The 144,179-nt window shown below is 40.6% G+C and overlaps 1 protein-coding gene and 1 long non-coding RNA gene across 2 annotated transcripts in view; both read left to right on the top strand.

Annotated features, from left to right (window-relative positions):
- Positions 1 to 46,314: 46,314 nt before the first annotated feature.
- On the top strand, positions 46,315 to 104,749 carry LOC149228581 (uncharacterized). Its single transcript, XR_016247217.1, has 2 exons — positions 46,315 to 46,655; positions 104,676 to 104,749. It is a non-coding gene; the product is annotated as an uncharacterized LOC149228581 (long non-coding RNA).
- A 35,412-nt stretch (positions 104,750 to 140,161) lies between these two features.
- Positions 140,162 to 144,179, top strand: part of BSH (transcription regulatory protein SNF5, putative (BSH)) — a 424,444-nt gene continuing 420,426 nt past the window's right edge. The window contains exons 1-4 of the mRNA XM_089380810.1: positions 140,162 to 140,277; positions 140,365 to 140,621; positions 140,809 to 140,924; positions 141,065 to 141,331. Of these exons, the coding sequence (XP_089236936.1) occupies positions 140,162 to 140,277; positions 140,365 to 140,621; positions 140,809 to 140,924; positions 141,065 to 141,331 (756 nt within the window). The remainder of the gene's footprint in view (positions 140,278 to 140,364; positions 140,622 to 140,808; positions 140,925 to 141,064; positions 141,332 to 144,179) is intronic.

Below are 144,179 nucleotides of genomic sequence, written 5' to 3' on the forward strand. Positions count from 1 at the left end.
TAAAATTATGAACTAATTTGTTGGCCAGGATGGAATCTCAAGGTAGCTGCAGGCTTCTTGTAGAAAATCATCACAACAACAGGCTTACTTAAGAAGCCATAAAATGATCACCACGGTGGGTGTGATTTCATCTGTCCGAAGAGTCAAGGAGCAAAAGAGTATCAGAGAGTTTGGAGTCATATTATAGGTAGCATATGGGCTCAAATACTACATTGGACCCTCTCCATTGGAAAGTGATCTAGAAGATATTTCCAACGATATATGGAAGTCCAGAAATGGATTCCTGGTTCAAAAGTTATGGCCTACTGAAGTTCAAGGATTTGAAGCCTTAGGCAGGAAGGAATATTGCATATCAAAAATCGGCGATCCAACATAGCGGAGGTCCAAGCATATCGGTGATCGCACATCAAAGAATCAAGATATTGGCGATAGCATATCAGAGATTAACATATCAGGCATATCGATGATCACAACCCCGTAGATCAGCCATATCAGAAATCGCATATCGAAGGTCAAGCATACTAGCGCATCGCAACATCGCAATTTGGTTTATCGACAGTCTGAGATCAGCATATTGCAATATCGAAACTTTTATAGTGAGGAAACTTTTAAAAGTTGCGACATGGTTAAAACGTCAATACCATTAAAATTCATCGGAATGCCAAAACAGAATTAACAAAGTATTTCATCAAATGTAGGCCCTTTTCTCTCTCCTCTATCACGACATGTGGAGGCATATGATTTTTTCCTATAAGGACACATGTCAGCATGTGATTGAATCTAATAAGGACACATGGCAGCATCTGGTTGGCTTTGATAAGGGACAAGTGGCAGCTGATGTTAGCATGACGTGGCGGTACGGAAGGACACGTGGCAGGCACTTTTGGCGTTTTGAGGGGGCCTAATGGACCATATCTAGTGACACGTGTCACCACTCAGGATTCATCATGTGGTAGTGATGACATCATATCGAAAGTCGGAGATCGGAGAATTGAGGATATCGGAACTTTATAACTGTTGGTTATTAAAAAGGTTCTGATGAGAGGGGCTCTGATATGTGGCTAGCACATGGTCAAGAGGAAACTAAGAAAACTAAGGGCATAGAGAAATAACACTAGGAGAAATGCCCCCGACAGGATGCTAAAGGACTTAGCACCAGAGCATTATACCAATGGTCACAGACAGTGGTCCTATGGTGAAGATGCGAAAAAGGGCTAAAAAAAAGGCCAAGGACATCAGAACTCGTTGTTTTTGTAATGTCTTTTAAAAATAAAGTTTTGATAAGGAAAAGCTCTGATATATCACTATTGTAATATTGCAGGACATATTGGGCTCTAGTAGTGTAATACAAAGAGTTAAAAGCATATGGGTCAGCAACTACAATATTGAATAAAGGCACAGAGGTGTTGGTCGTTGGATTAATGGTGATTGTCATGGATCAGCAGAAAAACTTTGAGACAAGGCAAGAAGGACAATGGTCCATAGAGAAGCCATGCTGAAGTATTGTGAAACCATGAATAAGCATGGAGAGACTCAGCGATAGGAGATATGTTCACAGAGAGGACTGTGCCTGGTGGAGTGTGCAGGTGGAATAAGAATTCATTCTTAGTATGGAGAAACAGTGAAGTGACCATTCTCTTGTTTAATGCAGTGGAAAATGCAGCAGTAGAAACGAAGGGCCATGCCAAGGTACACTCACGCAATGTTAAATGTAGGAGAAAGTGGAAGCATCGATAGGGGGCAGTAGAGGAACAAAACCTAGGAGCTTAAATGAGAAAATTGGGGGAAGCAACATAGTTTCCAGTGAGAGCTAAGTGGAAAAGGCTCTCTTTGTGAGTGCATTGTTGTGTAAGGCTGAGATAGTGCCTATTCTGCAGAAAAAGGATGAGAGCGTCTATGCAGAGGTAAGAGACCCCATGATTTGTGCTGTGTGAGAAAGGCCAATGTTTCATATGCTCTCTGTGTAAGGCTGAAGTGCCTATGCATTGTGTGAGTAAAGTCGATGTTGCCTATGCTCTCTGTGTAAGGCTGAAGTGCCTATGCGCTATGAGAAAGGCCAAAGGTACCTGCACTGTGTAAGTAAGGCTAAAGGTGCATGTGCATAGAAAAAAGGTTGAGAGTTGAGTATGTGTTGTGGAAGAGAAAAAGGTCGAGAACTGAGGGACAGTTGATGAAGAGCAGAGAACAGAGCTTCATGGAATGTGATGAATGACTATTGTTGAGCATATTAGTGGGCTACTGCAGAGTGTGTAGAATGAGCAAAGAACATAGATTATATCAGGCAGAGTGGTTGCCCAATTACAGAGAACATTGAGTTCCTATTTGAGTGTGGGTTGGAGCATACACACAAGAAGTTGGTGCTTCCATCTTTAGTGGGTACTTGAGAAGCTTGGGGGATGGTGCCTCCTACAAGTTGGTGCTTGCAAAAATCCAAGGAGCTGCAAGTTGGTTCTTGCAACAAACCTGTGAAGTTGGTGGTTCACATGGTGCTTCTGTTAAGATGGAGAGGGGTCTACAAACAGAGGGAGTTTTTTCTTTCTGCTAATCGGTGCTAGGAAACGATCAAGGGGAGTTGGTGCTTCCCGTGAGTGGGTGCTCACAAGACAGATTGATGTAATACAGTAGGTGCTCTTATTTTACACGAATAACAACAACCAATTTGGTGGTTTTTCTTGAAAGGGTTTCCACATGAAAAACCTTGTGTCTCATGTGTATGATACTCATGGTGTGTATGCTTGTATGTTGATTTCATGTTGCTTCCATATTACATATTCCTGTTGATTATGTGGATGGGTTCCAAGCTTAAATAAGAAAAGTAAATAGGCATAAAAGTTTAAAATTAGCCTTAATACTAATTCACCCACCCCCGTCTCAGTATTATCATTTGTTTCCAACAATTGGTAGCAGAACCAAGTTCCTTCGAGAATAGCTTAATCGCTAGAACGCAGATCAAAGGGAAACAATGGCTAATCAAGTTTGTGTAACAATAGAAGGAGTTCCATTTTTAAATGGATTAGACTATGAAGTCTGGAAGGTTATAATATTGGTCTATTTAACGGTCTCGGATGCTAATATTTGGCTCTTCATAGTGTATGAAGAAAAGAGTGAGATGAATGAAGAAGTCCAGAAGATTATCATGAAGGTGCTATCTAAGCCGGATGTTGATAAAGTGAGACATTGTGAGTCAGAAAATGAAATGTTGGACAAAATACAATATCTATATGGTGGAAATATACATGTGGCTCAAGAGAAGGACAAAGAACCATGTTTCCCTAGCAATGAACCAAAACATCGAAAAGTTGTTACTCATCACACTCATGTTGATGATGAATATGTCTGAGAGGAGAGACCATGTTGCTCATAAGGTATGATATTAATTTGTGATAAATGTAAAGAAATAGGTCATTCATTATCTAGATGTTCATGTGATTCACTTGAATATAGAGAGAGAGCCATGCATCTAGTAGCTTTAATGAAGATTAACCCATTTTAGTAGCAATAGAAAATGAGGGATCCTTTGAAGGAGAAGGGAGTACATCCCATGGAGAGAATAAGGATATCACTGAAAGTGATGAGGAATGGACAACCCTTAGACCTGTGGAAGACTCCATGGACATAAAGATGGGCTTATATCTTTGCGGTAACTTAACTAGCACTTCTGATAGTGAGGAAAAATATCTAGATGAAAGGATCTGTTTTAAAAAGAAGTTGATCTTTACCCTAAAGGAGATCAAGAACCTATCAGAGGGAAATCTCAAGCAAGAGGAGCAACTAAAAATATATGAGCTTGAGAATGAGAAGTTGAGCAAAAAATTGGTTGAACTAGATGCTTAACAAGAAGAGGTTAGCAGACTGACTGGGATGTTAACCAATCAACTGAGCGAGAAGGAAGTTTACTCTGGGAGACTACCAAATGAGGTAGTCTCATTGAGACATGACTTAGAAAAGTTAAAAATAGAGTTGTCTCAATATCAGAAGCTTGAGGGGAGCATAAAGGCCTTGGTTGAGAGTCTTGTTAAGAGAAGATCCCCACTTATTAAGGTTAGTTTTGGTTTCAAGGAAAAACCAAGCTCCAAGATTGTGAAGGTTGAAGGGTCGACTTCCCATGTAAATGGAGTCCAAGGTTCCAATAACAACAAAGAAAGAAAGGTTGTTGGATAGTAGCAGCAACATGGAAAGAAACAACAATAAGAGAAGGAAAGGCAACAACAGAAGGCTAAGAAGCAACAGTCAGTAATGCAGTAGAACAGGTTGAGGCAGTTGCAAGAAAGAGTGCATGATAGCAATGCAAGTTGTCATAGAAGGCACATGAAGAGCCATCGGAGGTCATTTCCTACTCAAGGACAAAGCCTACAAAGAAAAGGTAACCTCTATCATCAAAATATTTTTCGTGGATATTGTTTTTATTGCAATAAGTTTGGACATAAAGCCATAACAAAATGTGTTGGGTAGAAGCAACCCAAGAATGTACAAAAAGTTTAGAAGAAGGCATGATGGCTATGATAAGAGTTTTGACAAGAGCATTGTCAAAATGAGTAACTCCTGTACCCCATTCTTAGGTCAAATAAAATGCTACAATTGTGGCAAATTTGGGCATAAGAGAGTTAGTTGAAGAATTGAGAAGAAATGGCATGCTCCTCAACATATGCATGCAAATGTTGCAGCTTAGAATTTGAAGACAAAAAGGAAGAAAAGAGCAAATGAATACAAGTTTGTCTTCAATATTAAGTATCAAAAGAGAAAGTTGAAGAAAGAGGAGGTGAAAGAGAAGTTTCCTCTAGTCTTGCGTAGTCAAGAGAAGACCCAAACATGGGTAAAGAAGAAGCAAGAGGGTAATTATTCTGTTAGAACGCGACCTTTGAAGGTATGGAGGAAGAAGGGGGATGATCTGCTCAGGGGGAGTAGATCCTTTGTTTATCTTTAGTGAAGAAAGAGAAGGACCTCAAGGGAGGCCAAATAAGTCAGATGCAGGAAGCCAAGGAGAATGTATAGAAAGGTGCATCTAATTGATAAAGGTATGGTTGTGTTTTCTTGTTGATTACTAGAATAAATTGGTTTATTTTTAATGTATCAGCATTGAAAAGGAGAAGTGTAGTCAGCATGAAGAGTACACAACAATATCTTATGTTGTGGGAAGCAAATGGGCTGCAATGGAAGTGTGGAATGACAGGAAGCTCACAGTCAAGTTAGGTCCACATTATCATTCCCCACGCAGAGGTAGGAAAGATGTTGCAGGAGATCAAAGAGCATTGGCTCAAGGGGAGCTGCTTTGATAAGCAGTAACACGCAACAATGAGCAGCATCAGAAAGGAGATCTTTGAGCAAATTGAAAGGTTTGCATCTTTGGTGAAATACCCTTATTTCATTTAAGTTGTAAGTTTTATTATACATTGCAATTTGTTGTTCATGAAACAAAATTGGTGCAAGCTTTCCATGTCCCTTAACCCTCAATTGTTATCACTATGTCAATTGGTTGTGTTGGGCTCATGTTGAGTAACCTTGTGTGCAAATGGACATTTCTTTTTGAGAAAAGAAATATTAGATTTTTCCTAGTACATTGTTCCATTTGTATCATTTCTTTTGGTGCAATTGGTATTAGTCGTGAAGCAGTCCCTATTGTATGAGAATGATCTCAAGGGGAGAAGTGGAGATGCTCAAAAAAATTGAGCACAGTCTCGGAAGTAGCAACAACAATGAAGAAGTGTGAGCAAAAATGCATCATCATTAATTGATATTTGATCTAGGTGGATGTTGGTGGCCACCCACCTATCCCATTTGGACCCCCACAATTGTCTCTTTCAGCTTTTTCAGTTTCCTAAATTGTAGCACAATTTACTATTTTTAGCAGTTTTTTCGGGTCCTGAACTTCCAGAGCCGTTTTGAGGCCCTAAACGACGTTTTTTTGGGAATCTGGGGCAACATGGGTCCATGGACCGATGTTGCATCCCAAAGTGGTAGTACTCGGATAGATCTTTCTAATGAGCTATCGTGCGCGTCAAACGGAGATCGTATGCCAAAGTTACGACCCCGGGAAATTGATGTACCAATTTACCCAAACGGGGCCCACAATTTGGTGTTTCATCTTCTAGGGTTAGGTTTTGGAATGTGAAAGGTTTTCCATTGTTTCTCAACAATAAATAGGCCTTCGAGCCTCATTGTAACTCAGTTCAGAGGCATGTAGCCACCACATCTCTTCTCAGAGATAAGCTACCATCGCCCTAGCTGGTTTATTTCCATTTCTGGTTGTAAGCATATTTCAGTATTTTCCATTAATGAAATGAAGTATTATTTCCGCTGCATCTTTGTGTTTATGGTTATCTCTGTAATTTGTTGCGTTCCTGTTTAAATCCGGATCAGTGGTATCAGAGCGGTCTGCTTTGTCTCTGTTTTTCTTTGCATGTCCCCAACAAGGTCGGGATATAAGGAGTTAGGGCTTGAACTGGTCGAACCTTTGCAAGACCAGCCTCGGAAATCCCGACGGCCTCCCATGGCGGATGAGAAGAAAGACGAGGGGGCAGGAGATCCCATCAAAATCTTGCTCGAAGAAGCCCTCGAGTGACAACGGAACGCGATGATGGACAGCTTTGCCCAGATCCTTCAGCGGCTACCCAGAAGCGACGCATCGGCTTCCAGCAGCTACTCTGGAAATGCCACGCCCTTTAAGGTACAAGTTAATTTTGAAATCCCCATATTCGAGGGTCAGATAGACGCAGATGCCGTAGATAAATGGTTAAATCTGCTAGAGGGTTATTTTTCTGTTCATGAATTTTCAAATCGGGAAAAGATTGTTTTCGCTCTTCTCAAAGCAGTCCCCCATGTCAAGGACTCGTGGGAAACCTACTGCGAGCAGAAGGATGAAAGTACAGGCTCACAATTTTTAGCCGCACACACTTGGAATGACTTCAGGGATGCCATCAAGGAGCAGTACTACCCTGTCGGAAGCTATGAGGACAAATACATCAAATGGACCACACTACAGCAGGGACGAGACCAAGATGTGCCGGAGTTCACAAACATTTTTCATACCCTTCGCACATAGTTGGGTATCAAAGATTCTGAGCTGCATCTGGTACACAAATGTCGCGGCTGCCTGCACAGATACATCCAGGAAGAGATGGTGTTCTTGAACATCTCCTCGCTCGGCACGGCGTACCGATACGCTGTCAAAATCGAGCAAAAGTTCAAACAGAAGAAGCGAGACTTTGGATCTGCAAATCCGAAGCCCAAAGGACAAAGCCAAGGCGGGGTGACCCAAGACAACCCGTCGAAGCCACAAGAAAAGAACAACACCATGAAGCCGAAGAAGGACACGGGGAAGTGGTGTGAGTTCCACAAGAGTCCCACTCATAACACAAGTGAGTGTCGGACCAAGCAGTCACTGGTGGCTGAGTTGAAGGCTTCCGAATCAGATGCATGTTCTGACCCTGAGCCAGAACCCGACAAGGGGAATGGAAAAGGGAAGAAAATCATTGATGTGGATCCCAGCGCCACTGTTGCCACCGCCAAGATCCAGAAAGATGAGCCCGAAAATCCAGAGGAAGGGGAGCGTCTTTTCCACTCACAGATGTGGGTGAAGGGTTCGCCGCTACAATTCATCGTCGACAGTGGCAGCCAAAAGAACCTCATTTCAGCAGAGGTCGTGAAGCGGTTGGGCCTACCGACTACACCGCACCCGCAACCGTACAGTATCGGGTGGCTTCACGAAGGACGAGATCTAAAATTTCGCCTGCAGTGCCGCCTTCCATACAGCATCAAGCCCTTCACAGACGAGGTATTATGTGATGTTACACCTCTGGATGTTTGTGATGTATTATTAGGCCAGCCATACTTGTGGAGGCGACATGCTGTGTATGAGTCAAGGCCTCGTGTTGTCATTATTTCTTTGAGTAATTCATTATACAGGATACCAGAGGTAGCCCCACCTACTGCCACATCTTTGATCACTACCAAGAAAGGCAACAAGCTCATATCACAGACCAGGAAATTCATCTGCCTGGTTCACTCCCAAAGTAAGGGGAAGATCGTTGCTACCTCCATGACCCCTGCAAAGGGTTCCTCCATGCAACAGCAGCAGCAAAGGGATACGGTCATGATAGAACACAGGAACAACTTCTCCTCACCCACAGGGGTACCACACAAGTTTCAGGTGGGCGACAAGTCTGGTTGCATCGACAGAAAGAACGCCTTACCAAAACCCATCAGAAGCTCAGACCACTCCGACATGGTCCTTACACCAGTACCAAGGCTACGGGAAACAATGCTTTGAAGCACAACATTCCTCCATTCCTTCACTTGCACCGAGTGTTCAATGTGGACCATCGCCGACCATGCTTCCCACCATTTCTGGTCACAGCAGAGATTGCAGAACAGCTCACCAGAGACCCAGCTCAGCAGAAGCTTCCTCATCTCAGGGAGGAACTCAACGCAATGGGGACCATTGCTTCCTAAGGGGGGAGGAATGATCTAGGTGGATGTTGGTGGCCACCCACCTATCCCATTTGGACCCCCACAACTGTCTCTTTCAGCTTTTTCAGTTTCCTAAATTGTAGCACAGTTTACTATTTTTAGCAGTTTTTTCGGGTCCTGAACTTCCAGAGCCGTTTTGAAGCCCTAAACGACGTTTTTTTGGGAATCTGGGATAACATGGGTCCATGGACCGATGTTGCCGCCCAAAGTGGTAGTACTCGGATAGATCTTTCTAATGAGCTATCGTGCGCGTCAAACGGAGATCGTATGCCAAAGTTACGACCCGGGAAATTGATGTACCAATTTACCCAAACGGGGCCCACAATTTGGTGTTTCATCTTCTAGGGTTAGGTTTTGGAATGTGAAAGGTTTTCCATTGTTTCTCAACAATAAATAGGCCTTCGAGCCTCATTGTAACTCAATTCAGAACAGTTCAGAGGCATGTAGCCACCACATCTCTTCTCAGAGATAAGCTACCATCGCCCTAGCTGGTTTATTTCCATTTCTGGTTGTAAGCATATTTCAGTATTTTCCATTAATGAAATGAAGTATTATTTCCGCTGCATCTTTGTGTTTATGGTTATCTCTGTAATTTGTTGCGTTCCTGTTTAAATCCGGATCAGTGGTATCAGAGCGGTCTGCTTTGTCTCTGTTTTTCTTTGCATGTCCCCAACAAGGTCGGGATATAAGGAGTTAGGGCTTGAACTGGTCGAACCTTTGCAAGACCAGCCTCGGAAATCCCGACGGCCTCCCATGGCGGATGAGAAGAAAGACGAGGGGGCAGGAGATCCCATCAAAATCTTGCTCGAAGAAGCCCTCGAGCAACAACGGAACGCGATGATGGACAGCTTTTCCCAGATCCTTCAACGGCTACCCAGAAGCGACGCATCGGCTTCCAGCAGCTACTCTGGAAATGCCACGCCCTTTAAGGTACAAGTTAATTTTGAAATCACCATATTCGAGGGTCAGATAGACGCAGATGCCGTAGATAAATGGTTAAATCTGCTAGAGGGTTATTTTTCTGTTCATGAATTTTCAAATCGGGAAAAGATTGTTTTCGCTCTTCTCAAAGCAGCCCCCCATGTCAAGGACTCGTGGGAAACCTACTGCGAGCATAAGGACGAAAGTACAGGCTCACTATTTTCAGCCGCACCCACTTGGAATGACTTCAGGGATGCCATCAAGGAGCAGTACTACCCTGTCGGAAGCTATGAGGACAAATACATCAAATGGACCACACTACGGCAGGGACGAGACCAAGATGTGCCGGAGTTCACAAACATTTTTCATACCCTTCGCACACAGTTGGGTATCAAAGATTCTGAGCTGCATCTGGTACTCAAATACCGCGGCTGCCTGCACAGATACATCCAGGAAGAGATGGTGTTCTTGAACATCTCCTCGCTCGGCACGGCGTACCGATACGCTGTCAAAATCGAGCAAAAGTTCAAACAGAAGAAGCGAGACTTTGGATCTGCAAATCCGAAGCCCAAAGGACAAAGCCAAGGCGGGGTGACCCAAGACAACCCATCGAAGCCGCAAGAAAAGAACAACACCATGAAGCCGAAGAAGGACACGGGGAAGTGGTGTGAGTTCCACAAGAGTCCCACTCATAACACAAGTGAGTGTCGGACCAAGCAGTCACTGGTGGCTGAGTTGAAGGCTTCCGAATCAGATGCATGTTCTGACCCTGAGCCAGAACCCGACAAGGGGAATGGAAAAGGGAAGAAAATCATTGATGCGGATCCCAGCGCCACTGTTGCCACAGCCAAGATCCAGAAATATGAGCCCGAAAATCCAGAGGAAGGGGAGCGTCTTTTCCACTCACAGATGTGGGTGAAGGGTTCGCCGCTACAATTCATCGTCGACAGTGGCAGCCAAAAGAACCTCATTTCAGCAGAGGTCGTGAAGCGGTTGGGCCTACCGACTACACCCCACCCGCAACCGTACAGTATCGGGTGGCTTCAAGAAGGACGAGATCTAAAAGTTCGCCTGCAGTGCCGCCATCCATACAACATCAAGCCCTTCACAGACGAGGTATTATGTGATGTTACACCTCTGGATGTTTGTGATGTATTATTAGGCCAGCCATACTTGTGGAGGCGACATGCTGTGTATGAGTCAAGGCCTCGTGCTGTCATTATTTCTTTGAGTAATTCATTATACAGGATACCAGAGGTAGCCCCACCTACTGCCACATCTTTGATCACTACCAAGAAAGGCAGCAAGCTCATATCACAGACCAGGAAATTCATCTGTCTGGTTCACTCCCAAAGTAAGGGGAAGATCGTTGCTACCTCCATGACCCCTGCAAAGGGTTCCTCCATGCAGCAGCAGCAGCAAAGGGATACGGTCATGATAGAACACATGAACAACTTCTCCTCACCCACAGGGGTACCACACAAGTTTCAGGTGGGCGACAAAGTCTGGTTGCATCGACAGAAAGAACGCCTTACCAGAACCCATCAGAAGCTCAGACCACTCCGACATGGTCCTTACACCAGTACCAAGGCTACGGGAAACAATGCTTTGAAGCACAACATTCCTCCATTCCTTCACTTGCACCGAGTGTTCAATGTGGACCATCGCCGACCATGCTTCCCACCATTTCTGGTCACAGCAGAGATTGCAGAACAGCTCACCAGAGACCCAGCTCAGCAGAAGCTTCCTCATCTCAGGGAGGAACTCAACGCAATGGGGACCATTGCTTCCTAAGGGGGGAGGAATGATCTAGGTGGATGTTGGTGGCCACCCACCTATCCCATTTGGACCCCCACAACTGTCTCTTTCAGCTTTTTCAGTTTCCTAAATTGTAGCACAGTTTACTATTTTTAGCAGTTTTTTCGGGTCCTGAACTTCCAGAGCCGTTTTGAGGCCCTAAACGACGTTTTTTTGGGAATCTGGGGCAACATGAGTCCTTGGACTGATGTTGCCGCCCAAAGTGGTAATACTCGGATAGATCTTTCTAATGAGCTATCGTGCGCGTCAAACGGAGATCGTATGCCAAATTTACGACCCCGGGAAATTGATGTACCAATTTACCCAAACGGGTCCCACAATTTGGTGTTTCATCTTCTAGGGTTAGGTTTTGGAATGTGAAAGGTTTTCCATTGTTTCTCAACAATAAATAGGCCTTCGAGCCTCATTGTAACTCAGTTCAGAGGCATGTAGCCACCACATCTCTTCTCAGAGATAAGCTACCATCGCCCTAGCTGGTTTATTTCCATTTCTGGTTGTAAGCATATTTCAGTATTTTCCATTAATGAAATGAAGTATTATTTCCGCTGCATCTTTGTGTTTATGGTTATCTCTGTAATTTGTTGCGTTCCTGTTTAAATCCGGATCAGTGGTATCAGAGCGGTCTGCTTTGTCTCTGTTTTTCTTTGCATGTCCCCAACAAGGTCGGGATATAAGGAGTTAGGGCTTGAACTGGTCGAACCTTTGCAAGACCAGCCTCGGAAATCCCGACGGCCTCCCATGGCGGATGAGAAGAAAGACGAGGGGGCAGGAGATCCCATCAAAATCTTGCTCGAAGAAGCCCTCGAGCGACAACGGAACGCGATGATGGACAGCTTTGCCCAGATCCTTCAGCGGCTACCCAGAAGCGACGCATCGGCTTCCAGCAGCTACTTTGGAAACGCCACGCCCTTTAAGGTACAAGTTAATTTTTAAATCCCCATATTCGAGGGTCAGATAGACGCAGATGCCGTAGATAAATGGTTAAATCTGCTAGAGGGTTATTTTTCTGTTCATGAATTTTCAAATCGGGAAAAGATTGTTTTCGCTCTTCTCAAAGCAGCCCCCCATGTCAAGGACTCGTGGGAAACCTACTGCGAGCATAAGGATGAAAGTACAGGCTCACTATTTTCAGCCGCACCCACTTGGAATGACTTCAGGGATGCCATCAAGGAGCAGTACTACCCTGTCGGAAGCTATGAGGACAAATACATCAAATGGACCACACTACGGCAGGGACGAGACCAAGATGTGCCGGAGTTCACAAACATTTTTCATACCCTTCGCACACAGTTGGGTATCAAAGATTCTGAGCTGCATCTGGTACTCAAATACCGCGGCTGCCTGCACAGATACATCCAGGAAGAGATGGTGTTCTTGAACATCTCCTCGCTCGGCACGGCGTACCGATACGCTGTCAAAATCGAGCAAAAGTTCAAACAGAAGAAGCGAGACTTTGGATCTGCAAATCCGAAGCCCAAAGGACAAAGCCAAGGCGGGGTGACCCAAGACAACCCGTCGAAGCAGCAAGAAAAGAACAACACCCTGAAGCCGAAGAAGGACACGGGGAAGTGGTGTTAGTTCCACAAGAGTCCCACTCATAACACAAGTGAGTGTCGGACCAAGCAGTCACTGGTGGCTGAGTTGAAGGCTTCCGAATCAGATGCATGTTCTGACCCTGAGCCAGAACCCGACAAGGGGAATGGCAAAGGGAAGAAAATCATTGATGCGGATCCCAACGCCACTGTTGCCACCGCCAAGATCCAGAAAGATGAGCCCGAAAATCCAGAGGAAGGGGAGCGTCTTTCCACTCACAGATGTGGGTGAAGGGTTCGCAGCTACAATTCATCGTCGACAGTGGCAGCCAAAAGAACCTCATTTCAGCAGAGGTCGTGAAGCGGTTGGGCCTACCGACTACACCGCAACCGCAACCGTACAGTATCGGGTGGCTTCACGAAGGACGAGATCTAAAAGTTCGCCTGCAGTGCCGCCTTCCATACAACATCAAGCCCTTCACAGACGAGGTATTATGTGATGTTACACCTCTGGATGTTTGTGATGTATTATTAGGCCAGCCATACTTGTGGAGGCGACATGCTGTGTATGAGTCAAGGCCTCTTGTTGTCATTATTTCTTTGAGTAATTCATTATACAGGATACCAGAGGTAGCCCCACCTACTGCCACATCTTTGATCACTACCAAGAAAGGCAGCAAGCTCATATCACAGACCAGGAAATTCATCTGTCTGGTTCACTCCCAAAGTAAGGGGAAGATCGTTGCTACCTCCATGACCCCTGCAAAGGGTTCCTCCATGCAGCAGCAGCAGCAAAGGGATACGGTCATGATAGAACACAGGAACAACTTCTCCTCACCCACAGGGGTACCACACAAGTTTCAGGTGGGCGACAAAGTCTGGTTGCATCGACAGAAAGAACGCCTTACCAGAACCCATCAGAAGCTCAAACCACTCCGACATGGTCCTTACACCAGTACCAAGGCTACGGGAAACAATGCTTTGAAGCACAACATTCCTCCATTCCTTCACTTGCACCGAGTGTTCAATGTGGACCATCGCCGACCATGCTTCCCACCATTTCTGGTCACAGCAGAGATTGCAGAACAGCTCACCAGAGACCCAGCTCAGCAAAAGCTTCCTCATCTCAGGGAGGAACTCAACGCAATGGGGACCATTGCTTCCTAAGGGGGGAGGAATGATCTAGGTGGATGTTGGTGGCCACCCACCTATCCCATTTGGACCCCCACAACTGTCTCTTTCAGCTTTTTCAGTTTCCTAAATTGTAGCACAGTTTACTATTTTTAGCAGTTTTTTCGGGTCCTGAACTTCCAGAGCCGTTTTGAGGCCCTAAACGACGATTTTTTGGGAATCTGGGGCAACATGGGTCCATGGACCCATGTTGCCTCCCAAAGTGGTAGTACTCGGATAGATCTTTCTAATGAGCTATCGTGCGCGTCAAACGGAGATCGTATGCCAAAGTTACGACCCCGGGAAATTGATGTACCAATTTACCCAAACGGGGCCCACAATTTGGTGTTTCATCTTCTAGGGTTAGGTTTTGGAATGTGAAAGGTTTTCCATTGTTTCTCAACAATAAATAGGCCTTCGAGCCTCATTGTAACTCAGTTCAGAGGCATGTAGCCACCACATCTCTTCTCAGAGATAAGCTACCATCGCCCTAGCTGGTTTATTTCCATTTCTGGTTGTAATCATATTTCAGTATTTTCCATTAATGAAATGAAGTATTATTTCCGCTGCATCTTTGTGTTTATGGTTATCTCTGTAATTTGTTGCGTTCCTGTTTAAATCCGGATCAGTGGTATCAGAGCGGTCTGCTTTGTCTCTGTTTTTCTTTGCATGTCCCCAACAAGGTCGGGATATAAGGAGTTAGGGCTTGAACTGGTCGAACCTTTGCAAGACCAGCCTCGGAAATCCCGACGGCCTCCCATGGCGGATGAGAAGAAAGACGAGCAGGAGATCCCATCAAAATCTTGCTCGAAGAAGCCCTCGAGCGACAACGGAACGCGATGATGGACAGCTTTGCCCAGATCCTTCAGCGGCTACCCAGAAGCGACGCATCGGCTTCCAGCAGCTACTCTGGAAACGCCACGCCCTTTAAGGTACAAGTTAATTTTGAAATCCCCATATTCGAGGGTCAGATAGACGCAGATGCCGTAGATAAATGGTTAAATCTGCTAGAGGGTTATTTTTCTGTTCATGAATTTTCAAATCGGGAAAAGATTGTTTTCGCTCTTCTCAAAGCAGCCCCCCATGTCAAGGACTCGTGGGAAACCTACTGCGAGCATAAGGATGAAAGTATAGGCTCACTATTTTCAGCCGCACCCACTTGGAATGACTTCAGGGATGCCATCAAGGAGCAGTACTACCCTGTCGGAAGCTATGAGGACAAATACATCAAATGGACCACACTACAGCAGGGACGAGACCAAGATGTGCCGGAGTTCACAAACATTTTTCATACCCTTCGCACACAGTTGGGTATCAAAGATTCTGAGCTGCATCTGGTACTCAACTACCGCGGTTGCCTGCACAGATACATCCAGGAAGAGATGGTGTTCTTGAACATCTCCTCGCTCGGCACGGCGTACCGATACGCTATCAAAATCGAGCAAAAGTTCAAATAGAAGAAGCGAGACTTTGGATCTGCAAATCCGAAGCCCAAAGGACAAAGCCAAGGTGGGGTGACCCAAGACAACCCTTGAAGCCGCAAGAAAAGAACAATACCATGAAGCCGAAGAAGGACACGGGGAAGTGGTGTGAGTTCCACAAGAGTCCCACTCATAACACAAGTGAGTGTCGGACCAAGCAGTCACTGGTGGCTGAGTTGAAGGCTTCCGAATCAGATGCATGTTCTGACCCTGAGCCAGAACCCGACAAGGGGAATGGCAAAGGGAAGAAAATCATTGATGCGGATCCCAGCGCCACTGTTGCCACCGCCAAGATCCAGAAAGATGAGCCCGAAAATCCAGAGGAAGGGGAGCGTCTTTTCCACTCACAGATGTGGGTGAAGGGTTCGCCGCTACAATTCATCGTCGACAGTGGCAGCCAAAAGAACCTCATTTCAGCAGAGGTCGTGAAGCGGTTGGGCCTACCGACTACACCGCACCCGCAACCGTACAGTATCGGGTGGCTTCACGAAGGACGAGATCTAAAAGTTCGCCTGCAGTGCCGCCTTCCATACAACATCAAGCCCTTCACAGACGAGGTATTATGTGATGTTACACCTCTGGATGTTTGTGATGTATTATTAGGCCAGCCATACTTGTGGAGGCGACATGCTGTGTATGAGTCAAGGCCTCGTGCTGTCATTATTTCTTTGAGTAATTCATTATACAGGATACCAGAGGTAGCCCCACCTACTGCCACATCTTTGATCACTACCAAGAAAGGCAGCAAGCTCATATCACAGACCAGGAAATTCATCTGTCTGGTTCACTCCCAAAGTAAGGGGAAGATCGTTGCTACCTCCATGACCCCTGCAAAGGGTTCCTCCATGCAGCAGCAGCAGCAAAGGGATACGGTCATGATAGAACACAGGAACAACTTCTCCTCACCCACAGGGGTACCACACAAGTTTCAGGTGGGCGACAAAGTCTGGTTGCATCGACAGAAAGAACGCCTTACCAGAACCCATCAGAAGCTCAGACCACTCCGACATGGTCCTTACACCAGTACCAAGGCTACGGGAAACAATGCTTTGAAGCACAACATTCCTCCATTCCTTCACTTGCACCGAGTGTTCAATGTGGACCATCGCCGACCATGCTTCCCACCATTTCTGGTCACAGCAGAGATTGCAGAATAGCTCACCAGAGACCCAGCTCAGCAGAAGCTTCCTCATCTCAGGGAGGAACTCAACGCAATGGGGACCATTGCTTCCTAAGGGGGGAGGAATGATCTAGGTGGATGTTGGTGGCCACCCACCTATCCCATTTGGACCCCCACAACTGTCTCTTTCAGCTTTTTCAGTTTCCTAAATTGTAGCACAGTTTACTATTTTTAGCAGTTTTTTCGGGTCCTGAACTTCCGGAGCCGTTTTGAGGCCCTAAACGACGTTTTTTTGGGAATCTGGGACAACATGGGTCCATGGACCCATGTTGCCTCCCAAAGTGGTAGTACTCGGATAGATCTTTCTAATGAGCTATCGTGCACGTCAAACGGAGATCGTATGCCAAAGTTACGACCCCGGGAAATTGATGTACCAATTTACCCAAACGGGGCCCACAATTTGGTGTTTCATCTTCTAGGGTTAGGTTTTGGAATGTGAAAGGTTTTCCATTGTTTCTCAACAATAAATAGGCCTTCGAGCCTCATTGTAACTCAATTCAGAACAGTTCAGAGGCATGTAGCCACATCTTCTCAGAGATAAGCTACCATCGCCCTAGCTGGTTTATTTCCATTTCTGGTTGTAAGCATATTTCAGTATTTTCCATTAATGAAATGAAGTATTATTTCCGCTGCATCTTTGTGTTTATGGTTATCTCTGTAATTTGTTGCGTTCCTGTTTAAATCCGGATCAGTGGTATCAGAGCGGTCTGCTTTGTCTCTGTTTTTCTTTGCATGTCCCCAACAAGGTCGGGATATAAGGAGTTAGGCTTGAACTGGTCGAACCTTTGCAAGACCAACCTCGGAAATCCCGACGGCCTCCCATGGTGGATGAGAAGAAAGACGAGGGGGCAGGAGATCCCATCAAAATCTTGCTCGAAGAAGCCCTCGAGCGACAACGGAACACGATGATGGACAGCTTTGCCCAGATCCTTCAGCGGCTACCCAGAGGCGACGCATCGGCTTCCAGCAGCTACTCTGGAAACGCCACGCCCTTTAAGGTACAAGTTAATTTTGAAATCCCCATATTCGAGGGTCAGATAGACGCAGATGCCGTAGATAAATGGTTAAATCTGCTAGAGGGTTATTTTTCTGTTCATGAATTTTCAAATCGGGAAAAGATTGTTTTCGCTCTTCTCAAAGCAGCCCCCCATGTCAAGGACTCGTGGGAAACCTACTGCGAGCATAAGGATGAAAGTACAGGCTCACTATTTTCAGCCGCACCCACTTGGAATGACTTCAGGGATGCCATCAAGGAGCAGTACTACCCTGTCGGAAGCTATGAGGACAAATACATCAAATGGACCACACTACGGCAGGGACGAGACCAAGATGTGCCAGAGTTCACAAACATTTTTCATACCCTTCGCACACAGTTGGGTATCAAAGATTTTGAGCTGCATCTGGTACTCAAATACCGCGGCTGCCTGCACAGATACATCCAGGAAGAGATGGTGTTCTTGAACATCTCCTCGCTCGGCACGGCGTAACGATACGCTGTCAAAATCGAGCAAAAGTTCAAACAGAAGAAGCGAGACTTTGGATCTGCAAATTCGAAGCCCAAAGGACAAAGCCAAGGCGGGGTGACCCAAGACAACCCGTCGAAGCCGCAAGAAAAGAACAACACCATGAAGCCGAAGAAGGACACGGGGAAGTGGTGTGAGTTCCACAAGAGTCCCACTCATAACACAAGTGAGTGTCGGACCAAGCAGTCACTGGTGGCTGAGTTGAAGGCTTCCGAATCAGATGCATGTTCTGACCCTGAGCCAGAACCCGACAAGGGGAATGGCAAAGGGAAGAAAATCATTGATGCGGATCCCAGCGCCACTGTTGCCACCGCCAAGATCCAGAAAGATGAGCCCGAAAATCCAGAGGAAGGGGAGCGTCTTTTCCACTCACAGATGTGGGTGAAGGGTTCGCCGCTACAATTCATCGTCGACAGTGGCAGCCAAAAGAACCTCATTTTAGCAGAGGTCGTGAAGCGGTTGGGCCTACCAACTACACCGCACCCGCAACCATACAGTATCGGGTGGCTTCATGAAGGACGAGATCTAAAAGTTCGCCTGCAGTGTCGCCTTCCATACAGCATCAAGCCCTTCACAGACGAGGTATTATGTGATGTTACACCTCTGGATGTTTGTGATGTATTATTAGGCCAGCCATACTTGTGGAGGCGACATGTTGTGTATGAGTCAAGGCCTCGTGCTGTCATTATTTCTTTGAGTAATTCATTATACAGGATACCAGAGGTAGCCCCACCTACTGCCACATCTTTGATCACTACCAAGAAAGGCAGCAAGCTCATATCACAGACCAGGAAATTCATCTGTCTGGTTCACTCCCAAAGTAAGGGGAAGATCGTTGCTACCTCCATGACCCTTGCAAAGGGTTCCTCCATGCAGCAGCAGCAGCAAAGGGATACGGTCATGATAGAACACAGGAACAACTTCTCCTCACCCACAGGGGTACCACACAAGTTTCAGGTGGGCGACAAAGTCTGGTTGCATCGACAGAAAGAACGCCTTACCAGAACCCATCAGAAGCTCAGACCACTCCGACATGGTCCTTACACCAGTACCAAGGCTACGGGAAACAATGCTTTGAAGCACAACATTCCTCCATTCCTTCACTTGCACCGAGTGTTCAATGTGGACCATCGCCGACCATGCTTCCCACCATTTCTGGTCACAGCAGAGATTGCAGAACAGCTCACCAGAGACCCAGCTCAGCAGAAGCTTCCTCATCTCAGGGAGGAACTCAACGCAATGGGGACCATTGCTTCCTAAGGGGGGAGGAATGATCTAGGTGGATGTTGGTGGCCACCCACCTATCCCATTTGGACCCCCACAACTGTCTCTTTCAGCTTTTTCAGTTTCCTAAATTGTAGCACAGTTTACTATTTTTAGCAGTTTTTTCGGGTCCTGAACTTCCAGAGCCGTTTTGAGGCCCTAAACGACGTTTTTTTTGGGAATCTAGGGCAACATGGGTCCATGGACCGATGTTGCCGCCCAAAGTGGTAGTACTCGGATAGATCTTTCTAATGAGCTATCGTGCGCGTCAAACGGAGATCGTATGCCAAAGTTACGACCCCGGGAAATTGATGTACCAATTTACCCAAACGGGGCCCACAATTTGGTGTTTCATCTTCTAGGGTTAGGTTTTGGAATGTGAAAGGTTTTCCATTGTTTCTCAACAATAAATAGGCCTTCAAGCCTCATTGTAACTCAGTTCAGACCAGTTCAGAGGCATGTAGCCACCACATCTCTTCTCAGAGATAAGCTACCATCGCCCTAGCTGGTTTATTTCCATTTCTGGTTGTAAGCATATTTCAGTATTTTCCATTAATGAAATGAAGTATTATTTCCGCTGCATCTTTGTGTTTATGGTTATCTCTGTAATTTGTTGCGTTCCTGTTTAAATCCGGATCAGTATTTGCAGCAACAACAATACCATGAGCAGTTTAATGGGTATCAATATTTTTTTATACAAAATATGCATTAGTGGAGAGAGCGCTCAGCCAACAGCCATAAGGTGTCCAAAATTGGAGGCATTCAAATTATAGGTGGTATATGTTCAGGGGGAGCATATCACATATGCCCAGTTTATGGAGCAACAGAGGTGACAGTCCTGGAAGAGATATCTGCATGGCAAAATACACATCTAAACAGCTAGACTCTGCTCTTCACAACCAAGTGATTGCATGTGGAGAGAAAGGTATTTTGTTTCCCCTTGTCATTGATGTCAAATGGGGAGAAAGTTGTGGAGAAGTTGTGATGGCCTGTGTAGAAGAAAGCAGGCCATTGGTGTCTCATGCAATGATATGTGTGGCAGCATCATGAGGTTTTTCCATCACATGAAGAGAAGGATGGAGTGTTGCCACCAATGCCAAAGGGGGAGATTGTTGGACATTTAGCATTGTCTCGATGGCCAGTGGCCTAGTGAATGCATCTGCAAGTGTGTTGGAATTGATGTCAACAATCATTCTAGGGAGATGTATTGGGTAGTTGGCATTGCCTAACTTTTAGTAGGAGCATTGGCATTGATGTCAGCCAGACTAGCTTGGATGCTTGTCACAAAAGATGCTTGAAGTGATCGCCCAGGAGGAATCCCATGGTTGTTCATGGCTCAGAAGGATTCCTATGATAGCTGCAAGCTTTAAGTAGAGAATCATCATAGCAGCAGGTTTAGTGGAAAAGCCATAAAATGATGAAATACTGTGCTGGTCAGGATGGAATCTCAAGGTAGCTACAGGCTTCTTGTAGAAAATCATCACAGTAGTAGGCTTACTCAAGAAGCCATAAAATGATCACTATGGTGGGTGTGATTTCAGCTGTCCGAAGACTTAAGGAGCAGAAGAGTGGCAGAGATTTTGGAGCCATATTAGAGGTAGCATATGGGCTCAAAGACTACATCGGACCCTCTCCATTGGAGAGTGCTCTAGAGGAGATTTTCAACGATATGTGGAAGTCCAAAAATGGATTGTTGGTTGAAAATGTAAGGCCTACTGAAGTTCAGGGATTTGAAGCCTTATTCAGGAAGGAATATCGCATATCATAGATCGACGATCCAACATATCGGAGATCAAAATATCAGAGGTTCAGGAATATCAGCGATCGCACATCGAAGCATTAGGATATTGGTGATCTCATACCAGAGGTCACCATATCAGGCATATCAGTGATCACAACCCCGACGATCAGGCATATCAACGATTTCATATCAGATGTCGGACATACCAACACATTGCAACATAACAGTTTGGTGTATCAGCAATTGAAGATCGACGTATCACAATATCGACAATTTTCAAGTGAAGAACCTTTTAAAATTTACGACATGGTTAAAACATTGATAACGTTAAAAGCTGTCGAGAATGCCAAAAGAGAATTAACAAAAGATTTCATCGAAAAACCAAAGGTGTGCGGGCCCATTTCTCTCTCCTCTAGTATGACACATGAATTCATATGATTGGTTTCGATAAGGACACATTGCGGCATGTGATTGGCTCCGATAAAGACACATGGCAGTCTCTGGTTGGCTCCAATAAGGGACAATTGGCAGTTGACATCAGCATGACGTGGTGGTACGGAAGGACACGTGGCAGGCAGTTTTGGCATTTTGTGGGGGCCTAAAGGGCCATATTTTACTGACATGTGTCCCTAATCAGGATTCGCCACATGGCAGTGATGACGTTATATTAGAAGTCGATGATTGGAGGATTGAGAATATCATAACTTTATAACAATTGGTTATTAAAAAAGTTCGGTGAGAGGGGCTCTGATATGTGGCTAGCGCATGGTCAAGAGGAAACTAAGAAAACTAAGTGCGCAAAGCAATAACACTAGGAGAAAGGCCCCCAGCAGGATGCTAAAAGACTTAGCACCTAAGTGTTATACCAACAGTCATAGGTAGTGGTCCTATGGTGAAGATGTGAAAAGGGGCTAAACAAAAAGGGCCAAGGACATCGAAACTTGATGTTTTCGTAATGCCTTTTAAGAATAAAGTTTCGATAAGGCAAAGCTCTGATATATCACTATTGTAATATTATAGGACATATTGGGATATGATGGTGTAATACAAAGAGTTAAAGGCATATGGGTCGACAACTGTAATATTGAATGAAGGGACAAAGGAGTTGGTCGTTGGAGTAAATGGCGACTGTCATGGATTAGCATAAAAACTTTGAGTCAAGTAAAAAAGGACAATGGTCCATAGATAAGCCATGTTGAAGTATTGTGAAACCATGAATAAGCATGAAGAGCCTCAATGATAGGAGATATGTTCACAGAGAGGACTGTGCCTCGTGGAGTGTGCAGGCGGACTGAGAATTCATTATGAGTATGAAAGAACAGTCAAGTGACCATTCCCTTGTTTAATGCAGTGGTAGTCACAACAGTAGAATCGAAGGGTCATGGCAAGGTACACTCGCGTAGTTTTGAATGCAAGACAGAGTGGTAGCATCGATAGGGGGGAAGTAGAGGAACAAAACCCAGGAGCTCAGATGAGAAAATTATTGGAAGCAAAATAGTTGCCAGTGAGAGCTAAGTGGAAAAATATCTTTGTGAGTGTGTTTCTGTGTAAGGGTGAGATAGGTCATGTTCTACAGAAAAATGTCGAGAGTGTCTATGCAGAGGTAACAGACCCAGAGAGTTGCGATGTGTGAGAAAGGTTGATGTTGCCTGTGCTTTGTGCATAAGGTTGAAGTGCCTGTGCGATGTGTGAGAAAGGCAGATCTTGCCTATGCTCTATGTGTAAGGCTGAAGTGCCTATGTGATGTGAGAAAGGCCAAAGGTTCTACGCTATGTGAGTAAGGCCGAAGGCGCCTGTGCAGAGAAATAAGGCCGAGAGCTGAGTCTATGTTGTGGTAGAGCAAAAGGTTGAGAGTTGAGGGATTGTTGATGAAGAGCATAGAACAGAGCTGCATGGACTGTGATGAATGACTATTGTTGAGCAAATCAGTGGGTTGTTGCAGAGTGTGCAGGATGTGCAGAGTGGGTAGAGTGAACAAAGAATATAGCTGATACCAGGCAGAGTGGCTGCCAAATTACATAGAACATTGAGTTTCTATTTGAGTGTGGGTTGGAGCCTACATACAGGAAGTTGGTGCTTCCATATTTAGTGGGTGCTTGAGAAGGCTTGGGGGTTGGTGCCTCCTACAAGTTGGTGCTTGCAAAAATTCAAGGAGTTGCAATTTGGTGCTTGCAACAAATCCGTGAAGTTGGTACTTCACATGGTGCTTTTGTTAAGTTGGACAGGTGTCTACAAACAGAGGGAGTTGGTGCTTCATGCTAGTAGGTGCTAGCAAACAATCAAAGGGAGTTGTTGCTTCCTACTAGTCGGTGCTAGAAAAAAATCAAAGGGAGTTGGTGCTTCCTGTGAGTGGGTGCTCACAAAACAAATTGATGTAATAGAGTAGGTTCTCTTATTTTACATCAATAACAACAACAAGCTTGGTTTTTTTTCCCAAAAGGGTTTCCATGAGAAAAACCTTGTGTCTCATGTGTATGATACTCATGGTGTGTATGTTTATATGTCGATTTCATGTTGTTTCCATATTACATACTGTTGTTGATTATATGGATGGTGCCAAGCTTGAATAGAAAATTAAATAGGCATAAAAGTTTAAATTAGCCTTAATAATGATTCACCTCACCTCTCAGTATTATCATTTGTTTCCAACACTTTCCATACACACACTGAATCGGTTGCTAAACCTAGAAAGCACCCAGTGCGTTGTATTTTCTTCAAGGCGGTAAGGGAATCCAAAGACTATACCGCTTCCTCCCCCAAGAAGGGCATCTAGAGACTAAACCACCTCAAGCCTTAATATCAACAACAAGGGCATCCAGAAACTAAATCGCCTCAAGCCTCAATATCAACAACAAGGGAATCCAAAGACTAAAACACCTCAACCCTCAATATCAACAAGAAGGGCCCAGATAGTCCCATACATGTCTGCCCCATCACGTTGTACAACACATACACATACACATACACAGTGTACAACACAATACATACACCTACACTTGGTGTACAACATGACACATACACCTACACCTGGTGTACAACACAATACATATACGTATATAGAGTACAACATAATGAATACACATGTCACAATACAACGACTACACAATACCACATGCACACAACACAACATGTATGGCATGTACATAATACCACATGTACACAGTACCACATGTACAACATGTACACAACACCACCTGTACACAGCGCCACCTGCACAACATGTACACAACACCACCTACACAACGTGTACACATCACCCAACAACACCACTTGCACAACATGTATATATCACCATGTGCACACAACACCACTTGTACAACATGTGCACAACACCATATTTCCACAACACTGCATATACAACATGCACACAACACCATATGTACACAACGTTGCATATACAACATGCACACAACACCATATGTACACATCACCGCATATACATGTACACAACATCACATATACAACATGTACACTCTGCATATACAACATCGACACAACACCATATGTACACAAAACTACATATACAACATGTACACAACATCATATGTACACAAGACCGCATATACAACGTGCATACAACACCATATGTACACTGCATCGCATATGCAACATGTACACAACACCATATGTACATCTGGAGACCACATTATCTCTACCAAGCAACCTTGATTCTAGTGTTTTTTCACTATCCATGTTTGTCCCAGCATCCTACATACCGCACTGCTTTAATTCCACTGATGTATCCTTCGACATTGCATGTCCATAACATAAACATAGGCATAAGCATGTAATATCAAATCATATCCACATGATATTAACCTGATAGATTTGTCAAGGTTACTCTTCCCACTTGATTCCTCAGGAAACCAGGAACCTCTTCATGACATTCACCTGCATAAGCAATCATTCCTCCACAAGCATGATCGTTGATGATCCTGTCAGAAAATGACATACATACATATATACATATAAACATTTGCATAACGAAATCATGATCCTTGACGACCCTGTCAGATAACGACATACATACATAGATGTATACATAAATAGACATCAACATAATCATGATCACAACATAATTACCAAACATCATAAGGTCTAGGTTAAGATGTTAGGATATTCCGACACATAGGAAATAGTTAAGTATAACTTGGTCTAGTATAGAGTTAGGTAAAGTTTGTTTCTTTACTATGTACATTTTGTAACTTACAATCCAACGGTCACGATATGTAGTGATCCGACGGTTCATTCTCTCCTCGGTATTACCGACACTTGATTCGTGGCTTAACACCCGATTGGTCCATGATCTCTATTTAAAGAGCATGGAGGGTCATTTGTAGGTCAACCGTCCATGAGAGAAGCTTATGTAAATTTTCATTCTTTTATTAATAAATTGCCTGAAGTGGTCGCGTTGGCTTAGGCCGTGGACTGTTTCCCTCTTTGAGGGTTTTAACCACGTCAAAAGTACTGGTGTATTGATCTGTGATCTGTTTGTGAGCGGTGTCCTTTGGTGTTCTGTCTGAGGAACTTACCCTGTAAATTCCTACATATGAAAACTCCCTTTATTCTTGCAAAGCATGCACACATTGAGAACAACAATTCCCAACGCGGCCAAGGCCTATGACGCCTCAAACCCATTTACTTTACCTCTCCTATTACCTTTCTCATGAATTTCCTGCCACTGTCCATTTATCCCAATGGGCCCAACCAATCCAACTCGTTGTCATATTCTTACCTTTAGTTGCCCTTATACATGCATCAACTTCATCTAAACCTTACATTACCTGTTGGGTTTCATTTAGCTCTTCCCGAGCTCCATTAACTTTCTTCTTTCCCCAACCAATTCCCAAGGCCCTTAAAACTAGAATGCAAGAATAAGAAACAAACCATAAGAAAATCATGAAAAATCAATAACAATAGAACACCACAAACAAAATGGCATGGCCATGCACTAGACATAAACAAAACCGCAATCCAAGCGTAAACAAATCACAAAACTAGCAATAAACACCATGACTCAACCCCATGGATTCTTGTTGTAGCTACAACAACCCCCAGTTTGATTCGGTGTTAAAACAATAAACGGAAACCCTTCTCCTTTCTCATTTCACTTTAGTTCAAAATTTTGTTTGCTTCTCACTATCTTTCATGGGGATCTTGCGTTAGCTTGGCTCAACTTCACCCGCACCAAGGAAAATGGATTAGTCATTTTATAAATGAGAATCGCAATCTCTTGAAAAATATAAAAAGAGTGAAATGATTTTGTGTTGCCATTATTTCTTTATCGACACATTATGTGTTTGGTTGTAACTAAAGTTTTGTTGATAAATGATGTTGTTAATAAAGTTTGTTATATATAAGTTTATCATTTGTTTACTTTTTATGTTTTTTTGTTGTTGTTTTTTTTGCTATTTTGGTTATTATTATTTGTTTTATTTTGTTATTTTTAAGTATTATTGTTTTTATAATTTTTGATTTGATGAATTTATAGGATTGCTGTAATTATTGTAAATAAAATAAAATTATTGTTTTATTTTAATAATAAAAATATTGTTTTTATTATTACAAAACAAATCATTTCACAATTTATATTGGGATTTCAAAGTTTGTGTTTTAAACTTTTTGTTAACGTCTTCGATGTATTGTCCAAACACATATGGCATTGTTATGAAATTGCATTGTCCGCCTTTGTCACCAACCAATTGCGTTATTTCATGCTGACTCATTCAGTCATCTCGGCATCTGGACATTCATTTTTTTGTTTAAGCCATTTTAATATTAAACTACCACAACTATATCTTCGTTGTTGATTGGTGTTTGCAGGATCATGCGGCCACAAATCCGCCATTCCTGGAGTTCGTTCAAAGCTTGTCTGTCCAAACGAAAATCCCACGCCAAGCTACACACCACAGGGAGAAGCTATAGAGTCTGGCAGGGTTCGTTTGAACAGAAAGCATGAAGGCGATTCCTGAACCGTGCGCAATTACAATGGCAATTGTGTTTAGTTTAAGAATTGGTTGTTTGTTAGAGCGACATCTTTTGGAGAAGCAGGGAAAGTGTTTCGTGAAAGGGGGTGCAACTGCAATTATATAATGACACAGGATCTCAAATCAAATCGCTGGGCATAATCTCTTGCACGCATTATTTTCGTTTGAATCGTTCTCATACATTAGGCACGGTGTTGGTGTTAAGATTCAGTGATTTCCTGTGGGAGGTCCAAGTCATTTTACTGTATGCTAATCATTTTCTGGTCTCTAAATATTTCAACCAATTATTTTTGTTGTACCTTCTTTGTTTTAGCTGACCTAATATTTTCCAAAAACGTTTCGGCTTGTTTAAATCATTAACTACGTGATATCCTTCATGTATATATATATATATATAAATCGAGCTTTTGTTTTTAACGCCATAATATGCGCAAAAAAAAATGTGGTCGGAAATTTTCGTTTTATTTGTCAACTGTTTGATGTACATATTGCGCCAACCATTTGATATAACTCTTGTTCTAGCGCAAAGAAAACATGAGATGACTAAATGTTTATTCAAAAGAACGGAAAACAAGTTCATTTACATAATAATAAAAAAATCCATTTTATAATTGCGCTAGAATTGAACAAGTTGTTTTGTTTTCTTTTTTTTTTTTTTTTTGGTTCATGGTGGTGTTCAGATAAATGGAAGTTATATTGATATATTTAAATAGGTTAGTTATTTTGTTTATTTTTCTCATTCATACTTATATGTGCTCGGATGTTTCAAGTTGTGTTAAGTTTATTTCAAATCATTTAGTAAAATATTTTACTAACTTGCACGAAAATTCAAGTGATTCCTTGGTTAGAGTGATGTTTAATTAAGGATTATTTTATTTTTCATTCATCCATTTTGTGGTATGTTGTGGAAATACTGTAAATTTTGTGTTTGCAGTTACACTCTCAATAATAGTTTTATTCGATTAATCTTTAATGGTCGAGTTCGCTATACATCTCTTGTTTCCATCAACATAAGTTTAACTCATGGATTGTAAATACATCAATAGTTTAGAGTAAAGTTGTATTTAGATTCAGTTTTGCACTATTTTCTTGTTATATTTAACAAAAAAAATAAAATAATTTCCCAAGTAAAGTCTCCATTCATTGGAGCATCATCTCATAAAGGATCACTGGATCCAAAATTCCAATCAGGCCTGCCAGCAACAAAAAAGAAGCTAATCGGGTTTCTGAATGGGAAGCTCCTCTTGTGTTGAGTTAGTACAGTTCCAGACCTCAACACTTCTCAATGCTTCCAAATGAAAGCTCAACCCGAGCCTTCTTCAAGATTTCATGGTAGTCTCCTTTTCCATGCAATCCCTTGCATCATACTCCCATAAACATACAACTGTCAGTGCATAAATATTCATAACAATACATCTGTTACCTTACCTTATTGTACCCAGCAAGTTGACCTGTACTGAACACGTACACATATTGTCTCTTAAGGGACTCCAATTCCTTGACAATTCTAGCCATAAATAGAAATCAATTGTTATACCAGTTAAATACATGTTCATAAATATATCACATATCCACATAATGTTAAACAAAATCAAGTTTAAGAAGACTTCCTGTATTCATGCAAAGCACTCATTCGTTTGGAATTGTGGTTTCCAAACATATCCAAATGTATTCTCATCCAATTCCTTTCTATTACATTTTTTCTTACTTCAATTGAGTCTTATTATATGATATCACATCACCAAGTGTTATTTATATAAACAAATCAATTGTTACCTTGTCATGCTAATACCAAGCATGTTACCATGTAATTGTTCACACATGTTAGTCACATGTTCCAAGGATCTAGGCATCATGTCTATTAATTGAAATCAATATTTACCAAGACTAACAACCATGTCATAGTCAACTATCAACAATCAACTCAAAGTCATTAGTCATAATACTACAACTATCAACCACTTGTACTCAAGTACATATTAGTTATCTCAATGCATATTGTGTTAGTACAACCGTCTTCAAACAAGATCATTCCTTCATGCAAGCTTATAGACACATACCCATATCATGCAATTAATCAAACATTGAAAAAAACCTGTAAACATACCATGTTAGATAAACCAAATAGAAGGCATAATCAAACTCATACGTCAATGTATCTTGGGGGAGGCTATCACATCTGCACAAGTCAATCCAAATTAGCATGATACAATATCACAACTATGTCAACTCATACCTGAATATCATAACCATAACCATCTTCACAGACTAATCTAGACTAGCATGATACATAGAACATCAAGATAATAGTTGCAATGGCCATCATCATCATGTGTATGACTGTAATGCATATAAAAATAAGTTACTTTCATTCATGACTATCTGACGCACGTGCATATGACCACACTGATCAACTAACATCTATCATGCATGTAAGCATAACTACAATATAATGAAAAGCATGTATATAACCGTGATGCATACAACAACCATTAACCATCATACTTGTATGTTGAACATACAAACATGTATGACGATATGCTCTTACCCTGAGGTCTAATGTTGCAACCTCACTATGATGATTTGCATCTCCTACTTCATCTTGCCCAACATATCAACACCATAACACACCAACAACATAATGATGACACAAACTGCATACAATGACCTCATGCATGACAACCATAACCATGACAATGCATGCATGACAACAAGCATCTAACTCATCAAGTCCAAGTGTTTGAACCTGGAAGCTCAGATACCAATCTGTAATCCCCCTCCCACATTTACACAATTTCACTGACTTTCTAGGGTAAGCATGAGACAAAGAGATACTATGACATGACTTGAAATTCTAGATCCAATTAAGGAAGTGGGGTTGACAACTGGAACTTACCAACCACAAACTAACATCCTACAAGGCTTACAGGACACTCATAGGTAGAACAACCACTCCAAGTGCCCAAACCCTAAGCTAGATTTCCTTTTTAGTGACTTGGGCCCACAACCACATGCATGACAAGGCCTCCATGCGGTTATAAGCATCCAACCGCATGCATAAGCATGTAAGGGTGCGATTATGACCCAAAACTTCCAATTCAGAGGGTGTGGTCCTAGATTTTGAGCCACCATTTCAGGTCTGCCTCCAGACCATTGCCCAAAACTCAGTGAGACTTTCCAAAATGATAAATAACATCAGGACAAATCCATTCATACAAAAATTGATCAAGGAATTGACCTAACCAGGCCTAACCATGACAGTCATTTCGTCAAACATATGGTGAACATGTAATCTACAGGTCATGAATGCATATCTGAACATAGAAGTCTAAAACTTATCTAAGATTCACTAAGAAGGTTTGATGCCCTCTCATAATAGTTGCAATAACATTTTTAGCCTGTGCGTTCATTAACCATTCTTCAACTAATCAAAACATATCAAGAGTCATAGACAATATACATCACGTATCCAACAAATGACCAACATAGAAGCGATGAAAACTTAGCGATAATATCACCATCATAATCAATGCATATGTTCATAGATCACAATAGAAAATACCTCTTATTAACATATGGAAATGTCAACAAAGTCAAGGACTTCCAGGTACCACCCAACCATAGATTGGGTTGAACCAAATCTTTCTTTTAGCCAATCACCCCTCGACATATGCCAAGCATGAATGTGGCATCTCATGGAATGAACCAAACAAAACCAAACTAGGGCTTCTAGAGGCCAACCACCTCAAACCTTAACTAGTGATTCCACCTCACAGTCAGACATCACTAACACCAACCATATCGGTCTTTACCCAAGTTGTCAAGGGCTCTAAAGCATTTGTTCCAACTGCGGCTCCAAGAACTATTATGTCAACCCATAACCTTCTAGGGCTTCAGAGAATTTGTTTAACCCCTCTCCAAGGTTTAGTAACTCAAGCCACCAAGGGCTCCAAAGCGTTTGTCCCAACCTAGACTCTAGGACTAGTAACTCAACCCAAGTTGTTCCAGGGTTTCCAAAGCGTTTGTTCCAACTGACAACCTAAGGAACTAGTAACTCAACTCACAACCATAAGGAACCTGCAAGAAATCCAGCTGTAGTTGTTGATCCACTTGTTCCCTTGCACTTTCCTATTTTCCTTTTCCTTCCTTCTCTAAATCCAAGTGAATACTAGAGTGCTTCAATAATGCTCTAAGTGTACAAGAGTATGAGAGAGTGAGAGAATAGAAGAGAGCTCCAAAACTGAACTCACAAAAGTCTGCGAACTGATCCCCATAAGCCTTTTTATCATTGAGGCCTCTATTTTCTTCATTTTCCCTTCAATTTTCCTCTCATGCAAATCTATGACCCTTCATCTTTTGTTGCTCCTATTTTCCTTTATTTTCATAAATAAAATGCCAATTAATGCTTCTTTGTTTTTCCCAATGCCTTTGCCAATTTCCTTAGCCATAAATAAACTGGAAGAGACACCCACTAAGATGTTTTTCCCACCATTCATCTTGAAATACATGTCCCATGACCTTGGTCGTATATTTTTTACATGGAAATTCAACTAGGAGCTGTTACAAAAATGAAAACAAAAATACCAATAAAACTATATATATATATATATATATATATATATATATATATATATATATATATATATATATATATATATTTCACATTCATATTTACGTGTATTAAAATTTCTATTTATTTTTTCTTTAACAAAATCAAATTATATAATAAAAAGTATAATTAATGTAATAATTTACTTTATGATTATGGTGATGTGTATAATGAGATTCAACATACATCATTCAATTATAAGAGTATTGAGAGATACTCAAATGTACTAAATAATTTAGTGCAAAAAATGAAGTGGAAGTTATTGGGGTTTAATGAAGCTACGAATATGCTAGGTGTTATTCCTTCTAGTGGGAGATGGATAAGGTGTCTAGCATACAGAAACACTCCTAAAATTTGGGCACTATATAGGGTATAGATGATTTGTATGGAGGAAAATCTCATTCCAAGCAACTATAAAAATGTGTTAGAGCTAGAGCCAAGAGGGTTAGTATGGTTCTCTATCAAGATACCAATATGTATTTAGTCGAATTCCTCATAGAACATGGTTTTGGGTGTAAATTTATGAGCGAGGTGGTCTCAAGCTCTCTCTTGATCAAGTGGATGGAAGTATGAAGGAGAAGGTTCCTCGATTATGTTTTGAAATTTCACATTATGTTGAAGGAGCGGTTATGTTTCGAGTTTCAACCATCGAAGGATGCAAAGCAAATACATAAGTAAGAATGGATTTGGGGCTAGTCCAACTTAGTGTTAAACAAATGGCATGACATGTTTAATCCATGTATTGATCCTTTTGTGGCTCAACACGTTTGAGTTTTCCTTTAGAGCTTAGGTCAAGGTTTGTTTTTTAGTTTGTAGTGAATCTGTTAAGTAGGTTGTGCACTTTAATGATCATAGTCTTGGCAACAAAGATGAAAGAGTAAGCAAAGTGTTGGTTGAGATATAGAAAAGGGTTATTATAAGAGTTGGAGGCAATTTTGGGATTGTGTTATTTTCTATAAACTCTTGACCATTGGCTTTTACCCTTTCGATGCTTTAAGCTTCATGAAGTTGCACACCTCATATGAGAGTGTCCTATTACTATTTTTGGCACATGGAGGCACCAACGAAGTAATAATTTTGGTGAGGTTCTTTCATTTGGTGGAATGGCTATGGTAGGCTCCTTGAATGGTCCCAATCTAGAAGTGAGCCTTAAGGATCATGAAGTGAGTTTGACTATAATTAAGGAACATGTTAAAGTTGTCACAATGTCGGAGGGCAATCAGGTCTCTAGAGGATTCTCTAATATTAAAAAAAGAAGGTAATATTGTGAATACTTATTGATATCTTCCAAAGTGTTCAAATTCTAAGTCAAACCCTAAGTCAATTTTTTTGTTAAACGAGACTAAGGGGTATGGTTTGAGTGTTGGTCTTAAAAGATCCATAAAAGAGCCCATGGTTGTCTTCTTTAGTGGCAGAGCATCCTTTTGATAATTTTGATCCTATACCCCCATCTCCTCATTATCATCTTCAATCCTTTAAGATTAAGAGTGTTACAGATGTTGGAGTAGTAGAAAGGGGATGGCACCCATGTTAGAACCCTTTGGTCATTTAAGTCATAAGTACTTTATGTCCAAAGTGAAGCAAAAATCCTTCAAGGAGGTATTGCAAGTCTAACAAGAAACAATAGTTTGAGCACTTAGAGCAAAGAAGCCTAAGTTCGGGGTTGCGACATGATTTTTCTTCCCTTGAATATGGGAGGGGTTGGGTGTAATGTCGCAAACGGAAAAATACAGTAGAAAACAGAAGCAAAGAACTAGCTACAAGTATAGAAATTTAGAAATGCAAAACCATACACATTAAACACTGAAATATGAGCAAAAATTATAAGCCATTCATATTAATGTGGGTAAACCTAAGTATAACAAATCAAAGTAGAGGAACTTGGGCTTGCTACTGCAAGCTATGACAAGAACCCAGGTGTGAAGACAATGCTCAAACCTTGGGTAGTTTCCCCGGGAAAAACTACTAGTTGTTGTTGGAAGGAAACTGGAGAAACGACTCTATGGAGTACTCGGAATGAGATGAAACTAGGTGAGCAGCCTCCTCGCAAGAACCTCAGAAAAACCCAGAAATATTTCACTAACCCAAGTGGGGGAAATGGTCCCAGAATGAATTGCTCCCTCCTCCGATATTTTTTGTTGTTGGCTGCTAGATGGAACTAGGAATTATGCCCTCAGAAGTGCTCAAAAAATTTTGCAAAATTAATCCTAGCCTCCTCTCATCAAACCCACAAAAACCCATAAAGGGTTTGGGTTGAATCCACCGACCCTTGGTGACCCCAACAAGTGCAACTTGGTCCCTGATGATGGATCGAGTAATCATCCGAAACATTGGACGGATAAAAAACATTACACAATTCACTTCTAGAAATCTCCAATAACAAGTGCAAATTGCTCAATTTGGCTAGAAAATGCCTTATAGTTATGCTATTGTTGAATTAGGCCCAAATCCATCGCTGAAAATTTCCTCACGCTCTTCTATAAATTTATCTTCAGAAGCCTAGCCTTTTTCCAACCCCTTTATCCAAGAATCAACTCTCTCTCAATGCTTGTGCAAGTTGTGTCCAAGAGGCTCTGTGAAATGAAAAAATTAATAAATTTGGCCCACAAAAGAATGTTGATCTCAACTCTACAAATTCACTACAAAATTATTGGCATCCATAGAGAAAAACCACCTACAAAATAACCAAAAATCCAACCCACAATAATTGATCCTCCAATGAGAAACTTGAACTGCCTCTGAAACCCAGGAGTGTGCAAAACTGAGTGAATACCTGCAATAAATCTCTATGGGAATCCTGAATTGGACTCTCCAAATGTCCTCATTAGGGAGACACTCGAAGTTCTCTAAAATGAGGACGAAATTTTTTGTCTTGGCTCAGCAACTCAAGAGAACTAATTGTTGAATTATCAATTGACTAAAGATTTCAAAATGAGGCTCTTCTCTACCTTTTATAATTGTTGCTCATCTATTCCTTGTGGGCTTCACCAATTTTGACCTTCCTTTCTCACCTCTCCCTTGTGGTTCGATTTTCCTAAGGGGGTTCAATTTCCCTTTTTGAGTGGTCCATGCAATCCATTACCACTTTAATTTCCTCTTCTCCTAAGTTTAGCCTTCTTTTCTCTTCAAAATTAAATTTAGCCTCCACAACCCACTTTTCCTAAGTTTATATGCTAAAATATTTACTAACCTCCAAAAATTGCAAAACTGAGAATTCCATTAGCAAAATTATTAATTGGGAACATAGCATTGGGGGTGCCTCGAAAAATATATCCTTTCATAGTTGTTTAAACTATATAGGCATAATATAATTCCATTACAAGAAACAACAGTTTCAATATTAGGAGTTGTTGAACTCTTGTCTACCATGATACATGGGTGGAACTTTAGTACTCTTAATGCAATTGGTTTATTAGGTGTGATGATCATGGATTGCAGTTCTTCTTTTGAAACACTTAATACTAGATTTTATGTTGTGGGGATCATTTTGGAAGGGGAAGTTAAGGCTTTGTGAAAGGTTGTGAAAATCCTAAATTACTATGGACCATTTGCTGATTGAAAACTTTTATGTGATTCTCTTAATGATGAAGTAATATTAAATAATCTTTGCCCTATCTTTTGGGGTGCATCTGTCATAGACGTCGGCTTCTTTGTTTTTCCGCTCAATGGTAGGTACATATCTTTTTGATACAGACAATCTTCCATCTGCATCTTCTACAACGGGAAGTTTTGGCCGTTAAATTTCTCGACCCTAAACTTACCATCTTTCGCCATTTCTCCCACTCGAACGAGAAACCCTTCTTTCCTGCGAGTTTATCAGCCAAATAGACCTTCGGCTCTGATACCAGTTGTTAGAAAAATATTACATATGACAGAGAAATGCAAGACATATAATATGCGGAAAACACAAACACATAAAACCAGAGAGACACAGATATACTTGGTTCACCCAGTTTGGGCTACGTCCACCCCCGAACAACCGGTCCTTCCTTTCTATTATCCAACAAAATGAAGAGACACAACCTACAACAGATTCGTTGTAATATCCTACGTTTTCTCTCACAATCTCACCTCTTTGTTTCTCGCTCTGAGAATACACATATATTCCAAAGCCCCAATACAATACCCTCATACAAAGAGAGGGGTTGCCTTCTAGGGCAAAAAAGCCTAAACTAAACATAAATTCTACCATAAGATCATCCACCTAATGAACGGCCCAGATTTACTAGAAATTACTATACTTTTACAAGGCAATTTCACATTTGTTTTTAGCTTTAGGGGCGCTGCCCCCGAAACCCCTGCTGGGGGACCGCTGGCCCCCGGACCCCCCAGCCGGGGGGGATGGCCTCCACCTGAACCCCCGCAGGGGGTACAATTCCCCCCCGCACCCCCCTGCATGGAGGGGTGTACAATCTTCCTGGGGTATACATTCGTCTGAAACAAAAGACCTCTAAATTAGGATGATAATCATGCTCCACACCCAACAAAACTCTTCCAGCAATTGCTTCTGCTCTCTGGAAAATCGAACTTTCCAAGGAAATCTATCTCAAGTGTGTGTTCTCCATCTACCCATCGACTTCTTCTTATAATCTTGTGTTGGGTCTCCAACGACCAAGATTAAATCTTAATTGATGGCTAATATTATTTCCCAATCAATTCGTGTGAGTTTCTAGATGATTATCACCTTTCTCAATTAATGTTGATTAATTAGTCATTTTTCTTAAGTTTAGACTTAGGAAATATTTAAAAATAGGTTAATAATCCAATTGGGACACTTCTAGGTGGAATTTCTAAAAAAAAAATACGGGCTATGGAAAACTCCTGTCTTTTAGCCTCTCCACAATGTTTTAAGACTAGAACACCTCTAATGATACAAAACTAACACTCCCTCTTAGCGAGGAAGGTGTTCTAGTGCTGCACCACTATCGCAACACCTTATCTGTGTATCACCCCCTGCCACGTTGTTGATGTCTAGCCACTGTAATTTTCTGCCACTACCCACTAACCACTACGCAACTCTGATGTTGCATCTGTGTTGCTACTGACACTGCTATACTGCTGCCAACTTCCTCTCATTTATTGTTGCTGCAGCTGCAACAATTTCAACTAAGAAGCATCCTAAATACTGAATCATTATGTGACTCATGTTGCATCTGATTGCTACTAGCCCATGCATTGTCCATTGAATGATTTATGCTACTGCCAACTCTACACTGAGCCACCTGCTCTGTAGTCAACACTACTCTCTGCTCCTCAACACCTAACTACAACTAGTCTGCAACTATCACTTAGGAATATGATTGCATCACTGGCAATGATCCATCCTGTTATTGAATATTGTGGGCCCCCATAGCAAGGCAATGATCCATGAGGAGGACACCTCAATGGACCCTTCCCAACCTTTGCAACTCTAGAGCTATAACTCCATATCGCCCTACCTCACTCCTGAAGGTAAAATTGCCATCATTGCAAAATCTTCATCCAACCTGGAGGATGACTTATCTATCTCTACGGACGCTACCACTTGTTCCTACTTCTTCTGCTTGTCCTTCTTCCTGAGAGGGCACTGGGTAATGTACTGTCCAAGCTTACCACACCTGAAGCACTTGAACTTAGATAAGTCCTTCTTCTTCTTCTTATCCCCCTGTCCCTGCTTGGGACCCTTTGATCCTAGGGCCACATTCTGTTATGTAACCAGCTCACAAAATAGAAGAAAAGATAGATTAATGCCTTCAAAATCAACCTCTTCGAGGGGGAAACCTCCTTTACATTACACAAATGAACAATTCTTTGATGATACAAATGACAAAACCTCCTTTCTATATAGGAGTCTAAGGGCTCACAATATAACCAAAGCCGACATAACAATAATAATATAAGGGCACAATAATAACAATATGGGGACAATAGGGACACAACAATAACAATAAGGGCTACAACGACAATATTAATGGGGGAATCACTAGTATTATAGGGACCTAACATGCCCCTCTCATTCAAAAAAGTGTTGTCGTCAATGCTTGAGTAGTTCTCGATGCTTCTGTATAAAATTCTCACCCTCCCATGTGGAATCTTTAGTGGGTAAGTTCTTCCACTTGATGAGATACTCCGAAATTGATCAATTTCGTAGCTATCGAGTTATTGTTTCTGTGACTACTTCAGGTTCCAATATGATTTTTCCTTCCTCATCAATTTCTGGCAGTATTGTTTGAACTGGGAGTTTGTCACCTATAACCTTCTTTAAGCATGAAACATGGAAAACGCGGTGCACTCGGGAAGCTGCATGAAGCTCCAATTTGTAGAAGGTGCATTAGTAAGGCCAAAAGGCATGACCAAAAATTCATAATGACCCTCATGAGTTCTAAATGTTGTTTTTGGAATGTCTTCAGTCTTCATTATGATTTGATGATATCTTGAACGAAGATCCAACTTGGTGAATTAAATTGATCCATGCAATTCATACAATATTTCTTCAATGATAGGAATGGGAAATTTATCTTTAATAGTGAGCTTGTTGAGATCCCTATAATTTGGACACATGTGCCATGACCCATCCTTCTTGTGCACCAATACTATTGAAGCAGAGAAAGAACTTTGACTAGGTTGAATTATACTAGCCTCTAGCATTTCTGCAACCATACGTTCAATTTCACTCTTTTGGGCATAGGGATATCTGTAAGGCCTGATGTTTGGAGTAACACTTCCTGGAATAAAATGAATAACGTGATCATGATCACGAATAGGTGGGAGGCCTTTGGGAGTCTCAAATACTTTGGAATGATTCTCCAAAGCTTTTTGGAGATCTGGAAAAATAGATGATTTTGATGTGGGAACCTCTAGCGAACATAATTGTGCAATTATGCCTCGTTGTTCTTTCTTTAGAAGATTCGTCATCTTGTTAAAGCTTATTACCTTTCTTGGTTTCCCTACGATACCCCTTAATTCAACTTCCTTTCCTTTCGAAGAAAATTTCATGAAAAGTTCTTGAAAATTAAAAGCTATTGTACCCAAGGATTGTAGCCATTAGACTCATATTACAACATCAGCACCACCCATTGGAATAGAAAGCATTAGGCTATTCAATACATATTCTCCCATGGATAGCTTGATATTATGGCACTTTCCAGAGCAATTTATGGTTCCTCCACTTGCAACCATCACTTGACACTCTGGTGTTGGATATAGGAAACAATTCAATTCCTTGGTTATCTTACAATGAATAAAATTATGGGTACTTCCCGAATCAATCACCACTATTACCTTTTTCTTCTTGATATGTCCCTCTATCTTGATAGTTTGAGGAGTGGTAATTTTGGCCAATGCATTACAAGATATGGTCGGTTTCATTTCTTCTTTCTCTAAGGTTTGTTCCTAGTGTATATCCTCTTCTTTTGATGTTTCTTGTTCCTTTTCTTCCTCCTCTTCACATTCTATGTAAAATAATTTCTTCTCAGCACACTTATGAACTTTAGTGTATTTTTTATCACAACTGTAACAAAGTCCTTTTGCTATTTTTTCTTCCAATTGTTGTGGTGTCAACCTTGTAGGTTGCGGAAGGCTAGGGACAACAACACTTCCATCTTTATAGATGTGAGTGGTAGGCTTCCTTGTGGCCATAATTTTGCTTTCTATTTTTCTTGCCAACCTGAATGCCTTCTCCAATGAATCAGGTTCCCAAAGTCGAACCTCATGTTGGATGTTATCCTTTAAAGTCCTATGAACACATCAATCCTATGCTCCTCTGGAATATCTTTTACCCTTGTATTCAATTTTTGGAAGTCCTCAATGTGTTCCATCATTGAACCCTTTTGTTTGAGATTTATCAATTGGCTAAAAAAAGTGTTGCTTTTTGTATCCTCATAATGTGCTATCATTTCTTCCGTAAAGATTGCCCAAGTGACAATTTGTTTACGAGAGCAAAGCCATCGATACCATACAAACTGATTTAGTTCCAAATATAAAGTTGCAATGCGTACCTTTTGTGTGTTTTGCACATTATGGAGATCGAAATATTGCTCCATCTATAGTATCCATGTTACGGGATCCTTGCCATCAAACTTCCTCATATCGATCTTTGGAACATGGTGAGTATTCAATCCACCGTTAGAGTCTATGAAATCATGATTAACATTTCTTTTGTTCTCCTCATGAGTTTCCTTTACTACCCTTTCACCATTACTAAGCATTTCTTGTAGCAAATTTTTCGAATCTTCCATGTTGCCTTTAAGTTTTCCTTCTATACCATTCATCTTAGCTCCCACGCCTTTCTTTAAACTATCCATCTTAGCTTTTGTTACTTTTTGTGAGAGTGAATTTTGTTGCACTTGGTCTTGTCATTTTGATATATCATGTTGCATTACTTCCCCTTCTTCATGAGTCATGCTAGAGTTTTCAGGTTGCTTACTAGGTGTTTCCATTTTCTTTACTAGGGACATCAATTAATGATAATAATGATTCACTATGCCCTTTGAATTCCTTCAAACTAATTTTCAAACCAAAATTATGCAAAAAAAAAAGAAAAAAAACTACACACTTTTTTTTCACTTTGTAGGAGATCGATATTGAATTTGTTGTATCTTAGTAATTTTGGGTCTCCAAGGTCTGAAATTTCTTCCTGTGGTAGCTGTACGAGTCCTCTTTCCAACCCCGCAAGTTTGATCAAGATTGGATTCTCTAAGGAAGAGTTATGCCAAATCTCCCATGATGACCTGATTATAGACTTGTTTAGTAGAGTGAACTTGTACAAAGTGCCACGTGTCACTTTTTTGACCTTAGGACCTAAAACCGATACACAGAAAACTACAGGATGCCCTCTTTCTGTAACTTCTTACGAAATTTCAATCTGATGCTCAGAAAGAAAGTTATGATGATTTTCCCGAGGTCACCTGTTTGAGATATAATTCAGGATCCTGCACAAATCCTAACTTCCTTGGATCATATATCCGAAAATATAGCGAGACAAGATTTGAAATTTAGACTCGAGGTTCAAAGAGATTTCGACTCAAATGGGTTTTTTGTTTAGCTTCTGCAACGTCGCAAAAAAAAAATTATAGCGAAAATTCCACGATGGTTTGTTTGGAGCAGCAAAACCTTAGAATCCAAACCTCTGATACCAAATGTTATGTAACGAGCTCACAAAATAGAAGAAAAGATAGATCGAAGCCTTCAAAATCAGCCTCTTGGAGGGGACAACCCCCTTTACATTACACAAATGAACAATTCTTGGATGATACAAATGACAAAATCTCCTTTCTATATACAAGAGTCTAAGGGCTCATAATATAATCAAAGCCGACGTAACAATAATAATATAAGGGCACAACAATAACAATAGTGGGCTTCTATGGGGCACAATAATAACAATATGGGGACAATAGGGACACAACAATAACAATAAGGCTACAATGACAATAGTAATGGGGGAATCACTAGTATTATAGGGACCTAACACATTCTCCTCTTCAACGTTCATGCCCTTGCTGCTGCTCTCGCTAATGGTACTCTTTAACAAAGCACACATCAACTCCTCTTGTTGTAAGTCAAACCACATCCTATCACATATAGTCAATGTGTCTCTGCCCAATATACTTTGGAAAAACACTCACTATTCCTCTGAGCCATTGTTCAATGACAACTATACAAGCTTTGATGGTTGAGGTGCCTCCCCAACAACTTCAAGATGATCTCAGACCTCCTGAATCCTGGTGAGGAAGGAATATATGCCTTCACCCTTCATCATCCTGATGCTCCTGAGCTTCTCCTGTAGGAACATCTTCCACTTCCTGGAAGTGTTCTGATACAACTGAACGAGAGAATCCCACATTTCCTTGGTTGTTCTTTTTTTTTTTCCACATGTGAGACTACATCGTCCCAGACTCCATCGAGGATCAATCTCTTCACCTTTGCCATCTCCTTCATATATTCCTTGAGCTGATCCACATCTTGGGGTACTGCTACCACATTGTCCATATAGGTTTTAGGTCACATTCATCCATCATGAAGATCATCCTTGCCTTCCAGATGACAAAGTTGGAGGCTCCCTCCAATCTATCTTGACCTCTAAGCCTAGTTGTGCCCATCTCTAAATTTGGTTGAAAATATCCCTATGTCCCTCTACTTGACTGTTGAACCTGCTACTCACACTCCCTTCTTGAGTGAGAAACTTTGCTCATAGCTCCTGCCAATCTGCAATAGGAAAAACGTATTTCTAAAACTTGAAACCCCTTGAGAGAAATTTCCCTCTATGTGTGCTCCTTCTCTTCCACCCGACGCTGATTCTACTATTGCAAACTGTTGCAAAACCCTTCTGCACCCAAACAAAGGAATTTGATCAATGAAAATCTGAGCTACTGTTGCCCCCTCTGCCTGCTGGAATCACCTTTTCTAGCAAGTCCATTTTTTTGCCCACTTGCACTGAAAAATTGAACTTGCTCAAGTAATTCGCACGGTTGGCTTAGGCTCTACGCAACCTCCAGAAATTTGTCCCGCTACTCCCTCTTAAAAATGAATTTCTGCCTCCGCTTTTGAGCTTCCCCATCTCATTGATCCCGCTCTGATACCATGTGAAAATTTCAAAACTAAAATTCTATTGCAACAACTGATATTATTTCTTCTAACTATTGATTAAAGCAACAGTTTATCTCTACAACAACAATGAAATAAACACACTGCAATCTTCACAAAAAAATACTGCAAAAAATAATAGCGCTGGAAACTGAGAAATATTCTAACACACACACATAAAAATTGACACAATTATTTTTGGACAAATGTCCCTGGAAAAACCCAACTTGGGAAAATTGGTGCAACAACTAAGGGGTTTTATTATTATCCAACAGTGAAATAATCTGAGTACAATCTAGATGCTAGAAATTGACAATCATGCAAATAAAGTATTGGAAAAAATTATCTAAGGGAAATTACCCTCACTCTGAGCAATCCTGACACTGTCTAACCTCTAAAAAGATAGTCGTTCAACTGGGCCTGCGTAGGCTCTGCGTCATTTTGGTGTTTCTTGCCATACATGTTTCTTGAATCAACTGCCAATATATCCATCTTGCCTATTGCTAACTGGGAAAACGCTTCTCCTTCCCTCTAGAAACTAATCCCAAATTATAGAACTGAAAATGTATTCTCCTCGAGCAAAATTGAACTGACCTTTTGAGGCTTCTACACTGCCTCTGTGCAACCTCCTAAAGAAAATCTCAGCTTCTCTGCAAAGTACTCACCGGATCTGGAAAATCTTCCTCTGGCTTCACTGTCCCTGCCCCTCTCTGTCTCTGCTTCCTTCTTTGGCTCGAACTCTTCTGGCAACTGCTGCTGCTCTCTGGAAAATCGAACTCTCCAAGGAAATCGATCTCAAGTGTGTGTTCTCCATCTACCCATCGACTTCTTCTTATAATCTTTTGTTGAGACTCCAACGACCAAGATTAAATCTTATTCGATGGCTGAGATTATTACCTAGTTGATCCGTGTGAATTTCTAGATGATTCTCACCTTTCTAAATCAGTGCTGATTAATTGGCCACTTTTCCTAAGTTTAGACTTAGGAAATATTTAAAATAGGCTAATAATATAATTGAGACACTTCTAGGTGGAATTTCCAGAAATGATGTTTGAGTTATGGAGAACTCTTGTGTTTTAGCCTGTCCACAAAGTTTCGAGACTAGAACACCTCTAATGCTACAAAAACTAACACTTGGTTGGAATTTGCATGAGTTAATATGAATTATTTCCTTATTGTGATCAATGAGCACATGTACTAGTTATTGTGTTGATTTTATGACTGATTTGTCATGGATTCATTCTGGTTATATGTTGGTTATAGGCATGGTTAAATGATGTGCTCTTGTTATGGATCTTGTTCATGATTTGATAAGCTATTGAATGGTTATGTGAATGCATGGGCTAACTAGTGTTGTTGCAGCTAGTTTGAGAGGGCATTGAGCCTTCTTGATGATTCCTTGATGAAGTTAAGGAGACATTGAACATATATGCATTCATGACCTATAGTTACTATGTTTACCATGTGTTTGATGAAATGTTCTCATGTGTTTGGCAACTTTTGAGCAAGATCTAGCCTTAGTACTTATCATATAGACTTGTCATCACCTTAAACTTGATTCTGGAAAGTTTTGGGCTGTTCTGGGTAGTGGCCTGTAGGCTAGCCCTGAAAATGTGGCATTGTTTTCGTGGCCGCATGCATGGAATTAGGAAATTTCGGCTGCAACCATATGGAGGGAGGTCTATGCGTGAAACTGGAGCTTTCCAGCCACACTCACAATGGCTTATGCATGCGGTTGGGTTGTGAGCTTAGTTAAAAAGAAGTTCCAACTCAGAGTCTAAGCACCATGTTTTGTGGTCAGACACCCAAGTTTGTTCCAGCTCAGAGTCTAAGCACCCATGGTTGTGGTCTGATGTCCCTAATAGGTTTCAATAAGTTTCCGATTAGTAGACCCCACTTCCATAACTGGAACTTGGATGTTGGGTCACGTCATAGTAACTCTCAACTCATGTTTACTTGGAGAGCTTGTAAGATCAGGTAAATGTGGGATGGGGTGGTTACATGACTTGTGGTCCAAGCCTCATGTAGTGTAATGGCCTAGAGGAAGGTTCAAGAATGGGGGCGACACTATGATAAGAAATTAAAAAAATATGTAAAACAATGGGCCAACACCTCTAAATCATGTCCCAAATGACGGACCATGCCAACACTTTGTACCAAAGGCACTCCCATGAATCATGCAAATGATTTTCAAGCCAATTGAATAAACCCTAAAATCCTCGGCCAACTTAATGATGTTTAGTGAAAGGGGTGGCTTCCTCCAAAATGGCTGAATAAGTGATTCAAATGTTGCTCCAATATCTCCACATAATATCTCAAATGAGGGCCCATGGTCAAACTTTGGGTCAAGGCACTTCATGAAGCATGGAGGATACTTCTACAAGTCAAAATCTGGGTCATAAAACTCCATCTAGCTAAGTGACATCAAATTATAATGAAATAAATCCTCATTCTAGCTCATTTAATATTCAAGTCAATGCTTTAAGGCAAGTCCACATCATCCAAGTTACACCAAGAGAATGACACATCATTTGATTACCCCAATGGCTACTATAAGTGTTGTAGGTTCAAATCAACCCTCATAATCAACTCATGAATCCACATGAAATGTCAACAATATTAATACACATCATCACACGTGCTCAAAATGAGTGCCACATAATCAAAGTGATCTCTCCACATCATCAAAGACCCCATTGTTGTCATAATACTACCATGGCTACCATGCCATCAAATTAGTCTTCCTTTCAAGTGATAATTAGCCCACAAATGGCAATTCTAAAGGTCTTCCAACGGAAATACATAAGAGGTGTCCAACTGTCCATAAATAACCTCATAATCACTTTGGGGGGTGTGATCCATGCCTTGGAATGTGTGAAATGCCTCAAACAACATGAATTGCCTTGGGAAAAAAGAATGTGCCTTAAAATTATAATGTAACTAGGTCATGAAGGAGGGTTATTCCATCCCACAAGCTACTTCGCCTATAAAAGATTTAGTAGTAGTACTGTTACTACAAAATCTAGTAGCCTAGTGCAAAGCCTCACTAGGTACTCTAAGTCTAAGACAACAATGAGAGTAGTCACCACTGTCACCTTAGTGGCTCCTCCTTTGCTGTTTTGTGGTAAGATGTTAACCCTACAAGGGAGACTTCCCCAACAAGATTTAGAGGTTCAATAATTCATGGATTCCTAAGACAAATACCCTCTAAGGAGTTTGCTAATTTATACACCCAATAAAGGAATTCAGTGCATAAAGGGTTAGGGTGAAAAGTAGATGATAGGTTTAAGGAAACAAATGGCTAAGGCTAGGAGGCTGACATAGTGAAATGAACTGTTGTATATCTAAATTTGTAGTTTTTGTCAAAGGTTTAAAAAATTAGAAACCATTGCCTTAGATGCTATATATCATTTTATTGCTTTACATGGAAATCAAGTGCTTACTAAAGTCACCATGCTTGACCAACTCCTATCATACAACATACTCCTTAGTAGGTCATGGAGTGATGCCATATTGACTATCTCTTCCACCCTCTTTGATAAAGTGAAATTGTTTCATAAAATAAAGACTTTATGTAGTGAAAATGGATTGTAAACTATTCATTTGTTATAATCACTTTACAATCATTATACTCATTCATTCTATCTTTAAATAATTTTTCACTTCTTCCCAAAATGAATCCTACCCTACTTAAAATTTTTCATTATCTTGAATTCCCTAAGATTTTGAAGCCATTTTTTTCTATATTCAATACTTTTCATTATCTTGAATTCCCTAAGATTTAGAAGCCATTTTTTTCTATATTCAATACTTTTCATTATCTTGAATTCCCTAAGATTTAGAAGCCATTTTTTTCCTATATTCAATAAAATCCACCCTCTTTTATTTATGCTTAACATTCTTCATTAAATCTTAAAAAATGAATAATTTTGTTTTATAGCTTTTTCATTGCACGTTTTATAGCTTTTTTTTAATTGCACAACCTACTTTTAAGTAGAGTCCCTTGCAAATTGACCAGATTCAAATGACTAATCGTATTATGAATAAAGTTGTTCTAATATGCACTTGCATGCTCCTTATTAAGGGCGGGCATTAAACATGGGTTTTTGTTGGGTAAAATTAATATAGGAAAAACTGAAAGATAAGAAGCCGAAGTAAGAGGGCTGAAAAAACTCTCTTCATATGACCATCCTCATAAAGCAACGTTTCTAAAGGGGTTTGAATACTCGGATGATAGTTCTCATCCTCGAGTGCTTTGGGGGACTTGGTGTTTTCTCCCAATCCTAAAACTAAATGTTATTATCTGGAATAGGAGAAACAAGATTACAGCAGCAGCGAAGGACAAATGAAAGGGCCGCAGGGGATTAGCCATGCTCAAAACACTTGTACCAAGTTCCGAATGTAAGTGAAGAACTACCTCATTATCTGCACCACCAATATGGTAAAATCTTGCTTCATTTTTTCACCCCTTCTTTTAAATTCTGGACGAGTGAAGAGAGATAGAAAGAAAAAGTGTGTATCCAAAGAAAATTTTCAATCGATATCCGTCAAAATTCGAATTTGCCAAGTAATTGATGTGTCTTACTGCTCACTCAGGAAGGTTCAAACCCTGCCGACGCAACAGACAACAAACTTACATCTCGAAGAAGTTGTCTGGTTTATTTATTAAAATTTTCCAGAAGACAGAATTACAAGTTATCGGCCTTGAGGATTTTCTTTTCGTACGTTATCTGATCAGGCCAGGCCGTCAGAATGAATAAATAACAATAATAATAATAAGATGGAACAATTTCCACTCCCCAACAAATTGTAAAAAGTTGTTAGAGCCCTCCCTTGTCATTCTACTCTAAAAATTATTAGAGCCCTCCGTTCTTATTCTACTCCAAAAGTTATTAGAGCGCTCCCTTGTTATTCTATTGAATGTGAAATGGTATTTGGAATTGGAATTGGAATTTTAGGAACACAGCACGTTGGGACCGAACAGAGAAGAGTATCAACGTGGAACGAAATCCCAGGATATCCGGCTCCTCGCTTAAGAGAGACAAGTCACAAGAGATGACTAGAAAAATATGAAATCATGTGAGTATAACATGAAATTGGATGGCTAGTCACTTACAAGAGTCAAGGAGGCTCGTTTTTGCCAGAAACACTCACCTTTCATTTAGAGTAGATTAGATAACATAAAATAAGATTATTTTTATTAATATTCAACAAATGACCTCTAAAACAGGTCAATGGGGTTGCTAGTTCCAGTGCTGTCAGTACAATGTGGGAACGCTAATAAGGCTCCTATAAAAAGCAAGATACAGAAAGTAAAGTATGGATCTATTGAAGAGGAACATATGGGGTGGGAAAAGGTTTCAAGGACTTAAAAGAATGCCCTGAACCTAACATTAAAACTGGCATTATACAGAATGAAAAAATGCTGCTATAAATGAAAATAAACGCTGTAACTAAAATCTGAGCTGAAAATTGGAGAACCGATGGCTTAAAATTAAGACATGAATTTTCAGGACTGGAAAACTGAATTTTCAAACAGAAATCTGGAAAATTTGTCAGCCAATGGGAAAACAATAAAAACTGGAAAAGAGACTTGTATTGCAATTCTTTATTATTTTCATTTAGATCAGATAAAGTAACTTTCCCAAGAAGGTATGTGCACTGTTATCGTAGAATCTAGCACCTTAGTGCAAAGCTCCACTAAGTACTTCAGGTTAATGACAACAATGTGATCAATCACCACTGTCACCTTAGCAACTGTTCATCTTCTGTTCTGTGGTTGGATATTATCCCCACAAAGAAGGCTTCCCTAGCAGATCTTAGAGATTAGATAACCCAAGTACCCCTAGGCTAAGTACTCTCTAAAGGTTCTACTAAAATCACCTAAGAATAATGTTCAATAAGTAATTCCCCAGGTGGAATGAGATGTGATTCCAAGGTAATGAGTTCAGGACCCTATGGCTTAGTCTAGAGGGCTCAAATAGTTCTGAGAGACTCAAATAAGTTCTCAGACACATGTTACCTTTAAATTACCAATTGCTTTTATAAATCACGGTTTATAGCAGCACAATTTACAATATGCCATTTTACATCAACAATAACAAAAATAGCCTAAAATTGATAATGAGCAAGTAATAAACCAAGGCTATTTAATGGATAAACAAGGAAATAGACTGCAACAAATTTCAGTGGCTGAAAATGCCTAGAACAATGAGAAAACCCTAGACGTCAGCAGCAATTTATGGCTGGAAAATGCATGAAAAATGATATTTATGCTTTTCCAATCTAATATATGCAAAGCCTAGCCCTAGGACAATAAGGTCCAAAGTATTTTATGCTATTAAATGTATATTTTGGCATAACCTAACCCTAATTTATCCTAGAAAACATAAAAATAAAATTTAGGGCTTTACATTTTATTTTAAGATGATTGATACCCATGAATCACGACCCTTATAATACGGGTCTTATAGCGAGATGGGTCACTCGCATAGAACCCACGGTTCTTACCCGTACCCATGAAGACCCACATTAAACTCATCTACCCACATTAAACTTGCGTTGAACTTGCATAAGACCCATGAAGACCCTCAAAATTTGACCTTTTTAATTTTTTTTTTCTTTAATTTTAATTTTTAATTTAATTTAACTTATTTTTATTTATTTATTTTTTGTTTTTTGTTTTGTTTTTTGTTTATTTTTTGTTTTTATTTGTACTTTGCCGAGTCTTATACATGTCTTATACGGGTCATTCCCGAGTCTTATACGGGTTGTCGAGTCAATAGCCAAACGAGTCTTATACGAGTACGAGTCGTGCAACACTGATTGATACACTAGTGTACTAGTGCCTTTCTCAATTAAGGGGCTAATGGAGTCAAAGATGAGGTTTATGGAAGAGGACCAATTGAAAAGAGTTATGAGAGAGAAAAGACTAGAATGAGGTTTCTCTTTATCAAAAACCCTGGCAACTTTTAATCAATTGGAGATAGAAACGCAAGGAAGCTGTATTAAGATTCCTTGATGATATTCTTGCAAAAGGAGATGTTAGAGCCATAAAATATTCAACCCATATGGTGAAAATTTAAGTGAAAACATAATTCTACATCAATTACATAATGGAAGAAGATACTTACAATAAACTTACACAAAATCACCATAGAATCAATTTTATCATCCAAGAGAAAATTCATTCTAATCACAATATCTTCCCCAAGACAATTCGCTCATTCAGTGCTCCATAGTGACCAAGAGAAAAGAGACTATTAGTGCACACTCTCCAAATGTGTAATTGTGTGACCATGATCCAAGGCTAGAGCGACTTCCCTCTACTTCTATAATCTTTCCATAGATCTGAGTTGTTGAGGCCAAGTCCGAGCCCCTGTAGGCTTGTTCTTCTAATACGAGTCTCCTATTTATTCTGGTCTTCACAGCAGATCCGAGTTCTTCATAGATCCACAATTCCACAGCTTGAAAGCAATGTCACATGGCTCGGGTTCGAGTTTGGGTTCGACAATGATTAGGTTCGGTTTGAGTTCGAATGTTTTGATGAGGTTCGTCATTAGGTTCGTATATATATTAATTTAAAATGAATTATACTATAAAATAGTAAGAAATCAACATCAGTGAACATAAAAAATGCTATCACAGACATGGAAACTGCAAGGATAAATTACAAGCTTGAGTTGTGACAGGAAGTTATGATTTTTGATCTATGGACTTGGTCAATGGCTATGAGGTTCGATGAGGTTCGCCGAACCTCAATTTTTTTTTAAGGTTCGCCAAAATTCGAACCTCAAGGTTAAAGTTCGACGAACCTTGTGACATAGCTTGAAAGGTATCTAACACTGAAGTATGCCCAAAAATATCCCTAACTGTCCTCCTCGGCCTTCTGTCTTGTTTCTCTGCCTAGTCTCTGAAATCTTCACCGAAAATAGATGCTAAAATGAGGTGTCCAAACTCATATTAATACTGGTTTGATGTTTAAGATGAATGGAAGTATCTTATGGAGGGAGGCCGACATGACAGGCCTAGCACAGGTCGGCACAAGGACCAAATTAATATTCCTAACTTAAAAAATTAATATCTCCTAAACTATTTGGAGTTTGGGCCAAGTAATAGCTAATTGGAAAGCTAAAATTATGCTCTTCAAGATGGTGTAGGTGTCATTAAGGAATTTTGCCTCTAAGGTAGCAAAAAATATTTTTTAATGTGACAAATTATTTATGAGTGCAGAAATGGAGGCAGGGCATAATGCCTTTGAGTGTAGGGCTTCTTCATGGTTTGATTTCTTCATTGATTGTCTTCATAATCATGTCCTAGACTCCTAGCCTTCTTCAACATAGGATCACCATCATCATGTCCTTGCCTTCTTCAACATAGGGTCACTAGTGCAGAGATATTTCCTTAATCAAATGCAACATCATTATGTAGTCTTCATCATAAAGACATCAAGCTTCACATCATTGGAGATTTGTCATGTCATCACCAAATTATCGGAGGTGGGACATGTCATCATGTAGTGTTATCATCAAGATCAGTGATATGGTAGTCTTCCATTATGATCATCAAGATACATGATTGACACTTCATTTGTGTCTTGACATCTTAAACAAGAGTTGTAATCATCCTTTGGCAACTTCAAGAATATTTGCCATCCCAACCACTGGCATCAATGATTGACATCAACTATTCACATCAATGACAACCTAGATTAACAATCTCCCCCTTTGTCATTGATGGCAATCTTGTTGCCCTTTCAACATTCTCTCCCCCTTTGACATCAATGCCAAACGGGGTGCCCAAGTACTCCCCCTGTCAAGCTGCTTCTTTTCTTCACGAATAGTAGTTCTTCATAGGTATGTTACTCCCCCTGTCATGGTGCTCTTCTTTCTAGCAATGTGGTCCATGATAGATGTGTTTGAATTTCTTGATGTGATGAACCAACTCCCCCTGCCTTTATAAACTCCTTTAGCTCAAGAAAGATTGCTTGCTTTGTGATAAAATGGAAGAGATCATCAACATTAGTCCATTGGATGAGTAAGGAATCATACTCTTCAATGGAGTTGCTCCTGAGAAATGATCTATCAAAGAATGATTGCCAATATAACTCATCAAGGATTTCATAAGGCTCATTCAAGGATGGCTTCTGCAAGAATGCTTAATCATCATAAGCTCCCCCTAAATGTATGCATGGTCTTCCTTTTCGTAGAGTCTCTCCATCAAATACTTGGAATATCAAGGATGACTTTATCAAGTCAACAACATGTGTTATTGGCTAGTGTTCAAGAGACTTTTGGATTCTATTTGCTTCCTTCTCCATACTTGTGTAACTTTCTTCTCTGGCACGATTCTAGCTTGTGTAGGGGCCTAAGTCAAGTTACAATCATGTTCCATAGGTCCAATGTTATGACACTTGAAGCACTCTATGTTGTTCATGAATAAGAATTCATGACTTCTTGCAAAATTGCTTCTCGAAGATTGATGGGGATATGCCCTACAACCTTTTGCCATGTGCCCAAAGTTTGTACAAGAATAACAATAACCAAGAAATATACTTTGATACCTGCGAGAAGAAGGTTCCTTGATGTACTTCTGAAGTCTTTTTGCCTTGAGATCCTTTGATGATAACCATTGCTTCTTGCATCCTTGACACCATCTGCATTTCTTCTTGGAGGAGGGTTTCTTCCATAGTTGTCTTGACTCTTCTCCTTGCCTTTGCTGGAACTGGGAGCATCAACATTTCTTCTACGCTTCCTTACATCCTTGTTGTTTGAAGCATTAGGGTTTGCCTCATTCTTGCTTGAGGATTCACTTGCATAGCCAAGACATGATTTATCGAGGGGAGACCTTTGATGACTTAGGATGCCATCTAGGGTTTGAGAACTTTTCAAGTTCTTATTCAGCAAGTCAACTTCCTTTTTAAGAAAGACAATTTCTTCCTTCATTTCCTTGCATTCTTCATCTTTCTTTGATAGAATGATCTCCATTTCTTCCTTCATCTTGGTTGCTTCACATGATTGGGCCTTAAGAGAAGTGATTTCTGATTTTAACTTGGTGATTTCATCATCTTTTTCTTCTAGCTGGCATATCATGGTGTTTCTCTCTGTTTCTGCTTCATCAACTTATCCTTCTATGAATGTCAAAGCTTCTATCACCTTCTCAGCTCCTTGTGCTTGTTTCCTTGCTTCTTCTAGTTGAGATTAAGGGAGGAGACCTCTTCCTTTGATTGACCAATTTGTGCTTCAAGTTTGTTCAAGATTTTGTGCCTTTGTTCAAGGTGGCTTGACAAGGTATCTTCCCGTTTCTTTGCCTTATCTAATTGTTTGTCATGGATATGACTTCTTCATGATGCTTTCTCTTGTTTTGATGAAATTCTTCCTTAATCTTGGCCAGCGCCTCATCTCTTTCTTGTACTTGAAACTTGACAAGGTCAACTTCCTTCCTTGTCTTGCCCTGGTCACCAACTTGCGCTTTCTTCTTAAGTTCCTCATTTTCGTTTTTCAAATTGTTAATCTCTTCTATGGTAGCCATAAGTTTAGTGAGGAGATTTTCTTCAAAATCTTCTTCATTCTCTTCATCTTCTAGATCTTCTTTAGCCTTGATGTTATCCCTCTTATCTTCAGCTTCCTTGATGGGTTTTGGATTTCCTTCTTGCTTTCCATCATTTTCTTGACTAGAGATCATTGTCAATGCTCCTCTTGAGTGAAGATCATGAAGTTTATCCCATATGCCTTTTGCTGACGAACATTTTTCAAAATTGGCCTTCATAGGATCTGGTAGCCCATTCAAGATTGCTTTCATTGCTATTATATTATGTTCCTTGGATTCTCCATCCATCATGCTATTAATAATCACCAATTTTCAGACTTCAATTGCTTGAGTCTTTAAGAAATTCCTCATTCTTGCCTCCCATATATCAAAGTTTCCATTGAACAATGGAGCCTTCACAAATTGATTGATTTCAATTTTGGTGGTTGAGGGAGACACATCTTTAGGAGGATTGGAGACTTTCTTTCTTGGCTTCACCATTTGTGTTCTAATGATCAACCTTCAAGCTGTTAGGCGTTGAGTGAAGGAACTGGCTCTGATACCAATTGTTGGAAACACTGGGGGGGGGGTGAATCAGTGTTCCTTTTCAATTGTTACTTTTACTAGTTAGATCACTTATATTTAGAACACAAAATTAACAATAGAAATAAATGCTTTTATTAATATAATCTTTACAATGAATCAAGTACAATATAGGTAGGTCTCCAAACCTAGATGAAGACACCCAGGCTCCAACTTGGGATGTGCTAAACACCTACTTGGACTTTAGTGAGGCTCCGACCTCTAGGGCTTCAACCCTATTTTATCCAACGCACCAACCTTGAGTTTAGGAGCACAAACTCCAAGGACACCAATCCTATAGCTTCGCTTTGTCAAGATATGTTTGGTTGTACTTCACGAATCCCAAAGTCTTATTCACCGAGCCCTATCAATCTTCAGCAATGCCTTCACTTAGTCTCCACGTCGTGTCATCGATGACAATCTTGTTCTTCACATGAAGGTGTTACCATTGCTCTTCATGTTACGCAAACAAAACTTCTTCAAGGTCACCTCATGACGGCTTCAATGTATCATCATCTCCAAGGGTGCCTTCAGGAACAACTTCTACGAGTCTTCCAAATGTCTTCAAGAATTCTTCAAAGTGTCTTTAATATACTGCCCCAAGAACTCTCCAAGAGTTCCAAATTTCACTGCCCAAGGCTCTTAACACTTTACTATCCAAATACTTCACTGCTCTAAGACTCCTAGTACTCCACTGTCCAAATACTTTACTGCTCCAAGGTATGTCAACTATCTGCTGTCCAAGGTATTACTTCAATGATGCTCCAAAGACTGCTCCACAAATCCTTAAGTCAATACAAAAGGCTTTTGAATGAGACCACTCCAAGGTTGTCTTCAAGAGTATTCTCAAAGCAGCTCCAAATCCACTTCAATATATACAAAAGACTGTCAAGAGATGTTTCCAAAAACAAGCTCTTACAAACCAATGTCAAATATGTACTTCCAATCTTGGAGGCAGAGTCTTTTTATCTATCACATGTATCACTGTTATATAATGGTGATTGACCACACTTTCCTTTGAGCACTACTTCCACAGGTTGTTGTACTTCGGATCACAAGTCAATAAACTGAGCAATTATAACTCCACAGATCAGAGCTATCTCAAAGGTGGCTATCTGAGCTTACTGCACTAGGTAGCTTCCACACTTGTTTGAGATATCTATTACCGGGCTGCAAACTAATGTGACTGCCCTTAAACTTGCAGCTTTTCCACAAGTCCGAGTCTCTTCTATTCTGAGCCCTCCATAGAGTTAAGCTACAGGTGAAGTGTAGATCAACCGAGCTCCTAAACAAGTCTTTGGACCGAAGTTTAGATGATTGTCACAAGACTGTGACTTTGGTCTTCCACAGGCAGCTGTCTAGAGTGCAGAACTGAGTTATTACAGTGGGTGATCCGACCCTCCAAAACTCCACAAATCTACACAACTGAGCTATAATCTTTCCATAGATCTGAGTTGTTGAGGCTAAGTCTGAGCGCCTATAGGCCTGTTCTTCTAATCCAAGCCTCCTATTTATTCTGGTCTTCGCAGCAGATCCGAGTTCTTCATAGATCCACAATTCCACAGCTTGAAAGATATCCAACACTGAAGTATGCCCAAAAATATCCTTAACTGTCCTCCTCGGCCTTCTGTCTTGTTTCTCTGCCTTGTCCCTGAAATCTTCACTGAAAATAGATGCTAAAATGAGGTGTCCGAACTCATTAATACTGGTTTGATGTTTAAGATGAATGGACGTGTCTTATGGAGGGAGGCCGACATGACAGGGCTAGCACAGGTTGGCTCAAGGACCAGATTAAGATTCCTAACTTAAAAAAATTAATATCTCCCAAACTATTTGGAGTTTCAGGCCAAGTAATAGCTCATTGGTAAGCTAAAATTATGCTCTTCAAGATGGTGTAGGTGTCATTAAGGAATTTTGCCTCTAAGGTAGCAAAAAATATTTTTTAATGTGACCGATTATTTATGAGTGCAGAAATGGAGGTAGGGCAGAATGCCTTTGAGTGTAGGGCTTCTTCATGGTTTGATTTCTTCATTGATTGTCTTCATAATCATGTCCTAGCCTTCTTTAACCTAGGATCACCATCATCATGTCCTTGCCTTCTTCAACATAGGGTCACTAGTGCAGAGATATTTCATCAATCAAATGCAACATCATTATGTAGTCTTCATCATAAGGACATCAAGCTTAACATCATTGGAGATTTGTCATGTCATCATCAAACTATCGGAGGTGGGACATGTAAACATGTAGTGTTATCTCAAGATCAGTGATATGGTTATGATCATCAAGATACATGATTGACACTTCATTTGTGTCTTGACATCTGAAACAAGAGTTGTAATCATCCTCTGACATCTTCAAGAATATTTGCCATCTCGACCAATGACATCAATGATTGACATCAACTATTGAGATCAATGACAACCTAGATTAATAGTTTATTCTTTCGCAGTTTTATTTGTGTAGATTGCAGTGTGATTTATTCAGTATTTGCTGTAGCAAACAATAAATAAATTGTTAAATTAAATTAACAATTAGGAGAATGATTTCCTGTTGCTGCAATAGGATTCCGGTTTGGAATTTTCACATCTCTCACACGTGCGGACTGTAACTAGGGCACACTTTCAGCTGCAAAAGGATGAAATTGCAGCCAAATCAGGAAGGGGTATCAAGGGTCAACGAAGTTTGGGAATACAAGCCAAGTCATTAGAGAAGGATCTGTTGCCCAAGCGAAGGAGAAGAGGAGTTGTCTTCACCATGATTCTGCCTCACATGCAAACTATGGTTACTGCAGGAAAGAGACGAAAATCACAGTCAAGGTGCATGTCCGAGTTTTTGATGAAAAGACATATTTGAAGCAAAGAGACTCGGATTGACTTTGCTAAAAGTCAAGAAGAATTGTGACTTGGTCTTGGAGGAGTAATTTGGTCAAGGGTCTGGGTCTTGGAATTCATCAATTGAAGATTCTATAAGAATAATTTGTGTGGGTTTTCCTCTCAGTTTGGACAGGTTTTGGCTCTGGCTAATCACCTATATCTTTTGTCCTTTGTCTTATTGTTCTTTATGGTTTGGTAGCTGTTTGATGAAGAAAAACTCTAATAAGAAACAAATGAAAAGAAGAAGCTAAGTATTAAAAGTAAAAATACATCAGAAGCAGTTATCATTATAAGAGAAATCACCTACAGTGGCTGCCCCTATATTTCTCAACATGGTATCAGAGCTAAGGTGTCAAGTCAAGAAAGGGCAATTTAATAAGGGACACTCGAAATTCGAACTACTATAAGATCATCAAGGGCATCAATCATCAAGAAGATCCTCTCATCTCCAAAAGACAAGGATTACATCATCATCTTGAAGGAAGTCTCTAGAAATGACCTCAAAAGACCCTACCTCTGCTCAAATAAAAGAAATCTGCAAATCAAAGCATCTTGAAGTCTACTCGTCAAAACAGAAGCAAGAAGAAAATCATTGACATCATCATACAGGGTTCAAGGTTTTGATGAAGTTCTGAAGTCTCAAGTTCTGACCTCAAAACAGTGAAGAAATTACAGTGAACTATATCACTGTCTCAAGAAGTGGAAGGCCTAATTTAAATAATTAAAGCAATTCAAGCCCTTTGGCAAGAGAAGCAAACATCCGAGCCTTAAAGAAAATGACTGTTTTCATCCCCTCAAGAAGCAACAACCGAATTTCTGGGCATCATCGAACTCCTCAAGAAGATCATTAAAAATGAGTTGTACTCATATCACTAATTGCATATCCCAAATCTATGGAGAAACAAATCTATGTGGCACTAAGAAGTTCAAGCACCAATCATACACTCATACTTGTAGCATGATCACTCGTTCAAAAGAACTGATAATCATTGATATTAATATATTTTTAGTAAAGCAGTCAATTCAAGAATAAGTGCAACCAAAGGACTCCCGTTATGAAGTTCTAAAGACTTGTAGCCATCAAGGTAGCAAAAAGGAGCTACAATAATTCCATGTCTTAAAGAAACTCTTGAAGAAGCAGGTCACATCAAGAGAGCAGTAAAAGAAATTTTGAGAGATATCAAAAAGTACAACATAAATACCTTTGTGAAGAAAGCATGGCATCTCAGGGAGGTATCCATGAGGTATGTGTGATATTTTTGTTATTGTTAAGGGTCCATCATAAAATGTTATAGGGTTGAAGTTATGACTCTAGGGTTTGTGTTGATGGCTCATAAGAAACCCTAGTATTTAGAAACCCGAATCTTAAAGTACTTGTTCCCTATGATTTGACTTCTAGGGTTTGTTAGGATTCTAGGGCATGGGAGAAACCCTAGTGTAATGTAATATGATTTAGGGTTTGAAGAAACCCTAGGATTACCTCTTGGTTGCATATAAACCCTAGAAGGATAACTTGACATCATGTTTTGGTAACATATTTTGCTTGTGGTACTTGTTAATTAGTATTGCAGGTACAAGAAGTAAAAGATGGATGGGATGATCCTTTGAGAAGCATTATGGAAGAAGGGAACTAAACAGACCCTTAGACACTATTCATGATGTAGATAGCAAGAAAAAATGAAAGATGAAAGATCTCTGCCATGGTTGAAGAATGCTAAGATGTATCTTAGTAAGAAGGTATCATAGTAAGCATACAATTAAAGCAAGAGCTCATGTCACAACTGAAGTAAAAGTCTAAATATTTGTAGCAATCATAATAGGGAAAAGTAGCTTTTGGTAACCTTGTTAGAAGCATAAGTAGCACTTATGGAAGAAGGAAGTCATCTTGTATAGATCTCATCATACATCATTAGAAAGGAGCATTTGCAGGATAAGGATGCTCAAGGTCCTTCATAGGAATCTTCAATAGAAGCTTCATCCCTTGGAAGAAGCAAGTGTCTCGCTAAGAATACCACCTTGGATGGGATTCACGATTTGGAAGAATGATGGTATGATGACTAAGGAATGCAGCACGTCGAGATGGTTGAAATTCTCTCAATCAAGGAATGAAACCTTCTAGAAGTCTAGATGACCAAGAGAAGGAAAAAGAGGTATATATTCATATGTTTGATAAGTTAGGTCATGTCATTATATAGTTACAGATAGCATGGATAGATACTCTACCTCATGAGTATGATCAAAGGAAAGGGTTCTCTTCTGGAAATGCATAAAGGCATGATTCACATATTGACTAGATGAAATCAACATAATATGTCCTCATATGAGGTGGTTGACAAAGATGGAGGAACTATGGTTTGAAGTTCTTGAGAAACAATATGTGAAGAAAAGAAAGAAGAGATCATGAAAGATGCAACTATGATCACTAGGAGATTGTCATCTGATAAATAGGAGAATTGGTCATGATATCTCCATGGGAAAGATATGAAGACTTTGGGAAAGTTTGAAAAGAAAGAAGACCCTTGACAATTGAATATCTTGGAGATGTGTCAATATGAATGTAGGATGTCATGATGAAGGGCCATCACAAAAAGTAATTTTTGATTTGATGTTCATTTCTGATTTTTGAACAATATCTGGATGGGCTAATACAGGGCTACCGAAATAAAGGTGTGGTTGTCATCTACAACTGGTACTCTTGTAGTGGGATGGAAGATCCTGAAGGAGACATGAAATGGAAAAGGTAGCTGTATAAGGAAAATCCAGATATGGTCTAATGGATCACTCTCCGATGAAAGGAAGGATGACATGACTGCCCTGATTCGAGAAGGAAAGTGATGGATGGCTGATGCCCTACAAAGAAGTCCCAAAGATGAAGGCTCCATAATATTAACTACAAGCAACTGAAGGTCCCATGGAAGAAAGAGTTGCTGCAGGAAACAGGGCCCTAGTTAAGAGGGAGCTTGGAAGCAAGTTTCTAATTAAGAAGAAACTTGGAAGCAAGTCCCTAAGCTAAGAGGGAGCTTGGACAAGTCCCTGGTTAAGAGGGAGCTTGGGTACATTCCTTTTATAGGAATGGGTACATTCCTTCATAGGAATGGGTATATCCTCCCTACTTGAGAGGGAGAGAGAGGCACATCATTCTTGTCTTCACTTGGGAAGAAAGAATGGAGGATGGGTAAGCATCTGGCATCTGATACTCTTTGAGGTTGTGGTAGGGCATCCAAGATAAGAGTAGTCGTAAAGGGCCGATATTCTTTGAGGACTGGGAATCCAAGATAAGAATAGTCCTGGGAGGACATACCTTGTGAACACCTGGGTGGGGTATGCTCCTTGAGAGATAATGATGAAGGTGTCTATAAATCATTGGTCTCGCCAACATTGTGCTTTGATCTTGTGGAGAGATAGAGCTGTTAGTGAAGGCCTTGCTATGTGACAATCCTAGATGATATGATGCTATACATATGGGTTACCAATCTGACTCTTCTTGAGAATTCTTCAGATTGAGAATGTCCAAGTACCTTGTATGGATTATGAATACCCTCCCTAGTTAAGAGGGAGTGTTGAAATATGTAACTAGGTTCAGTATTCATAATGGCATATGTAATCATGATTTTATGTAATTGATGTAAAGAAGAAAAATAAAATTATTTTGTTATGCTTGAGGCATGGGTTTCATGCTGAGGGAGTTTTATTTTTGTAGGTAAAGCTCCCATTGAGAGCTTCTAGGGCTTGTCATGTGGTCTACAGGTCAAATGAGTCTTTGTCATGTATAAGAGACCCTTCTTGGACATGTTATATATTACAAAAGAAATTATATTCTATAGATTGTCAGGGAAACCCCTCCAAGACCAAGTATACAAGCTACAAGTCAAGTCGGCCTATATGCTTCTTCAAATCAGCCTGCTAATGAAGTCGGCTTATTTTGGAACACAACAATGCCTATATAAAGGAGGATTCGACCTGTCTCAAGAAGACTCACTCAAGTACTAAAAAAGTTCGATCAAGAGACAAGAAGGAGCCTCATACCCTAGCGAAGAAAGGAGAAACATAAGAAGGAAGAAAACAGATGTGTTTAGGTCTATTTTGGGTCATCTCTCTCACACGTGCAGACTGTAACTAGGGCACACTTTCAGTTGCTAAAGGTGAAATTACAGTCAGATCAAGGAGTATCAAGGGTCAACGAAGTTTGGGAATACAAGCCAAGTCATTAGAGAAGGAATTGCTGCCCAAGCGAAGGAGCTATCTTCACAATGATTTTGCCTCACATGCAAACTAGGGTTACTGTAGGAAAGAGCTAAAAATCACAGTCAAGGTGCAGGTTCGAGTTTTTGATGAAAAGACAGATTTGAAGCAAAGAGACTTGAATTGACTTTGATAGGATTCAAGAAGAATTGTGACTTGGTCTTGGAGGGGTCATCTGGTGAAGGGTCTAGGTCTTAGAATTCATCAATTGAAGATTCTATAAGAAGAAGAATTTGCACAGGTTTTCCTCTCAGTTTGGAGAGGTTTTGGCTCTGGCTGATCACCTATATCTTGTGTCCTTTGTCTTATTGTTCTTTATGGTTTGGTAGCTGTTTGTTGAAGAAAAACTCCAACAAGAAACAAATGAAAAGAAGAAGCTAAGTATTAAAAGTAAAAATACATCAAAAGCAATTATCATTATAAGAGAAATCACCTACAGCGGCTGCCCCCAGATTTCTCAACACAGACGAGTTGGGGAGGTAGCAAATGAGCTGGAGCTTCCACCTGGGAGCAAGGTACATAACATATTCCATGTCTCTTGTCTGAAAAAGGCTTTGGGACAATAGGTCACGACAGCAACAGAGTTGCCAGTGGCTACTTATGGATGATGAGGGGCACCTGATTTTGATACCTGAGACCATCTTGGAGATATGGGAGAGGAAATTTCGGAGTAGAGTGGTTAGCAATTTTTGGTGTGGTGGAAGGATTTGCCTGAGGAGGACGCCACCTGGAAGGGGGAGTAAATATTACAACACTCGACATTGCAGTTGCTCGAGGACAAGAAACATTTGGGAGGGGAGCACTGTAGTATTCCCTCCAAATAAAATTCTAGTCGGGTCTGAAATTCTGTAAGTTTGATGGTGAACGATTTTGGGCCAAGAACTTAGGAAACGCGGGTATGTGGCATCAAATTAAATTTTGGAAGAAAAGGAAGTTGCAAACATTTTTTTATTATTATATATAATACTACTTAAGCACCCACGGGGGATTTGAACCAGTGACCTATCGCAAGGAGTGCCTTAACAGCGCACCCATTCACCGTCAATCCAAAGCCCCGTGGGCTAGGAGGTTGCAAACATTAGAGCTAAAGGAAGAATCAATTGCAAAGTGGAATATGGGGGCCGCTCCAAGAAGGAATTCGAATTCCCTTTAAGAATTCGACATGGAGGGAAAAACGAGAGAGAAGAGGGTTGAATTGTGGAGCTTGCAAGGAGGAAGGAAGAGAAACGATTATAAATAGAAGGTGAGGCCTCCATTTTGGGACTTTTGGCCATTTTCAAATTTGAACCCTAGTTCGCTTGCGCTACTCAGCCAAGTCAACACGTGCTGCTTAGTACCAAATATTTCTGGATGGGAATCTCACCTCTTCCTTCGATGGAATTCAAGTGCCATCCTAGGAGAGTCCAGCATTACACTTTGAGAGTTGGTTCAGGGCTATTTGCAGGTGTTCTAGTGAAACCTATAAGCTGACTGGGTACAGTAGAGGAATTCACATTTCTTGGCAGAGGCAGCTCTAGCGCAAATCAGGTTCCGGGCTTTGGAGGGCACCTTCCCTTGGGATTTTGTTGAAGATTTGTGGTGATTTGCAAGCCAAACCTGGGGATGATTTTTGGGACGAAATTGTGCCTTTCTGGGTTTGCACAGAGGGTCTCTGGCAGGGCCTGTGAGGAGTCAAGAGGCAAGGAGAAAAAGGGTGTGAAGGGCTCTGGAGAAATAAGGGAAATTGGGGAGGAATTTGCAGATATTCTAGTAGGCATTTTGAGGGATTTGGGAGCATTTCTGAGCAGATTTCCAGTAATGCATACTAGTGGGGTGACTGTGCAACTTGCACTAATTTGTGGGTCTTCTGGAGGATTGGATTTGACACTCCTATCTATTGTACTCCATTTCATTAATATAATAAAATGGCTTAGCATTTTGGCTCAAATTTTTGGTGTAATTGATACTTTTTGTTTGTGTGCTAATTTTTGGTTGCACGTTCATTGTTTGGTTTTTTGTTCACTTAATATTTTTGCTAGGAATATTACATGTCAAGACATAATATATCTAAGCCTTTGGAACAAGGCTTCACTTGAGGCTAAATCAAAAGCCTTTTGAAAGTTGAAAGGACCAAAAGTATTTTGAAAAGCAATGTCTCTTTTCCTTAATGATGGCTCAAGTGAGGATATGATTAATTATTTGGTGCTCCAACCTAAAAGCCACTTGTCCTGTAGCCCAAAGATGTTTCCTCTAAAGTATCCTTAGCTATAGAAGATCATGATCACACTTGTATGTTGGAAGCATAATTTGAGTTTGGATTAATTCCTCCTTTTTTCTTAGGTATCACAACATTGCCTTTAACATCAATCACTTTGCCCCAAGGCATTCATTGAGTTGGATTATAGGGTATCCAACCCTTCCCATGTTGCCTCTTTTACTTGTAGATCTTTCCATTGGATAAGGTTTTCTGACAATATTTTATTCTTCAACTTCTTCTCTTTAGTGGCTAGATTGTGTTTAGGGATTAGAATAACATTCCCCTTCATTGTCTAAACGTGGCAGGGTATTTAATATTTGTACCCTTTGGCGTACTATTTTCTTTAAATATGAAACATTGAACGTATTATGGATGCTAGAACCTATTGGCAACTCAAAAATATATACAACTTGTCCTACTTTGGCTATTACTTTATAAGCCTCATAGTACCTTGGTGAAAGTTTTAGTCCTCCCTTTTACTCAAGGGAGCCTTGTTGATATGGTTGCAATCTCAAGAAAATTGAATCACCAACTTCAAATTCACTTTCATTGCGACATTCATCTTCCTGGGGTTCATTTGGTCTTGAGCAATTATGAGATTATCCTTGTGTGGATGCAATATCTACTGAGTTTCCTCAAGGAAATATCAGACAATAGCTACATGACTGTCCTCAATGACCCAATAATTAGTTTGACAGGATCATAACCATAGAGACCCTTGAAGGGAGACACACCATGCAAATATTGTAAGTTGTGTTGTACCAATTCATGACTAGATGTATCCACTTTAGCTAAGAAATTTGCAGATATGCTACATAAATTCTCAAATATCCCTCCAAACATTTGTTGACTATCTCGAATTGACTATTTGTTTGTGGATGATTTGACCAAGAAATTTGCAAATTTTTTCCCTTGGAATAATAATCATAACTTCTTATCCATAAAGAAAAAGAGGTTATGTTTTGCAAAGGTTGCAAGAGCATTTCATAAGATCTCTGAAGATGATCCTCCCTACATATGATAAGTTAACATGAAAATAGGGTTGCAATCACCAACTAATTTTTTGACCAAATAGAAACAAAAGAAAAGCTTCTCTAAAAACTAAAGATATAAGAAATTCTGAATTCTAGTTGTTAACACTATATTTGACCTTATAAATCTGAGTGGTAATCTACAATACATATTCAGAGATATCATTCAAGGTGGGCTCATTGTTATAGAGTTCACCATTTGACATTGACAGTTCGTGAGTTTATCACAGGGTGGATTGGTTAGTTGATCCACTAAAGTAGCATTGATAGTTTGTTGAGTGCCTTTTAGACTTAGCACACAATCGTGTGTCTTTATTATTTAGATATAGATGGTTGGACATAGTCCATATAGGTTATTTCTACATAGGTGCATATAGAGGACACATAAGAGGTGCATGTAGACAAATGATGCAATGGCAACAAGTGCTCCATACTTATAGATGTGGTGCAGTATTTAGAGTAAGTATTGGAGGTCGAACATCCCTAAGAGTGTGATTAGGGTGAGTTATAGTGTTATATTTTGTGTGATTTGATCATTCCCACCAAACCAGTGCTATACCCGTTGCCCACCAAAAGTCGGTACCCCTAGGAGAGCTTTGTTCCTATTCATCTTCTTCAATCGTCAGCTAGTAGCCCCTGAGAGCCACCCGTAGCCGACGTGATGTGTCGCTTTATCTTCCCTCCCTGCATCAATTGTATGTTTTCTCACCCATCTGTCCAGAGCATATGTTAGAAGGTGGGCAATCCGACTCAAAATGTATGTTTTTCATTGTGCAATCTGATACGTATGCTTGTTTTTCATTTGGGCACTTTGGGTATGACTTATCGTTTAACTTGGAAGGAAGGGCTTTAATTGTGGTTTTGTTCCCTCACCTTAAATGGGGGTTAATATTCAATCCTAGTCCCATGGGATCTCCTCTATTGTGATATTCCCACTTAGCAACATTGCTAAGGGAAATATCAATTTTTGGCCAATTTTGAATTAATTCGCATTATCACTTAGGAAGTATGGGTTTAGAGGCCCCACATGTGTTTTTGATCAAATGTGAGCCCAAACATTAGAGGATGGAGTAGAAAATCGAGCCACTGGTGGTACGTGGGGGCCACTCATGGAGAATTGCGGCCCACAAGGGAAACATGCTCTCATTGGAGTGAAGTTGGTGGGGGAAAATCAAGCTGGGCCCACATGGGCATTTTGGAGGCTCTTTGACAAAATGAGCAAGAGGCACTCATTTTGGTCATTCAAGTATATTTGAGAAATTGTCTTAGACATGGCACGCTTGAGTTGATGCCAAGTCTGCAAGTGCTGTTTAGCACACAAGTGTTTCCGAGTGAAAATCTTAACCTTTGCTTTAGTTGACTTCGAGTGCCAGCCCAAGGAGGGAGTCCCATCTATTCCAGTTTGTACCAACAGTAGGGAGTGCGAGTTTGTGGAGAGGTTCAGCAGCAACAACGTAAGGATTGTGCAGTTCTTGGAGGAGGCACGCTTGGAGGTTGAGGAGTGAAGTGATTTTGGGGCTGAGACTTGAGGAGGAGTCTAGGGAAGTATTTTGTTGGAGATTGCAACTATTTTGGGGGCCTTTTGCAGCAGGATTGATAGGTGGGTTGAATTACCCAGCAATAGAGCCATTGAGGGAAAATAGGGCCGAAATTCCAAGGTCAACCATCGACCAATTCCTTTGTGGGTTATTCTAGGTATTTGGTGGAGAGGCTGGGGTTAATTTCCCGGAATTTTCTGAGCACTGGAGGAGGCCCTAGGTATTTGGTGGAGAGGCTGGGGTTAATTTCCCGGAATTTTCTGAGCACCGGAGGAGGCCCTAGCAGCCATTCTACACAGCCAACAACTCATTTTCTAGGCATTTCAGCGCAGAGCCAAGGAGAACCAGCTAGCATGCTTGGAGGAGATCTCATATTCATCACTTGGGCTTAGCTAGCTTGCCTTGGGCAAGCCCAAGTGCATACTTTCCAAGCATCTATTGTACTTCATGATTTATTTGTACTTCATGATTTATCAATAAAATGGCTGAGCAACGTAGTTTTTGGCTCTAAATTGGTGTTCTGATGTTTGAGTAATTTTTTGTGTGTTTATGTCTATGCATGCTTTGATTATTTACTGTAAATTGGTGCTCTGGTGTTTGAGTAATTTTCTGTGTTTATGTCTATGCATGCTTTGATTATTTACTGTAAAATTTCCTTAGGGATATTACAGTGGTATCAGAGCTCATAGTCTTGGCTCAACCTGTGGGGAACAACATCAGTCTATGACACCAGAGGACCAACAAAACGTAACCTACAGGAGACAGAGGTACAAAAGCAGAGAGAGGCAGCTACAAATCACCCCAGATCTAGAGGTCACTGAACCAGAGGTCGAAAGGCCAAACATGGGGGATAACGTGGGAGACAGGGGGAGTAAAGAGGAGGAGTTTTCCCAGTCTCTTCTCAAGGCCGTACAAGATTTGTCTAGGGGTATTGAGGAGTTGAGACAACAAAATTGCAGCAACAACAAGGGCAAAGGGATTCAAGTTGAATTCCAAATTGGTGAGGGCTACGGTACTTCGCATCACCAAGGGGCTCATGGCCCCAACGCACCCCTCATTCCCAACACACCACCTAGGTCCACCATTTGTACATTTATAACATCCGACGCTAGAGGGCCACAAGGGAAAGAGGAGATGCCCATGGGGGACTATTTTATAGAGTATCAGTCATATGGGCTTGACTTTAGAGAGGCCATTACCTTCAGGGACTTTTGTCAGCTGAAAGGTAATAACAAGGGGAAGGGACAAGGTGGAGGAAGCTACACTCATGGCACCGATCTACAGTGCACCATGGGGAGATTGTTCCTCCCAACTTTCGATGGGGCTTCCAAGAGTTCAGCAAGAGCGTGGGTGGAGAAGTTGGATGTCTATTTCCAGCTCAATCAGATGATGGAAGGAGAGGCAATTAAAATTGCCACTTTGCATTTAGAGGGAGAAGCCCATGACTGGTGGTTCCATGGGCTAACCACGATGGGGCATGCCGGAGTGGCAACCTATGAAGAGTTCACTAGGAGGGTGCTAGAGCGTTTCGAGAGGAGAGACCCGGAGGAGAATTTTGGGTAGCTGACAAAGCTCAAATAGATGGGAAGCACTAAGACCTACATTTAAGAGTTTTTGAGGTTGTTCGTGATGGTGCCCGATCTGCCAGAGGCCAGGAGGGTCTTCATGTTTATAGAGGGGCTAGTAGAGCCACTGAAGGGACTAGTGAGGTCCAATAGACCCACTACCTTGCAGGACGCAGTGGGGAGGGCCCAAGATTTGCAGGATGCCCTACCTAGGGCTAGAGCACCGTTTCCACCTAGACAGGGATTCCAGCCGAAGGGAGGAGACACGAGGGCTCCACCACCGAGAGCTAGCTAGGGGCAAGGGCAGCTGGATGAGGAGACCAGGAGGGAACTCCATAGGAGGAAATTGTGTTTCACCTATTAGGAACCATGGACTTTAGGTCATAGATGTACAACAGGCAAGGCCCATTATATCAAGGTCTTTTCCGACAGTGACATGGAGGACGAGCTAGAGTTAGAAGTGGGTGGAGATGATAGTGCAACGCATGTGGAGAGGGGACCACCACCACCACCTCCACCAGGGGGAGCTTCTTTTGCACCATTAGGAGGGGTCCTTGCATCATTGTTAGGGGTACCCAAGTTTTTGACCTTGAGGATCAGGGGCATGGTGCAGGGGCAACGTGTTTCAGTTTTGGTGGACAATGGGGCTACCCACAACTTCATTGATGCATAGATGGTTCAGAGGAGGGGCATCACAACCAAGGAGTTTGAGGGATTTTCGATTCTTGTGCCGGGAGATAGGACCATGCAGTGCACTCGCTATGTTCCCGCCTTGACAATTACCATGGGGAACTATTCAATGACATACCACTTTTTTGTGGTAGATGTACCAGACACCAACGTGGTGATGGGTGTCCAATGGCTTTATTCACTTGGCTGAGTCACTACAGATTGGAGGAAGTTGGAGATGGAGTTCACAGGGCCGGATGGCAAATTGGTTTTGCTGAGGGGTATGCATTCTTACCCTTTGCAGACTGTTTTAGCCCACAGGATGGAGGTTGATCTGAGGCATGGTGATATTGAGTGGGCCGTGGAGTTGAGGATTTTTGAGGCTAGGGGTCAACCCAAGCCACCACACCCAGACATACAGGCTATTTTGGATAGGTACCCGGTGGTGTTTGGAGACATACCGCTCGAGCAACCTCCTGATCGGGGTTTTGAGCATACCATTGAGTTGGAGCCGGGGGTACAGGCCATGATCACTACACCATACAAACATCCCAAGGCATACAGGGATGAGATTGAGAGGGCCATCCATGAGTTGTTGGCACTTGGGCACATCAGGCCTAGCTCCAGCCCTTTTGCTTCATCAGTTGTCCTGGTGAAGAAGAAGGATGGGTCCTTACGCATGTGCATAGATTACCGGGCCCTCAACAAGAAGACCATGAAGAACCACTACCCCATCCCACACATAGATGAGCTGAGGGGGGCTAAGTTCTTCTCGAAGATTGACTTGTGCTTGGGGTACCACCAGATTAGGGTGAGGGACCAGGATGTCCCTAAGACAGCTTTCAGGTGCCACTATGGGCACTTCGAGTTCTTGGTTATGCCCTTCGGGCTGACCAACGCACTAGCCACCTTCCAGTCATGCATGAACCACGTATTTCATGGGTAGTTGCGGAAGTTCGTGTTGGTGTTCTTCGATGACATACTGATCTACAGCCGGACCTGGGAGGAGCACTTGCAGCATGTTGAGACAGTGTTGTGTATTTTGGAGGAGCAACAGTTCTATGCTAAGCTGTCCAAGTGTGAGTTCGGTTTGACAGAGATGCTCTATCTAGGGCACATTATTGGAGAGGATGGCGTGAGAGTTCATGAGGAGAAGATCAGGGCCATCCGAGATTGGCCAGAGCCCCGAAATGTGACAGAGTTGAGGGGTTTTGTGGGCATTTGCACCTACTATCGGAAGTTCGTGAAGGGCTTCTCGCAACTAGCAGCTCCTCTCACCGATTTGACGAAGAAGGGGGCATTTGAGTGGACAGATGGGGCGCAAGAGGCTTTTGAGTGCCTCAAACAGGTCATGAGTAGTTGCCTGGTGTTGGCACTCCTTGATTTCACACAACCCTTTGTGCTTGAGTGTGATGCATCAGGGGAGGGTGTAGGAGCAGTTTTGATGTAGGGGGACACCCGATAGCTTTCGAGAGCCAGAAGCTACTGCCCCACGAGAGACTGTACTCCATCTACGATAAGGAGATGCTAGCCATCATGCATGCGCTAGCCAAGTTCAGGCAGTATTTGGTGGGGAATAGGTTCAGGGTCAAGACAGACCACAACAGTCTCAGATTCTTCTTGGAGCGGAAGCAATTGTAGGAGAGACAACAAAAATGGGTCAGTAAACTCTAGGCACATGACTTTGACATTGAGTATGTCAAAGGGAAGCACAACGTGGTAGTTGATGCGTTGTCCAGGTGGCCACCTACCCTTTCATTGTGAGCATTGCATCGTGTTGTCGCGCAAACTGGCACGACAATGCTCAGACCGGGGGCTGTCACTCTGATCCCCGGTCTCTCCGTTTAAGCCTGTCTCCCACGGCTAAGGGGGGTAGACCCTGCGAGATGGTGAATGCCAACTGTCAGACAGTTGGGCTGGGAGACGAGATGCACGATTGAGATAAGCACTAAAATGATTTGATGAATTGAGCAGACCAGTGCCTTAAAAGATCTAAATGATTACTAGCTAGATGATACAAGAACATGAACCACGGACAACAATCATTTATTATCAGATAAAGAGAGCAATGCTTTAAGTATCTAGTAAAACCACAAAGATCAAGGAAATCAATAACGATATCAGGTAATTAGGAGAAAGATAACTCAGTTATAAACCATCAATTGTTAACCAGATACCACGTCAAGATAATCATTCATGTAAAGCATTCATGCCACATCAATAACTTAACATCTCAGCATAAAAATTTCTTCAAAAGACTGAATTTTGACCAAAAGACATTTCCACAATATTTTCAGGCAAAAAGATTTAAGGCCAAATTTTCCAGCCTAAAGCCAATCCTAATTTTTTTTTTTTTTTTTTGATTTTTTTTTTTTTTTTTATATAAAAAAAAGGAAACTAAAGCTAAAATTTAAAAAAAATTCTAAACTTAAAGCTAAAGAAAAACTAAATTAAAATCTAAAAGAAAATAGCATTAAAAATTAAAATTTTTATCCTGCACCCAAAACTTTAGACCAAACCTTTTTATACAGCCCCTTTTTATATGTAGATTTGTATCGAAATAAAAACCGCAAGGGAAACTGAAATCTAAAAGATAAAAGAAAAATCAAATAAATAAAAAAGGAACGAAACCAACGATTTTAATGAACACTACAGCAAATCTATGATAAACCCTTGCCACACCGCATATGTGAAACGTCTTCAGGTAAATCGCTGTCACGATTGAGGAATCAAAGCGGAAAAGGAAGAGCAAACTGTGCGTTCTCCCTTGGCTAGACGAGGATATAGACCACCTGTAACCTACGCATAAACTCTAAAACGAAAATGTGTTTCCTCACAGGCCGAGAAAAACATTATGAATGCAGGGTGATTCAATGGCGTGAACAAGGGTGTATAAGAGCATAACGCTCTCAAATGCGTGAACAGGATTAACGCACAAATGCACAGATAACGGCGGCAATGGTAATCAGATTTACTGAGAATGGGGAAACGCAGAGGTTACCTGGCTAACCCGGGGGCTTGACGGCTTTGAAACCTTACATGCACGCGGTCAGACGAAATGATAGATAAAATGGAAACTGAGACTCAAATCAAAACCACAATGATGCTAGGCAGAAGATCATAAACGTTGTTTCTGAAAAGTATGGCGTAAATAGAAAAGAGTTGAAATGTTCATTTACTGAATCCGCAGGCTTTGCAGACTCAGACACCAGATGGCGGCGTTTTGACAGCCTCGAGCTCAGAAAAAAAAATGATGATATTAACACGTATTTTTCACAAAGATCAACAATTCAACAAAATGATTTGGAGCGTACCTGAGGATGCTGCGTTGAAGGAGCTCTATTAAGATCGGATCTTCTTTCCTGAGCGGGATGCGTTGACAGAGGCTCTGCTGACGTTTTTTTTTATATCTTGGGCCTATAACCTGCTCAAAGAAAAACGAAAGTACGGCAGATATACAAAATTTTGCAGTAAACCCTCAAATTTTTTTTTGCTAAAATCAAAATTTTCACAGCTCTAGAACAGCCAGATTCAACAATGATTGCAGTAACATTTTCAAGCTATCAAACATTTGAACTTTACTGTGAAAATAAAGAAAATCCCTCATGTAAAACAGGAAATAAACTCTAAAAGATTAACCCAGGGCACAAACAGCTGGGCTCTGCACAGAACAGCTTGTGGGAGTCGGCTGGTTCAGCCCAGAACTTCCCCAAACGCCCACAAATCACCTTCACCTAAAAGTTTCCTGCACACCTCAAGCAAGCATCAGCAAAAAAGGGCAAGAAATGCTGCTAGATTTCAAGAGAAAATGGAGATACCTGCCATTTTCCAGAAACCCTACAACATTCAGACCCTAGCACGTGAGCAAGATACCTGTACTCACAATGCTCTGAAGAAATCAGCTATTTTAACTGTTGAAAACTGAAATATGCAGAAAAGCAAACACCTCACAGCAATTCCAGAGAGTAACACCAGCCAGTTTGAACCCCAAAGTCTTTTTATTAATCAGAAATCAGTTTACAAGAGAGCTTTCAGTACAGACTCACAGATCAGATAAACCTGTAAAATGACCCCCTAAGACCCTATAAGAAGGAAATGATCCCAACGGCTAGTTTTGGGTGATCCATGTAGAACTGATCTCGACCGTTGATGAGGATCAAGACACCTCTTGATCTCATCCGTCGATTTTATTTAAAAATGATATTTTGCATGTGTTCACAAAAAATATTATTATTTTATTATTTAGGGTTTTTGCTTTGTTTTATGAATTTATTATTATTATTATTATTATTATTTTTTTTATATTTTATTTTAATATTTTATTTATTTTCTAAATGAATCATTTGAACCAAACCGTTGGAAACATCCACTAGGACCTAGGACCTAGGACTCATGAGGGGATTTAAACATTTCTCAACCCTCAAGACACATTACATCATGACTTTTACAATTTACATCTTAAGGGGACGAACCCACTTTATCATAGACCCTCATAAACCACCCAGTTCTGCGACACAACTATAATCTAGCAGATTAACACGCTAGGATTCTCCTAAAGTCCTAATAACAAAATGCATCCCGGCTTTGGGGTCGGGTTTGAAGGAAAACTCTGCCGATCCATGGATCGGTGAGACTAAAAACCTCCCGGGACGCAAATCATCATTAGAAAGTTAGGTCCACCTAAGCAACTTTACATACATGACTCTGATCTGCTTAGATTATTTACAATTTATACATGTAGACTGGGTTTACAACAAAAATGATCAAGCTGTCGATGACTGTAGGCTGGCACGGACATGTCGCTCAGGAGCTACCCTTCTCTGCCAACAGAAAGGAGGTGTACTGCATGGGTAGTTGACCAGTAGTGGTCAACATCTGGCTCTACTTGGGGACACGTTGCTGCACTGGTAGGAATGTGAGAATCCAGAATCTGCATCCATACAACACACAAATAAAAATAAGTAGCGTCCATTCCCAAATCATCATATGCATTAAGTACAGGAAAGATAAAAGCTCTTCATTTATTGACTAACTAATAACATGAAAAGTAAATCTAATCCTAAAAACAGAAATGAAATGCTGAAAAGACAAGGAGTAGGGATAGAAATACAATACAAAAGATGCCCCATGGCATCAGATATCATCTCTGAAGAACAGCTTGAGCATTTGGCCGTTCGCTGGTAGATGAAGTGGCTCACCATCCAATCTGCTCAAGTGGAATGAGTTTGGTCCAGCTATGTCTCTAATGATGTACGGTCCCAACCACAAGCTGTCAAACTTTTTATGCTTTCCTGGTTTTTCATTTTTGCGATCCCAAAGTAAAAGCATATCTCCAACCTGGAAAGATCTAGATCTAGAGCATTTATCAAAGCTTTTCTTAATATTAGATTGATTTTTGCATGTAGTTTCAAAAGCTGTCCGACGAGTCTCATCTAATTCCACAATCTGATCTATCCTATTCTGAACAACATCTTTATCAGTGGAAAAATTTTGGAGAAGCTGATAGGCTGGCAATTTTAGGTGCACAGGTAAGGTAACATCCAAGCCATAAACCAATTCAAAGGGAGATTTACCAGTAGATTTCTTCTTAGTAATTCTGTCTGCCCACAAAGCATACTTGATTTTGCTGTCCCAAGACTTCTTGTTATCTCCTACTATTTTCTTGATAATGGTTATGAGATTTTTATTACTTGATTCAGCCAAACCATTACCCTGAGGATAGTAATTCGACGAATGAGATAAGACAATGCCATATTTGAAACAGAAAGATGTAAACTCTGAAGAACTAAAAGCCTTGGCATTGTCCGTAGTAATCTTGGTGGGGACACCAAATCTAGTAATTATATTATTCTCAATGAAATCCATAATCACCTTTTCAGTGGCATTCTTAGCAGGAATGGCTTCGACCCATTTAGTGAAGTAATCAGTAGCAGTCAAAATCCATGAGTAGCCATTGCTAGAATTTTCATGGAACTTCCCTATGAAGTCCAGACCCCAATGCTGAAAAGGTGCCTCTACAATAACAGGTTGTAGAGGAAGGGCAGCAAGCTTCTGTTTCCCAGTGAACAGTTGACAGGCTTGACACGTTCTAACAAACTTGTGCACATTAGAAAAAATCGAAGGCCAATAATAGCCGGCTCTCAGGATTTTGTGGGCAGTAGTTCTAGCAGCATAATGACCACCACAAAATCCTGAATGAAATTCGGAGATTAATCTTTTGGACTCAAGATCGTCAACACACCTAAGCACTATGCCCTCTGGATTTCTCCATCCAAGGCCATCCTTCATAAGGCAGTACTTAGTGGCTTTTAGTCTAAGAGCCCTTCTCCTATGAGCGACTAAATGGTTAGGACATGCAAGGTTTGTTAAGTAGTAAACTATGTCCTTATACCATTCATGCTCAGCTAACCTTCTTAATTCAGGTGAAGATAGATCGTCAAGGCAGAACAAACCAAGAGTCTTTTCGTTACTTTCAGCTAACATTTGAGCTAAACCTTGGCCTTTGATCAGCTTAGTGGGTCTAATCTCTAAATCATACTCCTGTATCTTAGTAACCCACCTAGCACGAGTCCCTAAGCAATCAGTTTGAGTTAATATGTCCTTAACAGCAGAGTGTGGGACGAAAGCAATGATCTTAGAATAACCCACATAAGTTTTAAAATGCTTAAGAGACTTGACCAGGGCATAAGCCTGCTTTTCCATGGTATTGTACTTCAGCTCGGAGTTTTGAAGTGCTCTACTCATGAAAGCAATAGGCTGCTCGTGACCCTCTCTATTCTTTTGAAGTAAGACACCGGCAATGGTATCCTCAGAAGCGAAAGAAAAAATCATGAAATCTTTGGAGTAATCAGGACTAACAAGGACAGGAGCCTTCGCGATAGCAGACTTGATTTCTTGGAAAGCCCTTTTTCCCTCTTCTTGCCAGACAAATTTCACATCCTTCTTCAGAAGACTTTGAATGGGCTTAGCTATTTCCGCATAATTCGGGATAAATCTTCTAATAAAATTTATCTTTCCAATGAAAGACTGAAGGGACTTGAGTTTGTGCGGGAGAGGAATCTTTTGAATTGCTTCAACACGTTCAGGATCGACCTTGACTCCTTCTTTAGAAATGATATTACCCAGAAGCTTCCCTTCAGTTACCCCAAAGACAGATTTAGCCGGATTCAAAGAGATTCCATATTCTTTGCATCTATCGAAAACTTTCCTAAGATGATCTATATGGCTGATACCATCTTTAGAGAAAACAGTAAGATCGTCTTGGTAAATTTCGATAATTTTCCCGATTAATCCTTTGAAGGCATAATCCATGGCCCTCTGGAAAGTAGCCCCAGCATTTGTTAACCCAAATGGCATTCTGATGTATTCAAAAGTGCCCCATGGTGTTGTGAATGTGGTCTTGTGTCGATCTTCCTTTTTAACCCAAACTTGATTATACCCCGAAAAACCGTCTAGCAATGACATCATCCCAGACCCAGTTACTCTTTGCAACAAAGTTTCCATTTTTGGCAAAGGGTAATTATCCTTTTTGCACGCTAGATTAAGGTTTCTAAAATCGACACAAAGTCTTATTGTACCATTCTTCTTCCTGACAATCACCAAATTCGAACACCATGTCGAATGCCTAGTTTGAGCGATGATTCCTGCTGCAAGCATCTTCGCAAGCTCTTTTTGGACCAGGGGGGCTAACTTAGGATTAATCTGCCTAAGTTTCTGCCGAAAAGGTTTAGCATTTTCGTCTTTTAAGGGAATAGTATGCTCCATAATATCTTCCCTATAGCCCTTTAACTCATCATAGGAAAAAGCCAAAACATCTCGATATTCACGAAGTAAATCAATTAACTTTTTCCTTTCCTCCGGACTAGTACCTTTACCAATTTTAACCATTTTCGGATTTTCAAAAGTACCAATGTTAACTTCAAGGTACTCGCCTGGGTCCAACTTGTCTTCTTCTCTCAGCTTTGTGGCATCATGCCGATCAAAATGTTGCTCTAAGGCAACTACATTTCTGGGAGTAGGGTTTATGATATGTCCATGATCTAAAGAACCCTCCTCGCCAGAAACTACCCGGAAATCCTCAAACTCATCCAAACGATTGAGAAAACGAACGACTTGTTTTTCATCATTAAAAACTTGCCAATGCTCTGAGTTGTCTGGAACAGATGGTCTGAATATTACTTCCATTTTAATTTTATCGTTAATTAACTCGTCAGACAACTAGAAAGTGGTAGCAGCTACGGCAAGCTCATCTGCCAAACTATTTAGACCTCTAGGAATTGCTTCAAGGTTAAGGGCATCGAAGTGCTCCATAGTATCCCACACAGCATTTCGATAGTTTCTTAATCTCTGATTTCTACATGTGAATTTGTTTTTAAGCTGCATGATAACCAGATCGGAATCCCCCTTGATGCTAAGCAATTTAACCCTTAAAGCCTTGGCCAATTCAAGACCCAACAATATAGCTTCGTACTCAGCAACATTGTTGGTTGCTTCAAATTCTAAACGATAGGCAAACTTGAATACGTGACCGAGGGGAGATTTAAGCACAACTCCCGCACCTTTACCATGACTAGAGGACGCACCATCGAAATACATATACCAGACTTCATCCTTAAGATCTTTAATCTCATCATCGGGAGGAATTATGAAATTGGACATGATAGCATAGTTCCCGATGTCAGATTTTTCTTTAATTATTTCGTTATGAGGCTTTTTAGGATTTTCAACATGAAATTTCCTCTCAGGCTCTCTATTTAGTCTAACAAAACCGTCACCGCTAGGAGAAGGAATCATAGCATATGACCAATTCATCTGAATGCTTCCCCCTAGATCAGAGGCCCACTTTCTGGATAACAGCATACCCCAAGCATCAGGTACATCAACGACAACAATATCCATAACAACCATGATGTCTGGGTAAACCGAAAGATGGACTTGCAAATCCTTGATTAAACCATGAACTTCGATTTTCTTAGAATCCATGGCACATATATTATAGTAGGGTCTGGAAACTCTTAAGTTAAGCTGTTCCATAACCCTTTTAGTCATAACACAAGCAGATGCACCTGAATCCAACATGCAGTTATTCAATTTATACCCATTGACTAACAAGGTGATAAAGAAGGGTTGATGATCCTTGTTATCAACGTCTACGCTTTGCAGATAAATAGGAGCATCATGATAGTCAACCTCACGAATCTTCTGTTGAGAAGCGTTGACTTGAGGACCCTGAATTGCTTTTAGTAATTTGTCTCTTTGGGAAGGGATCTTAGCGATCTCAGAGACGGGAACCCAGATTTTAGCATTATTAAACCAACTCCCCAAATCGACATCTATTCCCAAATTTATACCAGGGTTTAAAGTTCGAGGAGGAATTTGATTCCCGCTCTGATCCTTATCCCTTCTCTGGTATGTCAAACCCTTATCTCTAGCAATTTCCAGAATTTTCTCAGGAGAAGGTTTCTCACCATATAACCTATAGCCAAAATGTCATCTTCGTCTTCAAGGTTATTTATACTAAAAGCGGATTGAGGATTCACAACATCATAGCTCCTTTCCTTAACCTCTATCCAATCATTCATGGGCAAAGGAAACTTGCTCCCTACCACGTTTATTTGCTCACCTGTCCCAAACATTCCATTATCGAAAAGTCTTCTGATAATGAGACAAGAGGATTCTTCATGAAAATCAGCACAAGCACGACAGTAAGGAGGAGCATCATCCACCAGATTGGTAAGCGGATTAGGGGGCCTCTGCTCACTAGATTGACCCTTTCTTTGCCAGTTACTATTTCTGTTATTATTACTTCGAGGTTGAAAATTTTGCGGTTGCGCTCTTTCCATTTGAATTAACCTATTCTGCAAAGTGTTTATCTCCTTATTATGGTTGATTTCCATAGTTTCAATTTTTTGAAGCAATTTAAGAACAAGTTCATTTTCAGGCTCTTGGACTGCTTTTCCCTTAGGTTCCTTTAGTTTTGTAGCAGCCCTATCAAAACCTGGGATTTCAGACTTCCCAGAAGCTGCCTTGTCCTTTTCAAGTTCTACAGCTAAGGCTTGGCAATCTCGATAATCAGTAAGTTTAGCACGCCTTAACTCGTAAGATGGCTCAGGACCAAAGGCGTCAATATAAAAATCTTGGAGAGTTTTATCTGAAGGTTTATAGTCTTGAGGCAATTCTCTAATAATACCATTAAACCTTCTATTAAATTCTTCAACAGTTTCGTCTTCTCTCTTTTTCATCAGAGTAAGAGCTCTTACAAGATGTCTTCCCTCTCTCTTATCTCCAAATTTTTCTCTAAATGCATTAATGAGTGATTGTAGAGAGTCAAAAGTATTAGGAGGTTTTTCTGTATACCAGTCATGAGCATCACCGGCTAAAGTCAAGACAAAAAGGGTCATCCTGACATCTTCATGATCAAAATCAAGAGATCTAGCATACTTAGCCATCCATATGTTGAAATCTTGCAGATGGGAATTAACAGTAATGGCATTATCTCCATGAAAGCTAGGCAATTTGTCTATCCCAACAGATGGAATATCATTGGGGGCTCCAGGAATGTTAGAAAAATCACAAGGGGCAAACAGACTCATGGTGCTGCGCTTAACTTGACCTTTAAAGAGCAAATGAATATCGGAGAGGGCTTCTTGTCCAAGATTTCCAAGAAGTGTACGAGAAGCGAGTTTGTGTGATCGCACCCTATAAACCTTTTCAGGATCAGGAGTAGGATTGCACAGACTGCTCGGATGTCTTCTAGTGTACACTCTTGCAGATAATATAGGAAGTGGAGTCGCCACTTGAACAAGAAGCTAAGCACGGAAAAGCTTGAAAAACAAGGACCAAGGACAGAAAAACTCTATCCCCGGCAACGGCGCCAAAAAATGTTGTCGCGCAAACTGGCACGACAACGCTCAGACCGGGGGCTGTCACTCTGATCCCCGGTCTCTCCGTTTAAGCCTGTCTCCCACGGCTAAGGGGGGTAGACCCTGCGAGATGGTGAATGCCAACTGTCAGACAGTTGGGCTGGGAGACGAGATGCACGATTGAGATAAGCACTAAAATGATTCGATGAATTGAGCAGACCAGTGCCTTAAAAGATCTAAATGATTACTAGCTAGATGATACAAGAACATGAACCACGGACAACAATCATTTATTATCAGATAAAGAGAGCAATGCTTTAAGTATCTAGTAAAACCACAAAGATCAAGGAAATCAATAACGATATCAGGTAATTAGGAGAAAGATAACTCAGTTATAAACCATCAATTGTTAACCAGATACCACGTCAAGATAATCATTCATGTAAAGCATTCATACCACATCAATAACTTAACATCTCAGCATAAAAATTTCTTCAAAAGACTGAATTTTGACCAAAAGACATTTCCACAATATTTTCAGGCAAAAAGATTTAAGGCCAAATTTTCCAGCCTAAAGCCAATCCTAATTTTTTTTTTTTTTTTTTTGATTTTTTTTTTTTTTTTTTTTATATAAAAAAAAGGAAACTAAAGCTAAAATTTAAAAAAAATTCTAAACTTAAAGCTAAAGAAAAACTAAATTAAAATCTAAAAGAAAATAGCATTAAAAATTAAAATTTTTATCCTGCACCCAAAACTTTAGACCAAACCTTTTTATACAGCCCCTTTTTATATGTAGATTTGTATCGAAATAAAAACCGCAAGGGAAACTGAAATCTAAAAGATAAAAGAAAAATCAAATAAATAAAAAAGGAACGAAACCAACGATTTTAATGAACACTACAACAAATCTATGATAAACCCTTGCCACACCGCATATGTGAGACGTCTTCAGGTAAATCGCTGTCACGATTGAGGAATCAAAGCGGAAAAGGAAGAGCGAACTGTGCGTTCTCCCTTGGCTAGACGAGGATATAGACCACCTGTAACCTACGCATAAACTCTAAAACGAAAATGTGTTTCCTCACAGGCCGAGAAAAACATTATGAATGCAGGGTGATTCAATGGCGTGAACAAGGGTGTATAAGAGCATAACGCTCTCAAATGCATGAACAGGATTAACGCACAAATGCACAGATAACGGCGGCAATGGTAATCAGATTTACTGAGAATGGGGAAACGCAGAAGTTACCTGGCTAACCCGAGGCTTGACGGCTTTGAAACCTTACATGCACGCGGTCAGACGAAATGATAGATAAAATGGAAACTGAGACTCAAATCAAAACCACAATGATGCTAGGCAGAAGATCATAAACGTTGTTTCTGAAAAGTATGGCGTAAATAGAAAAGAGTTGAAATGTTCATTTACTGAATCCGCAGGCTTTGCAGACTCAGACACCAGATGGCGGCGTTTTGACAGCCTCGAGCTCAGAAAAAAAAATGATGATATTAACACGTATTTTCACGAAGATCAACAATTCAACAAAATGATTTGGAGCGTACCTGAGGATGCTGCGTTGAAGGAGCTCTATTAAGATCGGATCTTCTTTCCTGAGCGGGATGCGTTGACAGAGGCTCTGCTGACGTTTTTTTTTATATCTTGGGCCTATAACCTGCTCAAAGAAAAACGAAAGTACGACAGATATACAAAATTTTGCAGTAAACCCTCAAATTTTTTTTTGCTAAAATCAAAATTTTCACAGCTCTAGAACAGCCAGATTCAACAATGATTGCAGTAACATTTTCAAGCTATCAAACATTTGAACTTTACTGTGAAAATAAAGAAAATCCCTCATGTAAAACAGGAAATAAACTCTAAAAGATTAACCCAGGGCACAAACAGCTGGGCTCTGCACAGAACAGCTTGTGGGAGTCGGCTGGTTCAGCCCAGAACTTCCCCAAACGCCCACAAATAACCTTCACCTAAAAGTTTCCTGCACACCTCAAGCAAGCATCAGCAAAAAAGGGCAAGAAATGCTGCTAGATTTCAAGAGAAAATGGAGATACCTGCCATTTTCCAGAAACCCTACAACATTCAGACCCTAGCACGTGAGCAAGATACCTGTACTCACAATGCTCTGAAGAAATCAGCTATTTTAACTGTTGAAAACTGAAATATGCAGAAAAGCAAACACCTCACAGCAATTCCAGAGAGTAACACCAGCCAGTTTGAACCCCAAAGTCTTTTTATTAATCAGAAATCAGTTTACAAGAGAGCTTTCAGTACAGACTCACAGATCAGATAAACCTGTAAAATGACCCCCTAAGACCCTATAAGAAGGAAATGATCCCAACGGCTAGTTTTGGGTGATCCATGTAGAACTGATCTCGACCGTTGATGAGGATCAAGACACCTCTTGATCTCATCCGTCGATTTTATTTAAAAATGATATTTTGCATGTGTTCACAAAAAATATTATTATTTTATTATTTAGGGTTTTTGCTTTGTTTTATGAATTTTTTATTATTATTATTATTATTATTATTATTTTTTTTATATTTTATTTTAATATTTTATTTATTTTCTAAATGGATCATTTGAACCAAACCGTTGGAAACATCCCCTAGGACCTAGGACCTAGGACTCATGAGGGGATTTAAACATTTCTCAACCCTCAAGACACATTACATCATGACTTTTACAATTTACATCTTAAGGGGACGAACCCACTTTATCATAGACCCTCATAAACCACCCAGTTCTGCGACACAACTATAATCTAGCAGATTAACACGCTAGGATTCTCCTAAAGTCCTAATAACAAAATGCATCCCGGCTTTGGGGTCGGGTTTGAAGGAAAACTCTGCCGATCCATGGATTGGTGAGACTAAAAACCTCCCGGGACGCAAATCATCATTAGAAAGTTAGGTCCACCTAAGCAACTTTACATACATGACTCTGATCTGCTTAGATTATTTACAATTTATACATGCAGACTGGGTTTACAACAAAAATGATCAAGCTGTCGATGACTGTAGGCTGGCACGGACATGTCGCTCAGGAGCTACCCTTCTCTGCCAACAGAAAGGAGGTGTACTGCATGGGTAGTTGACCAGTAGTGGTCAACACATCGAATTAGCGGGCACAGTTGTTGGTAGAGTATTCCAACGACCGTTTTGCATGTGAGGTCCTTGACGGTGCAGTGGTGGATGACCAATACCGGGTGATGAATGAAGTGATCTACTTTTGGAACCGGATTTATTTGGTACCCAACTCCCAGTTGAGGGAGAAGATCCTGTAGGCAGCCCATGACTCACCATTATCAAGGCATTAGGGGTTTACCAAGACTTACAGGACCATCAGAGAGCGCTTTGCATGGAAGGGCCTCAAGGATGATGTTCTAAGGCATGTTCGGGAGTGTGACACATGCCAGAGGAACAAGGGTGAGTAGACACACCCTGTTGGGCTACTACAACCTCTTCCTATTCCTGAGGGGAAGTGGGAGAGCGTGTCGATGGACTTTATCATCAGGTTGCCCACAGCGCAGGGCAAGGACTGCATATATGTGGTGGTGGACTGATTGACAAAGTTTGCACACTTTTTCGCCATCTCAGCCCGGTCCTTAGCCTCACAGGTGGCCGAATTATTTTTCAGGGAGGTATTTCGACTTCATGGTCTTCCGAAGACCATAGTCAGTGATCGGGACAACAGGTTCATGGGAGGATTTTGGCAAGAGTTGTTTCGACTAGTGGGCACAGAGCTCACTCCGAGCACTAGTTATCACTCCCAAACAAATGAACAAACGAAGATTATCAACAAATGGCTGGAGGGTTACTTGCGTAACTATGTGACGGGGCAACAACGTGCATGGATACGGTGGTTGCACTTGGGAAAGTACTGTTATAACACCACGTACCACATGTCCATAGGTATGTCCCCATTCAAAGCCCTGTATGGTTACGATGCATTATCTTTTGCTGACATGATGTTTGGAGACAACAAGGCCCCTAGGGCCAAGGATTGGATACAGGAGAGCCAAGATATCTTGAGGGCTCTCAAGGATAACTTGCAGATTGCGTAGAACCAACAGAAGCTCTACGTAGACAGGGGCCGAGTAGAGAGGCAGTTTGAGGTTGGCAACTTAGTCTTCTTGAGGCTCCAATCGTACAGGCAGTCATCACTGAAGCAGAAGGGGGTTGAGAAGCTCAAGCCTCACTTCTATGGGCCGTACAAAGTCACCAGGAGGGTAGGGGAGGTAGCATATGAGCTGGAACTACCCCCGAGGAGCCAAGTACATAACATTTTTCATGTGTCTTACCTGAAAAAGGCACTAGGACAACAAGTGACAACGACTATAGAGCTATTGCCTATGGATGATGAGGGGCACCTAGTTCTGCAGCCAGAGGCTATTTTGGACACTCATGAGAGGCACTTGTGGAACAAGGTCATCAAGGAGTTTTTGATCAGGTGGAAGAACCTACCGGATGAGGATGCCACTAGGGAGGGGGAACATATACTTCAACACTCTTCATTACAGTTGCTTGAGGACAAGCAACGCTTTCGCGGGGAGGATTGTGATATTCCCACTTAGCAACATTGAAAAGGGAAATATCAGTTTTTGGCTGAATTAATTCACATTAGCACTTAGGAAGTATGGGTTTAGAGGCCCCACTTGTATTTTTGATCAAATGTGAGCCCAAACATTAGAGGATGGAGGAGAAAATGGAGCCACTAGTGGTACATGGCGGCCACTCATGGAGAATTGCGACCCAGAAGTGAAACAAGTTCTCATTGGAGCGAAGTTGGTGGGGGAAAATCAAGTTGGGTCCACATGGGCATTTTGGAGGCTCTTTGAGAGCAAGAGGCACTCATTTTGGTCATTCAAGCATATTTGAGATTTTGTCTTATAGACATAACACGCTTGAGTTGAAGCGAAGTTTTCAAGTGTTGTTTAGCACATGAGCATTTCCGAGCAGAAATTTCAACCCTTGCTTTGGTGGACTTTGAGTGCCAGCCCAAGGAGGGAGTCCCACCTATTCCAGTTCGTACCATCAGCAGGGAGTGCAAGTTTGTGGAGAGGTTTAGTAGCAACAACGCAGTTCTTGGAAGAGGCACGCTTGTAGGTTGAGGAGTGAAGTGATTTTGGGGCTGAGACTTGAGACAAAGTTCGGGGAAGTATTTTATTGCAGATTGCAGCGCTTTTGGGGGCCTTTTGCAGTAGGATTTACAGGTGGTTTGAATTACCCAGCAACAAAGCCATTTAGGGAAAATAGGGCCGAAATTCAAAGGTCAACCATCAAATAATTCCTTTGTGGGTTATTCTAGGTATTTGGTGGAGAGGTCGAGGTTAATTTCCTGGAATTTTCGAAGCAGCGTAGGAGGTCCTAGCAACCATTCTACACAACCAACAACTTATTTTCTGGGCATTCCAGTGTAGAGCCAAGGATAATTAGTGAGCACGCTTGGAGGAGATCTCATATTCATCACTTGGGCTTAGCTAGCTTGCCTCGGGCAATCCCAGGTGCATACTTTCCAAGCATCTATTATACTTCATGAGTTATCAATAAAATGGCTCAGCATCGCAGTTTTTGGCTCTAAATTGGTGTTCTGATGTTCGAGTAATTTTCTGTGTGTTTATGTCTATGCATGCTTTCATTATTTACTGTAAAATTTGTTGATTTGGGGTAGCATCGGATGTGCTCTAGCCACGAAAATTGGTGGAGAGGCTAAGGCACATGAGATCACCAATACCTAGAAAGGGTTTGGGCAAATTCTAAACAGTTTAGGAGATATTAAAATAATTAATATTTTTAATGGATTCCCTAAGTCTAAACTTAGGGAAAATAAAATATTAATGTGAATTAATATGAAACTGTGTTAGAATGGTCCAAAAGACATGGATCAAGCTAGATCTAATCTTAGTCGTTGATTAGGGACTTAATCTCGACTGTTGATTTGTCAACGAGAAAAGTATAAGAGTAGGCTTAGAGCGGGGTTTGCTAAGAGAGATAGAATCAGTGATCAGTTGCAGCGAGGGGCAGTGAGTACGAGGCAAAGAGGCTGGGACAATGCCGAGAGACCAGCGTAGAAGCAGAGAGAGGCAAACGCAGAGCCAGAGGGAGCCACGTAGAGGCAACAGAGACTGTTCAGAGCCAAAAGGACTTGTGTCATCCATGCAGAGGCTGCAGGAGTGACACAGAGAGCTAGAGAGGCTGTGTAGAGCCTCAGTAGGTTGACGCAGAGGGTTTCAAGTTGACGCAGAGGCTAGTAGGGCTGACGTTGAGCTTCAAATTGTGTTGGAGAGGGATTTCGTGGAGCAGGGTTTCCGAATACTTGTTTCCGAAGAGAGGTATTGCTGCCAGATTTTTATCTCTATCGGGTTAGCCAGTTTGGCACCTAGTGTACTCAGAAAAGAACTGCTTAATAATAAAACCCTCAGATAGCTACATCGGTTTTCCCGCATTGGTTTTTCCGGGGACATTAGTCTAAAAATAACGGTGTCACTTGTGTGCTTGTTTCTATTTCCTTCAGTTGATGATCTGTAATGTGTTGAGCATGCACTTGTATTTATTTTCAGGATTTACATGGTAAATAACTTGTTAATTAACAGAACAAGTAGGTAGGAATAAATCAGTAAAGTGCATGGAGGGTTTCTAACTGTTAGACTTAGAAACTTCAACATGGTATCAGAGGGTGGCTGCAGATCACAGGAGCACTGAGGTCATCAGCAGAGCAGAGCAATAGCAGCAGAAAACAGTTGTCCTGAGTGACAAAAGCTGTTCCTAGCCTACGTAATCAAGTTCAAGCCAAGAAGAGGCTGCGCAGAGGCTGAAGGAGGCAAAGACAGGCTCACGCAGAGGCCAGGAGGGTTGACGCAGTTGGCTGAGGGAGCTAGTTTGCCGGTGTCGGGACTGTGCAGAGCCTAGGAGCTCTCACCTTCAGGTTGCTGGGGTTTAGGAGGCTATGTGTAAGTTGCAGAGTGGAGCTGGTGGGGTACTGTAGTCAGAACAGTACCTAACAGGGCAAGACCAAGGAGGAGGGAGTTGTTACCGAGGGTTTCTAGCCGAGAAATCCAGATCAGTGGTGCAGTTGCACAGACGATCAGAGTAGGGGGAATCTCGATATCGGCAGAAGAGTTTCCAGGAGGGAAATCAAGGCTCAGAGGGAGTCACATCGAGAACTTCCAGGAGGGAAGTAGAAGAGCAACATGGCACTAAACGGAGTAAGAGACCAGGACAAACTGGACAGAGCCTCAAACTTCGCAGTTTGGAATGCCAGAATCTTATCCGTACTTGACAGAAATCGTGTCAAGCACTTCGCCTTGAGGATGATAGCGATCCCAGTTGACCCAGCTAATAACGACAAGTACGAGGGGGCAATGGGGAGGGCCAAGAGCATCATCCTTGACGGGTTCAAGGACCATGTAGTACCACACATTACCGAGAAGGAAACGACAAATGAGATGTGGGAGGCCCTAAAGAAATTGTACCAGCATACTTCTGTGCAGAGAAGGATGTTACTAGAAAATCAGTTGCGGTCATACTAGATGAAGAAGGGAGAACCGATCGACACCTTCCTCGGTCAACTGAATGAGATCCGGGATCAGCTGACTTCCATAGGGGCCACGCCGGATCAGGAATTGATGGTGAGAACAACCCTGAACGCAGTCTCAGAAGACTGGGAGGTATTTGTCCAGAGTATATTGGGCAGAGCGACCCTTCCACATTGGGAGGAAATGTGGGCAGCTCTTCGCCAAGAAGAGATCAGAAGGCTAAGCAAGGCGAGAAGTAGCGGCAAGGGGATCAAAGTCAAGGAGGAGGAGGAGGATGTTGCCCTAGCATCTGAGGGAAAGCAAGAGAAACGGAAGAAGGACCTCTCCAAGATCAAATGCTTCCACTGTGGGGAGCTGGGTCATTATGCGACCCAGTGTCCAAGGAAGAAGAACAAGGGAGAGGCCTTCGAGACCAAGGCAGCGCCAGCAAGGGCAGAGAAGGAAGTGGAGACAGACGATGACTGTGCCATGAGTGCACACACACCACTTGAGCGGAAGTGGGGAGACATCGAGCTGTAGTCAGACAGACTACAGGCGATGAGGGGCAGGATCCTTGAGGTACCCAGCCTCTTGGATTAGACCATGCTACGGGAGCCCCGAAGAGGAGTAGCAAGACTAGTGGATGTGGGTAGAGATGGATGCGGATGAAGCGACAGAGAAAGCTACAGTGCAGTATTCCCAGGACAACGCGAGGCTAGCAGGTTGCAATAGTGCGAGAGGCACGGGAATGTTGCACAAGTGCAGGATGGCACAGAGAGGTGTGCAACGGTGCGAGATGCAGGGAGTTGTTGCAGCAACGTAGAGGTCAGAGAGGGAGCACTTGTCAGCGGCAGAGGGAGCTTCAACATCAGGAGTGTTTCTAGCCTGACAGAGATGTCAGAGTTGGGAGATCAGTTACTTCTCAGTAACTGAGTTGCAATGCAACAATTAGCAGTGGTAGTGCTATGGGCATCACAATGCAGCATGATGAGAGGGGTTGCAGTGCAGATGCATCAGTGGCAATGGCAGGGCCATGGGCAATAACACAGATGTAGAGGGAGTTGCAGTATGGATGCAGCAGTGGCAGTGGCAGTGGCAGGGCCATGGGTAGCAGTACATGATGCAGCAATGCAGACGATGCTGGGCAACAGGCCTAGCATCAACACAGGGACCGATGTCGGATGATCATAGTGATGCTTAGTGAGGAGTATTACTAGAGCACAGTCCTCACTAAGAGGGAGTGTTGATTTGGAGTAGCATCAAATGTGCTCTAGCCACGAAAATTGGTGGAGAGGCTAAAGCACATGAGATCTCTAATACCCAGAAAGGGTTTAGGCAGATTCCAAACAGTTTAGGAGATATTAAAATAATTAATATTTTTGATGGAGTCCCTAAGTCTAAACTTAGGGAAAATAAAATATTAATGTGAATTAATATAAAATTGTGCCGGCTAGATCTAATCTTAGCCGTTGATTAGGGACTTAATCTCGGCCATTGATTTGTCAACGAGAAAAGTATAAGAGGAGGCTTGAGTGTCACTTGGAAAATACACCAGAGTGATTAATCATTCTATTCTCTAGAGCGGGGTTTGCTAAGAGAGATAGAATCAGTGATCAGTTGTAGTGAGGGGCAGTGAGTACGAGGTAGAGAGGCAGGGACAGTGCTAAGAGACCAGCGCAGAAGCAGAGAGAGGCAGATGCAAAGCCAGAGGGAGCCACAAAGAGGCAGCAGAGACTGCGTAGAGCTAGAAGGGCCTGCGTCATCCATGCAGAGGCTGCAGGAGTGACGCAGAGAGCTAGAGAGGCTGTGCAGAGCCTCAGTAGGCTGACGCAGAGGGTTTCAGGCTGACACAAAGGTTAGCAGGGCTGATGCTGAGCTTCAGATTGTGCTGGAGAGGGATTTCGTGGAGCAGGCTTTCCGAATACTTGTTTCCGAAGAGAGGTATTGTTGCCAGATTTTTATCTCTGTCGCGTTAGGTAGTTTGGCACGTAGTGCATTTAGAAAAGAATTGCTTAATAATAAAACCCTCAGATAGCTGCATCTGTTTTCCCGCATTGGGTTTTTCCGGGGACATTAGTCCAAAAATAACGGTGTCACTTGTGTGCTTGTTTCTATTTCCTTCAGTTGATGATCTGTAATGTGTTGAGCATGCACTTGTATTTATTTTTAGGATTTACATGGTAAATAACTTTTTAATTAACATATCAAGTAGGTAGGAATAAATCAGTAAAGTGCATGGAGGGTTTCTAACTGTTAGGCTTAGAAACTTCAACAAAATTTCCTTAGGGATATTACACCTATTAGCTTATGGCTTTAGAAAGGGCATTACTTGGGAAACTTGAATTTTGTTAGTGTGGTCTCGTTTTCCCATTCCACATTTTTTACTCCCCTCCGCACATTACAAGCCCTATTTCATCATTTTCGTTCTCTGGGTCCACATGACCACTTGCACACCCCTCCCCTTGTCCACATATTTGGGTCGGGTTGGAAACCTTGCCTTGGAGGTTGATATATTTAAAAGAAAGTTAAAAGCATATCATGGCCATAAGCAATAAACAAAAGAAAAAGAAAATTATAAAATTCAAAAGATGGCCGGGACATTAAATAATAGCATGTGTGCAAAAGCCAAAGATGAGCTCTAACTCTTATCATTATGGCAATCTGTTAAAATTGGCAACTAGGGCCAAACTCCATGTGGGTCACCTTATTTATGGCAGCTGATATTTTTCTTTGATTCCTCTCACCGAGAGGTGTAGGACTGATCTAACGATCATCCAATTTCGACATATATTCATGGAGATATGAATTTATTTGTATTCTTGACAATTTGTCAAGGTCGGCTAGCAAGCAAAACAGTGACTTTTTACCCCCAACTTATCCTCAACGTTTCATATAAAAGGAGGAGACCTTGTGGCATTATTCCACTCATCTCATCACTCATTCTTCTCTCTCCTACGCATTAGAGGAGCAGGTCTCTCACACGTGTGGCTGGAAGGAGGAGGATGCAAATTAGGGCAGCGTTGACTTGGGTTGACCAAGGTACAGGAAGGCTGATTCTTGGTAGCGTTGACCAACGTGGAGGATACTTTGACTCTGGTTTGGGTTGGGCAACCTCTCCTAGGCTAGCCACATTTCTGATCAGCAAATCGGACCTCTGTTTGACTACCCTTTGACCAACGCTGACTATCAAGGGTTGACCGCAGACCTGTCCCTGCATTGAATGCAATTTGACCATCATTTCGTACTGTTTTGGGCTGTATATTCTTGTTGTTGGAGGCCGAGTTGACTGAGGTTGACTTGAGGTCAATTCTAACCTGTTTGACCAACCTTGACTTTGCTGGTTAGGGTTTTGTTGCTGCTGTCATAAAATTACAGATTTGTGTAATTGTACTATCTCTCTCTCTGCTGAATTATTGAAGAATATAAGAAGAATTGATCAATGGTTTCCCCGCATTGGGGTTTGTCCCTGGCTGGTGCCACATCTTGTGTCCTCTTGTCTTGGCTTGTCTTCTACTGTTTATATTTATGTTCTATCTGCATTTTACTATCATGCTGATGTGATTGCTATTATGGAAATTGATATTGGGCTAATAAGAAAATCTGAAGTAAATTGCTCTTAAGCATAGAACATACCATAAAGTAACATTGTATCAGAGCTGAGGTCAAGACAAAACCCAAGCAAGAGTGAAAGAGAAATCACCGAAGACAGTTGGAAAGGTCAAAAGGCTTCATGGGTTCCTCATCCCACTTCCCTTCATGGGTTCCTCATCCCACTTCCCGCCAAAGACAAGCTCCGTGAGAAGTCTGACTATCACGGATGGAAGATGTCTCTTGATCTGACATTGGAAGAGCAAGAAGTGTTGGACTATGTGAGGGGTAAAGTTCCGGAGCCTCCATCAAATGCACTAGTTGCTACAAAGAACAAGTACACTAAGGGTGAAGTCAAAGCAAAGAAGATTATCCGAGATTCAATTGACAAGCGTCTGGTGGCCTACATTTCTGAGTTGAACACCTCCAAGGAGATCTACGACAGATGGGTAAGCTTGTTTAAGGTTAGTGATGCAAATCAAGTTTTGTTCCTCAAAAATAAGTTGAAAGATATTAATAAGGGCAAGGACGAGGATATTCAATCCTACTTCTTAAGGATCACTGGGATCAAGAATGATTTTCTATCGATTGGAAAAGTATTCCTGACAGGGAACTTACTATCACTACCCTTGGAGGGCTCCCATCCAAATGGTATATATTTAGAACCACTCTTCTCAATAATGATCGAATTTCGGGGTTTGAAGAATAGATGTCGAGATGCATTCAAGAAGAGACAAGGATGGTGGAGCAAGAAATGCCTTCAAATGAAGGCAACCCCACTGCTTTCTCCTCTCATGCCAAAAGGAGAAATAATTCTAGGTCTAAAGGACATTTCAAAGGAAAGCCCGGATCGAAGGGTGGAAGGAAGGGAAGATGCTTTTGTTGCAACAAATTTGGCCACTATGGGAGGGAGCGTCCAAAGAAAGGACACATCACATGATGATGACCAAAATCACTGCAGGGGCAACTTCAACAACAATCAAAGGAATGGCAGGTTCAATGGCAAAGGAAAGAGGAATGCAGGAAATCAAAGAAATGGTCAACCCTCCAAGAAAGCAAGGAACTCCAGGTATGAATCAAATGTTGTTAACAATAAGCAGGATGAGTATTATCTTATATCGACGCTCTCCACTACCTCTCCTCTGGACTCATTGGGAAATTGGCTTATTGATAGTGGTGCCTCAAGGCACTTCACTGGTTACAAGGAAGCTCTCTCTAATTTGATAGAGAAGGAGAGAAACTTTGAGATTATCCTTGGAGACAATGCCACCTATCCCGTAAAGGGTGTAGGGAATGTTACTCTTCAATTAAATCAAGGTAACACGATCCATTTGCAAGAAGTTTTATATGTACTTGATCTCAAGAAGAACTTGGTGTCCATTTCGGCAATGGAAGACAAAGGCTACAAGGTAGCAATCATCGATGGCAAGGTACGTGTTTGGCAAAAGAATTTTATAGATGATTTTACTCTTGGGTTTCGGGATGACTCTTTATATCAAGTTGGAGGAAGTCCATTGGGGGTCATGTCTTGCGACACATCTCTACAATCTGAACTATGGCACTAGAGGTTTGCCCACCTTCATTACAAGGCTCTACCTGATGTGAGACAGATGGTGACAGGGTTGCTCGAGTTCAAAGTAGAGCATGAAGGTGTATGTCCGGGATGTGCCGAAGGAAAGCTTAAAATGGGACCATTCCCCTCAAGCCATAGCAAGTCTACAGATATATTGCAGTTGGTCCACTCTGACATATTTGGTATGATGCCCGTAAACTCTTTGGGAGGATATCTATATTATCTCACTTTTACAGATGATTATTCTCGCAAGGCTTGGATATACTTCTTGAAAAGGAAAGATGAAGTGTTCACCTGGTTCCGTCACTTCAAAGCCTTGATCGAGAATCAAACTGAGAATAGAATCAAGATATTAATGACTGATAATGGGACCGAGTATGAATCCAATGAGTTCCCTGACTTTTGCAAAGAAGCTGGCATTAAGAGGGAGACCACAACACCATACACTCTTGAGCAGAATGGTGTGGCTAAAAGGAAGAATCGTACGATTGTGGAAGCCGTTCGTGCCATGCTCCATGATCAACCTGTGGATCCTATTGATCCTCCTATGGATCCTATTGATCCTCCTCTTCAAGTGGGTAAATGCTAAAAGTTGATACCTAGGGCATCAATTTTTAGCATCCTTAAGGATCTAGCTTATCTATCTCATCTTTGACTCCATATGCCTAAAGAACAAGGCATTAGTCCAAGTTATTGGTGATAAATCCTAAATTTTCTCCATAATTTTCTCTCCTAAAATCGGTCTTTTTAAGGCTAGGGCCAAAATCTAGGGCTTGCAGGGAAAGTTTAGGGAAGAGGCTTTTTGGTGATTTGAGAACCTAAGCATCAAGCTTAGGGCCTGCGCTTCCTATTCTCCAAGTTTGGTGGGCATCCACTCAAATTTCGTTCATAAAATCTCTTGCCCTAAGTGTTTTTTCAAGAGGTAAACCCTAGTTCTTTTCCCCTCAACTTAAGGACTTCCTTGAGGGTTGTATGAACTTGGTACTTGTTGAAGTAAATCATAAGAAGCCTTCTTTCCCAGGCCTTGACTTTGTGAATACCTAATATCATAAAAAAATCTCAAAACCCTAAGTCTCGTGCCTCCTTTTCTAGGGATTTTCTTTTAGAGCGTTTTTCTTCTTTGAAGCCTTGAACCATTATTGAGTCTCTCTCTTGAATGAGCTCTAGCTTGACCACTTGGTGCCTTATACCTAGCACATCTATCTTAAGTGATCTCCCTCCTACCAGGACTCCTTAGATCGGTGAAAGTTTGTAAATAGCAAGGGATTTTGGCGAAGGTGACATTGGGCCTCTACCCCATTATTAGCACTTTGTCTAGCACTTGTCTTGAAGGGTTTCCCTCTCCAAGGCCTGTTAGATTTTGTGGTAACAATACTTTCAAGTGAAAGAGAGGCCAACTGAATCTTTACCTCTTCTTCATCAATTTGCTGAATACGACAATAAACTTCTATTTGTCAAATCCAATTGTCTAATTTTTTTGCATTAAGGTCGCCGTTATACAGTGATAAGTCGAACTTAACATCCAACTTCAACAATGGCTTCTTTGAAGCAATTTTCTTATGAAGAGATGACAACAATGAATTTGATGGAGAAGAATGAGGAGAGGAAGGTCTCAAAGGGGGAGGAGAAAACGAAGGAAGAGTGGGGCTGATCACCCACATTCTTTATTTGACTGGTGCCTTCTCCTATCTGAAGTCATCTTTCTTTATAGAGCTCTTCCACCTTTGATCGCTGTTAGTCAAGGTTGTCATTGATGTCAATATGGAAAATATTCTTGAGATACCTAATGAATATCATGAAACTCTAGAATGAGATGATAAGGTTGAAGACAATAGATGCCTGGTTCCAGATGATGATGTCATAACTCTTGTTTGATAAGAATGCCATCAATTAATATGTCAAGCCACTATTGAAGAAGTCTTGAGAAGTGCCAAGTGCCAAGTGTCAATCATATGCCTTGATTGATGATCTAGAAGCCCTTGATGACCAATGGAGGACTATACTCGATGAAGTCATACTCTTGAAGAACGACCACACTTGATGATGGTCTCGATGACATGATTGGAAGAGTGCTTTGGAGCTTTCCTAATGACAAATTAATGAAGGTTGTGCTATGACATATCACTGCACTTGTATATAATGATAGTGTTGAATACGTGATGTTGAATTTTGTAAGTCTATCCATTAGAAAATCAATCTGTATTCTGCTAGTTTATTTCTTCTACTTGTTTAGAATCGAACAAGTTATTTAATGCATTAAATACCGAAATAAACACAATACAGTCACAACATCTACAGATCATCAACTGAAAGAAAACAAGCACACAAGTGACACCGTTATTTTGGACCAATGTCCCTAGAAAACCCAATGCGGGAAAACTGGTGCAGCTATTCAAAGGGTTATATTATTATGCAGTGTATCTGAGTACAACTGGGTGCCTAACCGGCTCACTCGACAGAGAAAAATACACGGCAGCAATACCTCTATATCCGGAAACAGGTATTCAGAAAACTTGTCCCACAAAACCCTCTCCGGCACAAGTGAAGCTCGGCGCTGGCCCTTCTGACCTTTGCGTCAGTCTCCCACTGAATTGCGTCAGCCCCAGGACCTTCTGCGTCAGCCCTATAAGGCACTGCACAACCTCTGGGAGCCTCTGCGTCACTCCCTCTGCCCTCTGCGTGGATGACGCAGTCTCTCTGGGCTTTGCGTTGCCTCTGCTGGGCTCTGCGTAGCTTGGACTGACTGCTGCTCTCGCTCTCTCTGCTTCTGTGCTGGTATCCTAGTATTGTCCCTGCCTCTTTGCCTCATACTCACTGCCCCTCGCTACTGATCACTGATTCAACTTTGCTTAGCAACCCCGCTCTAGCAAAATGAATGACTGATCACTCTGGTGTATTCTCCAACTGACCCTCAAGCCTCTTCTTATACTTTTCTCGTTGGTCCATCAACGACCGAGATTAAATCTCTAATCAACTGCTAAGATTAGATTTGGCTTGATCCATGACTTTTGGAACCTTCTAACCCAGTTTTATATTAATACCCATTAATATTTTATTTTTCCTAAGTTTAGACTTAGGAACTCCATTAAAAATAATAATTATTTTAATATCTCCCACACCAGGTACAATCTGTCCAAACCATTTATGGGTCTTGGATATCTCATGTGCTTTAGCCTCTCCACCAATTTTCATGGCTATAGCACATCCGATGCTACCCCAAATCAACACGTGATGTTACCATGATGACATGGATACTGCCTCCTACATGATGACACTATGATCCTTTGATTGATGACTAATGATCCAATGATGAAACAATGGAGAAGCTATGCTATCCCAAACTCCTTATGCACAAAAATTAAGGACAGTCATAAAGAAAATAGTTTTTACCACCTTAGAGGCATCCTTCCAAAATGATTCATATACCATCTTTTAGAGTATGTTTTTCCTTTCCAATGAGCCCTTACTTGCCTCGAAACTCCAAATAGTTCGTGAGATATTGAATTTCTAAGTCAAGAAAATTATATTTAGCAGTGAGCCAACCTACACCTTGTCTTTCAAGTCGGCCTCCATACAGTGACGTGTCTCTTCGCTTTGGCTTGCAAAAATCACTATATATAAGGAGTTCGGACCTCATTCTCAACTGTGCAATTCCGTGATCATCACAGAAGTGCCACAACAGCTCGGATAAGGGAAAATAAGGGAGAAAGGAGCACAAGAATAATTTAAAATGATTTGGGTCTAAATCTTTATTACAATTATAGTGATTTGAACATCTCTGGACAGAAATATATCTTGGAGAGGAGTCTTATCATTTTCGGACTATGATCCTTGAAAATAGAACTGTGGTCTCTTTATCCCCTATAGCTTGGATTATGTGATTGTAATACATACCTTGTTGGAACTATGGTGTAATAGGCTCAAATCCTTCGCTATGGTATATTCTCTTGGCTCAAACTTTGTAGAGGATTGCAGTACCTTAACTGTGATCATTCAACGGTGGTAAACCTTCTAACTCAGGTAGTGATAATCTTCCTCGAATTATGGGAAAAGAACTTGTGGTGTGACTATACTGTGATAAATTCTCCTTGGATAGTGGAAATACACCTTGTTTAGCTCAAACACCTTCAAAATTGAAGTATTCTTTGTAGCAGACTCCTTTGTACTCGAACTGTGGTGACAACAGTGCAGTGCCACCTCCTTTCTCGGATTGTGGTGAAGTACAGACTTAGAGCATATATGTTAACTCTTTTTGAAGTTTAGAGCAGTCTTTGGAAGCATTTCTGAAACATAGTTGAAGTCTGAGCACCCTTGTACTGGATTGAAGACCTTGTTCAAGCATACATACTTGTGCAGATCTTGGAGTAGCTTGTTGAGTAGAATTAGAGCAACCTCTTTAAGGAACCTTTGTGTTGATTAGAGGTAGCAGATCTTGGTGCACTATTGAAGCCATTCCTTGGAGCAACACTATTGAAGACTTAATGAAGTAGCTGTGTAAAAGGCTATTTGGGTGACACCCTTGAAGAATTTGTGGAGACCTTTTTTGAAGTCTGTGTGAAGTGATCTTGAAGAAGATCCCAGATTGGAGCATTCTTGTTGAGTAGCCTTGACTGACCTTGGAGACACTGTTGAAGACAGTTTGGTGAATTGTCTTGAAGATAACATTGAAGACCATGATGCATCGTTGATGACATCATGAGGTGACTTGGAGAATTTGCTTGGGTACGATGAAGAGCAATGGTGACACCTTCTAAGAGATCAAGGTTGTCATTGATGACGTGACGTGGAGACTAAGTGAAGGGATAGCTGAAGATTGACAGGGCTCGTTGAAGAAGACATTGGGAGCCGTGAAGTATAACCAAATATATCTTGACGAAGTAAAGCAAGGGTTGGAGCCTCGTAAAGACAAGGTTGGTGCCTTGGAGGATAGGGTTGGAGCCCTAAAGGATCAGAGTCCTCAAGAAACCAAGTCAGAGCTTGAACTAGATATAAGGTTGGAGCCCTTGAGGTTGGTGCCTCAAAATTGACAAGGTTGGAGCCTTGGAAGTCCAAGTCGGTGCTTGGCAAAATACAGGTTGGAGCCTGGGAGATTGAAGATTAGTGTCTTCATCTAGGGTTGGAGCCCTAAGTATATTGTAAAGAAGAAACTAATAAAATCAATATTTCTTATTGTTCATTTTGTGTTCTAAATATAAGTGATCTAACTGGTAAAAATAACAATTAAAAAGAAATATTGATTCACCCCCCTTCTCAGTATTTCCAACAATTGCAATGTACTGAATGCCTCGAGAAAATTCGTCTCAGAGTTAAAATGATTCTTTCGTCTTGGCGAAGCCATCTCTCCTCTTTGAGTGAAGCTCCTCGAATGACCTTTGGGATTATAAGCTTCAAGTTTACCTTCTCCCTTTTTAAGCTTAAACCTGGTAATCATTCACACTCAAGAACCAAATCAAACTAGATCATTTAAGCTTTGTTTCCAAACTTGATCAAGATCTTTTATTGTGAGCCTATGATTTATTGGGCCTAAAACAAAATGCGAAATACCAAGCTTGACAAAAAGCTATTAAAGCAAATAACATAAATAAACAACTGCAAATAAAATAAAAGAACACTGTAACATAAATAAACAACTGCAAATAAAATAAAAGAACACTATAACATAAATAAACAATTGCAAATAAAATAATAGAACACAACGAGATTGATAACGGAGTTCACCCAATGTGGGCTACGTCTCCGGGTCCACTTCCAATGGAGTGGCCTCTTCAATTATGATGCAAAATGATTCAAATTAAATCAATTCCCCAATTTCTAGCCGACTCTCTATTTTGTAGCTTTATAAAAAGCCTCTAAGAACCCCTTGCAAAACTCTCCAAAAAGGGCACAAACTCTATGCATTATTACAAAACAGTGATAACCATGCTACAAAACCAAAGGGCTCAGCCTTTTCTTTAACACCATAACATTGTTTGCTACACAATGACCTTTAAATCTCTTGTCGACCTATCTGTCCCTTTCCTGCACTTCAAAAGGGCCAAAACTGTGTTTTACACATAATACACACTATAAACAAGGCCTCAAAATGCAAGTGTTAGGCAAAAATATCACATCCACAAAGTTGTGGTGTATTGGCAAAACATTTTGTATATATTGGCATTGGGGTTCGCAGCCCCAGGGTTGAGCTCATGGAGGTTGCGGCCCAACTCGTTGGAATCATATAAAAATAGCATATGTTATATATGGCACATATTAACACTGGCATGCTATACATGACCATATGTTTGTTAATCCACCGAACCATATAATATACCGTGGTCCACGTGCTTTGTTGTCCAACCAATCACTTGTGATTGCGTGGCTTTGTTGTCGGTGGGCTGTTGGACATGTGCTCGGTAGCTATGCGGAGAATTCGGTCAATTGGGAGGTCGTGCGTCAAGCTTGTGGCTTTCCCCCCCTTTTCAGCAATCAGTGATAACAAAAACTTAAATATAACATTCGCCAGTTATGTTTCAACGACGACTTGTGGCTTATTGTTGGAACTGTTGGCCACTTGCTTGGAGGTCTCGCATTCAAATCTCGTTGGTGCCCGTATGTTGAGCCACTTTTTGGCGTTTTGTGGTGCCTCATGGTGCCCTTCAATTGGGCCACCAGATTGGTCCATGCCATGCATCTAGCCATCGCCACATCAGCCTCTGCTTGCCACATCAACACTGACTCAATGCCACTTTTCTACTCACTATGCCACGTCATTTGACATCTGCCACATCACCTTGTCCTTACTGCAATGTGTCACGTCCAGACACTACCATGTGTCCTAACAAGTTCGCCTTTTTCATGTTGGTCAAAATCTTCAAACTGCCGTAACTTCTTCATACGGACTTCGTTCGATGTGATTCAAGTGGCATTGGAATCGTCTCGTTGAGCTTTTTGACATGGCGCTATTTGCATCAAATTTTGGGGACTTTGAATTTTAGGCCTTTCTGGATCCCCTTGGATCATTAGTGAGAGTCTAGAATTCTTTGAAAAGATAGTGGAATTGTCATAGTGTCTCATAGTTAGCCGTCAGCCTCTGCCTGCCACATCAACATTGACTCAATGCCACTTTTCTATTGGCTATGCCACATCACCTTTTCCTTACTGCCATGTGTCATGTCCACATGTTGCCACGTGTCCTGACAAGTTTGCCTTTTTTCATGTTGGTTAAAATCTTCGAACTACCATAACTTCTTCATACGGACTCCGTTCGATGCGATTCAAGTGGCATTGGAATTGTCTCCTTGAGCTCTTCGACATGGCACTGTTTCCATCAAATTTGGGGGACTTTGAATTTTAGGCCTTTCTGGATCCTCTTGGATCACTAGTGAGAGTCTAGAGTTCTTTGAAAAGATAGTGGAACTGTCCTAGTATCTCATAGTTAACCATGTAATGGAAGATGAAGTGCTCCTTAGTCTCAATCTCCTAAGATGGCACATTTGGTAGATCTTGTTTGATTGGTCAATTTAGTGGTCCATCTTGACTTGAAGTCTATGCGAGCCCACTATAAATTGGCCTAGGGTGATATGAAGAGTGTGCATCCAATGGCGAAGTATGTAAGGGAGCCAACGATGAGTCAATCCCTTAGATTCATGAAGTGCTAGTGTAGAAGGTCATTTGTGGATGCAACTTGCCCTGAGGGTTTATCCAAGTGACCTTAACAAACTGACTACAAATATCATCTTTTGTTTGGTAGGTAAGAGATGGTTGGGCAAATCAAGGGAGTAAAGTTGTTGGTGATTTCAATCTCTGACCTCCTAAAAGATCAATGATGATCAATGAGAGTCTTCTTCATCTTGGTGAAGATCATGACCTTGGCTTTACCTACTAATGAAAGTCACAAAAAAGAGCTAAGGCATCTAGCTATCTCTGTAACCTTTTTGGGGATGAGGCCAAGAGGATCACATTGTCAACAAAAAGCAAGATAAATATCAGATGGTGGAGAAGGCGACTGTCTTTGTATTGGATGTGCTCATGTAGGAAGGACTCTAACTCTTTAATATAAATCTCTTTAAATAATGTGGGGGATAGAGGAAACCTTTGTTTGACCCTTGTAGTACTCTTAATATAATTTAATTCTTGGTGGGTTGTGCAGATGTGTAAGGATTCTCTCGTATAGATGAATGTTGGCAATCAATAAAGTCTTTAAATACTAATGCCTTTGAGCCTCTTTAACAATGCCTTTTGAGGCATAGAGACAAACACTTATAGAAAATATACAAAGAAGTGGCAAACTTTCGTAGAGCAATGCCGCGCCTCCTCAATGATTGCTTGGAGTGTAAGGATGTGATTATTGGTTTGGTGAATATGTAGAAATTTAGCCTAATCTCTAGCCCTGAGTTATCTTACTCAAGCTTCCCAATGAACTTCAAATGGAGGACCTTAGCATAGAGCTTTGAGAAAGTTTGGCCAACCATGATTGTCCTATAGTTATTGGGATTGACACTAGAGCTCGATTTGTGGATTGGGTGAACTTTGTGATGTAGCCAGGATTGTGGAAAATTTGTAGAGGAGGAGCAAAATCTTGCCTTTATCAACAAGATGAAGAAGAGCAACATGAAAGGAGGGGACATAGGAAGGGTCATGAAGGGAAGATAGAGGATTCAGGGTTTTCTAGTTAGTGAAATGACTTGAGTCACATAAAGTATTTCAAGTGTCAAAAGTTTGGTCGCTATGCTTCTTAGCATCATGAGAAAAAGGGGAAGGGCAACCATTAGCAACATAAGCAATTTGTAGGGAGTGTAGAAGCATCAAATAGAGTGGATGGGCTTTCATCCAAGCTTGAGTCACTTTTTTGTGGTCTCATGTCTCTCATCTAACATTGTGTTTGGTGTTGGATTATATGTGATTGGTGCCTCCAAACATATGACCTCTAAAACGAAGGCCTTCATCAAACATCAGGAGTAGGAAGTAGGTATGCAAGTGGAACTTTGTGATGATGCCATAAGAGTAGTGGGATCCATCTCGTTCTAGATGCCATTAGATGATATTCTTGAGCTTACTAGTGTTTTTTATGCACTTGGCTTGACTAAGAATCTTTTCTTAGTTTTAGTGATGATAGATCTAGAATATATGTTTGAGTTTGATGATAAACAAGTCCTCATTTGGAAGATATACTTGGATCTTGGTTGGGTTTTAGCTAGAGGTATTTGAGGGGATGGTTTTATATGTTGTAGGGGGATCCTATGAGAGCCCTTGTGCATAATAGTGACAATTTGTGTGAACTTGGGCACATGAGCCTAGGTCACTTGCACTTTGGAGTGTTGCCAATCTGAAGGACATGGTGTAGGGATTGTCGAACTTAGCGGTTGAGAAGAAAAGAGTGTGCAAGGGTTGTGCAATTAGCAAGCATGTGAAGGCCACTTTTCCTAGTAGTGAGCATAGATTAACAGAGATGCTTGACATAATGCACTAAGATGTATGTGGATCCATGACTTTAGCTTGCTTGTCAATTAATATTTATCATGTGTCATTTATTGATGATTTCTTTAGGAAGCCTTGGATTTACTTCATGAAGACCAAGGACAAGGTCTCTGGGAAGTTTCACGAGTTTAAGGCTCTAGTAGAAAATCAGATTGGAAAAAATGTTAAGGTATTAAGGTTTGACAATGGAGGGGTGTATACCTCCAAGGACTCTGACATTTTTTGCAGGAAAGCAGGGATCATGGAGCTAACAATGGCCTACAACCCTTAGCAGAATGGAGTTGTAGAGAGGAAGAATAGGTCCAACGTAGAGATAACCAAATCTATGATTCTGGATCTATATTTGTGCATTCGTCTTTGGGAAAAAGCATGTCCCACAACTTTCTATATTCTTGATCGGTGTCCTCATTTTTGAATGAACAGAGGAGTCATTCATAGGCGAGAAGCCAAGGATAGATCTTTATGTTTTCTGTTGTGTTGTCTACATTGATATTGTTGAAGAGAATAGGATCAACCTGGAACCTTCTAGTTTGAAGGACATTTTTCTAGGTTATAGAGAGACCTTTAAAGTTCACAAAGTCTACATTCCATCTAAGCAGAAGGTAGTTGTGAACAGAAATGTCAAGTTTTATGAGGATCCATTGTCCTCCTAGTCTTTGGAATTGGAACCTCTAGCAGTCTCTGAGGAAGTAGAGAAGCTTGCTGCCCCAAAGTCTGATCTGCAGATTTCAGAAAATCAGATTCAAATCAGCAAGCTTTCATAGGTTCAGGGGATGCCTCTTTACCATCCAGTTGAATGCTAGAAAGCCTAGGTGTCTAACCTAGACAGTATAAGATGCACAAGTGCAAGTTGGAGTCCTAAGACTTCATTTTGGGTAAGTCATCCTCCCAAGACGTTTCCAACTTATGTAGCATTGATGTAGAGCCTTTAGTTTTGAGAAAGAAGTAGGTCAGTAGGTTTGTCAAGGTGCCATGGTGCACAACTCCATCATGAAGAATGATGTGCCGAAGATTGTGCCTAGACCAAAGGGGAAGTTAGTGATTGACTCTAGGTGGCTGTAGAAGGTTAAGCATGCAGTAGATGGCAGCATAGATAAGATAAGATAATTTTATTAATGTCCAATGAATGACCACAAAAGTAGGTCAAAGGGACTGAAAAGTACAGCCAGTATGAATACAAAGTGGGAGTGCATATGCAACTCTGAGGAAATGTAAAGAGTACTAAAAAGCTTGGTTTGTGGCTAGAGGGCTCTAGCCTCTCCCAATAGGAGAAAATTGACTATGAGGCGCTTTTTCCCTTGTTGCTAGGTATACTTCCATCAAATTCATTATGTCTTTAGCATTTGTCTTCGGTTGGCATTTATGTCAATTAGATTTGAAGAAAATATTTCTTAATGTTTGATTGAGGTGGCGTACATACATTAGTGAAGATGCTTTGAGGTGCAGTGTGTGAGACCCATGCTTGTAGCTTGAAGAAGGGTTTTATGGGCTGAGGCAAGCACCGGATACATGGTACTCCAGGATCAATGAGTATCTTTTAGGTTTGGGTTTCACTAAAACATATGCAGATTCCAATCGTTACTATTTGTTTGATGATTCTATTCTCTTGTTTTAGTCTTGTATGTAGGTGGTCTTACACTCACAGTAAGTTCAAAGAAACTCATAGCGTGGTGCAATGTGGAACTGGCAAAAGAATTTGATATGAAGGACATCATCTCGATACACTACTTTTTGGGTCTAGTGATGTGGTCTTCCTTTGATAGGGTATGTAGTTGAGATTTTGAAAAGATTTCAGAAGATGGATCGTAAGCCCATGGCTACTCCTATTGTAGCAAATCTGAAGTCATTTGTTGATTCATATACATACTTGATTATTTAATCGATGTAGAGGCAGTTGATAGGTTCCCTCATGTATCTGGTAAAATACCATATCTGACATCTGTTTTGCAGTGAACACCTTGAGTCAGTAATAAGTATATGGTGGAGCCTAGGAAGGTTCATTTGGTTGCAGGTTGCACCAAAACATGTGCTTTGGTACTTGAAGGACATGTTGCATTTCTGTTTGAGGTATTTGGCAATGGAGAGTTGATATTGCATGGGTTTACTGATACTGATTGGGCAGGTAGTGCTAGTGATTGGAGGAGCAGTTCAGAGTGTTGGTTCAATTTGGGTTCAAGCATGCTTTCTTGGTTCAACAGGAAGCAGAATTCAGTGGCACTTAGTTCATCAGAGGTAGAGTATATGGCAGCTATCTCTGCTAGTTGTGAAGCCATCTGGTTCTCAAGTTATCAGCAGAGGTGACAGATTAGACTTTGGACACTACCATGATTTACTGTCACAAGTAGAGTCGTTTCAAACTTTTTTGACAAGCCAACGTTTCATGGTTGGTTGAAGCATACTTAGATCAGGTCCCATTTTATAACTGACAGAATTCAAAAGAGAGTAATAGTTTTTCAGTCCATTCCTACAGATGAACAGGTTGCGGACATATTCACCAAACCTTTGAAAGGGAGAAGTTTGAGATGTTTAGGGAGAAACTTGGTGTGGTGGGAGAACACTTATGTTGACAGGAGGGGGTGTTAGTTTACCTGTGTAGCATGGACAGTGTTGCAACTATAGTGCTCTTTCCTTTTACAAGCAGTCAGTGCAGCAGAGTTTTGTACAGCTATAGTGTGCCCTCCAGCAGCTCGTACAATAATTGAGTGTGCACTAGTATTTATGCAGGGGAGAGGGAGATATTGGCATGCATGCACTATTTCCAGTCTTTCCATTTTTTAGATGCTTTTCCTATATTCAGTGGTTAGTTTTAAATTCACGTTTTAGTTTATTTAGTTTTGTTATGGCTGTGGCACAAATCCATAAGTTAGTAGGGGTGCTCTTGCATGAGGATTTTCCTGCTTAATGAAAGGTGCAGATCTGAAGGAGGGTGAACCTTATCTTGGCTTGGTTATGCATGCATGCTACGTGCACTTGGGTTAGATTTCACACTGCCAGTCTAGGCATATCTTTGTCTTGGTTATCGACGCATGCTAGGTGCAGTAGGCTCAGATTTCACGCTGCCAGTCTAGGTGCTGTTGTGATGCATGTGCTTATCTATATCTATATATATATATATAGATATTGTATCTCTCTTCTTTCTATATAAAGGCGAAGCATGGTGCACTATTTTTTGGTTCAAGGATTTGACATTGTAGCTGTAGTTTTTCTTTCTGTTTTTAGATTTAACAGAAAATTATAGACGTTTTGATGGCCAGATTAGCACATTTGCTGTTTTATTTATCAACATCAAGTGTTTGTAGGTAAAATTACTCCTAGCAGAAATTTTGATTGGTGTTTTCAGTATTAACGATCTATAGTTTCAGGCTAGTTTTTACAGTAAAGAATCTGTTCACAATGGTCTGATTTTTGACACAAACATCTTCCCAAGTCTTGTTGTATGTTTGTTTGAACCTGCTCTCTCTCTCTTTCTTTTGTTAAAGTACTAGCAGAAATTTTGATTGGTGTTTTCAGTATTAACAATCTATAGTTTCAGGCTAGTTTTTACAGTAAAGAATCTGTTCACGATGGTCTGATTGTTGACACAAACATCTTCCCAAGTCTTGTTGTATATAGTTACAAGTTAAGAGTCTTGTTCTATGTTTGTTTGAAACTGCTCTCTCTCTCTCTCTGTATATGTGTGTGTGTGAGCACGTGAATTATAAAATTGTTTAAAGCAGCGTATCGCCGTATAGTCCATCAGACTACTGATACTCTTGGAAACTTGGAATGAATAAGACAAATTTGTATGTCTGAAGTTTTAATAATATTGAGTCTGTGTACAGAAATATGTGCCACGTTCCTTCACATTCCGCGATAGCAGAGGACTCAAATGGTTTCTTTTCTGTTCAAAAAGTTCTTTCATGAAGAAAACTGAATATTCATGAGTCCTAATTCTGGGCCTAGCTATTGTTGGGTTGTCATTTTTCCATCTCTGGCATTTTTCTGTTGCTTCAGTATATCATGGAGTATAATGTTTCTTCCTTAAATGGTGTTTGATTTTGCCTTTTAATGCTTTCCAGTGTTTCAAATTTAATTTTATGATGTTTTTTAGTTATTTTTCCAGAGATGATGTTTTTTAGTTACTGCTAAATCTCTATAGCAACTGCAGGCCAACATCAGAGAACTTGATTCCCATTCGCCTTGATATTGAAATTGATGGACTACGTTTGAAGGATGCATTTACGTGGAATGTAAATGGTATGTTTTTGATTGCAAATCCTAGTGTAATCTGATCAGAAAAGTTACTTTCTTTGGCACTAACCTTTGTTACTATGTTGTATTCACTTAAGGTGGCAACACCCTTGTTTGTGACAATCTATGGTTTAAAACGGTTTGGACAATTTAAATTTTATTTTTGTTTGATTTTATTTAGGATTGAAATTTTCTTTACTTTTGTCACATAAGAGAAAAAAGGTTTAAAGGATATGGCCAAAATAAAATTTGCACACACAGTATCTATATTGGAGTAAATAGATATTAGTTTTCAACCACAAAGTAACCAAAAAAATTTGTCTTCACACCAAGTTGGCAGAATCATGCACAGACTACATGCTTTCTTATTCCCACAGGCTACATGTAATGTTCCAAATTGAAAAGTTATAACAAATAACAGAAGCATGTACAAGGAACAACCATAAACAAATACCACACATGCATATCAAAACACCAGGAAAATAAAGCAGAACAACTGAGCCATTTTATTAATCTCAAGAATGATGAGTACAATGAGTAAAGACAATGGAACACTTGTATCTATCTATTTTTTGGGATTTGGAGTTGTCAAATGACATCTAATTCACATGCCGAGTAATAATTTCCTTGACAAATACAAAGGCTGACCTTTAGGTACAAAGCTCCCTGAAAGCAGAAATAGATGCAACTCTAGGCAGCCAACAATCAGAGCATAAATTCAAAGTGCAATTTTCTTAGGTCATTATAACCAGCAAACACTTGTGGAATCATTTTACTTGCATCCAAATTCACACATGGACTCTTTTGTTGATTTGTAAAGGGATCTCGAAGGGATTAAGCCTAGCAATTGAACCACCCAGACTTGACTAGCGTAGAAATGTGCTACTGCAAAGAATAATTTTATGTTCAAATGCTTGTAAAATGCAATAATACTGCTACCACTATGTCACTGTTTCAACTGTGATTAAATGAGTAAACATAGTGTTTGAAATCTAAAACAAATACAAGAATGAAACACACAGTCCTTTCTTCAAACAGTTGGCAACTTGGCATACATCCTCAAAGAGGTCAAATCTATAAGGTCATGGCCAAGATCAAAGAGTTTGTATGATTTATGTCTGTATATCTTGCTTTTCAGAGGCAAGGAGCACCTTCCAGCTATGGAACCATAGTAATGTTGAGAATTCTAGGGCATCAAGTTGTTAGGGTTTATTATCAGAATTCTCTTTTAACTTGACAAGTTCTTGTGATGTTTATTACATTAGTGTAATATCCCCAATTAATTAATTTTGTTAAGAAGATTTTCTATTTCTGCAATTTTTTAAATTGGGAGATATTTTGGCATTAAAACTTAGAAAAGTGGGCCGTGGAGACACCACTTGATTTTTGGCAAAGAGGAGGCCTCAAAGGAAAAAGGAAAAATTAAAGTGTTGGCGGATGGTGGGGGCCACCCAGAAGGGAAATTCACACCCTTAGGCAACTCACACTTGTGGGGAAGGAGGAATTCGAATTTGGTGGAACCCACAAAGAAAAGGGACAACAAAGCATAAATAGAAGGAGAGGACCACATTTAGGGGGCTTATGACAATTTGACATCTGAATTAGAGTCCTCTTGTGCTGTTTAGCACAAGGAGTTTCCGGGCGGAAATTTCAGCTCCTTCTTCGGTGAACCTTGAGTGTCACCCTAGGGGAGCTGTAGGGAGATTGTTGCAGGCATGGTGAAGCAGATTTCAAGTGCATGCATCAGCAAGGGTGTGTTTCTCCAAGGACGCAGAGGCAGTTTGTGGAGCTGAGTTGGGGCAAAAAATTGGGCATTTGGTGGAGGAGTTTTTGCAGGGAAATCTCCTACCGGGAGAGCAGAGATACTTGGATAATTTCCAGGGCTGGAGCTGTGATATTTTAAGTGATCTGAGCTGCTCTAATTTGGGTCTATGTAGGGGCAATTTGTGTTGAAAAATCAATACTAGTAGGATTTAGGGTTTGATTCCTCTTTCTTGATAATTACTTGTGAATTATGTTGGCCTCTTTTACTTTTTAATTAGTTTATCTTTCATCAAGCAATTACCAAATTATATGTGTATGAAGATCACAAAAACAAGAGACACAAGATGTAGGCGCACAGCCAGGGCAAAATCCCTACAAGGGGAAAACACAGTCAAGAACCTTTCCTTCAGTAGATTCAATTCAAGATGAGACACTTCCAAACTTCTTAGATCTAGACAAAGATCTCCTCCAACCACCAAGTCAGCCCTTCTCTGCAATAGATGATCTTCACAAGATACTCCAAGTGACAGCTCCCCAGCAACAACTTCAGTTCAAAATTTCGACCCCCAACAATAGAAATTCAACCCAGCAACAAAATTTTGGGTCTGCAGTAAACATAGATTTTTCGGTTCCAACAACTGCCCAGATGCTTCACATGCGCGAGAAGTAGATAGCCCAAAAACTTCGATTTAGGTCTTCCCAACAACTTCGTCCTCTTCCAGCTACTTCACACCTTTTTACTGCTTCTCTTGCTTGAACATTGAACTTGTTGAGTGAATGTGACAAATAGGTCAAATTGAGTCTCCTTATATAGCCTTTCTGCAGGGCCAAATTGCCCTTATGTAGGCCGGCTTGGTGTGGAGGTGACAAATTACGTTTTTGACTAAAAAATAACTCTTTTTACATGATACAAAAGCCCAAGAAGGGTCTAATAAAAATTTCAATGACTCTAATGATTGAAGACAAAACCTAGAAGCCTTCAATGGAGGCTTTGGCCTAGAAAACTTTGACCCAAGCATGAAACCCATGCTTTAATAAGTCATTTTCTTTAATATTAAATTTTCTTTTTGACAAGTGCAATTATGAAGACCAAAGCTAGTTACATTCTTCAACACTCCCTCTTAACTAGGTAGGTATTCATAACTACATACACAATACTATATAGAAGATTTCAAAACGAAATTAAATACTAAGAGTTCTAGCATACTCAGTGCTACATACTAGATTCCTCACCAGGGTAATCTATTCGGATGGGACTAAGATGGACTAAAACTTTCAGCCAATCTAGGTATCATTAGGCTTACTTGCTAACCATTAACCCAAGGATCTAGGTTCGTATCCAAGGTCAGAGCTCCAAGACCAACGACACCCTTCCTCTTGGGTATCTAGACATTAACACATAGGCCGACCAGATGTCCTCCCAAGCATTCACCATTAGATGCTTCATCTCTCCCTATCAATCAAATCTGTAGTATCGACTAACCGAAGCATGCTTCTAAAATACTCAAACTTCTTATCCAGAAGAGATTTCGTCAGCACATCAGCGACCTGTTCATGTGTCAGAATATACTGTAGCTTCACAACCCCATCTTGTACAAAGCTCCTAATGTAGCGGTACTTATTATTGATATGTTTCGTCCTTGCATGGAATATGTTGGAATTTCTAAGTCTATCTGTTAGAAATCCTTCTTGTACTTTCTGATTTATTTCTTCCTACTTGTTTTGTTAATTAACAAGTTATTTACCATGTAAATATTGAAAATAAATACAAGTACAATTTCAACACATATAGATCATCAACTGAAGAAAAAAACAAGCAAGCACACAAGTGACACCATTATTTTTGGACTAATGTCCTTGGAGAAACCCAGTGCGGGAAAACCAGTGCAGCTATCAGAGGGTTTTATTATTAAGGAGTTTCAGAATACAATTTGGGTGCCAGAAATGGCTCACCCAACAGAGAATGCCCTCGACAGCAGTACCTCTCAGTCGGAGACAGATATCAGCCCCAATCTGCCCCATGAAATCTCCTAATGTCAGCCTCTAGGCTCTGCGTCAGCCTCTCTAGCCCAGCGTCAGTCCAGTGTTAGCCTCTCAGGGCTCTACGTCAGACTCTGGAGCCTTTGCGTCTCCCACGCTGGCTCTCCTCAGGCTCTGTGCAGCTCCTGGCTGCCTCTGCGTGGCCTCTGGCTGCCTCTACGTCAACCCTCTCCCGGCTTTTGCGTTGATGCTCTCGGTACTATCTCTGCCTCTCTACTACTGTATTCACTGCCCCTCAGCTGCAACTCTGATCACTCCTTCGATTTCCTCAACAAGCCCTGCACCATAAAATCGAATTCTTGATCAACTCAATGTGTTCTCCAACTGACCCTCAAGCCTCTTCTTATACTTTTCTCGTTAACAATTCAACGGCCGAGATTAAGTCCCTAATCAACGGCTAAGATTAAATCTGGCTTAATCCATGACTTTTGGACCATTCTAACTTAGTTTTATATTAATTCACATTAATATTTATTTTCCCTAAGTTTAGACTCGGGGACTCCATTAAAAATATTAATTATTTTAATATCTCCCAAACTGGTTAGATTCTGCCCAAACCATTTTTGGGTCTTGGAGATCTCATGTGCTTTAGCCTCTCCACCAATTTTCAAGGCTAGAGCACATCCGATGCTACCCCAAATCAACACTCCCTCTTAGCGAGGACTGTTCTCTAGTAAGACTCCTCAATTAGTATCACCTTGATCATCCGACATCGGTCCCTGTGCTGATGCTAGGCTTGCTGCCCAACATCCTCCGCACTGCTGCATCATGTACTGCTACCCATGGCCCTACCACTGCCATTGCTGCATCCGTACGACAGCACCCTCTGCATCCGTGCTGTTGCCCATGGCCCTGCCACTGCCACTGCTACATCTACACTACATCCCCTCTCATCATGCTGCATCGTGCTGCTAATAGCACTGCCATTGCTAACTGCTGCACCGCAACTCAGTTACTGAGAAGTAACTGATCTCCCAACTCTGACATCTTTGTTAGGCTAGAAACACTCTTGATGCTGAAGCTCCCTTTGTCGCTGACAAGTGCTCCCTCTCTGACCTCTGCGCTGCTGCAACAACTCTATGCCTCTCGCACTGCTGCCTCACGCTGTCCTGGGACTCTTGCACTGTAGCCCTCTCTATTGCTCCATCCGCATCTGTCTCTACCGACATCCGCCAGTCCTGCTACTCCTCTTCGGGGCTCCTGTAGCAAGGTATAATCCAAGAGGTTGGGTACCTCAAGGATCCTGCTCCTCATCACCTGTAGTCTGTTTGACTACAGCTCGATGTCTCCCCACCTCTTCTCTTGAGGTGCATGAGCACTCATGGCACAGTCGTCATCAGTCTCTACTTCCTTCTCCACCTTAGCTGGCGCAACCTTGGTCTCAGAAGCCTCTCCCTTTCTCTTCTTCCTAAGACACTGGTTCACATAGTGACCCAATTCCCCACAATGGAAACACTTGACCTTGGAGAGGTCCTTTTTCTTTCTTTTCTCATGCTTTCCCGCAAATGTGAAAGCTACATCTTCTTCTTCCTCCTTTTTGATTTTGACCCCTTTTCCGCTACTCCCCGCCTTGGACACCCGTCTGATCTCTTCTTGATGAAGAGCCGCCCACAGTTCCTCCCAATCTGGAAGGCTCGTCCTGCCCAGTATGCTCTGGACAAATACCTCCCAATCCTCTGAGACTGCGTTCAATGCGGTCCTCACCATTAGTTCCTGATCTGGTGTGGCCCCTATGGAAGTTAGCTGATCACGGATCTCCTTCAATCCACCGAGGAAGACATCTATCTGCTCTCCCTTCTGCATCTGATATGACCGCAACTGGTTTTCAAGTAACATCCTCCTCTGCACAGAAGTATGCTGGTACAATTTCTTCAGGGCCTCCCACATCTCATTTGTTGTCTCCTTCTCGGCAATGTGTGGCACCACATGATCCTTGACACCATCAAGGATGATGCACTTTGCCCTGGCCATTGCCTCCTCGTACTTGTCATTTTCAGCTGGGTCAACCGGGATTGCTATCGTTTTCAAGGCGAAGTGTTTGATGCGATACCTGTCTAGAATGTGGACAAGAGGTTGGGTACCTCAAGGATCCTGCTCCTCATCACCTGTAGTCTGTTTGACTACAGCTCGATGTCTCCCCACCTCTTCTCTCGAGGTGCATGAGCACTCATGGCACAGTCGTCATCAGTCTCTACTTCCTTCTCCACCTTAGCTGGCGCAACCTTGGTCTCAGAAGCCTCTCCCTTTCTCTTCTTCCTAAGACACTGGTTCACATAGTGACCCAATTCCCCACAATGGAAACACTTGACCTTGGAGAGGTCCTTTTTCTTTCTTTTCTCATGCTTTCCCGCAAATGTGAGAGCTACATCTTCTTCTTCCTCTTTTTTGATTTTGACCCCTTTTCCGCTACTCCCCGCCTTAGACACCCGTCTGATCTCTTCTTGATGAGTAGCCGCCCACAGTTCCTCCCAATCTGGAAGGCTCGTCCTGCCCAGTATGCTCTGGACAAATACCTCCCAATCCTCTGAAACTGCGTTCAATGCGGTCCTCACCATTAGTCCTGATCTGGTGTGGCCCCTATGGAAGTTAGCTGATCACGGATCTCCTTTAATCCACCGAGGAAGACATCTATCTGCTCTCCCTTCTGCATCTGATATGACCGCAACTGGTTTTCAGGTAACATCCTCCTCTGCACAGAAGTATGCTGGTACAATTTCTTTAGGGCCTCCCACATCTCATTTGTTGTCTCCTTCTCGGCAATGTGTGGCACCACATGATCCTTGACACCATCAAGGATGATGCACTTTGCCCTGGCCATTGCCTCCTCGTACTTGTCATTTTCAGCTTGGTCATCCGGGATTGCTATCGTTTTCAAGTCGAAGTGTTTGATGCGATACCTGTCTAGAATGGACAAGATCCTGGCCTTCCAGACTACGAAGTTTGAAGCTCCGTCCATTCTATCCTGATCTCTTAGCCCATTCACTGTCATTTTGCTGCTCCTCTTTCGACTCTTTCAAGTCTCTCTACTTCCCTTCTGGAAGTTCTTGGTGTGACTCCCTTTGAGCCTCGATTTCCCTCTTAGAAACCTCTCTGCCAATGTCGAGATGCCCCACTCCAATTGTTAGTGCAGCTGCACCACTGATCTGGATTTCTTGGCTAGAAATCCTTGACAACAACTCCTTCCTCCTTGGTCTTGCCCTGTTGGGTACTGTTCTGACCACAGTACCCCACGAGCTTCGCTCCACAACTTACCCACAACCTCCTATGCCTCAACAATCTGAAGGTTAGAGTCTCTAGGCTCTGTGCAATCCCGATACCAGCAAAATCCGCACCTCCTGGCCACGGGCATCAATCCTTCCTGACTGAGAAAGATGATCGGGCACTGCGTAGGTCAGGTCTGCTCCTCTCTGCCACTGCGCTAATCCTCCTCTTGGCTCGAATTGATGATGCAGGCACTGTGTCACCCCTTCCTTGCTGCTTTCCGCTAGGAACAACTTCTGTCACTCGGGACAACTGTTTCTGCTGCTGCTGCTCTGCTCGGCTGATGCCCTTAGTTATCCTGTGATCTGCAGCTACGCTTCGATACCATGTTGGAATTTCTAATTCTATCTGTTAGAAATCCTTCTTGTACTTTTTGATTTATTTCTTCCTACTTGTTCTGTTAATTAACAAGTTATTTACCATGTAAATACTGAAAATAAATACAAGTACAGTCTCAACACATACTGATCATCAACTGAAGAAAAAACAAGCAAGCACACAAGTGACACCATTATTTTTGGACTAATGTCCCCGGAAAAACTCAATGCGGGAAAACCGGTGCAGCTATCAGAGGGTTTTATTATTAAGTAGTTTCAGAATACAATCTAGGTGCCAGAAATGGCTCACCCAACAGAGAATGCCCTCGGTAGTAGTACCTCTCAGTCGAAGACAGATATCATCCCCAATCTGCCTCACGAAATCTCCCAACGTCAGCCTCTAGGGTCTGCGTCAGCCTCTCTGGCCCAACGTCAGTCCAGTGTCAGCCTATTTGGCCCAGCATCAGCCTCTCGAGGCTCTGCGTTAGCCTCTGGAGCCTCTGCGTCTCCCACGTTGGCCCTCCTCAGGCTCTGCGCAGCTCCTGGCTTCCTCTGCATGGCCTCTGGCTAGCCTTGCATCAACCCTCTCCCGGCTTCTGCACTGATGCTCCCGGTACTATCTCTGCCTCTCTTGCTACTGTATTCACTGCCCCTCAGCTACAACTCTGATCACTCCTTCAATTTCCTTAGCAAGCCCTGCCCCAGAAAATCGAATTCTTGATCAACTCAATGTGTTTTCCAACTGACGCTCAAGCCTCTTCTTATACTTTTCTCGTTGACAATTCAACGGCTGAGATTAAGTCCCTAATCAACGACTAAGATTAGATCTGGCTTGATCCATGACTTTTGGACCATTCTAACTCAGTTTTATATTAATTCACATTAATATTTTATTTTCCCTAAGTTTAGAGTTAGGGACTCCATTAAAAAAATTAATTGTTTTAATATCTCCCAAACTGGTTAGATTCTGCCCAAACCATTTCCGAGTCTTGGAGATCTCACGTGCTTTAGCTTCTCCACCAATTTTCAAGGCTAGAGCACATTCGATGCTACCACAAATCAACAAAATACAGGGTCTTCAGACATCTTGATGCTACTTTGATTATCACAATTTATCACTTGTAGGATCTAGAGGCTTTCTAAACAAATTTGACAAGAGTTTTCTTAACCAAACTACTTCTTTTCCTATTTCACAAGCAACAAAATATTCTGCTTCAGCACTACTTAACGCATCAGGATCTTGTTTTCCACTCATCCATGAAATCATTGCAGATCCCAAACTAAAACATCCACATGTAGTACTTCTTTCGTGAGTCTCACTAACACCCCAATCTGAATCTGTAAAACCTGTTAACTTAACTTCCTTACTATCATACTTTAGGCAGTGATGTATTGTGCCACGTAGATATCTCAAGATATGCTTGGCAGCTATCCAATGGTCATGACGAGGCTCCAACTAAAATTGACTGAGAACATTTACGACAAAACATATATTAGGTCTCATATTTACCAGGTACATCAGAGAGCCCACCAACTTATGATAGCTAGTAGGATCGACGAGACTAGAGTCGAAGCTTCTCAACTTCTTGAGATTAGTGATCATGGGAGTAGTCATAGGTTTGGAATCCATCATACCGAATCTTTGCAATATCTCGATTATGTATTTACCTTGACCTAAATATATCTCTCCAAGTTTCTACCAGACTTTCAAACCCAAGTAATAATGCATAAGTCCCAGATCTTTCATTTTGAATTCAGCTACTAGCATTTTCTTGCATTCTTGTATTTTGTGCTCCACACGTAATAAACATATCATCCACATATAGTAGTATAAGGATTGGTTCATTGTTCACCACCTTGATGTAGAGATTTGGTGGAGCGTTTATCTCAAAAATTAATAGGATTTAATACATTTATTATTAATGATCGAATGAACGCTACAAATGTGGGAGGTCCTTGGCTTAAATACAACCTTGGGTGCCTTGGTTTTTAGTTAGTAATTACAGATTGTAATTAAGATTAATTGACATAACATTGCATTCCTCTTGAAAAGATACTTTGTCTTCAAAGATACGTAAAAACAGGTGCTGTTGACGAAACACTTTTGTCTTCCAAGAAGCTTCTTCTTTTGGTAAGTCCTTCCACTTGATCAGGTATTCTTTGATTACTCATGATCGCAACTTCTTTTCCCTGATGGTGATGATACCTTCTGGTTCTAGAATGACCCTTCCTTCGTCATCTAAGGTCGGAAGTGTTGTTTGTGCTGATTAATGTTTGGCAAGTGCCTTTTTAAGGCAGGATACATGGAAAACGTTATGACCATGACTTCTATCAGGAAGGCTTAAACCGTATGCTACTTGGTTGATCTGGTATGGTCCATAAAACCTTGGTGCCAATTTGTCTTTTCCCTTCTTTTTTAAGGACAATTGCTTGTAAGGCTGAAGTTTAACAAATACCCATTCTCCAACTTCAAATTCTCTCTTTGTTTTGTTTCGATCTGCTTGATGCTTCATGCGATTTCTTGCATTATTTAGATTTTCTTTTAGGGTTTGGACGAATTTTTGGGTTTCTTCTAACTGGTCTTTAACAACTGGAAATTTCGTCTCGATGATAGCAAAGTCATTCCATTTCGGAGGTTCGTGTTGAAATTTCTAAGTATTACCCATTAGGAATTTTATCTGTATTCTTTGGTTTATTTCTCCTACTTGTTAATTACGAACAAGTTATTTAAACATATAAATATCGAAATAAACACAATACAGTCTCAACCATCTAGAGATCAACAGCTGAAAGAAATAGCAAACACACAAGTGACACGTTATTTTTGGACAACTCGTCCTCGAAAAAACCCAACTTGGGCAAATTGGTGCAACATGTCTGAGGGTTATTTTATCATGCAATCTATCTGAGTACAACTGGGTGCCAAACCGGCTCACCCGACAGAGAAAATAATCCGACAGTAATGCCTCTCTATTCGGAAGCAGATATTTAGAAAATCTGCCCCACGAAACCCTCTCCAGCACAACTGAAGCACTGCATCAACCCTCCTGGCCTTTGCGTCAGCCTAAAAACCCCGTGCGTCAGCTCTTTGAGGCTCTGCGCAACCTCTTTGGCTCTCTACGTCACTCCAGCAGCCTCTGCATGGATGATGCAGGCCCTCCTGGCCTCTGCGTGGTCTCTGCTAGCCTCTGTGTGTCTCCCTCTGGCTTTTGCGTCTGCCTCATTGCCTTTGTGCTAGTCTTCCGACACTATCTCTGCCTCTCTGTCTCGTACTCACTGCCCCTCGTTGCAAACTGATCACTGATTCGATTTCTCTTAGCAAACCCCGCTTTAGAAAATCGAATGACTGATCACTCTACTGTGTTCTCCAACTGACCCTCAAGCCTCCTCTTGTACTTTTCCGGTTGGTCTGGCCGAAATTACATCTCTAATCAATGACTAAGATTACATTTCGCTTGATCCATGTCATTTAGAACCTTCTAACCCAGTTTTATATTAATACCCATTAATATTTTATTTTTCCTAAGTTTAGACTTAGGAACTCCATTAAAAATATTAATTATTTTAATATCTTATTAACCGGGTAGAATATGCCCAAACCATTTTTGGGTCTTGGGGATATCATGTGCTTTAGCCTCTCCACCAATTTTCATGGCTAGAGCACATCCGATGCTACCCCAAATCAACAGTTCGTAATCGTATAGAGCTTGAAATGGAGTCATTTTGCTAACATGCGGTAAGTAGAATTGTACCACCATTTAACGATATGTAACCACTGAGCCTACTTATTTTGTTTGTTTGTGGTATAACAATGTAGGTAGGTTAGGTTTCTAAACATTTATTAACAATCTCTGTTTGGCCATCTGTTTGAGGATGGTAGGCTAAACTCATGTTGAGGTATGTTCCTATATGGTTGAATAATTCCTTCCAAAAATTACCCTTAAATTTGGCATCTCTATCGCTCACAATGACCTTGGGAAATCCATGTAGTTTGTAAACATTGTTGCAAAAGATCTCAGTGATTTGTTTTGCTGAGTCTGATTTCCTCATTCCCATAAAGTGAGCATACTTGGTGAGTCTGTCGACTACTACAAGAATTTTATCCTTACCATCAGATACAGGTAAATCTTCGATAAAGTCCATTGATATTTCCTCCCATTTCTGATTCGGGATATTTAAAAGATGTAGTAGTCCAGGTGTCATAATATTTTCATTTTTATTCCTTTGGCATTTATCGCATTCTGCTACATATTTTTGAATATCATTACTCATTCCCTTCCAAAAGAATAATTGGTGTGCATTATAATAGGTTTTAAAGAATCCTACATGTCCGACTGACAGTGAATCATGCGACTCTTTGAGAATCTTGTCTTTAAATTTGGAATTTGAATTCAGATAAATTCTTCCCTTGTACCATAGAATATCGTTTTTCCATTCAAATTTTGAATTCTGAGGCAGGTTATTGATTATAGCACTTGTTTCTGGATCTTTTGCATATTCACTTCGAATCTCATTAAGCCATTCGCGAATGACAACAGAAACTACAAGTAATGATGGTTCTTCGTCTTTCCTCGATGAAGCATCAACTACTACATTATCTTTCCCTTTCTTATGTAATATATCCATGTCGAAGGTAGCGATTTTTTCCATGCATTTTTGTTGTTCTGTAGATAGTGTTTTCTGCTAGAGGAGACGCTGAAGACTATTATGATCTGTTCGTATTAAGAACTTACTTCCCAAGAGATATTGTCTCCATTTGGCTAATGCGTGCATAATAACAAGCATTTCCTTGTTGTATGTAGACTTGAGACATTCTTGCTTATTGAGCTTCTTGCTTTCAAACGCGATTGGGTGACCATCCTACATTAGTACTGCTCCTATGCCAAAACCTGAAGCATCACATTCAATTACAAATGGTTTTGAGAAGTCTAGAGTTGCCAATACAGGGGCATTAGACATAACTTCCTTCAAGTCTTCAAAACACTTTTCTGCTTCATCATTCCATCGAAATGAGTTCTTCTTTAGAAGGTTTGATAGGGGTGCAGTTATATGGGCATAGTTTTTAATAAATCTTCGATAATACCTGGTCAATCCTAAGAATCCTCTTAGCTTGGAGATATTAACTGGTTTGGGCCATTCCCTTATAGCCTTGATCTTATTAGGATCTACTTTTACTCCTTCCTTGGATATTATATGTCTGAGATATTCTACTTCTTCCTTCCCAAAAGTGCATTTGGACTTCTTGGCATAGAACTGATGTTTTTCTAATACAGTAAGAACTTGTTCCAAATGTTGTAGGTGCTCCTTCCATGTTTTACTATAAATTAGAATGTCATCAAAGAATACTAACACAAACTTCCTTAGATATGGACGGAATAGCTCGTTCATAGTAGCTTGGAATGTTGCTGGTGCATTGGTTAAACCAAAAGGCATTACTTTAAACTCGTAATGACCTTCATGTGTTCGGAACACAATTTTTTCTACATCTTCCAACCTTATTATGATTTGGTAATACCCTGACCTTAGGTCCAATTTTGAGAAGTATTTAGCACCATGTAGTTCATCCAACATTTCATCGATAAAAGGAATTGGAAACTTGTTTTTAATTGTTATTTTGTTTAGTCCTCGATAATCGACACATAATCTGAACGATCCATCTTTGTTTCTAACTAATACAACTGGAGCAACATATGGACTTTTATTTTTGTGATGATGCCACACTTTAAAATCTCTCAATTTTAGTTTTTTGATGATGTGGATATCAATACACTTTGATGTTGATGGGATTTGATCCTGCTTTTACTTCTATTGTATGCTCGATTTCTTTTTTAGGAGGCATCTTCATCAGAAGGTCTTGGAATACTTTTTCATGCTTTTGAACTAGCTCTTGGACTTCTGGTGCTTCTTTGTTGACCAAATTCGAAGTTAACATTTCTAATTGATGACACTGTACTACATAAGATGGTGCTCCCTTCTGAATCATTTTCATCATATGGGATGATGATACAATTTGGTTCTCAGGTGGTTGGAACACATATAACTTGTATTTCTGCCCTTCCCATTTAAATTTTATAAATTGCTTTTGATGGTTGGCAAAGTAAGTGCCTAGGGTTTGTGGCCATTAGATACCTAAGACCACATCCATTCCTCCTAATGGTTTAGTGTAGAACGAAGATTCTAGATTATAGTCTTGAATCTACAATTTGACTTTATGGAAGTTCCCTACCTTTTCAATTTTTTTACCGTCAGCTACCATAACCTTCATGTTGGGCATGGGAAATGTGAAAATGTTGAGTCTTTTCGCCATGGTTGAGTCCAAAAAATTGTGGGTGCTACCAGTATCGATCAGAACCATTACATTGTTCTTCTTGATATGTCCTTTTAATTTTAATGTCTTGGGCTGTGATATACCTGTCATAGCTGATAAATAAAACTTGTGGAATGCTTTCATCATCTAGTTCTGGAGAAAAGTGTGGGGAATCTTCAATTTCTTCTACGTCTCATTCATCACTGTCTGAATCATTAGTTGCTTCACATTTATACAGGTTCTTGGTCTCTTTTCATTTAGCACTCTTATGTTTAGGATCCCATTTTTTGCCACAACGTTTGCACTTGCCCTCTTTCATTCTTTTCATTTCCAACTTAGTTTTTTCTCCTTCACGAAGATGTGGTGGAACAAATTTTGTGTTATCCATGTTTGCGGCTTGGGAAAACCTTCGTCTCGAATATACTCTTAAAACATTCGACCACTGCATTTTTTCGTTTTCTTTTCAACAACTTTTTCCTTTTGTTTGGCTACCTCTATAGAAGTGATGTCATGAAGCTTGAGCTTAGGCTAGAGATCGGGTTTAAGTCTTGTGGTGTACGACTGAATGAGACGAGTTTTTGAATTTCCTCCCACTGATATCAAGTGTCATATTTTTCCACCAAATATACCAATTATATGCTTCGCCTTCCATTTGTATGGAAGCATGCCTGATCTTTTCATCATAATTGTCAATACCGTAAATCTCGAAATATTCTTCTGTTTTATCGAACCAAGCAACGCTGCATTTTTCGTTACCGTCAAATTTGGATAGCTCAAGTTTTGCTCTTCATTGATATGTAGCTATCGATGGAGCGAAGAAGGGGTATTGATTTGAAAACGACATATTGGTGTTGAAGAATTTCAACCCCCACTCTGGTTATTAGTTTTCCTTATCACTCCATGCATTTAGTTTTAAATCCAAGCATGGGAAAAATTCTAAAATCTGGAAATGACAATATTTTCAGAAAACACAAATTTAGAGATTTCACAACTGCTGAAATTGTAGAAATAAAACACAACAAAATTATGACAGCCACACGTAGAAAATAACATAGTGATTTTTGGTCAATGTGACCCTGGAAAAGCCCCACTAGAACTCTTGGGGAAAACCAGTTTGAGAGCTCTTCTTTATTTCTGAAAATGCTTTTAAAAAGAAATTGAAATACACAGTGAAAATTCCAACAACCACAAATTACAACTTATCTCGATTTCTGTGCTTGAACTCTGCCTCGAAAATCGTGCTAAACAACAAACTGCCAAAACTGAAAATTTTCCAACAATAAAACAACATTAAATGATGTATGGCCTGCCTCGAAAATCGTGTCCGAAACTTGTACGGATTGTAAGGATTTCAACAATATGTCTGCCTTGAAATTTGTGCCCTTGCTGCTGTCCCTCTTCCTCAATTTATGTGCCTTTCTCCTACTGTACGGTTTTGCTTTGGGATGCGTGCCAATAAATGTTGCTGCCCAGATTTGCTGAAATGACTTCTTGCTGCTCTCCTTCACTTCCTCACTGCATAGAAATTTTTTCCTTGCTCTCTTCTCTTTATCTCAAATGCTCATGAAAGAATGAATTGATCTTTTTCTCTTCTCTTCTCCTTTTACTCTCTAAATGACCTTTTGGGTTACCCTAAGATCTAATGGTTGAGATTCATTTAGATCTAGGGATAAGAATAAATGTGCATTTAATTCTCACTTTCTATTTTTTAACTCACCCACTTAAATAAAGACCCACTTAACCTTTTATTTCCATAGTCACTTTTTCACTTTCTAATTCTTCATTGACTTCAATAAAGTCACTTTTAAATTAGAATGTAACTTTACCACTTATAAAGTCACTTTTAAATTAAATTGATTTTACCACTTATAAATTCACTTTAGGAGAAAAGTACAAATAAATTTGGACACTTTTCCCTAGGCCAAAGATCAAAGCGTTAGGGAACCACTTGTCCTCTGGTACCCAAATTTTAACACTCCCTCTTACAGAGGAAAGTGTTCCTGGCCACTCCCATCTTGTCTTTGAAGTAGACATGCTTGCCCCATGGTAAGGCTTTGGCGAAAATGTCCTCTACTTGCTCATTTGTGGAAATGTACTCAAGCTTGACAGAGCCCTTTTGGACGTAGTCTCTAATGAAGTGATACTTGATCTCAATATGCTTTGACTTGTTATGAAAAATTGGATTCTCCGTGAGTTTTATGCAACCATGATTATCACAGTAAATCACTGAAGGTCTCAATACCTGACAAAATAGACCAAACAACATCTTGCGAAGCCATATGGCCTCACAACTAGCCAAACTAGCAGCCATATACTTTGCCTCAGCTGAGCTCAATGCAACTGACTGTTGTTTCTGGCTGATCCACGACACAACTGCCGAACCCAACCCAAAACAACACCCGGAAGTACTCTTCCTATCTGAAGCACAACCTGCCCAATCTGAATTCGTGTACCCTGCTAGTCTCACTCCATCACCCTGTCTATAATCCAGACCAAAATCCACAGTCCCCTGCAAGTAATGAAGAATGTGTTTTGCAGCCACCCAGTGCACTCTCCTGGGCTCACACATGAACTGACTCATAGTGTTAACTGCAAAACATATATCTGGTCGAGTGTTGACCAAATACATCAATTTACCAATCAACTGTCTGTATAGAGTAGGATCCACCAACTCGGAATCAGAAGCGTGAAGCTTCTTCTAGTTAGTGATCATAGGTGTAGACATGGGTTTGCAGTCCTCCGTGTGAAATCTGCTAAGAATATTCACAATGTACTTCCCTTGTCCCAGGAAGAAATGCCCCTCCTCCTGCCACACCTCCAATCCCAGAAAATAATGCATCAAGCCGATATTCTTCATCGCAAACTCTAAAGCAAGATCTCTCTTGCAGCCCTCAATGAGTCTCTCTGCACCAGTGATGATCAATTCATCAACATACAACACCAGAATGAGAGGTTCCTCACCCAACACAATGAAGTATAGGTTCGGATCAGCGTCACTCTTTGTGAAACCCAACTGCTGCAAGTATGTATCAATCCTCGAGTACCAAGCTCTAGGAGCTTGCTTCAGGCCAGAGTGCCTTTTTCAATATGCATACATCAGACTCCTTCCCATGCACCTCAAAGCCCTGCGACTGCTCAATATAAACCTCCTCCTGAATTAAGCCATTGAGAAATGTGGTCTTCACATCCATCTGGTGGATCTTCCAACCCATCACCCATCACTGTTGCAATCGATATAATGGAGAGAATAGATGTATATCGAGCTACGAGAGCGAAGGTCTCCTCATGGTCAACTCCCTCTACTTGTGAGAACCCTCTCGCCACAAATCGAGCCTTGAACTTCTCGATGCTGCCATCTGCAACATGCTTTATCTTGTAGAGCCATCTGGCAGTAACAATTGATTTACCTTCAGGCCTCGGCACTACCTCCCAAACATTGTTCTTCATAATAGAAGAATACTCCTCCATCATGGCCTCTCTCCAGACCTGCTGGCTGGCTGCGTTCTCATAACTAGAAGGATAGGAGTCAACAATGCTTGTTACTAATTCCATGTAACTATAGAACCGCACTGCTAAGGTGGTTTACTCTCTCTAACCTGTCTCTTTGGCCTAGCAACTGATGTGGCCTCGCGCAAGGTATCTTGAAGCCACTTGGGCTTCCTCTTTACTGAGCATACTTCTCGTATCGGAGTGAAAGAATCCTCATCATCATCAGAAGCCTGAACTCCTGAAGGCCTGCCAACTGACCTCATGCCTGAATCTGTGCCTGTAGATGCTAAAGTACCGTGTGAATTGTCCATTAGTGGACTACCCTGTGAACTGCTCTGCGGACTGCCCTGCATGTTGCCTGAAGAACCACCCACCTAACTCTGAGAGCCACTGCTCACTGATGGACCTGACACTGTAATCTATGTACCTCTTGATCCCTGACCACTGGATCGCTGTGACTGACTCAGCAGCTCCTGAGGATCTGGTGACTCTGGATACTCTAACTCTCGTGACCTCCTGGAAGCTCTCTCCTCCTTGAACTTCACATCCTGCCTGACAACCACTTTCCTCTGCCCAAGAATATAAATTCGATAAGCTTTCAAGGTCTCACTATAACCCACAAAGATGCCCTTGTCCGCAGTGGGCTCTAGCTTGGTCCTGTTCTCCTTAGGGACATAGGAATATGTAAGGCACCCAAAGATAAAAAAGTGCCCAACATCAGGCTTCTTCCCAGAAAAAGCCTCCTCCAGAGTCACATTCCCCAAGGCACGATGTGGACTTTTGTTTTGCAAGTACACAACAGTGTTGTAGGCCACTGCCCACAAAAATAAAGGTAACCCCTGATCATGAAGCATGGCTTTGGCAGCCCGTACAATGGATTTGTTCTTCCTCTCCGCAACCCCATTCTGCTGGGGGTTGTAAGGAACTGTGAACTCCCTCCTAATGCCTGCCTCAGCACAAAAATCAACAAAATCACCAAGGGTATACTCCCCTCCATTGTCCAACTTGAGGACCTTGATCTTCCTACTTGTCTGGGTCTCCACAAGAGCTTTGAACTCTTGAAACCGCTTGAAGACCTCACTCATGGTCTTCAAGAAATAAATCTAGGTCTTCCTGGAGTGGTCATCAATGAATAAAACATAGTACTCATAGCCACTCAAGGATACATGAGACATCCGACCACTCACATTGATATGAATCAAGTCAAGGATCCCAGTCGCTGTCACTGTTGGGAAAAGGGGATTTGGCAAACTTCCCCATAGCACATCCTCTGCATACATCAAGGTGTTCATAACTGAAATTTGGCACACTAGTGGTGATCTCCCACAATGTACTCAAGGCCCCATGATACATGTGCCCCATCCTGCGGTGCCAAATCTCACACAACTCTGAACTGCTAGATATACTGTCGGTCCTGTCTCGGGTGCTGCTACTCAATGCCATTAGGGGCTGGAATGAGAACTTGTACACCTTGGCATGGCGCACACCAATCACTCTAGCTGAAGAAGCTGGAGTTCCCATAGGATATGTAAGTACCTGCCCTCTCTTGAACAACACATCATACCCTCTGTCCTCAAGCGCTGAGACGGATATCAGGTTCTTCCTCATTCTAGGCACATATAGAACATCTGACACTTTCAAGGGAAGTTTGGGTCCCCTATCAAATGTCAATGTCCCCACACCGACTGCTCTAACCATGTTGTCATCACCAAGTGCTACCTTCATATCAATATCATCCTCTGAAATCTTTGAGAAGTACTCTCCGACTCTCGTCATGTGGCAGGAAGCACCACTGTCAACATACCAAATGCTAGAAGATGCTCTGCTAGTAGTGGAGCATGCACACTCCCTCTGAACCTGTATGGCAGGTGATCCTGCACTAGTGGCCTCACAAGCCATGAACCCAAACTCCCGATCAAAGCTCTCTGAGAAGCTCTCTATCTCTGCAGAAGCTCTCTATCTCTGCAGAAGCTGCCATGGGTTTGTCTCTCCCTTTCTTGTTCTTCTTCTCTAGAACACAACAGCATAGTGTCCCAACTTTTGACAATTCCAACATTTGACGTTGGAATAGTCCTTCTTGTTCTGCTGCTTGCCTTTACCTTTTCATTTGCCTCCACTGTTGGAAGCTTGCTTCTTTGCTTTGCCCTTCTTGCCTCTTGCTAACAATGCCACATTGTCATCCTCCTCCACCTGTTTGGCTGCCCCAAGATGGTTCTTTATGATCTCATTCTGAATGCAATAATCCCACAACCTCTCCCATCCGTGAAGGTTTTCCCGTGCAACAATGCCATCCACAAAATTCTCCCAAGTCTTGGGAAGACCATTGAAAGCAATCCTCACCAACTCAGTGGGTGCAATGATCTAACGTACGGCTGCCAACTCATCTCTGAATGAAGTGATCTTTGTGAGGTGCGCTGTAGCACTGTCAGTCTTAGCCATTGTTAATGGCTTTCAGTTTCTTCTTTAGGACCATTTTTTTGTTTTCATTTGAGCTCTGGTAAAGACTGGTCAAGGCTATCCACATCTCATGTGCATAAGTCTTTCCTCTCACATGAGGAATGACATGATCTTTGACTCCTTCCGGAATCAATCTTTTTGTTAAACTCTGTCAACTGTATAGGGTTAGCATGTATTGCTACTGGGTTCTGTGTGGTATTTATCAGTGTTGCGAAAATTGTGATGCGATTTTTTGACTCAGTCGATATTATCGCTTGATTTTTACAATGTTGTTGTTGTTTTTTTGTTTTGTTTTGTTTCTTCTTCTTCTTTTTTTTTTTTTTTTTTTTGTAAATCCGAAAAAATCGCGATTTTTTCCAAAAAATCACAATTTGAACGGAAAAAATTGCGACCCTCCCGGACAACGTGTTTTATGAGCAAATTGATGAGTTTTATTTCTCATTTTTAGCTGACGACGAACTTGTTTGAGAGCTGAGGAGGAGAGGAAGGCGTCTACTAGGGCAGAGGAGGAGAAAAACGAGAGATTTTAGCATCCCAAGCAAGAGAACTTTGTGTTTGGACCAAATTTATTGTGCAAACCATGGTTTCCAGGTATGGGCACCAAATTTGGCCATTTTGTTTTGGTTTTTTTCTTGTTTTTGCTGGGGTTTCTATAACTCATTGATTATCAATGATTTTTGAGTGGATTTGATGGTGTTTTTTTTCATTTTTGTTGCATAGTGGAGACGGTTCATTTTGGTCAAAAATGCAAAAACTTGATTGTTAAATTTATTAGTTTAATTTTTTCTTGTGCTCTATTTTTTTACATCGTTTTTATTGGGTTTGAATGTGCATTTTTTCTATTATTGTTGGATTGAGTTGACGATTTTTTGTTGTTTGTAAAAAATTCAATGTGTTGTGTCATGTATATAATTTTTTTTATAAATTTGTAAATTTGCAATTCTTATTGTGCCATAGGTTCAACTTCAAACTTTGTCTTACATTAAAACTCAAGAGTTCAACTTAGTTACAAACATGCCAAGGAAATTGGACCCTCTGTGGGAATTTGGTGAGCCTGATGGAAGGTTTGATAGAATAAACTTGTCTTGCAAGTTGTGTGGGCAACATATGTTAGGGGGGTTTATAAATTGAAGTATCACCTTGCACAAATCATTGGATGTGATGTAGGGCCTTGTACCAATATAAATGCGGAAATCATCCGAAGAGCCATGAGATCATTGGAAGAATGAGAACAAGACAAAGTGACCAAAGCAAATTTGAAGAAGCAACTAGCAAGGAGTGTGTTAGGATGTGAATCTGGAAGTGGCACTAGTTCTACTTCAACATCAATGTCTACAACCAACCCTGTAGCTACCTCATCATTTTTTGTTCCTAGAACCACAGCTGGTTCACAACCATCTATCACTTCAATGCTTAAAAAAAGGAGAAAGAACAAGCTGACAAGTTGTTGGGCAAGTTTCTCCTTTGGAGTGATATTCCTTTCAGCGTTGCAAGGAATAATCCATTTTTCCAGCCTGCTATTGATGCTATTGCAATTGTTGGCCCAGGGTACAAAATCTCTTCTTATGATGACTTTAGAGGCCGCATTCTTCAAGATGAAAAGGTTGACTGCACCAAAAGATTGGAGGAGTTTAGGGCATCATGGGCACAAACAGGATGCACTGTGATGTCAGATGGTTGGACCGACCAAAAGGGGAGAACCCTTATAAACTTCTTGGTTAATTGTCCCAAGGGGACAATGTTTATGAAATTTGTTGATGCATCTTCACATATCAAAGATGCAAAATTATTATGTGATTCGCTGGATGTGTTTATTTTGGAGGTTGGTGCAGAACATGTTGTTCAAGTCATAACGGACAATGTTGCAAATTATGTTGCTGCTGGCAAGATGCTTATGGAGAGGCATCCTACTTTATTTTGGACACCTTGTGCTGCACATTGTGTTGATTTGATGTTGGAGGACATCGGAAAAATTTCCTTTGTCAAAGATATTGTTGACTCATAAAAAAGCATTACAAAATTTATATATAGTCATGCATCTGTGCTTAGCTTGATGAGAAAATTCACCAACAAGAAGGAGTTGGTGCGCCCCGCCATTACACGGTTTGCCACCATTTTCATATCTCTTCAATCCCTCTTGAATTCTATGTGGGATGTGAAGTGAATGTTTCTTTCAAATGAGTGGCGTGCTTTGACATTTAGCTGCAAACCAGAGGGAGAGACCATATGTAGATTAGTTTCATACTAGGAAAACTTCTGGACGGGAGTGCAGGAGGTGTGCAGCGTTACTGAACCTTTGGTAAAAGTTCTTCGATTAGTTGATGGTGAGAAGCCCGCAATGGGCTATTTGTATGAGGCCATGGACACGACCAAAGAATCCATTTAGGCCTACTATGATGATAAGGGAGATGAGGGGTTTCAGAAACAACTCCTCCTATGGGAAGTGATTGATGAACGATGGAACAACACACTCCATCGTCCCATTCATGCTGCAGGGATCTACCTGAACCCCGCATTTTCTTACCCATGTGGGTTCTTATTTGATGCTGAGATCATGGATGGATTCTTAACCTGTGTTCAAAGGATGGTGCGATCTTTAGCAGAACGTGTAGAAATGTCCAAAAAAATGGAGATATATAGGATGGCAGATGGCAAATTTAGCTTTGAGATGGCTATGGTTGATAGGAAGACTAAAATGCCAGATATTTTTTAGTTTGTTTCAAATTTCATTGTCTCTTCAAGTTCATAACTTCATACTTTGCTTCAACTTTCAAATTTCATTTTTTTTCTTTTATGTTTATCTTATTTGTAATTTTGTTGTAGATGCATGGTGGACTTGCTATGGTGCTAGAGTACCCCATTTGTGAAAATTTGCCATTCGAATCCTCAACCAAACATGTAACTCCTCAGGATGCATGCGCAACTGGAATGCATTTGAAAAAATACACAACAAGAAGCGCAATAGGTTAAACTTAAAACTTAAAATATTCCAAATTTCCGATTAGTTTTTTGAATTCATTAATTTTTTTTTTTTTATTTTTATTTTTTATAATTTTTATTTTATGATCTTTGTATAGGTTGGAGTCCTAGCGACTTAATGACATGGTCTACGTCTACTACAATCTTCGATTGTGGGTGAGGCAACTTGAGTGGATACTTCATATGGAGACCATCTCATTGGATGGGATTGACACCACTACTGCATGGAGGGTTGAGGCCGAGAGGCCTTTCATGGAGTCTGTCGATGATTGGTTAGAGCAGGAGGTAGTGGAGGCGTAGAGGGGGAAGAAGAGGAGGAAAGTCAAGAGAAAGTGATTAGGTAGACCTTTGCTGAGGTCTACCTCAACACATATTCTAGGGAAAGTTAAAATACTTTTCGTTGTCCTTTGTAGGTCCATCTTTTTGAATTTTCCCAATCTGTTTCCAATTTTCTCTAGGACCTTATGGCACAAGAAGGGGGGAGGGGGATATTTGTAATCTCACCCATACCAACATTGATCAGACCACCATATTTGTGGCATCAAAATTTGGAAACCATGTGGTGACAAAGAGCCCATCTTTTCCCCAAAACCACGTCCCGTAATTTAGGACATTCTCTAGATCTTTTTGTGTATCAAATTGGACAATAAAGAATCCCCTGGAACATAAATAGATGTCACAATTTGTGGTCCATAAAGAAAAGACCCAATTGTGTAAAGTGTCACATCTAGGCCAAAAACCATTCAATTTCATATTACAGCTTTGGATTGGAGAGTAGAAAATAAGCAATTTATCTTTGGAATATTAACCTCCATAGCTGGTACATTTTCCATTTGTTCTACGATCTAGGATCTTAGGTTGACTCTAAGTTTATATACTAATTTGTGAGCCTTTCCTTGCGGTGTATCCTTAAAATAGGCAGAACCACTAGGATTTCTAGAACTCGAAGTTCCATCACCTGACCTCAAGTTCAGAATTATGGTAGAGTTCCACGAGATGCAATAGTCTTTCATCTTGAAGGATTCTTATAGAATCTTCGCTTCGAATAAAATGCAATGATAATTTGTAGAGATGTCCAACCTATTCGTAATGCATTGTTTCAGATTTTCCACCAAGTCAAATCCATCAATCTAAAAAAGGGTAAAATTTCCATTTATATTTGTTATGAAGATATGAAATGTTTTATTTTCTATCTCAACCCATATTTTGACCAGAACAAGGGTGGAAAAATTATAGGGGATCCCATGAGGGAAAGGATCCCACATGTTTCATATTTTCCACCAAGTCAAATCCATCAATCTAAAAAAGGGTAAAATTTCCATTTATTTGTTATGAAGATATGAAATGTTTTATTTTCTATCTCAACACATATTTTGACCAAAAAGAGGGTGGAAAAATTATAGGGGATCCCATGAGGGAAAGGATTCCACATATACACATGCAAATTAAATCTACAAACACCATAACCTGTAGAGAAGGGTAGAATAAAAATACCAATGATAGAGGGCAAGCAATGTTTATATGCCATAGTACTTCCATACCCCAGATGAAAAACATGTTCATACATTTCAACAAATAGTTTATTAACATCCTTCCCTCTTGTTCATTTGTTATTCCTATTTGGAAGCACATACTCTAGAACCCTTTGAATGTTAGTGCCACAACATCGAGGTCGTTGTTGATGTGCCATTATGGCCTTAACAAGGTGTGAATTTCCCTTTATCAAATTCCTTCACTGAAGGAAAAATAAAAATCCATAGAGCAAAGGACCAATGAAAAAGCCACTCTGAAATAGACCATTGACATCTACTACACGTTCTCCAGATGCCACACTAGGCCACAAATCCTTCATCAAGGTGGTTTTGTAGACTTTATAGAGAAAATTGTTGGAAAAAATACTACCTCCCTAAATAATAAGGAATTGTGCATGGGTATGCGCTTATTCCTGCTCACCTCTTGTAAATTTTCAAGCCTTGAACAATGGTGAAGGGAGTGTATAATTTTATTGCAGATGAATATGCACCATTTCCAGATAGATTTGAGAACATGGGACAAATGTCGGCTGAACATTTGGCCATGTGATCTCCCCAATTGCACTCTACCACAAGGTCTACAATTACCTAATCGTATTGTGTAATGTAACGTTATGTCGACTAGGTCAACATTAAAATTATAAATTTAAAATTAAAATTAAAAAATAATATTTATATATAAGTATGAGTTAGTCAATTGATGAGTTTATTGATGGTGATTTACAAGCACATGGTATTACATGGCCCCATTGACCCCAAAATTGTGTTCTCTTAAATTTTTATACTTAGTAAATTTACCGTGTTGTTGCTTTTTCTATCACCTGTAGCAGCAGTGCTTTAGAGGATATAAAATCCTCCTAGAGACAACCTTTGGGTTGATTGTAGACCCGTGCCCAGGACATCTTAGATAGAAGAGTGCTTTGGAATATTATTAGTGGGGGCTTTTTGCTGCACTCCAATTGTCACGTAATTGAAAAAGATAAAAAGGGGGCTTTGTTCAATAGGCCTTCATCAAGGTAAAATCAAGCCAATACATGGATCCAAAAGCTTAGGGGGTAAATCGGGCCAATCTCAAAGAGAAATGTTTGGTTTTGGTGGCCAACACACAACAACATGAAGTTTTAATATTTTCATTGTAGTAATATTAAGAGGAGGAAAGAAAGGAAGGAATTCACGTATAGGGTTGTAAACAAGACATAATCCTAAATAACAATGCCCAACAGAAGGATGGAAGACAGAAGAGATGGAATGATATGAATTTTGGAGCAAATTGATGTTTCTCGCTATATACCCCATGGATACACTTATCACTAATCAATATATGTAAATATGGACTCTTAAAGGTACCTAATTAAATCTTTAATCAACACAAGTATTGTTTCCATTTCGAAACATACATATAACCATGAGAGAATGAGAGAATCCGACAGCTTAATTACACAATTTCAGTAGAATAGAAACATACATGAAATGGAATACAAACAGGAAAATATACTACTTACAACTCTGATTGGAATCACTAAAGAGTTTCATTAATCCTTAAGAGTCCAAATCACCACTCCATTACATTTAACAATATATCATTCAAGTCCCTCATGAACAAGGAAACAAAACCAAAAAGTGGAATTAAAGAATTTGGACCATTGCGGGTGCATAATTCTGGAAGCCTTATTAAGTGTTTCTTCCACTATTTATACAGAGAGGGGGAGATTTGGAAAACAATTACAAAATATCATAGCCTGAGCTCCAGCTGTTTGATAGACCAGTTGTCTCTGTGTGTGAAGGTTGCTGCCCAAAATGATTTAGATCAGATTTGATTCCATCCTTGAAAATATAGAAATTACAGGATAAAAAAATAAGAAAAATAGAATGATGAATGGATGAAAATATCTCTTAGACGTCCTTGTGGTGCCCCTGATCAGGCCATGTTATGCCTCAATGTGCCTCCCATGCTCCTCGATTGGTCCTCGTCACTTTTAGTCCTAACCATTTTAATTCATGGCTTGTAGGAATTAGGAGTGATCACTATCGATAAACATGACATATTTAGTGCATTTACCAACTCAGTTGTCCCTCTAGACTTTCTACAGTAAACTATCAGAGCCGTTACATTCCCTTTAAAATGACAGTAGTGTAATATCAGAGATTTTTAGTGCTGGGAATTTAACACTGAAAAACCTTGAAAATTAGTGAATTCTGATCCTCTTTAGCCCCTTTGGCTTTGAGCCCTTTCAATAATTCTTCATCATATGACTGGGGGCTATGACCATTGTCTTAACCCTAAGGCATTAAGGCCTTTTGTTCTGGCCTCGGGGTTATTTTTCCTTTGTAAATGGTTTAGAACCCCTGTTTATTTAATTCCCTCTATAGACCGCACGTTAGCCAAAATCAGAGCCCCCTTATCGGTGGATCACAATCGATGATTTCATTTTGATGTCCAACATGCTGCAAATGTTGATCTTTGATCTCCAATGTGTGATGTCATACCTACCACGTGATGCTTCATGATTTGTGACATGTGTCACCCATATATTCCCCCATAGGACCCCTAAAAATCCCAGATCTACATTGCACGTGTCTGTCGTACTATCACATCATGATGACATCAGCTGCCTCGTGCCCGTTATAAGAACCGATCATGTGCTTCCAAGTGTTATGTATCAGAACCAATCTTGTGTTGCCACGTGTCCCTTTGGAGGAGAGATAAAAGGCCTACCTGTCCTTGGTTTTTTGTTGATTTCCTTTGTAAATGATTTTTAGCCCTTTCCTGCATTTTAACACTAACAAAACATTTCCTGGTGATATTAATCACAATCGGAAGTTTGAAAGGGTGTCATCTATGAAACCTTCGATTACGATGTGCCGATATCCTATTGCTCCAATGCCTTAGGCCTCCGATATAAGGAATCTCCGACGTGTGACCCCACCGATACTGCAGGACCCACAATCACCAATTGCCAATATCAAAGATCTCTAATTGCCAGTTTTCTCTGACCTCCCCTACAGATGCTTTAGAAAAATTTGATTTGCAGGATCCATTATTATATTTGAGCCTTTTCCTTGGTTTTTTGTTTTTCAAGGGTATCTTTCAATCTGCTATAACTTTTGATTTCATAGTTTATTTGAGGAATTACATATATCGTTGGAAAGCTTATTCTGAGCACTAACCAATGCAAAGGGCTCAATTTAGCTGTGAGCGCTTTGTAGCTTGGAAGATGACTACAAAATTATTTGTTCCTTTGCACTCTTGGACGACTAAAAACAAATAATGCAGAGGGTGACAATATTGGCTCCACCTGGGGACAATGCCTTTTTTGCAATGTTATGAGAACCTGTAGACCACTAATCTTCACCATTGGGCATTGAGTAAAAAATTATAATGCACTTATACAACCATAAAATCACCATGGAAATTTATTTTCAGGGAGTCCTTTCCTCATAAACTGAAATGCATAAGTAAAAATTCTAACAATTGAAAATAAATTCTTAGCCAATGAGTTTATTTATATAAAATTGTTGTCTTGTTGGGGCCTGGCCTAGGTTTAGAGGTGATTTAGCCAAACAAATCCCGATACTACTGGCCCTTTCAGAAACAGTTTGTGGAGCGCGGACTGAGGTCTCACTCGAAGTAGTATGGGAGGGTGTTAGAACTAGGTTTCTGCACCCTGGAGATATCTGATGAGTTGAAGTGGTCCGCGGTTCAACCCTGTGCGCCCGTCGCTACGAGCACTTGCCCATACCTCGCAACCTGAGATGTTGCCTTCATGCAGCCCTACTTAGGGGCCAAATGTTGTTATTACCCAAACCTTTACTAGTACTCCACTATTAGTTGATTAACTTAGCCTACATGTATGCATTATGTTATACTTAGTGTTTCCAGAAATAGTGTCCATTCAGAGCTTCCTTAGATCTTCCTTTTTCCCTATTGACTTCATTTTCACTAGTTGATGGTGTACTCTAAACATGATCGACAAAGGTTGAAGACACCAGATTGTGCAAGCGGGGAGACCAGTCTCTCAAGATCCACGGGATACAGGGACAATCTCGATGATAGTGGTCTCCTTTGCAAATGACACACAAAGATTTGGGTTTGGATGGTGCAGTGTGTGGATTTTCGCCAGACGATGTATGGTTGCTCCCTTTCGCCATTGGATTCTTCTTCTTCTTCTTCTCCTTCCCTTTCTTCTTCTTCTCAGTTACTTGGTTTTTAGTGTTACTAGTTTCACCAAGCGAAGAAGAAGGAGAGGGAGAAACAAACGAAGTGGAAGGTGGGGGAGCAACTTCAGTATCATCTAGTTGCTTATTTGATTACTGAGGAATTACAGTGTTCTGAACAACAGAGGTTGAGAATAACCATAATGGCAGGCCAATTGTGAGTCCTAGAAGGGAGAATGTAGCCATGTGTGGAGCACCAATATCTCCCCAAGAGGTGAAAGGACTAGGATTACCCCCAAGGGGAAATCCTTGATTGGCGGACTCCATTTTCTCAACCTAAGACCAAACGAGGGAATAGTGATGTTATTCTGAATTAAATGAATTTTATGACGCTTTGACACAACTTGATTTTTCAATTTTTAAGGGTCAAGAAAAAGCTAAAGATGACTCTAGTCGCCTTCGATTTTTAATGAGCCTGAAGTGACAAGTTCTCAGATGGACCTTTTCTTTTAAGGAGTCTGAAAATGAATGAAAGTGACTACTCTGGAAATCTAGACAGAGGGATCACCAAACCAATCGCAAAACTACAATATACACCTCGGTGGTAAATTATAGAGAAATTACCAAGGACTTTATGTACGACAGTCAATCTTCCTGAATGTTGTGTTCAGTGCATTGCGATCGATAGGGCGGCAGACACGGCTTCCTAAGGATAAAGGATATCAGCCTATTATGGTCTCCCAATATATACTTGATGGTACGTTGGAGCACAAGTCCGTACTGGCAGTTGTCGTATCAAAGAGGAGGAATCACCCAACCTACGATGAAAACAATAGTTACTAGGCTTTACGACATTGGAATACTTCTCTAGCCTAGACTTCTAGATGTTGTGCGTTAGGTTCCAAAGCGTTTTTATGTTCATTGAGGTTTATTTTATAGTTGACCTTTCTTAAGAAGTTTTCCTTTCAAGGTTCACCACGTGATGTAGATGTACAACTCCTAAATATGCAATCTAAAATGATAAACAGTCGTTTATTTTCTTTTAGCAATGAAATCCTAGCTACTAAGGAAAGAAAAATATGATTCTTTTAGCATAGAGCAGAGAGCACACACTAAATGCGCTTTTCCTAAATCAGTTTCTGCATGCAGTCTAAATGCAAATGCACATGCATTTATTTGTTTTTCAGTTCCCTTAATGTGAGAATGACAAAAAGAAAACTAAGTACAAATCTGAACTACTTTTCCTCGAAGCGTTTTAACAATTTCTTTTCAAAAAAAAATGAGAGGAAGACTAAGACGACACTTTCTCTTTCGAATGGAAAACTGTTTTCGACACTTCAAAGAATTGATTTTTCAAATCAAATATAATGGCAAAATAGTAATTGACTATCTAAAAGAGGAATTCTTTACGACACTCTTTTTCTTGACTGAAAACGACAGTTGCGACACTTTCGAATCAAAAGACAACAGTTCAATTAAGCTAATGTTTGCAAAGGAGGACTGTAAATGATGAAAAATACATAAAAAACATTCAAAATTCCTTATCAATGGAGGCTTAATAATGTGAAGGAAGAAGATTTCAACAGTGATATACTGATCATAGACAACAAAACTACTGAATAGAGCTGAAAACAATGAAGAAAAAACCAAAATATGGAGGTAGAAACAGTCTCATTCATTCATCGCACCTGTCCTTAAGGAAAACAGGGATGCATCTCACCTACAGCACACAGGAGGTGCGATGCATCTAGACTGCCAATGAAAGACAGTGCGATGGTCCAGGGACGAGATTGGGCTTGGTTTTCACCCATAGTTTGCAACTAAGTTTAGGGGTTTAGGCTGAGCTTATGATAGAAAGTAAACACAAAGTATAGGGGCTGATCCAATGAGGTTATTGAGCTACCATCAGGGCTCTTAGGACGTTTGCAAGTCAGATGTTCAGTTCATAAACCAACTCGGAGATTCACTGTAGCAGCGTTGATCTACTTTGCAGTTGCATAGCAAAAGCAGTTCGAAGGCTAGCTGGCTTAACTTCAAGTTCCGTCTGTAATTTATGAAGCAAACAACAATAACAAACAAACAAACTATTCGCTCCCCAGTGAAGTCACCATTTTGTTTCTGGGAATAGTGTCCATTTAGAGCTGTTAGTCCCACTAAGATGGGTAGCTATCTTAGAAACAAACAATTTAAAGTAACTTGTGTTTTCCTTTATGAGAGATAGATGAGAGAGAAGCAGAGAGTACCAACCTCAGTCTTTCGCTTGGCACCTTACTTGTTTCCTCTCTCCTTTGATAGAGCTTCGCCACTCCTTTCTCACTTGTCCTGCTTCAAAGAACACCTGTAGAGTCAAAGCAACAAAATACCATCAAAGGATAGGGATCTATAATCATAAACAATGTAGAATCAGATGTACATTAACCATACAAATGCATACACAAATACAAGATTTGGAAATATACAAGTATATGGAGGAAAACTCAAATTGCTTTATTGATAAAAGTAGTAGAAGAGAGTATTACAACCCATCTATATGATCCAGCGCCATCCTCCCAGCATGAAGACCCTCTTCACCTCATGAAAAGCTAGATCACCCAACAATACAATGTCTCAAAGAGAAACGAACAACACTTCCTTACGAATTCCAAAATTCCAGCATCTAGATCTCTCAGATGAGGGATCCATTTATAGATTTCTTGCAAGGGTGTGAGTCAGCTCTGGGTTTTTGATTAGTGTCATCCCACTGATATTTCTTGCTTCCACTTGGAGATTTCATTGATCTCTTACTCATCCCTGGGCGAATTCAGAGAAACAAGTGTCAAATGAGAAGTTTCTGGAAGATTCCATGATTCTCCACTTAGCAAATTGCCTCTGCCATTTGCCCACTCTCACCCGTCGCACCCTATAGAAGGCCATTTCAGTATGCATCACACTTCCCGTGTGTAGCAGGTGAGATTCATTACACTTTGACCATGGAGCAGTCAGTATGGTCCAGTTTTGAGTAGTTTTTCAAGTGGAACTTCTGGGAAAGGATGTAATCAGTTGACCTTGATCCTTTAGGGTATGAAACAACACTTTCTGGGGTTTGAGAGCCCTTGGTTTATTGACATATATGATTGGTGTTGCAGTTCCCAAATATGTCTATAACACTTAGCAATCTAAATCATTCATATAAGTGCACGCAGTAAATAAACAGTATAATTCCAATTTATACCAAACATGTAATAACCCAAGAACAATTACATAGAATTAAGATAAAACTTCTCTTTTTTATTTTCTTCATCAGTTACAGACTCAACTCCACCCTGCACACTCATCGATAGGGGTCCACGCACTCAGTTGTAGACAACTAGACCTCTGCGCACTCAGCTGCAGAGCCTTCTCCTACTCTACGATCCAGGACACACTTTACACTTGCGACTCAATCACTTAGAATCTTGCTCTTCGACTCTTATTTTTCCTTAGTTATCTTTTACACTTAGAGTCTCACTCTATTTCTACAATCCCGTGGTCCGTAGACCATGGGTAGGCCGACATTACATTACAAGACTACGGTGGACAACCCTGTGACTCTATCATACATTTCGTGCTCCACGCCCACAATTTGCGGAGACTTTACAATGATAGTGGGAAAAAACTTGGGCTTTGAACCCTAAAACATGCCTCGGGGGGATTCCATGCCCAATAGACCACCAACACAAACATCGTGACTCGCTCTCGAGTCACTCTATTGGTGCAACGATCTTGGCCTGGAGTTCCTCCAACTGTCCTCGAATTGTGCTGATGTCGACAGTGCACTGAGCTGCTACTTGCTAAATCTGCTGCATCTCTTGTTCCAAGACCTCTGATTCTGAATTGTTTCCATACATGTGTACCATTATCTGTTGCATATGTTTATAGTCTCGTGCCTTTGTCCGACTCCTCAGAGCGCAAAGATTGTGCCTTTGCTGGCTAGTCAGACAACCAGCCCACCTATGTAGGGCTTCAAGTGGCTTCCATTCACTTTGCTTAGGAAGGGTTCTCCATTTAGTTTGACTAGATGGACCGCGCCTCCGTCTGTGACCTCCTTAACCACATATGGTCCCATCCATTGCATTCTGAATTTTCCTGGAAATTTTTCAAACTTACTGTCATACAACAGCACTAACTTGTTTACCTTGAAGGTGCGCAACTTAATATGGCGATCCTCCTAGGCCTTTTCACGCTGCTTTTGTACATGCTGAGGAAAACAAGCCAAGAACCATTCCTCCTCAAGTTCTTCCAATTGTGCGAGCCTTTCCTCCAGAGCTTCGTGTCCGTCATCCATGTGAGCACTGCTATGCGTAGACTAGGTACGATACATTCCATCGGCATGACAGCTTCCACGCTATAAACTAACCGGAAAGGTGTTTGGCCTGTCAGTTTCTTGTGCATTTTTCTGTAAGCCCATAGCACTGTAGGTACGCGCAGGTCCCAATCGCTTCGTTGCACGTTGCACACTTTGGTCAGTGCAGTCTCCAGTATTTTGTTGAATGCTTTTACAATCCCATTGGCTTGTGGGTGATACGGTGTACTTTTCTAATGATACACCTTAAATTATTTTGTGAGCGCGCTGATGGTTTCATTCAGGAAATTTGTTCCGCGATCACTCATTAAGATTTTCATATGGTTTTGGGCCTCAAAATAGTCCCTATTTTCACTCCATTATTCACCAATATCTTCACATTTTACCTTCATGTCACCTCCATTCCACCTCCACATCATTACATTTACCTCATTATTGGGTCATAACTATGCTTTTCCAAAGTTTATTAATTCTTAACATTTTTAAGTGGATTTATGGCTAAACATTAGGAAATAATATGCTTATACTTATACCTAACAATTAGAATGAGTTTGTTGACATGTGTAGGTACAAAGGAAGCTTCCAGGGCATCTTTATGTGGCCTTGAATGATCAAATTCAAATTTGATAAGATAAGCCTCATGGAAAAGATCATGATCTCATGGAGAAGATCATGGACCTCATGGAGGAGATCATGGAGGATAGGGTTATGTGTCTAGATGGTTGAGAAATGTATGGAACTAAAAGAGAGATTAGTGGATCATCATTATGAGTTTGTTATCTCATCCCATTGTATAAATAGGAGTACCTCCTCCATTCCAAGGGGAGGACTCTTGGAGCATTGTATCCAACTTATGATGGCATAGAATAAAGCTTCATTTTACATATATTTTCATTATGTAGTTTTAGATATAAGTTGTACATATATTTCCATTATGTAGTTTTAGATATAAGTTGCCTTAATGTAGTATATGGAATAGCTTGTCACTTTGTTCTTAGGAGAATTGAGCTCACTCTAGAAGGATCAAAGGAACATGTTATTTCATATTAGATCTTATTTCATTTAATTGCTTAGATGTTTGAGGATTTGTTTGTGATTGATGAATGAGTTTTAAATTAGAATCTTATCAGCATATGAGAGGATAACCAAGGGTCTAAGTTAGGCTCTCTCTCTCTATTTGATTTGCATGATAATTGAAATTCATTCTTTTGCTTTTATGTTTCAAGTTATTTCATTTCTTATGCTTATGAATGAATCTTAGTTTAGTTTGGATTAGTACATGAGAGGACAATCAAGAGACTAAGTTAGTCTTTCTCTCTCCTTGAATCTGAACAACAATTAAAGTTCATTCTCTTGTCTTCATTTCAAGTTTCTAGTTTTATGTAATCAATGATTTCTCTATGATATTGTAAGGAAGGACAACCAGGCCCTCCTTAGTTAGGAGCCTCTTCCCTTGCATATTATATTGAATCGTAAATAATTTAGCTAGACATAGAGTTAGTTGCCTACTCCTGCATATATTTTGCTGGCATCATCACAAGCATACGAGTTTCCGTGGTTGATAATTTAATGCAGCAATTTAGGCCCAATAAATTGCCCAACATTTTGGCGCCGTTGCCGGGGATGGTGCTAAGGGATTAGGCATTAGGAATTTAATTCAGTACTAGTATTTTTCTTTAGACAAAATAATTTGTGAAACCTGGTGACAGCAGGATCTTCACAAAGGAGTTTAAGTTTGAGTTTTCTGATGTTTTAGTGTTTAGCTAGTTTTAAATTTCGTCTTTTCAAAAACACCCCCCTGCATAAATAAAAACGAATCAAGTGATTAGTATGCTCTCTTCCTGCGCTTCGTGTGATCAGGAAGATTAGAAAATCTATTGATTTTGTTCAAATAAAAATACTCTTGCTGGAGAACTAATTTGCAAAAAGACAATAAAGAATTTTGTGAATGAAAAAAAAAACATCTTTAAATTTTTAGATGAAATTTAGTTTTTTTTTTTTAATTTTAGATTTAAAAAATAAAAAATAAAAAAATTTAGTTTTTTTAGTTTTAGATTTAAAAAAATAAAAAAATTTAGTTTTTAATTTTAGATTAAAAAAATAAAAAAAATTCCACAAAATAATAATAATATATGTATCATATATACACATATTATTATTAAAAAATAAATAAAAAAAACTAACTATTATTATTTTTAGATATTAAAAAAAAAAAAAAAAAAAACCATTTTTTTTTGTTTTTTAGATATTTAAAAATGCAAAACATTAAATAAAAAAAACATTAAAAAAAATATATAAAAAAATCATTTTAACAACTAACCATTTTTTTGATAGGATTACCATTTTTGTTTTTCAAAGATAGGATTAATTGCATGTTTTTTTTAGACTTAAAAAAATACTAATAATAAAAAAATCATCTTAAAAAGTTTTAATTTTGGTTTAAATGTTCCTTTCTATGCAGGGCAATTTAATTGGGAAGTCACTGACTCTAAAATTACAAGGGAATTGGAAATCGATGAGCCTTTGGAAGATTCAGTAGAGGCGAAGAAAGGCTAAGGATGTTCTTCACGAAGCCAACCATACAACAGAAGTTGCTCAGGAATAATGGAGTTGTACTTCACACAATAAACCACATTAGCAATTTGGTTTTCATTTATGCCGTGTAAAATCATCAGAAGCTGTTGCATTGTTGTAGGCTTTGTGTTGAATCAGACCAAAACCTAATCCCTTATCGAATACTGCAAGCAATTCTGAATCACCCCTTCTTGGATCTTGGGCAAAATGGGTCTATGGGGAGCCTTGATGGAAGCTATTCCTGCATATACAGGCCTCTCACCAGTGGCATTCTTCACACTTGTGGCTGTGTTAGTCGGTGTTTACAACCTTGTAAGTGGCCTGTTTGCAGTGCCTCCACAACATATGTAACTTTTTGCTGGAATAGAGAAGAGAAAGACGTTTCTACCATCTCGGACATTTGCTCCTAGTTATGGGGATCCGAGTCAGCGATTTTCTTCTGTGGACGTTGCAAAACCTGGTTCAGGAAAAGGTTTCAAGCTTGAACAGATACAAGTACATGCAGAGGAGATGGAAATGTATGTTGATCTGCATCCTTTTACCAATACATCTCCATACACAGTAGTGGAGACCATGTCATTGGCAAAGGCACTTGTCCTTTTTCGACAATTAGGCTTACGCCATCTTTGTGTGGTGCCTAAATCTTCTAATAGATCTCCAATAGTTGGTATATTAACTCGGCATGATTTTATGCCAGAGCATGTTCTTGGGTTACATCCTTATTTGAAATAGAGCAAATGGAGAAGAACCTGATCAGCCATCCTCAGGTCACCATAATAGAAGAAATGGGGCATTAGCAGGTAGTGTGAAGATTGTTGACGATTCTATCAAACTTGCATATGGATAAAATGTAGATTTCTTGAAAGATAAGAGTGTTGCAGCTGTCCAAGCTCTATCTGGCACTGGCGCTTGCTGTCTTTTTGCAGAGTTCCAGAAATGGTTTCGACCTGAGTCTCAGATTTACATACTGGTCCCTACCTGGGCCAATCACCACAATATCTGGAGAGATGCCCATGTACCGCAGAGAACTTTCCATTATTAGCATCCAGAGACTAAGGGTTTAGACTTCGCATCTCTCATGGATGATGTGAAGAATGGCGACGTTTACAGCTTGGGCATCGTGTTGCTGGAGCTCGTATCCGGGCGGCGGTGCGTGGACCTCTCAGCTCCAGCAGAAGACTGCTATCTTCCTGCCACGATCATTCGGAGGTTTCAGGAGGGGAAATTAATGGAAATCGTGGTCCTCGTTTGGTAGATGGAGTGCGAGAAGAGGATGAAGCCAGAAAAGTTGTGATGGTGGCACTTTGGTGCATACAAGAAGATCCTGCCATGAGACCAGCGTTCCAGCGTTCCAACGGTTTCTGCATCGGCCTTGCAGTATCCTATGACCACCGACCCCTCCAACAAATCTTAAAGAAATCCTCCCAGGCGTCAGGAAGGGTTTTGAATTATTGTTACTCCGTTCGACCGAGCATTCGACATTCCCAACAAAAAACCTGCAGAGCGCCGACAATAGGAGCATCGAACAACATGTACCTCAGTGCGGATTCAAGAGATTCGGATCAAGGAGATTGCCCATATCTCTCTCAAGGAGATATGGATCAAGGAGATATAGATTGGGTTTTATTCGAGAGATATGGATCAAGGAGATTGCCCACTATTTTTGCTTACGGTTTACGGTTTGTTGTTTTGTTTTTATAGTTTATTTATTTTTTATTTACAACTTAAAAAAAAAACAAAAATCTAAAAAATCAACATAAATAATAAATTAAAAAAATGTTTTTAATTTGTTATTTAAAAAAAAAAAAATAACGAATATTGTGTGTATTGATTAGAAAAGTTCACAAAATTCACACAGCTTTGAAAATAAAAAAAAATGGAATACTTGGAAAAAAATTTCACAAATCAATTTATTAAACATTGGAGGATTCTTGTTTCGATAGCTTCAAGTTGGCATTAACTCATCATATCTTTCTGTTCTATGCTTTATAATGCACTAATATGTAGAACAGAATTGCCAAGCACATTTCATGAGTTATCTGACACAAACAGGGAGTATTATTTTTCATGGTTGTTTTTAAGAATGGATTGAAATTGATATCATGAATTGAGTTACTTTCGCCACTTTGATTTCTCTTAAATCTGTTTTATTTGGTATGACATTTTTGCGTAAGAATCATAAAGGAAATGCGCAATTCTTCTTGAACAAACTTATGTTTACTTTCTGCCAAGTTCTTTTACAGGTTACAGGATAACAAAGTGATCATTAAGGAGATTGAGTGTGATGACAAGTAGTCTTCCAAAGACTAAATTCATGAAAAATTTTGAAGACAAATCCATCTCCACAACCACTACCTTGCACTTCCCTTTCTAAAATAGATTTTGAATTCCACCAATTGTAAGCATGAAATTTCCATATCCATTTTTCACAACAAGATTTCTTATTCATACATCATGCATTTCCTTACATCCATCCATTTTCCTTGTCATTACCATTCCCCTTCATTCCCGCCAATAAAAACCCTGCTTGAGTCAAAGTCCTAGAGTCTTAAGTATCACTGAAAAAACACCTAGAGGCTTGCATGCCTTAATGGCAAGTACTCTTGCCAATGAACAATGGGAGTACATTAATATCCCTTGTTCGTTGGATCTTGTAGGTGACTCGACCATGACACATTTATTCATACCTACAAAGATGTGTTAGGCATCCTAACTCCCATTGGAATCAATGGTGGGAGCTCTTGTGTTGGCTAGGGGCATTCATTAACGGCCACTAAGTCAACAACTTCTTGCTATGTTCGACATCGACACATTTAATCACATAGTAAGATTTGTGCCATCGAGCGTTGAAGACTTGAAGACCCATATTTTGTAGCAGATGAAGCCAATTTCCATTCATTGTTTTTCAGTTTGTCATCACTTGAGGACAAGTCAATAAATAAGGCTGGGAGGGAAATGTAACTTATATATTTTGTATACCTTCCAAGCCTTATAGATTTTCAGCCACATTCAGTAGACTCATCAGATTCATCATCCAGCAGCAGAAGATCCAACAGCAGATACAACTTTCAACCATGTTCAGCAGACTCCTCAGATTCATCATCTAGTAGCAGAGGATCCAGCAGCCGATACGACAATACAGATCTATCTTTCATCCACCATAAAGAAGACTATGAACAACAGTTTTTGCAGCCACACATGCACAACTCTCATCCATTTTTGGAAGGGTAAGCTAAGGTATGATATTTTCTAACTTTTAACCATTAAATTCCTTGAAAAGTTAGAATAATAATTTTTGGAAAAACTTCACTTCCTTTCCCCTTCCTTTCCCCATTTCACATAACTTCCCAAACCATCCGTTTAAGGGAAAGGATACATTTACATACATACTTTGTCACATTCATATCACATCCACATTCATATATCACATTCTAAACCCCACTTACCTTCAAAATATATTCACTATTACATGAGCATACAAACGGCTTTGACAAAAGTATTTAAAAGTTAATTGGATGCCAATACAATCATGGTTGTTACACAAGTACCAACCATGATGCATTCCAACAAAAATACTCTGCAATAAAAAGCACATTATCAATATGCAAAGATCATACATTGAACGCAACAAACAAAAGATGGTTGAAACACAAGAACCAACCAAGTTGTAGTTCATCAAAATAACTCTTTGCAAAAGTTAAGTAAATGATATCATGCAGAATTTAAGCCAAAGCTCAAGTACCAAAAAGTAATGTAATAGATTGCATGAGGACATGCAATACCTTCAGTTTGGGGGAGATGTTGGGCCTCAAAATAGTCCCTATTTTCACTCCATTATTCACCAATATCTTCACATTTTACCTTCATGTCACCTCCATTCCACCTCCACATCATTACATTTACCTCATTATTGGGTCATAACTATGCTTTTCCAAAGTTTATTAATTCTTAACATTTTTAAGTGGATTTATGGCTAAACTTTAGGAAATAATATGCTTATACTTATACCTAACAATTAGAATGAGTTTGTTGACATGTGTAGGTACAAAGGAAGCTTCCAGGGCATCTTTATGTGGCCTTGAATGATCAAATTCGAATTTGATAAGATAAGCCTCATGGAAAAGATCATGATCTCATGGAGAAGATCATGGACCTCATGGAGGATAGGGCTATGTGTCTAGATGGTTGAGAAATGTATGGAACTAAAAGAGAGATTAGTGGATCA

This window comes from Pinus tabuliformis, chromosome J, assembly GCF_031772625.1.
Source record: "Pinus tabuliformis cultivar Carrire ecotype Pingquan chromosome J, CPIR1, whole genome shotgun sequence".
Classification (NCBI taxonomy): Eukaryota; Viridiplantae; Streptophyta; class Pinopsida; order Pinales; family Pinaceae; genus Pinus; species Pinus tabuliformis.